The 137,173-nt window shown below is 48.1% G+C and overlaps 15 protein-coding genes and 1 pseudogene across 21 annotated transcripts; 3 read left to right on the forward strand and 13 right to left on the reverse strand.

Moving 5' to 3' along the window:
- Positions 1–4,989: 4,989 nt before the first annotated feature.
- Positions 4,990–7,509, forward strand: LOC120690205 (beta-carotene 3-hydroxylase, chloroplastic-like). Its single transcript, XM_039972776.1, has 6 exons — positions 4,990–5,556; positions 5,658–5,717; positions 5,802–6,008; positions 6,782–6,907; positions 7,021–7,077; positions 7,185–7,509. The coding sequence occupies exons 1-6, from the start codon at positions 5,212–5,214 to the stop codon at positions 7,272–7,274; spliced, it is 885 nt and encodes a 294-aa protein (XP_039828710.1). The 5' UTR covers positions 4,990–5,211; the 3' UTR covers positions 7,275–7,509.
- Positions 7,510–8,396: 887 nt separating this feature from the next.
- On the forward strand, positions 8,397–9,838 carry LOC120690204 (50S ribosomal protein L5, chloroplastic). Its single transcript, XM_039972775.1, has 3 exons — positions 8,397–8,726; positions 8,839–9,039; positions 9,226–9,838. Exons 1-3 carry the CDS (start codon positions 8,433–8,435, stop codon positions 9,568–9,570), a joined length of 840 nt encoding a protein of 279 aa, XP_039828709.1. The 5' UTR covers positions 8,397–8,432; the 3' UTR covers positions 9,571–9,838.
- On the reverse strand, positions 9,627–15,467 carry LOC120689405 (probable polygalacturonase). The gene is made up of 7 exons (XM_039971692.1): positions 15,351–15,467; positions 14,230–14,502; positions 14,133–14,185; positions 13,204–13,380; positions 13,041–13,111; positions 11,596–11,958; positions 9,627–10,207 (listed from the first exon to the last, which is right to left on the reverse strand). Exons 1-7 carry the CDS (start codon positions 15,465–15,467, stop codon positions 9,897–9,899), a joined length of 1,365 nt encoding a protein of 454 aa, XP_039827626.1. The 3' UTR covers positions 9,627–9,896.
- A 1,520-nt stretch (positions 15,468–16,987) lies between these two features.
- On the reverse strand, positions 16,988–18,201 carry LOC120689406. Its single transcript, XM_039971693.1, has 2 exons — positions 17,150–18,201; positions 16,988–17,080 (listed from the first exon to the last, which is right to left on the reverse strand). The coding sequence occupies exons 1-2, from the start codon at positions 17,987–17,989 to the stop codon at positions 16,988–16,990; spliced, it is 933 nt and encodes a 310-aa protein (XP_039827627.1). The 5' UTR covers positions 17,990–18,201.
- Positions 18,202–24,661: 6,460 nt separating this feature from the next.
- On the reverse strand, positions 24,662–25,827 carry LOC120693405. 2 transcript variants are annotated; one of them, XM_039976830.1, is made up of 2 exons: positions 25,014–25,827; positions 24,662–24,931 (listed from the first exon to the last, which is right to left on the reverse strand). In XM_039976830.1, exons 1-2 carry the CDS (start codon positions 25,719–25,721, stop codon positions 24,911–24,913), a joined length of 729 nt encoding a protein of 242 aa, XP_039832764.1. In that variant the 5' UTR covers positions 25,722–25,827; the 3' UTR covers positions 24,662–24,910. The 2 variants fall into 2 exon arrangements, with proteins under 2 accessions (XP_039832764.1, XP_039832765.1); XM_039976831.1 differs by having other exon boundaries at positions 24,662–24,925; positions 25,014–25,826.
- Positions 25,828–31,148: 5,321 nt separating this feature from the next.
- LOC120687855 (probable receptor-like protein kinase At5g24010) lies at positions 31,149–32,973 on the reverse strand. Its single transcript, XM_039969928.1, has one exon. It carries the CDS (start codon positions 32,847–32,849, stop codon positions 31,425–31,427), a length of 1,425 nt encoding a protein of 474 aa, XP_039825862.1. The 5' UTR covers positions 32,850–32,973; the 3' UTR covers positions 31,149–31,424.
- Positions 32,974–35,788: 2,815 nt separating this feature from the next.
- On the reverse strand, positions 35,789–38,846 carry LOC120687854 (probable receptor-like protein kinase At5g24010). Its single transcript, XM_039969927.1, has one exon. The coding sequence runs from the start codon at positions 38,610–38,612 to the stop codon at positions 35,994–35,996; it is 2,619 nt and encodes an 872-aa protein (XP_039825861.1). The 5' UTR covers positions 38,613–38,846; the 3' UTR covers positions 35,789–35,993.
- A 3,251-nt stretch (positions 38,847–42,097) lies between these two features.
- Positions 42,098–44,349, reverse strand: LOC120689407 (annotated as a pseudogene).
- A 9,339-nt stretch (positions 44,350–53,688) lies between these two features.
- Positions 53,689–58,391, reverse strand: LOC120690906 (homeobox protein BEL1 homolog). 3 transcript variants are annotated; one of them, XM_039973796.1, is made up of 7 exons: positions 58,148–58,391; positions 57,523–57,597; positions 56,625–57,387; positions 55,386–55,777; positions 55,169–55,229; positions 54,499–54,809; positions 53,689–54,459 (listed from the first exon to the last, which is right to left on the reverse strand). In XM_039973796.1, exons 3-7 carry the CDS (start codon positions 57,327–57,329, stop codon positions 54,162–54,164), a joined length of 1,767 nt encoding a protein of 588 aa, XP_039829730.1. In that variant the 5' UTR covers positions 57,330–57,387; positions 57,523–57,597; positions 58,148–58,391; the 3' UTR covers positions 53,689–54,161. The 3 variants fall into 3 exon arrangements, with proteins under 3 accessions (XP_039829730.1, XP_039829728.1, XP_039829729.1); XM_039973794.1 differs by having other exon boundaries at positions 53,689–54,809; positions 58,148–58,390; XM_039973795.1 differs by lacking the exon at positions 58,148–58,391 and adding an exon at positions 57,929–58,128 and having other exon boundaries at positions 53,689–54,809.
- Positions 58,392–69,748: 11,357 nt separating this feature from the next.
- Positions 69,749–71,960, reverse strand: LOC120692457. The gene is made up of 2 exons (XM_039975763.1): positions 71,295–71,960; positions 69,749–70,203 (listed from the first exon to the last, which is right to left on the reverse strand). The coding sequence occupies exons 1-2, from the start codon at positions 71,895–71,897 to the stop codon at positions 70,150–70,152; spliced, it is 657 nt and encodes a 218-aa protein (XP_039831697.1). The 5' UTR covers positions 71,898–71,960; the 3' UTR covers positions 69,749–70,149.
- A 6,887-nt stretch (positions 71,961–78,847) lies between these two features.
- On the forward strand, positions 78,848–82,221 carry LOC120692677 (synapsin-1-like). Of its 2 annotated transcripts, XM_039976052.1 has the most exons (9): positions 78,848–79,070; positions 79,204–79,225; positions 80,037–80,093; positions 80,194–80,275; positions 80,949–81,044; positions 81,155–81,279; positions 81,359–81,377; positions 81,474–81,663; positions 81,700–82,164. In XM_039976052.1, exons 1-9 carry the CDS (start codon positions 78,968–78,970, stop codon positions 81,840–81,842), a joined length of 837 nt encoding a protein of 278 aa, XP_039831986.1. In that variant the 5' UTR covers positions 78,848–78,967; the 3' UTR covers positions 81,843–82,164. The 2 variants fall into 2 exon arrangements, with proteins under 2 accessions (XP_039831986.1, XP_039831985.1); XM_039976051.1 differs by having other exon boundaries at positions 81,474–82,221.
- A 698-nt stretch (positions 82,222–82,919) lies between these two features.
- Positions 82,920–87,443, reverse strand: LOC120692676 (homeobox protein knotted-1-like 3). The gene is made up of 6 exons (XM_039976050.1): positions 86,507–87,443; positions 86,180–86,300; positions 84,134–84,324; positions 83,841–83,972; positions 83,426–83,556; positions 82,920–83,289 (listed from the first exon to the last, which is right to left on the reverse strand). The coding sequence occupies exons 1-6, from the start codon at positions 86,843–86,845 to the stop codon at positions 83,286–83,288; spliced, it is 918 nt and encodes a 305-aa protein (XP_039831984.1). The 5' UTR covers positions 86,846–87,443; the 3' UTR covers positions 82,920–83,285.
- Positions 87,444–94,256: 6,813 nt separating this feature from the next.
- LOC120688210 lies at positions 94,257–96,584 on the reverse strand. Of its 3 annotated transcripts, XR_005681000.1 has the most exons (4): positions 95,685–96,584; positions 95,496–95,578; positions 95,113–95,387; positions 94,286–95,008 (listed from the first exon to the last, which is right to left on the reverse strand). XR_005681000.1 is itself a non-coding variant. In XM_039970403.1 (3 exons), exons 1-2 carry the CDS (start codon positions 96,546–96,548, stop codon positions 95,480–95,482), a joined length of 963 nt encoding a protein of 320 aa, XP_039826337.1. In that variant the 5' UTR covers positions 96,549–96,580; the 3' UTR covers positions 94,257–95,387; position 95,479. The 3 variants fall into 3 exon arrangements, 2 of the variants coding, with proteins under 2 accessions (XP_039826337.1, XP_039826336.1); XM_039970403.1 differs by having other exon boundaries at positions 94,257–95,387; positions 95,479–95,578; positions 95,685–96,580; XM_039970402.1 differs by having other exon boundaries at positions 94,469–95,387.
- A 429-nt stretch (positions 96,585–97,013) lies between these two features.
- Positions 97,014–106,304, reverse strand: LOC120688209 (protein FIZZY-RELATED 2-like). Its single transcript, XM_039970400.1, has 10 exons — positions 105,546–106,304; positions 105,211–105,333; positions 105,021–105,125; positions 104,298–104,477; positions 104,068–104,130; positions 103,780–103,974; positions 98,047–98,148; positions 97,901–97,963; positions 97,746–97,814; positions 97,014–97,654 (listed from the first exon to the last, which is right to left on the reverse strand). Exons 1-10 carry the CDS (start codon positions 106,152–106,154, stop codon positions 97,595–97,597), a joined length of 1,569 nt encoding a protein of 522 aa, XP_039826334.1. The 5' UTR covers positions 106,155–106,304; the 3' UTR covers positions 97,014–97,594.
- A 4,184-nt stretch (positions 106,305–110,488) lies between these two features.
- LOC120692372 (nucleolin 2-like) lies at positions 110,489–112,385 on the reverse strand. Its single transcript, XM_039975643.1, has 3 exons — positions 111,926–112,385; positions 111,156–111,202; positions 110,489–111,063 (listed from the first exon to the last, which is right to left on the reverse strand). The coding sequence occupies exons 1-3, from the start codon at positions 112,286–112,288 to the stop codon at positions 110,718–110,720; spliced, it is 756 nt and encodes a 251-aa protein (XP_039831577.1). The 5' UTR covers positions 112,289–112,385; the 3' UTR covers positions 110,489–110,717.
- A 1,594-nt stretch (positions 112,386–113,979) lies between these two features.
- Positions 113,980–116,963, reverse strand: LOC120690728 (SUMO-conjugating enzyme SCE1). The gene is made up of 5 exons (XM_039973510.1): positions 116,782–116,963; positions 116,579–116,662; positions 114,650–114,802; positions 114,450–114,563; positions 113,980–114,321 (listed from the first exon to the last, which is right to left on the reverse strand). The coding sequence occupies exons 1-5, from the start codon at positions 116,848–116,850 to the stop codon at positions 114,259–114,261; spliced, it is 483 nt and encodes a 160-aa protein (XP_039829444.1). The 5' UTR covers positions 116,851–116,963; the 3' UTR covers positions 113,980–114,258.
- Between the last annotated feature and the right edge of the window lie 20,210 nt (positions 116,964–137,173).

Below are 137,173 nucleotides of genomic sequence, written 5' to 3' on the forward strand. Positions count from 1 at the left end.
GACAGAGGATCAATGCAGATAAATCTTCCATTCACTTTGCAAAGGGTGTTAGTGGAAATATCCAGGAGGAGATCAAGGCTTCCCTACAAGTGCACAATGTGGCACTAAGCGAGAAGTATTTGGGGATGTCCACAAACGTTGGTCTTTCGACCAATGGAGCCTTCAAATATCTTAAAGACAGAGTGTGGAAGAAGGTCCAAGGATGGATGGAACAGACCTTATCAGCTGGTGGGAAAGAGGTCTTAATCAAGGCTGTGGCACAAGCGGTACCGATCTTTTCTATGTCCTGTTTCAGATTACCATGAGGCCTTTGCCAACATATTGATGGACTGCTGAGAGGTTTCTGGTGGGGAAGCAAAGAGGGTAAAAGGAGGACATGCTGGGTAGCATGGGAAGACATGACAAAACCAAAATATATGGGTGGCCTGGGTTTCAGGGACATTGAATTATTCAACCTTGCCTTATTAGCAAGGCAGGCGTGGCGAATTCTCCAAGAACTACAGGCCCTCAGTTCAAGAGTTCTTAAAGTAGTTTACTTTTCGGAGACAGACTTCCTGGAAGCTGAATTGGGACCTTCTCCATCTAGAATTTGGAGAGCTGTTATCGACGGGAAGGATGTTCTAAAGCAAGGCTTAATTAGGCGAATTGGGACCGGCGAGGAGACGGATGTTTGGCAGATGAACTGGCTGCCAAGAGATGGCATGATGAGGCCGGTTAGCTGTTTGAGCAACACACCGCCGGTTAAAGTACATGAACTGATTGATCCAGTGCTAAAGACATGGGATTTAGAAGCGCCCAGAGTGCATTTTCTGCCAATGGATTGGGAACTGATAGCGAGCATACCTTAACAACCCGGAGGCAAAATGACTTCTGGGCCTGGCACTATGAAAAATCTGGTTTGTTCTCGGTCAGGTCAGCGTATCGGATGCTTGTAAACAACCGGGAGCGAAGGACGGATTGGATTGAACACAATGCTGGTCGATCTGAAGTTCAAGCGGACCAGAAGGAGTGGTCGGACTTGTGGAATATAAAAGTTCCTTCCAAGATTCGCGTGTTTCTTTGGAGACTCGCGAGACAGTCAGTTCCGACCGGAGATGTTCGATACCGCAGACACATGGTGCAACATCCTAATTGCACCATCTGTGGCAAACCGGACTCATGGAGGCATTCACTGCTGGAGTGTAACATGGCGAGATGTGTCTAGGCTTTGCAAGGAGAGGAGCTCCTGGAGTTTATTGCACAAGCCCAGCAGGGTGATGCGTGGGGATGGATACATGAGGCCATAGCAGTTTTACATCACGAGAACTTAATGCGTCTGGTGGTAACTTTGTGGGCGATATGGTATGCAAGGTGAAAAGGTGATTCATGAAGAATTGTTCCAGAGTCCGCTATCGACTCATTCTTTTGTGGAGAAGTTCCTATCTGAACTGAATATGGAGAAGCCACGGGCGGAGAGTCACAGGGGAGAGCGGCCTCCAGCACCAAGATGGATCCCGCCACCACAAGGAATGATGAAGATCAATGTCGATGCAGCACTGTCTAAGAACTCATCTATGGCAGTCGTTGCAGCGGTAGCGAGAGAGGAAGCTGGCATCTTCCAAGGTGCGTCAGCTCTCGTGGTGACGGGAGTTTCTTCACCAGAAATTGCAGAAACACTGGCCGGCAGGGAGGGGCTTGTTCTTGCGCGAGATCTGGGGATGCAGAGGATTACGATCGCATCCGATTGTGTGAATGTGGTGTGTAGCATACAGGGGTCAGGCATGGGCTTGTATGGCCACATTGTCCGGGAGATTAAGGCGGAGATGACGAGCTTCACAAAGGCAAATTTTGTTCATGAAGGCAGGAACTCAAATGGCGATGCCCACAGAATAGCAAGAAGCTCGATATATAATGATGTAGGGTGATATGTATGGTTCATTGATCCTCCGGATGGAGTTTGTACCAGCTATAGTGCTACTTGATAATAAAACTGGTGCAGTCCCTCAAAAAAAAAAGTTGATATGAGTTGATATGAGCTTTTTCTAATCTAAAAAAATAATTATTGTATTGTGAGATAGTTTGTCTTTTTCCAGGGCCTATGATCTGATCGGCTTTGGCGATAGTTGATATGAGTTGGTGTAGATAGTTGGTGTGAGATTTTCCTCAAGCAAAAGACGAGAAAAATCGATCCGAAATCACACAAATCAGCTGAACTACTGGGTTTCATATTAACAACCTCAAATGGATTCTCTTTATATCTCAGAGGAAAGGAGAAAGATAGAAGTAGTGTCTCACGTCTCATCTGTCTTCTGTCTTAGTGTATTACGTAATTCACCACTAAACATATGCGTGCACGGGAGAGGCGAGCTTACCAAAAGTTAAAGAAACATGATGTCTGCAAAAAATTCCAAACTCCTCTCTTGTTCAACTAGGTAGGCCGATCGTCCACTAGCTAATAACAGGACCTAATTTTTGAGTGATTCCACTTTCCCGCACTGTCGCCGGCCTTGTTCGGTCGCCATCATCATCAGTCCGCAGCTGACCGCCATGGACGGGGGAGGTGGACGCTGATGTTGTTCGGGTCTTCGTGCCACGTGGCCCGTCATGACTGGACTGGCTGCTCTTACATGTGTGTACGTCAGGAGTCTGAACTCGAATAAATGAAAGTTTATTAGTAGTGTTTCGAAGCTCAGAGCATTCCTGGCTTCGTGATGAAAAAGATCATCCATGCATGCGCCGTCCACGCATGAATCGATCAACCAGCCAAGGAAAATATCTTCTCGTTTGCCACATCAGCGCCACGTCCCAATCACATGTCGCAATAATATTCCCCACTCGGTCATGGCTTTTCTCCCCAGGGTCCTGCAGTGGCACCCATGAATGATCGCTCTCGCTGCACAGAGCATAGTAGCCGGCCGTATGAGGAAACGGCGCATGGCATGGCAACGTGGAGCCTTCAGCAGCGACCTCCAGCAAGCCCTCCACTCCACGTAGCGGATTCCAACAATAATCCATGTCATCATCGTAGCCACAAGGGAAGGAGCGAGCACATCCGAGGCATCCATCCAGATCAACGAAAAGCTCCCCCAATCGCTGTCGGTTTTGACCCCGATCGGACGAGAGGCTGCCGCTACGTGCGCCAATGGAATCCGGTATCGGCTATCCTGCCCGGCAGGCGAGCTACGTGGCGGCGAGCCCGAGCAAACGCGGCGCGGCGGGCAGCAGCGCCACTAGGGCGACCGGTCACGAGCTCGTTCATTCGCTCTTCCCGTCGCCCGCGTCGCCGTCGCCACCCACCATGGCATGGCATGAAGGCCACTCGCACTCACACCTCGATCGCTTTCCTTCCGTTGGATCACCACCACATCGAGCACCAGGTGTCCGGACGGCAGAGCTCGGCCGCGCCCGCGTCCTTGTCCCTCCGATATCCTTTTGTATAGTCGCCGTGGGGTGTGGGGGGTGGCCGTCGGCAAGTGCGGTCCGTAGTGGGGCGGCAGGGCAGACCACCAAATAGCCGGCGCATGCAGGGCCCCTGCCCTTACACCGGGACACGTTTCCCTTCTTCTATTGACTCTGCCTCCTCCAAGGCTCCAACGCATTGCATTCTGCCTGAGAGTAAAATACTTGGCCAGCGTTGGTCACGCGAGAAAGAGTATACTAGAAGAATGGCTTCCTCTTTTTCAAAAAAAAGAAGAAGAATGGTTTCCCTTTTAGACGCGATGAGATGGTTGCTGCAATGGTTGCCGGTGAACTGCGGCTTACCCGGAGGAGGAGGAAGACACTACTGTGGCGTGTGGCCTGTGGAAGAGGACAGGCCAGGGCCCAGGGCCCAGGGGGTCCGGTCCGGTCGACAGGAGAAGGAACGGCCAACGGCGGGCGATCGCGTATGGCCGCGGCGCAGGTCGGCGCTAGTGGCATTCATTTTCCACCCACAGCAGCCAGGGAATAATGCTACTCCTCTGGCTTTCATTCTCTTCCTAAAATATATAGTACATGCAGCACTGGATCAGAGAGGTAGAAAGGCTGGAGAGGTGAGTCAGCCTCGCATCGCGTCGCGTGGACCACCAGGCCGTCTCAGCTCGCGCCGCGCGATCCGGCTAGTATAAAAACGCAGGCAGCAGCGGCCGCTCCGGCCGGCGCTCGTCCCGGATTTCCATGCCCGCGACATGGGCGGCGGTAGGGTATGCCCCTCTATGCCTTGGCATACCCATGATTTGAGATCAAATATTAATATGTATCCATATTTATATGTATCATGTATATTCAGCACATGAAGGAACAAAGTCTACTAGCTCATCAAGGGAGAAACTAGCCCAATAAACTTCAAATAAGTCTCATTTCATCCAAACACATAGACTTATAAGCCCCTCCATAAACCCATAAGCTCCTTTAAAAAATGCTTACGAGGTTTATTTCTTGTGGGCCGCATCAAGAAAATAACATTTTTTAACATGTACCACTCCACACCCCTATTATTCCGCCTCTACAAGAGGCTTATGGGTTTGAAGTAACCATACAGGTCTAGACTCGCGTACTCGCATCTCGCAAGCAGCGAGTCGCATTGTATCACCCCTTTCCCCGCTCGCCTCAGCGCCGCATCCTGGAGGCCTCATCGGCGCATCCCTAGCTCGGCAATTGGCGCTCGACGGCTCTCACACTTGGTCACTCTAGCGATAGGCGGGTAGCCCATCACCTCGCGCGCTCGCCCCCATCGGCTATCGCTCGCGGGCTGCGATTACATTTGCTTAGTTACATTTATTCAGACAGAATTCTTCAGTCAAGTGAAAGATGAGGATATTATCAATCTCTTCAAACAGAAGGGGTCGTAGGATTATATTGTACTAGCCTTTATTGTTTTATAATATTCTTTAATTATTACTTATACTTTTGTTATTATTATGAATTTGTTGTGGCCATTATAACTTATCGTCCATTGTATTGTGTATTTGCTTTGAAATTTTTTTACGTGACATACCCAGTCGCAAATTCCTAGCTCCGCCACTGGCCCGCGAGCTGTTGGCTCGCTGCCTCCTCCTGCCAACGACGACGACGACGACTCCGGCCCATTTGTTTTTGTTTGTCCTCCGTCGCCCGCACATCCCGTGCGCCGAGGCCGACCGCACGTACACCCACCACGCGCCCAAAACTAGTCGGGGCCGGCGCGGAACCAGCGATCCCTGTCCGACCCCTTCACTCAGTGGTGTCCGCCTGCCTGCACACGGCCGGCTTGCCATGGCCGTCGCGAGGCTGGTGGCGGCGGCTCCAATCCCGGTCGCCGCGTCGCGCCTCCGGGGGCCCCGGCCGGCCGCGTCGGTGCCCCGCGCGGCGCCGCGGCTGCTGGTGCTCGCGCCCCTCCCGGTGCGCCCGCGCGCGCGCGCGGCGGCGGACGACGAGGCCGTCGTCGCCGGCGAAGCGGCGGACGGCGACGGCGAGGCCGCGCGGCGGGCGGTGTCGGAGCGCGCGGCGCGGAAGCAGTCGGAGCGGCGGACGTACCTGGTGGCGGCGGTGATGTCCAGCCTCGGGATCACGTCCATGGCCGCCGCCGCCGTCTACTACCGCTTCGCCTGGCAAATGGAGGTACGCACCGCAAGCCCCGGACGGCGGCGTATCGATTCCGCGCCGGTCGCTGATGCCTTTGTTTGTTTGTTCCGGCTGGGTGGTGGGTTGATCTTGATCAGGGCGGCGAGATCCCGGTGACGGAAATGGTGGGCACCTTTGCGCTTTCGGTGGGCGCCGCGGTAAGTGACGAGACGACTGCTTTGGGCGCGCGTTGTGCTTGTGAGAGAGATGAGAGTGAGAATGAGATGGATTGGTGGGTGCAGGTCGGGATGGAGTTCTGGGCGCGGTGGGCGCACCGGGCGCTGTGGCACGCGTCGCTGTGGCACATGCACGAGTCCCACCACCGCCCCCGCGACGGGCCCTTCGAGCTCAACGACGTCTTCGCCATCGTCAACGCCGTCCCGGCCATGTCGCTCCTGGCCTACGGCTTCTTCAACCGCGGCCTCGTCCCCGGCCTCTGCTTCGGCGCGGTGAGTGAGTCGTCAACACTCAACACCCCTCCCCTCTCGACCTCCATTTTTTATTTTTACTACCGCGTTGCTTTCTCGCCCGGGGTCGGGGTCGGGGTCCCCCAAAAACATTAGAATTTGACCAAGCGTGCTCAACGTGGCATCAACTTTACAAACCATTGCGCGCGCATGATGATCACATCCACATCCACATCCACATACGCCCGGGTGAAGTGATTCGACGGTCAAAAAGCTGGCAGAGAGAGCAGTTACCAAAAACACTGGCAAGAAAAGATGGAATTATCATCAGACAAAGAAGAGAAAAGACAAGGAGAGGAGGATCTTGACGCGATCCCGTATCGATTAACCTACCTACAATGGCATCCAATCCAACGGTCACACTCACACACGGCAGGTCTGAGGGGTTATTTGGTGTGAGGGGCTAAATTTTAGTCCATGTCACATTAAAGAGAATTTTAGTATTTAGAAGTATTAAATAAAAATTAATTGTAAAACTAATTGTAGAATTTTATGGCTAAACTGCGAGACAAATCTAATGAGATATACTAATTTATGTTTAGCGGATGGTCACTGTAGTATCACTGTAGTAAATTATGGATTAATTAGAATTATTAGATTCGTCTCACAAATTAGCACTCAGCTGTTAAAAGATATTTATAAATAGATTTTATTTATATTTTAAAATAGTAAGATTCTTTTTTATGTGACACAGATTAAAGAAAAATCTGAGGAAACAAGCAAGACCTGACTGACGTGGCCGTTCGTTGCTGCAGGGCCTGGGGATCACGCTGTTCGGGATGGCGTACATGTTCGTGCACGACGGCCTCGTCCACCGCCGCTTCCCCGTGGGCCCCATCGAGAACGTGCCCTACTTCCGGCGCGTCGCCGCCGCCCATCAGGTCATGTCCGGTCCTGTCTCCTGTGTCCTACCCAACCGCCGCAACAAACAGTTTCTCTTCACCTGCCGGCCGGGATCTGCCTGCCTCTTAACTCCTGTCCCCCGTGCCTGCAGATTCACCACATGGACAAGTTCCAGGGCGTGCCCTACGGCCTGTTCCTCGGCCCCAAGGTTTGGTTTGGATTAATTCATGTTTCATACCCTCATCAGTTCGATTCGATTGTGCAGATTTCAAATTGAAATTTAGTAAAATTTTGTTGTCTACGTACGACCTGCAGGAGCTGGAGGAGGTGGGAGGGACCGAGGAGCTGGAGAAGGAGATCAACAAGAGGATCAAGAGGAAAGGGACCTTAGATACTGTCCAATAAGAGCTGCCTGCCTGCCTGCCTGCTATATATACCTGAAGCAGCCCATTCCGCTGATTCTGTGCTTTCACATTAGATCTTTTCACATCTTCTAGTGCTCTGCTGTGTAGCCGTTAGTCCCTTACATATATACTATACCACTAGTCCACTAGTGTGTGTGCGCGCGCGCGCATTTCCTCCTTTCTTCTGTCAATAGGAGAGCAGAGGATTAATTCAGTTACATGTGGCAGCTCGTGCATGATTCGTCCTGCGAGGTGCGTGGTTGGGACGGGACGGATCGGAGGCTAGAGCACACTACTGCTGCTCATGCTGATAGTTAGTGGAAACGAAGGTGTTCTACTCGGGACAGGTTCATGAAGATCGACAGCTACTGCAGTAGTATTGACATTATTGTTAACGGTCAGGTCGTGTCGAATCTTGTACGAGCTTGCCCACCACATGCAATGCAACCAGTGGTCGGGGTGGCATTGTTCGTGATCGCCGGAACCGTGGTCGTGCTGTTGCTGGCCGCCGGTGGAACAGGGGCGCAGCCGCACGGGGGCAGGTGATCAGCACTCAACTGACAAAGGAACTGATGATACAGTTGGGAGTTGGGTCTGGGTCGCTGGGACTGGGAGGGACCTGGGACCTTAAAAATCATCACCTTCTCCTGATCGTCTCATCAGCATACGCATGTGACCAGGATCCTCCTCGTGATACTCTTTTGCCTTTTCAATGCGGAACATGGGACGAGATCGCCTTGATCCGATCGCAGGCGCTGTTAGACTGTCAGAGTTTGCGGCTGATTGTCGGCCCACCTTGCTGTCGTCTCTCTGAGCAACACTTCGCTAGTGACTATTTTAAAGCCTATTTGTTTTCTAACACTTTGATTTACAAGGTGGGGGAGAGCCTTTTTTTTTTTTTGAGGAGCAGCAGGTTGTCCAATTTTATCGTCCGGATGGGCCTTCTACTGCAGGTTGTGTAAAGCCCATGCCAGTGGCCCATCTTGGGGCCTGTCAGTCTAGGCAAGAGGCACAATGGGCCTGGAAACAGAGCAAGGGTGAAAGAAAGCCCACGGTTGCCACAGGCGAGGGGATAGCGCGGCACAGCCAGTGCCTTATCCATCTTCCTCATCCACGGCATAAAGCCGCGCTCGGCTCCGCCTCCGCGCACCCCGCTCCAATGGCTGCCACGGCTGTGACCGTGCCCTCCTCGGGCGTCCCCTTCCCCGTCTCCAACACCGCCGCACGGCGCTGCCTGCTACTCCCCTCCCCGCTTCCCCGCCGAGCTCTCCGCGTCGTCGCCTCCGCGGCCACCGAAGCGCCGCCCAAGCCGACGCCGCCGCCGATCTCGCCCTCCGGCATCGTGCTCGTTGACCCCGCAGAGGCCCAGAGGGTGCACCGGCTCAAGGCCGTCTACGACCAGAAGGTCGTCCCGCTCATCACCGAGGAGTTCGGCTACACCAATGTCCACCAGGTGCTCGACCCTACTCCTCACAACAGAAAGGGCATCCGTTTATCACGTATGTTGGCAAATTCGTAGGCGTGGTTGAGTTTTGAGGCGTTGGGTGGGTGTTTGGTTCGACTAGGTTCCCAAGGTGGAGAAGATTGTGGTGAACTGCGGCCTGGGCGCCGAGGCGGGCAACTCCAAGGGGCTGGAGGCCGCCATGAAGGACCTCGCCAATATCACCGGACAGTGGCCCGTCAAGACCAAGGCCAAGAAGTCAGTGGCCAGCTTCAAGATCCGTGAGGGAAACACCATCGGTATCGCAGTCACCCTCCGCGGCAGGGTGAGCCCCATTATCATTCCTTTGACCTCCTTGAAATTCATACGTTCGCAGTTGACAGGTTTGCATATGAAATTAGAAACTCGTGGTGATTAGAAACCTTGCATCTCAGCATAATCTGCTCTGTACTAGTGGAAATTGTTAGCCTGATTGATTGGCATAAGCTTAATTTGGTGTCCTTGGCTGTAGATAATGTACAACTTCCTGGATAGGATCATCAACCTTGGGCTTCCTAGGACCATGGACTTTCTTGGCGTCAACCCCAACAGCTTCGACGGGCACGGCAACTATAGTCTTGGCCTCCGTGATCAGGGCGTGTTCCCTGAGATCCCCTACGAGGTGGGCGGGAAGAAGAACGGCATGGACGTGTGCATCGTCACCACCGCCAAGACGGACAACGAGGCCTTCAGGCTGCTCGCCCTCCTTGGCATGCCCTTCTCGGAGAACATCAAGTCTGACGTGGTGATCCGGAAGAAGAGGTTGAAGCGCCACCACTTCTTGAGCAAGGGCAAGGGCAAGGGAGGAAGAAAGTGAGGAGAGGAACCCATGGTCTGGCAGTGAGCTAGCTGCACAGCTTGTTAATTGTGATATTTTTTTGCAGGGTTTGGTTTAGAAATCTGATGTTGTTGTCTCTCAATTCTGTAACTGTTGTACTTAAGAAAGGTCAGAATTCGGAATGCAAAAGCTTTCTTGGCATGATTTCAGAAATTTCTGATGCCATGATTTCGAGTCACTGGCATACGAAATGGAAACAATGTGTAAATGGATATTATTTTGATAGAACTATATTATTTCAGCTGCATTTCTCACACTTGTTGTCTAGACTATCGCTGAGCTTCTATATGACCTCATTCGGCAAACTACCAATAGTAGGTACACTGGGGCAATTTGTGCGGGCCGATGATGAGCTCTTCCTCCGGGAAGGCGCACGGCTTGCCCTCCGCCCCAAGCTCCGGGCACGGCTTGGGCGTCACGGCGGAGGTGACCCCCTTGACGTTGGTGCAGTTCCATTGCAGCTCCTTGGCGTCCGGGGCGTTGGGTATGCAGATGCCGGTGTAGGGGTCGTTGGGGATGCCCTCCATCCTGCCGGCCATGGTCACGTTCTCAGAGAACACGTCGCTGTAGTTGATGCCGGTGACCTCGGGCATCGCGTCGGGGTCGGACGAGTTGTTGTAACGAACATGGCACTATTTATGCCATTTCGATTGATTTTGGTGATCGAATGACAACACAACACTTGGACTAATATAATTGTTAAGATGATCATTCTTAGGTTTTTAGGTTCAAGTGATGACAAAGAGAAAGAAAAAATAGACAAAGCAAGGGCCGAAGGGCCACCCCTACGGGGTCTCAGGGCAGCGCCCTGAAAGCTCTTCGGATCAGGAGCACCGGAGGAACCGACGCCAAGGGCATCGGTGCATCCGATGGTAGTCGGAAGAACCGACGCTATGGAATTCTGGTGCAGAAGGGAATCGAAGCCAAGTCAGCCTATAGGCACCGGTTGAACCGACGGGTCCAAAAAGGGCATCGGTGCATTGGGCGTCCTATGTTCCAGAGACGATGTCAAGCGCCTAGGAGAAGATTCTTCAGCACCGGTTCAACCGACGGTGCATCGGAGTATTGCGTCGGTGCAATGACGTCAGCGCCTAGTAGAAGATTCTTAAGCACCGGATGAACCGGTGATGCATCGGTACAAAGCATCGGTTCAACCGGTGGTCACTGCGTCAGCTGTCAGGACTTCAACGGCTACTTCGGTTTATGAGTGACCGGAAGAACCGACGCTACCCCTGCCAGAGGCATCGGTTCTTCCGGTGATACGCAGATTTTCAGCTGACCGTTGGAGCAACGGCTACAAGACTTGGTGGCCTATATATACGCCTCACCCCGGCCATTTGAAGATTGCTGGAGTCCCAAGACACCTTATACACATCCAAGAATATCTCCAAGCCATACAAGAGCTCATAGATCATATCCTTAGCTTATAGCACTAGCTTTGTAAAGTGTGAGTGCTAGATTAGCTCTTAGTGAGTGTGATTGCAAGGACTTGAGCCTTTGTGCTGTGGTTCTCTAGTGAACCAAAACAAGAGCTTGGTGCGCCGGCACCTTGGAGCGTGAAGCTCACCGGCAACGTCATCGACCCTCCGACTTGGTGTGGAGCGGCGACGACACTCTGTGCGGGGGACGTGGAGACCCCATCCTTTGTGGAGAAGCTCCTTAGTGGAACCCGGGGCCAAGGTGACCGTGATTGTGTTCACGGAAGAGACTTGGTGGCCGAGTAGCAATACTCTTAGTGAGTGCTACAACAACGTGGATGTAGGTGTGCCTTTGTGGCTAACCGAACCACGGGATAAACACCCGCGTCAAGAGTTTGCTATCTCATATCCCGCTTTTTAAGTTTCCGCATTTATTGCTTGCAACATTTGTGCCTTTACTTTCATAGAGTAGTTTCTTGGTAGGAAAGGCTATATAGTGCATAACTCTTTTGGTCTAAGTTTTTTATTAATGTCTAATTCACTCCCTCCTCCTCTGAGGCTAAAGCACCCGATCACTTTCAGTTGTCCGGGTGCTGGCCGTAGTTGCCGGTCATCCAGAACACCCACTTCATGGTGTGGAGGCTGAGGCCGCGCACGAAGATGTCCTTGACGAAGCCGCCCCTCCCCACGCCGGACTTGACCCTGACGGCGGACTCCGTGTTGATGGCGACGCTGTCCTCGGCGCGCACGTCGCGGATACCGCCGGACATCTCGCTGCCCAGCGCGATCATGGCGCTCGTGGGGGAGATGCAGGTGAGCCTCTTGATCACGATGTGCTGGCTCGGCATGTTGAACTTGATGCCGTACTGGTCCCAGCCGCTCTTTACGGCGATGCAGTCGTCGCCGGAGACGATGTAGCAGTCCTCGATCTTCACATGCGAGGAAGAATCTGCACAGGCACCGTAAGATCACATTCAACATGTCATGCTTCATGTTTACAGGCCGGATATATCATGCTCTCAGAGCAACATTGAAGAGAATGCAACAGTGGCGGAGCCAGAAATTTGCGGCTGGGTATGCCAAATATAGAAGAAAAAAATTGAAACTAATACGCAATATAGTTGACGATAAGTTGCATAACAAATCAATAATCGCACCGTTCGGCTGCTGTTACAGCTGCCATTGCCATTTTGCGCTGCCTCAACACGCGGTAGCTACAGCCAAGCGCTGTTGAACGGTGCGAATAATAACCGGTGGCGGCCTCCTTCGCACTAATGCTGGGGTGCTTGCGGCCTGCCCCTGCCGGAGTTGCCGTTGCCGAGTTGGGGAGGTCATCAGGATGAGAGAGCCGGATGCTGGTCGCCGGAGTGCCGCCAAACGCCGATCCAGGGGATAGCCGGAGGGCCGAGGGCCGAAGGCGAAGGGCTCAAAGCCGAGGGCCGGAGGCGCACTGGGGCAAACGCGGAGCCGGGGGGGACGGGGGCTCAGGGCGAGCTATGAGCAGAGACAGAGAGAATGATTCTTTTGCATTTGGGGCTTCCTTGCTAGGCTTTGTTGAATTGGGTCCATAAGTTGTATATGATACTCTCTCCGTGTCAAAATAAGTATAGTTTTTTGCATCCAAATTTTGTCCCACAAAGAATGTAGTTTTAGCTTGTAATGAGATTCATCTAATTAAAGCAATACCAATTATACCAAAAAAGCATTGCATAGAAGAACGTATAGAGCGAATCAAATATTCAGTAATATTATTTTTCTAGTTTCAATGTGTATGCATTCATTAAGGATCTAGAAAACCAAATAAATAATACAGTTTTCAATCACAATTGGTAGGAGTAATTATAGGTAACAAAGTTATTTTTTTGTATGAGTAATGTGTTTGAAATTTTCTAAAACTACAATTTTTGTGCAATGGAGTATATACATCTATGAATACATGTTGATATTTTTCTCTAAATTTTGGGTATGCCTAGGCATACAGGGGCATACCCCTGGCGCCGCCCCTGGAATGCAAGCTGATGGATCTACTACCAGGGTCAATGCCATCGGTGTTTGGTGAATGCACCGGCGCGAGAATGGTGACGCCACTGATGGTCACATTGCTGTGCACAACAAAGACATAAGGAAATTCACCATCGAATGACCATGTCAGAGCTAAGGTTTCGGGGTGCGAGTTCAGAGTTTAGATCCATACGTGCAGTAGGTAGGGTGGAGGTTCCATGACGGCGAGTCGACGAAGGTGACATTGGAGATGATCCATAGTTTAGATCTTTCTTTCAGTTTCACCGAGTCAAAATTGTCAGGCCACGAAAATAGATGATCAATACCAAAACAGCTCGACCTTTTTCTACCAGCGGTCCGTATTAAGAAACTGTTTGATCAAAAGCTGCATTACAAGTATTCAATAGCTACCAACTTTTCCTGTCGGTACTGCAACTACTGCCAAGTAGTACATGGTGGGGTTACAATCAAAGCCCAACCGAGTCCTTGGTAGATGTTTATGCGCTACCTTGACACTGAGAGAAAGAGAGAGAGTAATTAGTAATTACTGCCCCCTTCTTTTCTGAAATATATTGTATTATTGATCCATAGCCATTCTTAAGCAGACTGCAGTAACTGCATTATTCTCTGAAACGTCTTGGATACACTACAACCATCCGCAAGCGTTTTATGCAGATTTGCAGGCTATGGCTTTATGGCATACTACTGTGCCATCACATGGAACCATGGCATCGATGAAAGGAAATTACACTCGAATCTATCCGAAGATTCAAGAGCACAACGACACTAGGCATTGCACAGATGATGGCAGTGGCTTCCTTAGAAAAGAAGGGATCAGGGGCCCCAAGGCAAAAGGCCATTGTCCCTAGCGACCACTCTGTTCGCTGGGATGAAGCTAGAGCTGGTGGCTGGAGTGGTGCGAGAGAAAAATAATATTGGTTAGCTGTAAGCTGGTGCTGGAGCGGTGTGAGAGGAAAATACTATTGGGCTGGAGGCTGCTGGAGCTGCCGAACAGAGTGGAAGGGAGCGACCTAGACTTGGCTCGTGAATCCACGTGAGTAGTGTTTCTGGGCCCTACATGTCATTCTATTAAATTGGTGTGTGGTCAACGCGCCATTTTACACGGGCGGTTCCTCGGCTAAAGCACGGCGGTACCCACGGTAGGAGCATGGAATCTGAGAAAATGGCAGCGAGAGCCGAGAGGAGGATGGATTCTCACCTGGGACGCGAGGATCTCGGCGCCCTCGTCGAGGTAGAGGGTGAAGTGGCTGGTGAGGTTGAAGGGCCCAGTGAGCCATTTCCCCGGGGACACCACCAGCGCAGCGCCGCCACGCCGCGCGCGCGCCAACAGATCCGCCACCGCCTTGGTGAACGCCGTCGTGTTGAGCGTCTTCCCGTCCCCGACGGTGCCGTATTCCGTGATCTTCGCCATGTGCTTCCGGCACCCCGCCCGGGACGCACCGGTGCACGCCGCCAGCAGCGCCGCGGCCGCCTACGTATAAGAATGCCGCCGCTTGGATCAAGGACCAAACGAACGAACCCCCGAAACATCACAATAATCAATCGAATCAGCGGAAACAAAAGGTGGGGAGAGGATTACAGGGCGCGGAATTCTTCTCGTCTCCATCGCGGGCTCGCGAGCGTAAGGATGTGTTTCTCCTCCGGAGCGAATTAGGTTATCTCCGACTATTCCCCTTCTCCAACTTCCCCAAACGTACTATTTACTATATTTTACTATCTCCCTCCAAAAAATTCCTCCCCTATAACTCCTTCTCTCCAACCATTCCCCCATATCTATTCCCTCTATATACTATCACTCATTAACTAACTATTTATTTATCATTTTTGAATTTTAAAAACTCATACAGTATTTGTACTGTCATAATACGTATTATCATCATGTTACGGGACTCAAACGAAATTAATATCGTGAAGAAACAGTGTAATTAGAATATAGGGGGAGTTGAAACTCACCCTATATATAAGAGGAGTTTCAACTCCCCCTGTATATATATATATGGGGAGCTTTGGGGGAACCGTTGAAGAGAATTTTCTCCCAAAACACCCCCTACGTATGGTGGGGGGCGGCTCCCAGGGAACCGTTGGAGCAAGCCTTAGGTGACCACTGCGGAAATGGTGGAGTGAGTTTCACTGCATTCGGCTGGTCTTGTAGCCTCCAGCGCTACAGTAATTTTCTCTCACAGCACTCCAGCCACCAGCTCTAGCCAGCCCAACAGTATTTTTCTCTCACATCATTCCAGCTCCAGCCTCCAGCTCCAGCCTGCCGAACACAGTGTTTATATGGAGCGAGGAGGAAAACGACCGGCGGGCGAGAATTACGCATTTGCCCTTGCTCCTGCCTTTAACGCTCCCGCGGCCGGCGACAGGGCGCAGCAGTGGGTGCGCGCGCGGGCCTGGTTCATGCCGTGGATGCTCCCGCGTGGCCCGGCGGCGCATGGCTCTCAACAAGGCAGTGGACCTGTTTCATCCAAGATTTTTTTTTCTTTTTGGATTCCATCCAAAGATCTGTGAGGCATGGTGGTGTGAAGGGATGAAGGAAGGAGATCGCGGTGGATTGGGGTCACGTGATGAGTTGCCTTGCAAGGCGAAGCGAGGAGAGCATCGATGGGCGACGCAGGGGTGGCGCCGCGAGGAAGGTGAGGAGTGCAAGCCATCTGCCATCTAAACTTGCGAAATGTTTCTGGTTGCTTTCGATGCGATGATGATATCTTGCCATTCGTTTTGTTTGTGCAATAGTAAGTGAGAGAATTCGAGCACTTGTCATCTATAGCAAATGGACCAGGATTCGTTCCGCGCGCGCAGCTATCGCGTGTGTGTGTGTGTTTGCGTGAATCTTTACCTTTAGGATACGAAAAGGGATTAATAATTTGCTAGGATTAACTCGATCCTTTTTTTTTTGTTTTGTTGATAAGCAAATACTGTTTCTCCTTGACGTTTCTTTTGGACGTGATGAAAACGGTTTCGGAACGCCATTTAGACCACTAGACCACATTCAATGGTCGCTGGCATTTTGGGCAGCCAAGTGTACAAAATGCGCCCAGATCTTGGGCCAAACGGGCTTTCTCCATGTCAGCCCAACATTGGCAGGATTAGCCCGTTCCTCCTGAGTCGCACTCGAACTGGGTCGAAGGCCGAAGCCGACTGCGACGGAGCGCGTGACGCCTCGACTGCCCTTGAAGAGATCATCGGGGAAGAAGAAACTAGAAACCCTACCAGACTCGCAGCACAAGTGACGGGATCGGGCGAGGGGGAGGACGCCGGCGAGATGAGCTCCGGCTCCACCTGCAGGGAGGTGGTGCTCCACGTGTACGACGTGACCAAACCCGGCTCCGGCTCCGAGAAGGACAACAACACCGTCCGCAAGATCAACCGCTTCTTCAAGGACGGCATCGGCGTCGGCGGCATCTTCCACAGCGCTGTCCAGGTCAGCCCAGAGCCTGCTCCGCGGTCGTCCTTCCCTGCTAGATCGAGAAAGCCCTGGTCGACCGCCATTATTATAGATGCAATGCGAGGATAGGTCTGGTTCGAATCGATTAGCTGGTGGTTACATTGTTAGATTGATTTGGAACTGATAAGGGGGTTGCTAATTTAGGATGTCACTTCCTATTAAACTTCGGCCCTAAATTCTTTTTGTTATGTTACTACAAACTATAAACTTTATTTGGCCATATGTTTCTTTTTTTTTCACCACAAACTATCCATAAGATTAATCTTTGGTAAACGTTTTCCATAAAAACCTGAATATTGAAAGTGGTGCGATAGCCATTATTGTCCCTCAAGTTTCATCAGAAGCTCAATGTGGTCCACTACTCGGTACCAAGAATATGAAAAATGACCTTGTACCATTGTGAATTCTACTTTTCAAGATGTGGGACTAGCTAGAGAGTTCAAGGGCCAAGATGGACTGACTGAAACTTCATGTACTAAGTTGTGCCTTCGGTTAAACTTGAGGGACGTCAAGTCTGTTCCTCCGTTCGACTGAGTCTTGGGATCAGAAAGGGCTTGGGATCCTGGTGCAATTCATTCTTGATGTTGTCCAAAAAAAACACCTGTGCATGATTCTACAGTTAGATAACTTGCTGTCTACACAAAAAGAGAAGAGAAACTAAGATACTTACTATCAGCAGGTAAATACAACCCGTGAGATTCCTACTGCCCGTTTTCCAGTCAACAATGCTTTCCTTCAGTTTGTTGAAGACTAAAGTGGACCAGTCCACTTTCTTCAACTCATCAAGATTTAGGACGGCATCTAAAAGGGATTTAGGTACAGTACTGAAGCCCGGTGAAATCAGCAACTTGTCTAACACTACAAAGCAAAATAACTTGGCAGCCATTTCATCGTCAAAGTGTTTTTTGATTTCATCGTCGCCTGCATTCTGAAGCACCTCCTTAATACACTGTTTGGTGAATAAAACTCTTGATTTGTTGGCGGCCTTTCTTGATTTCTTGGCGCCCTTCTCTGCCAGCTTCCTACTAGCATAACTCAAAATCTCATGCAGTTTTTTTAGTATAGCTGGGTATTCTTGATTCCCTGATGGAAGATCAGTTCTTTCACCAGGCGTCTTGCCAATTCCAAGAATAAGATATACATCTTCCTTTGTTAGGGTTCGTGTCATTCCCTCTTTTAGGGTCAGTGCAATGTTACCACTCTCATCAAATTGGACTCTGTCCATAAGCCACATAACAAATGTTAATTTTGGAATCTTCGATGGAAATTCCCTCAGCATATTATGAAACCCAGCACTTTTGACAAATTCCCTTGCAGTTTCTGACAGAAGTATGCCTAATTCAGAGATTGCATGTGGTGCGCAACGCGGTGGCCTTCCCAGATTGTCTTGCTGATTCTGTGAATTCATGGTTCCTTCTTGCAAATTCACGCTTTCTTTGTCTTGCAGATTCTGTGAATTCATGGTTTCTTCATGCGAATCTATGCTTTCTTCCGGTTCCAAAGTCTCCATGGTTTCTTGCTGCAAATCGAATACGCTTGACGTGAGCAAAATTGAATTGAATTAGTAGCTATACTAACAGAGGAAGAAAAAAGTTTGCCCACACAATTCATGACAGAATAGACTCTTTCAAACTTGCAGTTGCTACTAGAAGCACAAGCACCGCAAATCAGTGAACTCTATGTCTCTAAACCAATATTTGCAACCAAGATCCAAGAACTGGAGTATCAATAAAGATGCCCAATGGAGCGCTCCATTTGACACCTGTGCATCTTTATTGGAGTGCTCCAAGATCCAAGAACAGGTGAGCTGCAAATGTGGCTGTTCAAGTGCCACAAGCATATTCCATATTTGGTGAATGAGTTAACGGTGGTGAAGAATCAAGTTCAAGTGATGAATCAAACAAGAAATTCACCACTCGCATGGGATCATCATCCAACACTTGCTTTATGGCCAAAGGTATGGATAACGATGTAAGTGATGATGACTCCGACTCTCCTTCAATTGATGAATTTCTTGACCTTGTTCATGAGCACCAAAAAGTCATTAAGAAGCCATCAAAAGAAATTAAAAACCTTAATGCTCTCAAAGATCTAAATGCTTCTCTTGCTATAAATTTTCAAGAGTTGATGTGCAAATTCAAATTGCTTAGCAAGGAGCATGAAGAGCTCAAATTAAAATTTTGAGAACATTAATGATACTAATGACTCTTTGGAAATGGAGCAAACTATCCCTTGTGAAATTCCAATCTCTAGGGTAGATGCTTCAATTTCTTGCATTGATTTAATTGATGAATCTTGCTCTAACCCTTGCAATGAGAAATGCTATGAGAATGTTGTTGTAGAATCATGTGATGATATCATTGCCAAGGAGAATGATGAGTTCAAGCAAGAAGTGGAAAGACTCATGAAGGACATGTATAGATTGAAGGGCAAGAGCATAGAGAGTAATGTCCAACTTTCTCAAAATAACTGTGAAAACATGGTGAAGAAGCTTGAGAAGGGGTCCTCCGTGACTTGCTCAAAGTGCCACAAAGAAGACCACAAGTCCAACAAGTGTCCTCAACCAAGGAAGAAACTTCTGGACGAGAAGAACAAGAAGAAGCCCACAATCAAGAGTTCTCTCATCTACACCAAGTCCAACCGGAGGAACAAAAGCAATAGCACCTCCTATGTGATCAAAAAGAAAACAAATGGCAAGGTGGTTGCTCACAAGGTTGGGAAGAAGGAAAGGAGTTGGAACCACTCCATTTGGGTGCCCAAGGATATCATCACCAACATGAAGGGGCCTCAAATGGTGTGGATTCCAAAGGAAACTTAAAGCCAAGAACGGCTACGGGGAATTTGGAGGCCTAGCTTACAAGTTGAAGTGAAGGTTCAAGCCAAAACAAGCTAAGCTCACAACTTGGACATTTGTTGCCCAAATCCCCCATAAGGTAATGGTAGCTAGATTTCAATTCAAGCATCATGTAGCTCCATTATTCTTGCGAGGATATTTGCATATCTTGCATCTCCTAGTGTTATATATGGAGGGTTGTTTGTGTCATGACTCTAACTCATGAACGACCTACATGGTTTGATAAGTGTGTAGAAAGCTACACAAGGTTATTCTTTATGGTACATGGATCTCATGAGGTATGTATTTCATATGTGTACCATGAACACAAGTTATAGGGTAAACTTCTCAATTGTGTCAAAATCAATGTGCATACATTTGCTTGGTGATTCAAACAATAAATGCACACATTTAGGGGGAGTTCACTATATGGTTTGTGATTTTGAGACTAATATGTTTGCAAGTTTATCTTTTGTAGTTTTACGGTGGAGTTAACACTCTAAGAGAATGTTATTCACGCTTAATGTGAAAAAACAACTTTATAAGAGTGATTAGATAAATTGTGCTTCATGCATATTGAGCCATGCTCTATTGAACTTAAATCCTCATATCTAAGTTCATAAGGAATGTGCTCATACATTTGCTTAACCTTGGTGTACCAAGTGCTCATCTCTTAAAGACTTTCAATTGGTTGCAAGTCACTTTCAATTTGGTACATGCAAGGTAAACAAAGGTACCCCCGGAGGTATGTAAGGTTCTAAACTCATTCAATTGGTGTAATTATCATTTTCTTATCCTTTCTAGAGCTACCTCCGTGCATGATATGATATAATTTTTCTAGTTATAACATCTAGTTGTGCACTTGATTTTCACATTATCATTTTGTGCGCATACTTGTGGAAAGCTTAGCTCATGTCATGCTAGTTTCGTGATTTTGTGATCCACAATAGTGAATTTTCAATTGGTATCTTCATTGATATCATATAATTGGATCATGAGTCATGGAACAAACTCCCTAGGCTACTAATCTTCTCTTGAGCTATATTGTTTTGCAAGACCTTTTAGGTGCAAGACCTTTTAGGTGATTTGATTCCAAAGGGGGAGAAATGTGGATCAAAGCAAGGTATTTTCTCAAGGAGGAGAAGCATATTCCAAAGGGGGAGAAATGTCTAAGTGAATCAAGTCAACATATGAGAAATGAGTAGCAAATAGAGGGAGGAACAAATGGGGAAATCATGACGTCAGGGGGAGGCCAAACCATCATTGGATGGTGGTAAACGTCCAAGCGAGTGTAAGTGGTTAAATTTGTCAATTCTTGCAAATTTTATGCTTACTTTGATTGTGTTGTCATCAATCACCAAAAAGGGGGATTGTAACGAACATGGTACCATTCATGCCATTTCGAGTGATTTTGGTGATCGTATGACAACGCAATCAATGAGACTAATGGTTTTGTTGAGTGAACACTTCTAGATCCCAGAGATGATGTACAAAGGCCATGCAAAGCAAAACACGAAGAAAGAACTCAAAGAAACGCTGAATTGGACGAGTTCTACTGAAATCAGTAGCACCGAAAGAACCGATGCCTATAGCATCGGTGCATCCGATGGTTGTCGGAACATCCGACGGCCTGGCTTTGGTGCAAGACTGAGCGCCTCTGGAGATCAAGTGAAGAAAGAATGAAGCACATGTTGAACCGACGGTGTCAAGAGAAGCGTCGGTGCATTCAACGTACTATGTTCCAGAGACGTTGTCAAGCGTGCAGCAGCCAAGCCTTCAGCACCGGTTGAACCGGTGGTGCGTCGAAGCAAGGCATCGGTGCAATGACATCAGCAAGAGCAATGGCTATCTGCGGATCAAGTGTCACCGGAAGAACCGACGCCTAAGCATCGGATCAATCGATGATCCCTAAAGTTGCTGCAGCAGTGTCAGAGAGGCCAACGGCTACTTCAAAGCGCAGAGTGACCGGAAGAACCGATGCCCTATGCACCGGAAGTTCCGATGCCTACGCAGAAAACTGACCAACGGTTAGTAACGACTCTCTTGAGTTGGTGGGCTATATATACGCATCACCCCGGCTATTTTTAGTTTGCTGGAGTCCCAAGACATCTCATACACACCCAAGAACACCTCCAAGCCATACAAGAGCTCATTGATCATATTCTTAGGTAAAGTGTGAGTGCTAGATTAGCTCTTGAGTGAGTGAACAAGCAAGGTTGAGATCTTTGTGGCTGGTTCTAGAGTGAACCACACTTGTATTACGGTGCAACGGCCCCTTGGAGCAATTGGTGGCTTGCCGTCAAGTCAACGACCCTCCGGCTTGGTGTGGAGCGGCGTCAACGACATTGTGTGGGGACGGAGACTCCTCCTTCGTGGGCAATCTCTCTTAGTGAAGATCGGGATCAATGTGACCGTGATTGTATTCACGGAAGAGACTTGATTGCCGGGAAGCGATACTCTTCATGAGTGCTTCAACAACGTGAACGTAGGGGCGCCTTTGTAGCAATCCGAACCACGGGATAAATTCTCGTATCGAGAGTTCGCTTCCTCTCATCCCTCTCTTTAAGGTTCCGCATTTCATATTGCAACTTGTGTACCTTTACCTTCTTAGTATAGTAACTTGATAGGATTGACTATAGGTTGCAAAAAAAATTTGGGATGAGGGTTACACACTAAGGTGAACCGTACTTGCACATCTAGTTAGCTTGTTTTAGTTTAATTTTTTGTGCAAACTAGTTGGAGTCATAAGTTAAGATTTTAATAGTGACTAATTCACTCACTCCTCTTTTTAGACTAGAACACCCGATCACTTTCACTACCCCTGGTGATCCTAGGGTTGGACCTCGCATGCTTCAATTGCATGCCATCGCTGCGCTTGTATCTAGACAGCAAATGGGCAACGTATTATCGAGGCAGCAGTGCATCATTGCAACGGCTAGCGTGGCATGGGAGGTTCGATCGTACCCCTGGCTATCCACGGGTCATGCGGAGCAGGTGTGCAAACGGGGCGGTCCGACCCTTGGTATGTGTTTGGCAATGACGGGGCATTAGGAGCGCACCACTCCGCACTATTTGCAGGCTGATTTGTGCGTCATTTCATTTGACAGGGTATATAGTATGTAGAATCGAGGAGGTGATATGATGGTGATGGAGATGGCGTCCGTGCCGTTGCTTTCGTGCTCTGTTCATGCTGCGTGCTGATCTGACGCCCGTGCGTAGATTCTAGTCTCTAGCTCTCCTTCTCTACCCCCTTTGAGACATCCTCGTGTAATCCGACAGGGACAAGACGTAAATGATTGTATTGATCGCTTCTATTTTTCTCTGCCCGGTTGGTGGGAAAATGAGCAACCCCCAACCCCAACACCGGTACCGGCAGCAGGCAAGCCAATCGCCCATCCCAATGGCGCCCCTAGGCGAATTTGAAGACCTCCTCAACGCCTGCTGTATGTAAAGTTTGTTTTGCGCACGGAAGCTCAATTGATTTGGCAACCAAGTCTGTCGAGGATTTGATCAAGTGTTTTACATATCTGTGTGTCCTGGTCAAATTTGAGCTCAACTTATATATACTAATATTAGGACGGACGATCGAGACGCATTTTAGTACTCTGCTAATGGGGCGGGGCTTGACGGGTTTTTTTGTGGGTTTTAATACGTGTACTATTGGATGAGTGGAAACGGGTGACATTATGAAACAGATTGGGGCGGGTTGGGTTGACGACACAGACAGATTGGGGCACTATGGTAGTAGATCGGTGCGTAAGTCGCATATCATCTTCCGTTGTGACTTCGGATTGGGGCATTAGGCGGACGAGGTGGGTCGGGGCGGGTGGTAGTTATGCCTCTTGAAATATGGGTAGGGGCGAATTTAGGACGAATTCAATCCCACTAGCAGGCGTACATTTTAGCACTATTTTACTGTCCAGATATGTACGTGTTGTTGAATCTCATGTTCAAACGGACCCATGCAGATACGTACACATACCGGTCTCTGTTCCACACTTTTTTTTTGTTGGGCCGTCAATTAACACGATATATATTGTGCACCGATATCTGGTACGGCAAGCTCATTTTGTTTCGGGAAAAATCCGGTTTACACTCTTAAACTATCCAAAAAGTCTGATTTTCAAGCTTAAACTACAAAACCGGATAAGATAGGCCATCCAACTATCGAAACCAGACAAATTTGACCTTTAGGGTGGTTTTGTATTTTTTAAGAAAATTTAAAATTTCTAATTAGATCTAAAAATCAAAACTAATTAATTTTAAAATATAAAAATATGAAACTAATATCAAAATTTTCTAAAAATATAATCTATGTGAATCTTATTTATTAAAAAATAATAGACATAATTACAAGCAACCAAATAATATGAACATAAAAAAATAGATTTGAATAACCGACAAGTACAGTGCCAATAGACATGTCATATTTTTAGGAAAATTTTGATACCCATTTCGTATTTTTTTATTTAAAATGAATTACTTATGAATTTTTAGTTTAAATTTGAATTTGAATTTATATAAATGAAAAAACACCTTCGAAACCACCCAAAGGGTCAAATTTGTCTGGTTTTGATAGTTTGATGGTCTATTTTATTTAGTTTTGTAGTTTAAGGTTGAAAATCAGACTTTTACGATAATTTAAAGGTGTAAACCGGACTTTTTTTTTCATTGGACTGATAAATTAACGGTTTGGTCGGTTCATATATATAGTGTGCGTCCATGCGAGCAAGTTATTCCAATTTTCTTGGAGAGTCAAAACATTTCAAATTTTATAAAGTTTAAATAATAAAGTACTAACATTTGTGATACTAAATGAGTATCATTAGATTCTTCAATAAATATACTTTTATCTTATATTTATTTGATGATATAAATCTTTGTAATCTTTTTTATATATAACTTTGGTCAAATATTTTGACTTTCCAAGAAATTTGGAACGACTTATACGATTTAAAACAGAGTACTAGTTCATTTTGCTTCCGGACTGATCACCGGTGCCAAACACAACGTGCTAAACGAATGCCAGGTCAACAGTGTATTAAAACTGATGATTTCTTTGTCGGGAGATATGATGCTGGTACAATAATACTCCGTAATAATGCTTCCGCGTGTTAGGTTACGGGAACAGGATGCGAGCGATTAGCCCCCCCCCCCCCCCCCCCAAAAAAAAGCGTATGCATAATTTGAGCCAGCAAATGAGATGCTGCTTTCAATCACCGTATGTATAATCTGTGTTATTCCTTCTCCAAATTAATCAGTGGCCCCCACCAGTACGAGGCAACAAAAAGTTCCAACTCACATGGACGAACCAAGAGCCGATCAAAGACCATAAAAAAAAACTAAGAATGGAGACGTGAAAGGGGTCGAGAGACCGTCGTCTATTGATTATGCTGTACACACGATCCAGTCATTCACACCACGGTTAAATACATCCCTGAATGTAATACTGTCTGGGTATAGGTGCCAAAACATCATGTTCATGTCGGGGGATACAAACAAAGAACTCGAGCTGAGATGACACAACGCAGCAGAGAGACACTCGTGGATTCACATCAAGTTCATGGATGCCATGTGTTCCGATCCTGCGGTGCAGGGCTATGCATCTTGTCCCTGAAACTTTGTGCAGAAATTGTGCAGTGTCAGATTATTAGTGTGTGCGGATTTGGTTCCACTTCCATCCGTGGAGTCTAGGACGTACGCTGGACTTCTTGCAGTAGAGGATGGCGTCGCGGACGGCCGTGTCGGCATTGCCGTGGCACCACTCCATGCTCGACGGGGACGTGGACGCGCGCGCGGGGCTCGCCGGCGCGACCCTGGGCCTCGGCGCCGAGAACCGCCGCAGCGCCCTGACCTTCCGGTGCAGCGGCATGAGGAACCGGAGGTACTGCACCAGTATCTTCCACGACGACGACGACGCCCGCCCGCGCCTCCCGGCGGCGAAGAGCGGGGGCGGCCTGGCGGCGGCGTTCTTGCTGCCGGCGACGCCGCTCCGCCCGCTGGAGGCCGGCGTGCTCTGGGCCGAGCGGTACAGCGGCGACGAGGGCGACGGCGACCGCGGCGCGCTGTTGGGAAGGTCAGCGACCGCGGGCTCGCTGGGGAGGAGGCGGCCGTTGCGGATGACCTGGCTGGCGCTGATCAGCACCGGGGACGGCGGGTCACTGCTCCCGCCGCCGCCGCCGCCGCCGGGCAAGCCGAACTCGAAGTCGCTCTCCGTCGCCGTGGTCTTCGTGGTCCACCGCATGGAGAAGAGCTCGGCGGGGTCCATGTCGATGAAGGACCTGGAGCTGCCGAAGGAATTGCCGAGGTCGGCGCCAACGAGGCTCTCGAACGACGGCGCCGGCGCGCCGCGCTTGAGCCACCCGCAGGAAAAGCTGTCGCCGAGGTGCTGCAGCGAGGCGACCTCCATGAGCGAGCGCCGGGCGGCGAGATGCCGGAGCACGGCCGTCGGGGGTGATGTGGTGAGCAGTGGGCGCGCGCTGAGGAGGGGGCACAGGGCAGGCACGGCTTCTCGGCAAGCACAGATAGATATAGGCGCCTCGCCGTCCCTGTGGGCTGGGCGCAATGTCCATGTTGCCCCGCTGGCGCCTTTCGGCATGATTTTTATTTTATCCCGTTTTAGCTTATCGCTGTCATAGCAACATGCATTCAAAGTCTCGTTCCCGTGAGAAACGTATCGGGTTTTGATGTTCAGGTCGCTGTGCACGGACGAATTTTCGACAAATACGAGCATACTCCCTCCATACTCATATTATTTGACGTTTAGGACATGATTGTGGTTACCAAGGAGTCATTAATTAGAATTTTTTTTCCATGTCTTCCCTTATTAAATGCCGCTGTGGGTGCACTCCATATAAGAATGAATCCTGTCTCTAATAGTTATTGTGGAGAGGCGTGAGCCTGCTGCTCCGGATTGCTCCGGGTTCGATACCTGGTGGCCTCATAAATTTTTGCTGGTGCTTGATTTTGTATGACGGCATGGCGCTGTTTGGGTGGGTGCTTAATTTTGCATGCTGCAAGGGAGGCGAGCGTGCTGCGGGAGTTGAAGGGAGGCGGGCGGCGAGGAAACGAGAGAAACGAGACGCGGGCGGCGAGGAAACGAGAAACGAGGCGACAGAGTTATTGCAATTCTGAGTCGTTGGCGAGAGGGCAGCGGAACAGGCGGCGAGCCAGGGGCAATCGCGTCCATCTGCTATCCCTTTGGCGTGGGACGACAATTTTTGTGAAAACGGGCCTAGAGCCCACAACGACGATTAATATGAGTACGGAGGGAGTACAAAGAACATGGTGTATTTATATTCAGGAATAGGATTATCCCCATCCATGTCATTGGATCATACTCCTATTAAGCTGCATGCGGTTTACACGGGCACAAATGGAAAAAGGAAGAAAGAAGTAAAGAACGATAGAAAAATAAAAATTGAGAAGGCTCAGCTATCTGCATTCGTCATGGCAAATCCTGCACGCAGGCATCAGACGTACAAGGCCAACGCTGGCAAGTCATTTCGTAGCAGATTAGGCGAAACGACAAACATCGCAACATCTAATCCAATCCGGCACCCTAAATTAAGGGGCGCCCGGAGTTGTCAAGAACAAACTTATGTTGCCAAGAGAAGAAGATCCAACAAAGAGGAAACCCAAAAAGAAATTCATGAGGCGCCAGAGGGTTCAGTCCGGTTGTTGAGATAATCCTGACAAAAACGCTCGACAACGTTGCCGCGGCACGGGCACCTCCGCAGCCCAGCCCCGACGAACGTCGTGTCCCCTGCTGCGCGCTAGTTGCTACGGCACGATCGATGGCTCAACGCGTCCTATGATGTCCGATCCACCCAACGCCAACACCACACGAGCAGCTTTGCTTTGCCTGCGACGCGTGAACAGGAGCGCGGGGTCCTCTCCTCACGTTGCAGATGCGCACAAGCTGCTGGCAAAGTTTTGGGCATCTACCCATGATGAACAATGTTCTCTCGTCGCCTTGTCCAATCTCGGATTGGGGCCGGGCATGCGGCATCAAGCAGGGGACGTGTGTCAGGCGAAGAGGGAGGGAACCAGCCTTGGGATTAAGAAATGATGGGGAAGGGTAATAGAATACGGTTCAAGGATCAAGATCACGCATCGCGTGGGCATGGTCCAGGCAAAAAAAGGTTTTGAGACCCTTGAACAAGGGAGACTGTCTGCGTAACCATCTCACGGCCACGACACCCAGACACACGAGCTCTCTGTTTGAGGCTCAGGTTCCACTCGTGCGCTTCTGTCTCGGCTTGGGTTCTGCTGCCAGCGACAGGCTCATATATTCTAGATAGCACCATCAGTTATCATGCGCTCGAGCGAGGTCAAGCAGCAATTTAGCTGCATATGGGGCTATGGGAGGCGGTGCAGAGGATGCAGCTGGGAATGAGGGTTGGAGGCCTGCTGCCATCCAATTATGAGGTCAGGATATAAAGAGTATACACAATAATAATGTCCACAAAGACATCAGCAGACGGGAGGAGAAAGAGAAAAATAAAGCAGACGAAAGGCATTCAAAATGTCAAAAAGGCATAAAAGTATACATGCTGCTGTAGTTCGGTCATGTACGTTACCTCTTGAAGCTATTGACGTACACGCCTGACTTTTCATGCTTGGGAAAGCAAATTGCCATGTTGATTTTATTCTGCCTGATCAGGGAATTGGCAGCTCAGCAGTTACAAAGGAAGGATAACAATTCTATGGGCCACAGCCACTTGGAAAAGAACAGCTGTGGCGCGCAAGTGAAAAAGAACCGTTCAGAACCTTTTGGGTGACACATTTTCTCTTTTTACAAATGGTCGGGGCATAGTGATCACAAATAGAAAAAGGTTAAATGAAAGTGTATTCTCCTCCTATTTTTCGGAACAAAGAGATTTCCTCTGAAATTTTCTGGAGCACTTTCTCTTGCAAAAAGCATCTAACAAGGCTAAAGTGTACCACGATTCAACAATGATGCCATTTTGTGCTCCAACATAATAGAACCTTTTATATAAGAACATGAACACTGGAAAAATTGAGAGGCTCAGAACATAGATAGTCATTACATATCAAAAAAATATAAGACTAAAAAAAGGGGGAACAGCTGTGCAAGTATTGTGGGAGCACAAGTGGTAAAAGAGTGGAGCCAGGTGGCCAAGAAATGTGCTTACTGCCCTACACTGGATTTTACCACAGATCTTGTTCCCAGCACTTGATATCAACATTAGGGAGCAGCTGCCCATAAGTAAAGAGGTAAGAGCCGACCATACCTTTGAAAGTCGCTCGTTCCGGTAATCCTTTTGTGGAACACTGGGGTACAGGTTGCCCCCACAAGGTTATAGCTTTCTAGGAGTTGTGATATTCCCATCTCTTTACTCAAAGCACTTTGCATCATAATATCAACAAGTATATATGGCCCCAAGAATGCACATACAATGAACTGATGCTGGCATCCCTTTTTATATAAAGGCTAAATCATTATTCATTACAGACATGTCATCTCCAATTAAGATACTAAGTATTACTTATTTAACTTTTTTCAAAAAAAAAGTATTACTTATTTAACTAGGAAGGAAAAGGAGTATTTTAGTATGGTTCTTGACATGTAAAGTAGAAATTGCATTGTTTTGACACATAGTTGCAAATCGAAACATCATAGTGTGCTAGAAAAATCACGAGAGTTGAGCAGGAAATAAAAATCAGGTCAACTTAACTTTCACCAAATAATGTCTATGTATAAAACCAGACTGTCAAAGTCAAAACCAGAACAAAAAACAATAGTGTCTCTAACAGGTTACCAGAAGGTAACTGAAAGGTCTTGACCGTTTATGGATTTCTAGTTAAAATAATTAGATGTTTGGTTGACGTTAGTAATCAGCGTGCTTTGTCAACTACTGGTTGTTAACTGGTACAACTACACACTCCTAAGGATCATGCAAGTGTACCATGCTATTAGTGTTCCTTTGAACATGGGTCATATGCTGGCTGACCTAGTTGCTTGTAAAATCAACAGGATAGCAATTAAACTATCAAAACTTGCATGTCTAAGCAAAACCGCAATCCTAACATTTAATATCCTCTTGCACGATGGATGAGAATAAAATAACTCTTCCAAAAGCCTTTGCCTTTTCTAGAAAGGTATGATCAGAATTCAAATTAGAATAAATTTCAGGCTGGGTATATTGGTAACCATACAGAGACAGATTTCATGTTCATGCAGGAAACTAATATCCCACTTAGGTTTAACCTTGGTCTGTAGAACCCTCCGATTCTCCGAATAAACATGTTACATGAGCTCAGCTCAGATGCGACACAGACAATATATTCTCAACAATGTTCTGGTAGCATATGCCATAAAAAATCTCTTCCCCAAAGAAGGTTAGGTTCCTTACAACATTAAAACTGCAACATGTACACCACTATCACACAATCATGACAATGGGATAGGCCCAGTCATGTTTGCTTCAGCTGATTCGATTTGTATTTGGGCTTGCTACTATATGGATTAGGTATGAGGGATGAGGGCAACAGGCAAAAACAAGCAACACATAGTATCCAGCATATATATTCAAAGATGTAATTACCTATCAAATGGAGGGAAGAACAACAAAAATCAACAAGAGAATGCTCCAATTAATCAGATATATGATTTTTTTATTGAGCACTCTCGCAGGCTAGCGGCTAGCAGAGCGTGCTCTCAGGCAGCCAGCCCGGGTTCAAGTCTCGCATCTTCTTAAATCAAAGCGGGGGTGCAGTCTGCAACTTCCCGTCCTTTTTTTTATTTAGTAAATATGTTAACAACTGTGTGAACAAGACAATAATACAAATTCATAATCAAGAGAATCAGTATAGAAGATGAAACTAAATGATTAAGAACTCTGTAAGACTATAACTATGGGTTAATGAGAGTTTTGATTTTCTAGAATTTCAAAAATGCAAATAATATACACGCTGTCTAGTTTAACGATAAAGAAATGATATAAGAGCCAAAACAAAACAAAACAAAACAATTGAGCAGCACAGAACCACAAACATATTTCTAACGGAAAACTAATAACCAACTGATTCACGTGGGTAATAGGAACAGAAAGCTCTACTAACACGGTTTTATTATATCAATGGACGCTGAAACGATTAAGGTTCTTATTGGTCAGCCATATAGACATTACATCACCAACCCAAAAAAGAATTAAATCTTCAGGGGCATATTGGAAAGCATTCCAGAACTTCAAAGAAAACTGCATGCAATGTAAATGTTAAACTCAGAAAAAAAGCAATGATAAGGCTGCCTAAATATTTCCTTCCCTATACCCCACAATGCATATGTCCTACAATCATATCAAGTATCTTCCATACAGTTATGTGATTATGTCACATCATGTTGATGATCTTCAATCGTGTGTTCAAAACTAGTTGCAAACCAAGAGAGTAGCATGACGAATGACGCACCTACAATACATATAGTAAGCTGGCAGGATCAAATCCATGAAGCAGCCAGATTTACAACTCATCAGATGAATTTTGCATGAGAAGATTGTACAAATGCATCCAGAATTCAGGGTTTGTTAGAGTCGATCATGATCCGTGGAGTACCAAACTAATCAAAAGAGAATATTCTTAAGGGCCTCAGAGTAAAGTGATTCACAACCCATAGAAGCAGAAAACGGTAACAACTAAATTATGCTATAATGGTATGGTGGCTTTTGCTTTTGCAGTTATTTGGCTTATTTTTATTGACCCATGTCCTCACTGAAAGCCAGAAACTAATTATATCTCTGAGTAATTCTCCTAAGAGCACAAGTATAGTATTAGACTACACCATCGTGAATCCACGACAGCAAATTTGCTATGGATATCACAAGCATTCATTCAAGTGTATTTCAGAAAATGAGCTGGATAAGTGAAGTAGTAGCAATACAGACTGATCTGCGGTAAAATACTTTTACAATATAGTGAGCATGTCCTCCATTGGCAGAGCTCAGACAGCCCAAAGTTCAAGCATGAAAGTAGTAAAAAGAAGTAAAACTACAACTACAATACTTACAACCGAATAGAAATATTACGAGATTAGATACATACAACAGCTGTAGTTTGCCGCTCCTCAAAGATGCTAAGCTCATATCATTCAATAGTCTGCCTTACTGGGCACAAGCTGATATGCTTTAGCCAATTTCCCTTCACCGGAGTCCATTGGTTTCCAAGACCAAGCTGTACCATTGTTCCTCAGCTCGGTCCTCAACCTCAGCACCAGCATGACCAAAGTCACAAATAACCCAGCAAAGATGAAACCACACAGCAGGGAGAGGGCGAATTCCCCGATCCCCTTACTCACCCCATACTCCACGTCTAGCGCAATTGGGAAGTTTCCATCCATACCGCCACTCGTCTTGTTCATCCTCATAATCTCCAGCGCATTAAGGATACCGCTTACTTCATCAGATCGGCTCTGCTTCAAGCCACCGATGGCCAATTTCAGCATCCCCTCACCCTCCACGTCAACAATAAAGTCAATGTAATAAGGATAAGCCAAGAATCCGGTGGTGCTAGAGAGATCGAAATTCTTGACTGCAAGATTGCCATTGACGTAGATATTGAAGTAGAGCTCATACAACGCCTTGCTAACAATGTCACAGAAGTGCATCCGCACGAGGTACCGGCTGCCAGCAGGCACAGGGAAACCCCAAGTCACATTGGCCCCTGGCTTCACTGATCTCGCAGAGCTGTAGACATTGTCAGGAGCCACCTCCCGGGTCATCTGCCTGCTACCCCTGGGATAAGCGATCCGGCCACTGAACGACCATACCTTGTAGTTGGTCGAGTCCGTGCCAACGAGGAAGTCCGCATCATTAACCCATGTCCGCCACAGCGTGTCATTGAACGGCGTGACCTTACGACCGGCGACAGTGATCCTGTAGAGAGTCTCAAACACCTGAGACGAAAGCCCGTCGATCTGAGCGGCGCCGGCGGATGTGACGAGGGTGCCAATGTCGCCTACGATCTCCTCGGGCGCAGAAACGAGCTCGATGGCGTTGATGAAGGCGGTGGAGGCCGAGTCAGGGACGAAGGTGAGGACGATGATGTCGGAATCCACGGGGAGGATGAACTCCTTCACGACGGGGGACGAGGCGGTGAAGTTGTGGAGGAGGAGCAAACCCCCGGCGCCCACGTGGAAGCGGGAGGCGGAGAGGGCGGGGGCGAAGGGGTAGAAGTGGAGGCGCAGGATGTGGTGCCCGCGGCGGCGGACGGCGAGGTCGTAGGACGCGCGGCAGGAGAAGACCCGCGCGGAGGCGTGGAGAGGGGAAGGCGGCGGCGGGGAGCCTGGGGGCGCGGCGGAGGAGAGGGTCGGGGCGGGTGAGCGGAGGCGGGTGGAGGCGCAGCCGGAGTCCGGGACGAAGCGGCGGCCGTCGGGGAGGACGGCCGGGGCCTCCGCGCCGCACGCGAGGAGGTGGTTGTCCACCGGGGCGTACCGCGCGGCGGCGACGGCGGCGGCGGAGCAGAGGACGCCGAGGAGGAGGACGGCGAGGCGGCGAGGGGTTGGTGGGGAAGCCATGGCGGAGGGGGACGGGGAGGGAGGTGGTGGATTTGGGTGGCGATTTGTCGAGTTGTGGGAGGGGGGAAATGGTGTTTGATTAATTGGAGGACAGCTGGAGATCGACAGGCCGGACGGAGTATAGGAATCAATTCGGCGCGAGCGCGTGGGGCTGGACTGGGAGAGACGACTCACTCTCGGGTGGCGGTGGTTTTTGGTGGGTCTTCAACGGCTCGACGCGTCGTCGGTCAGGCCGCTTTTCTTGTTGGGCCTATGGTTTTCTCATGGGTGTCCAGGATTTTTTTCATTTTTATATTAAAAAAAACAAAATTTCAAAAATATATGCTGAATAGGGAAATTTTTAAAAATGGATGTCTGTCGCCCTCCTAATGGGTGCCTGTCGCACATCCAGTAGGCGACATGACCTAAATGTAAAAAAAAAGTACATTTAGGTCCTGGCGCCCAGGGTGCATTAAACTCTGAACTTGTAAAATTTATATAAAATCGTAGAAAAATAAAAAAACACAAACTCAACTGTTCTGGATTCTATGAAACAAGATCTACAACTTTTGTTACATAAAGTTTTTCATTTGATCAATGTATCTTGCTCTATTTTAAATACCAATTTAATGCACTTTTATTTAAATCTCAAGATGCATCCTTTGGATGCATGTCATCTTTGGCCACGGTGTTGCATATGGTGAGCATAGACTTGTACAAAATTGGTATGCCCAAAAAACATTTCTAGAATAAGTTTTTAAATTAGATCTTGCAATATGTCTAGTTTAAATGGGTTATTTATCCATGCTGCTATACTGAGTATTAGAAGACATAACTTTTACAGTACTATTATTTTATTTCCTAAGAGCTATAAAAAAGTTTGGTAAATTTTAGATAAGCACGACTAGACCAAATGAATTATTTCAAATTTTTCTAGGTACAAGAACTATTTTTCTTGATTTAGATACATTGATCAAATGAAAACATTTATGTAACAAAAGTTGTAGATATTATTTTATAGAATCCAGAACAGTTGAGTTTGTATTTTTCTGATTTTTCTACGATTTTATATCGATTTTACAAGTTCACTATTTAATGCGCCCTGGGCGCCAGGACCTAAATGTAATTTTTTTTTACATTTAGGTCCTGTCGCCCACTGGATGGGCGACAGGCACCCTGTCGCCCAACAGTCACCCATTTTTGAAAATTTCCCTATTCAACATATATTTTTGAAATTTTGTTTTTTAAAATATAAAAATGAAAGAAGCGCGGGTGTCCAGGTTTGTGATGGGCCAGATGGGAAGCTCTATGTTTGTACACGGCAGCCCAAACAGCTCATTTCCATCTTTGTACTTGATCTCGCTTTTCTTTTTTTTTAGACGAAAAAAACAGGTGGGCAAGCCTATATTTGCTCACATTGCTTTTCTTCTTCTTCTTTTTTATAAGAAACACTGCTCGCATTGCTTTTTGGTGTTCACCGTTTTTCTTTGTTACTCTTGGCACTGGCATGTACGTAGATCATAAACTTAGGTTACTCGAGTTACTTGAGAAATAATTTCATACTCACTTTGTTCTTCAACTTCAATATACGTGGTCTAGAACGGATGTAGAATCATCTGCTTGTTATATGTACGTTAGTATGTTACCATGTAACATGCTTTTGTGTTTCGTGAGCTCAAAACAAGAACCGGGAAACGTCCCAGCTTTGTTCGATATACGTCACTTGTCGACTATGCCCCCATGTCGTCGGATATTATTAACCAAGAGCATAACGAGCTTAGATTCTGAAGTCTGAAGATACTAGTGCTCTGATTAGTTTTTTTTTTTGAGCCGATAGTGCTCTGATTAGTTGATCGTGCCTGTCATGATCACACGAAGTTTCTTTTCTCCCAACCCTGAACCGTGTTCTTATTTCCCCTCCCTTTCCCCGGTCGCCACGGCACCATTAATCCGGTTGAGAGATTGTTTATTGGTCCTAGCCAGCTGTGTGTGTGTGTGTTCCCCTTTACCTTTAGCTAGTGACCCAAATCCGGCGAGCATCAGGCTGACGTTGACAAGCACTGAAGGACATGTCCTTTGGCTCGTTGCTTTGCCCTACCACTTCTTTGGCTCGTTGCTTTGCCCTACCACTTGAGACCTGAGGAGAAGAAAATGGCCACAAAGTTTTGTTCCCATGCGAACAGTCGTACAGGAGTATCTATTATCTTATTATTTAGCCAACAAATAAAACCTCAACGTTCGCTCTCAAGACCTAGAAATTCTCATGTTAATCGAAGAAAAATAAAAAAAAATAAAAATTACCCACCACTGCCATTATGATAAAAATAGCCTAAAATACCCATATGTCTAATTAAAAATCACCCACCAATGCCATTATGAAAAATTAAATATAAAATACCTTTTTGCTATGTATCAGTTACAAACATATACTATTAATAATAGAAACTAAAGCTAACAACAATCAATCAAAATAAAACAAAAATAAGAATAATTATATGCATAATATTATTAAAGTTAAAGCTCAACAAATCAAATTGTTATTATTGGTAGATCACATTTGAATTATTGTAACCAACAATAAGACATAATTTATGATAATAAACAGGGTGATGTATGGTAAAAAAAAAATAGTATAATATTTAAATAAGGATATATGCAAGTTTTTAAATTTTCAATACTAGCCGCGCAAATGAGCGGGCTATACGCCTAGTTATATATATTTAAACAGCTCGCTCAATCAATCAATCACTAGTCAATTTGTTTTGGCCGCATGCATTACAAATTGTAATTGCAACGAGCAGATTTTGTACGGATTAGTGAATCTGCAGCAGCTTAGGGGGCGTTTAGTTCCAAAAAAATTTGCGCAGTATCCGTCACATCGAATTTTCGGACACATGCATGGAGCATTAAATGCAGTTGAAAAAATAACTAATTACATAGTCTAACTGATTCCTACGAGATGAATCTAATGATGCTAATTAATTTATGATTGAATATTAATTATCAAATAACAATAAAATGTGCTACAGTAGCCAAATCCAAACTCTTTCACCAACTAAACACACCCTTAGCTTCTGAATTTCCTTCTTGCATTGGCTGCTGTCCTATCTCAAGTCTGAACGTGACTCGGTTCGCACAGAAACGGCACAGGCTCATCAGCAGTCATCATCGCCCGTCGCCGCTGCTCAGCTGGGAGAACACCTTGCTGTTGGCGGCGCCCACGTCGGTGACGCTGATGGCCGTCTCGTCGGTGTCGCCGGTCGTGAGGAAGCTGGTCGACGACGGCACCCACCGCGGCACCACGACGTCGTCGGGGAACTGCGCCCCGACGGCGCCGCTGTCCTCGAACGCGTCCCGGCGCACGTGCGTCTCCTGCAGCTGCAGGCAGTACTCGAGGTTCCAGAGCACGTCGCCCATGGACGGCCGCTCCTGCCCGTAGTCCACCAGGCACCTCACCGCCGTCTCCGCGAACTTGCGCAGCGAGTTGTCGTTCACCTGGCCGAGGATCCGCGGGTCGGCGACCTTGCCCAGCTGCCCCTGCCGCTGGCACGCCACGGCCCACTCCGCCAGGTTGATCTGGTCGCGGTCCGGCGCCTGCTGGTCGATCACCGGCCGCGCGCACAGCACCTCGAGCAGCACCACCCCGAAGGAGTAGACGTCGGAGCGGTCCGTCAGCTGCTGCGTCTTGAAGTACTCCGGGTCCAGGTACCCGAAGCTGCCCTTCACCGCCGTGCTCACGTGCGTCTCCCCGAGCGACGGCCCCACGCGGGACAGCCCGAAGTCGGCCACCTTGGCGATGAAGCCGTCGCCGAGGAGGATGTTGGTGGACTTGACGTCGCGGTGGATGATGTTCTCCGAGTAGCCCGTGTGCAGGTAGTGCAGGCCCCTCGCCGCGCCGATACAGATCTCCAGCCGCTGCTTCCACGACAGCGGCGGCGGCGCCGCCTCGCCGGAGGAGTCGGGCTCGGGCCCCCCGTACAGGTGGCTCCGCAGCGTGCCCATCTCCATGTACTCGTACACCAGGATCATCTCCGCCTGCTCGTTGCAGTAGCCGATCAGGGACACCAGGTGCCGGTGCCGGATGCGGGACAGCACCACGATCTCCGTCTGGAACTCAGGGAGCCCCTGCTTGGACGCGCGCGTCGCGCGCTTCACCGCCACGCGGGTGCCGTCGCGGAGCGCGCCGCGGTACACGTTGCCGAACCCGCCGACGCCGATCAGGTTGCGCTCGTGGAAGTTGTCCGTGGCCGCCTTGAGCTCCTCCAGCGGGATGTGGAGCTGCTGCGCGCCCACCCTCTGCTGCATCGCGCCGGTCGTACCAGACCGGCTCGACGGCTCGACGGGCCACCCGGAGGAGCTGTCCTGCGTGTACGGCGACCAAGGCAGGGTGCTGGCCTCCTTCTCCACCTCCGGCGCCGGCCGCGGCGCATGGCGTCTTCTCCGCAGCAGCGCCATCCAGTACAGCGCGGCGCACGCGAGGACGGAGGCGCCCAGCACGCCCGAGAGGGTGATGATCAAGACCGTCCTCTTGTTGCTGCTGGCACGCGACCCCGTCGTCTTGAAGCTCGAGTCCGAAGGTCGCAGCTGCATGATCTCTACCCCATTCAGAAAGCCACCTTCATCGGCGCTGCTCTTGACCGACTTGCCGATGCTGACGGTGAGGTTCCCGCCGGCAATCGGCGCCGCGGCCGCGTAGTCTAGGTAGAAGGCACGGTTCGCTTGCGTCGCAATGGTTTTCGTCGGCATCAGGTCTGGGGTACCCATGTCTGGCCCGATGAAGACGTTGAACATGATGCCTTCTCCGACGACGCTGCTCGCCAGCTCGTAGTCGCAGAAGTGGAGACGGACGAGGTAGCTGGACCCCGGTTCCGCCGGGAAGGCCCAGGTGACGTTGAAAAGCGGCGGCTGCAGCGATAACCTCCCCGCCGACGCATTCGTCGCGCGCTGCGTCTTGTAGATGATGTCCGGCGCCACCTCGCGGGTGTAGGCGGCGTCGTCGTACACGATTGGGGTGTTGGTCGTGTTCACCATCGAGATCCCCGCGGGGCCGAAGAGGAAGGGGTCGTCGGGGAGCCACGTCCGCCAGAGCGTGCCGTTCTCCTTGGTCACCATGGGGCCGCCCACGTTGAGGCGGTACACCGTCTCCAGCGCCTGCTGCTGCCACTGGGCCATGTCGGCGTGCGCCGCGGCGCCCACCTGCGTCACCGAGCTGTTCCACAGCAGCTCCGATGGAGCCGGGAACACCTCGACGGCGTTGACGAACGCGGCCGAGCCGGCGTCCGGCGTGAACGTGATGCGGAAGTCGCCGGAGCCGGCTGCCGGGATGAAGAACTCCTTGACGACGCCGGCGCTCGGCGGCGAGAAGGAGGACAGTACGGTGTACGCGTCCCGAACGGAGACCGCGAAGCTCGCGGACTCGATGCTCACGCCGGATTGCGAGGCGGCGAAAGGGACGAAGTGGAGGCGGAGGACGACGAACGCGGCCTGCCCGGCGGAGTCGTCGGTGATGTGGAGGTTGTAGGAGAAGGCCGAGATTGAGGCGCGCGCGGCGGCATAGAGCGGAGAGGCGGCGCTGTTGGCGTTGGCGTTCTTCAGCGCCTGGGCGCGCGAGGAGGTCAAGAACGGGTCGTCCTTGGTGAAGGTGCGGGCAGGGCTGTCCCGCGGGAAGGAGACGCTCGAGTCTGCGCCGCAGGCGAGGAAGAAGGTGAAGGCCGGGGAGAAGGCGGCGAGGGCGCTGTACGGGAGGAAGGTGACGAGGAGGAGGAGGATGGCGAGGACCGCCATGGAGGTGGGGGCCTGGGCCTGGTAGTGGAGGCGTGCCGGCTGCGGGGACGAAGGGATAAGCAAGTGCGGCGAGGACGACCGAGCTAAGTGGTGTGTGGAGTCGGGCACGGGGAAGGTGGACTTGGATGGTGGGACTGGGACACGGCGATGGGAAACAGCGCGTGCTGGCGTGGAGTGGAGTGGACCGACGGAGAGCTAGCCGGAGACTGGCTGGTTGCGTTGGGTCATTCCAAATTCCTTTGTGCGTCCGGTACTGGTCACCCGTGTGTTCCGCTCGGCTGAAAAGGCGGCTTACCGCTTAGAGCCCGTTTAGTTCCAAAAAGGAAAATTTTTGGATGTCAAATCGACTGTTTGACCAGATGTCGGGAGGGATTTTCGGACACTAATTAAAAAACTAATTTCAGAACTCACTTAGAAACCGCGAGATGAATCTTTTGAGGCGTTTGACTGCATCATTAGCACATGTGGGTTACTGTAGCACGTATGGCTAATCATGCACTAATTAGGCTCAAAAGATTTGTCTCGTCGTGTACATCCAAACTGTATAATTAGTTTTGTTATTTAATTACATTTAGTGCTTCATACATGTGTTTAAAGGGGAGGTGAAAATTTTTGGGTGGAAATTTTTGGGAACTAAACGGCCCCTTATTGTAGAGTTCTGTTTTCTTCTTCTTGAGAGAGAGAGAGAGGATTTTTAGAGCATCTGCTAAAAAATCAAATCTGATAATCTCAGCGTGTAGGTCTTTTTTTTAAAAAAAAATTGAGATTTGTTCATACTAGCCGAGTGTCTTTGCGTGTGTAGCAAAGTGAACAGGAGGTTGACGCGCAAGATAACATCTACTAAATAAATTAAGTAGTGATTCTATAGCAGAAACCCGGCCTGTTGCAGCTTCCAGTCAATAAAATCCGTACAGCACCAAGATAGAAAACTTAGAATTTGCTGAATAATCACTCTGCTCGCTGTTTGGTTCCTCCAGTCAGCCAACAGTATTTTCTTCTCACACAGTTCCAGCACCAGCCTCCAGCCACCCAACAGTATTTTTCTCTCACACCACTCTAGCACCAGTCACCAGCACCAGCACAGCGAACAGAGTGAATGACTCCATTTGGTTGGAGACAGTCCATGCAAGTCATTGTGCATTCAGTTTAGTCACTAGGATAACATTGGTTAGACTCTCACATTTAGTGATGGCAATGGCTACCCGAAACATAAAACTCGATAGATTTTTACTCTATTAGGGCACAAATTTAGGTCAATTTATCTATAGATGAGTCTCTTAATAACCAAAATATCGATGGGTTTGCAGGCATAGGTCTGGGTTTATAGTACCCAAACTTGTAAACCCATGTGTTTTTCTAACCCGCTCTATTGTAGCAAAACAACCTATATCAATCCATGATACTTCAAAATTACGCTCGGCTCAGACTACTCATTTCAGCCCAAATACTCATCTAATGGCCAAGCTTTCAATATTTGCCACTCCAACCGGCAGGCAGTTCCTTCAATTTCCCAAACAATGACAATAGGCCTGGCCCAGTCCAACCCAATTCGTACTAGTAGGCCTAAATTTGTAAAGGCCCAAATTAAATTTTGTTACATCTATTATCTTATTATTTGGCCAACAAAACTTCCACGTTCGCTCTCAAGGTTTAAAAATTTCCATGTTAATCGAAGAAAAATAGAAAAATAAAAATTACCCACCACTGCCATTATGATAAAAATTAGCCTAAAATACCCCTGTGCCTAATTAAAAATCACCCACCAATGTCATTACGAAAAGTTAAATATAAAATACCAATTAGCTATGTATTAGTTACAAATATATAATATTAATGAAAACTAAAGCTAACAACAATCAATCAAAATAAAACAAAAATAAAAATAATTATATGCACAATATTATTAAAGCTCAACAAATCATATTGTTATTACAGGTAGATTATATTTGAATTGTTTTAACTAACAATAAGACATAATTTACGATAATGAATAAGGTGATGCATGATAAAACATAGTATAATTTTTAAGTAAGGATACAATGATATGCGAATTTTTAAATTTTTAATACTAGCCGCGCAAATACGCGGGCTGTACGCTTAGTTAGATACACTTAGATCATCAGTGAGAGGGACAGCCACCCACCGAGCGATCCCTCTTCTCCACCCCAACGAGTCGCTGCTTCCCTCCTCAAGTCCTGAACTCCTGACCCCAAAACGTTTCGCGGTTTCGCGCCATGATTCCTGGATCTCAAACCGTCCATTCCTTCCTTGCGCGCCTAAGGGTGGCAACGGGTCGGGTTCGGTTCGGGTGGAATGACTGGGCACCCAAAACCGAAACCCGAACTTGAAACCCGAACCCGCCCCGAACTCCATTTCGGGTTAAAATTCATCCCCAAAACCGAAACCCGCGGATACCCGAAACCCGACGGATAATCCAAAATCCGATTTTTTTTACAAACAAGTGTTCTAGCAACAAAGGATAAGGTTGCTCGCTCCACGAAGCTCCTCCGCACGCCCGCACCTGCGTGCGGGGCGTGGCCGGCTTTTGCCCCTCCGCCAGCCATGCGGGGGCGGGGTGCGGGGCAGGCCTGCCGCAGACGGCTCCCGGCGCCGGCCGACATGCGTGTGGGGGCGGGGCGGCCGGAGCTCGCGCGAGCAGGCGGCGACTTCGGCGAGACGGGGCGGGCGGCACCAGCGAGAGCCGACGGCGGGGCTGGGCAAGGAGGGGCAGGGCCGGTGGCGCCGGCGAGCAGCCAGCGAGGCGGGGCAGGGCGGGCGGCAGCGACGGGAGCCGGCGGCAGCCAGCGAGGCGGGGCGGGGCGGGCGGCGGCGACGGGAGCCGGCGGCAGCCGGCGAGCAGGGGCAGGGCCGGTGGCGCCGGCGAGCAGGCAGCGAGGCGGGGCGGGGCGGGCGGCGCCGACGGGAGCCCGCGAGCAGGCGGGGCCGGCGAGCAGGCGGGGCCGGCGGCGCTCGCGGCAGCCGGCGAGCGGGGGGCGCCGACGAGCTGGCAGGGCATGGGTGGCCAGATGCGGTGGCGTGCTTGAAGGAGGCAGCTCGAGGATGAGGGTGAGGTGGAGAGGATAAGATTCCAAGTATATATTGCTAGGGTTGCTAGATGGGCCTTTGCTGGGCTGAAGATTTCGGGCCCCAAATGGAGCTCCGCGGGTTATTTCTGGGATCCGCCCCAAACCCGAAGGATTTTGGGTACCCGAACCCGCAAATCCGCGGGTCTAAACTAAAAACCGAATCCGAAACCCGCAAACCCGAAACCCGCGGATACCCGCCCCGAACCCGACCCACTGGCATCCATATGCGCGCCACTTGCTCTCGCCGTCCATTCTGGCTTCTAGCTACTTCCCCACCCCAGTTCCCCTGCGCGAACTGCGGACGCGGCGAATACGAGCTCAAAGAGTTCAATGCTACAAGCACTTCTCTGTTTTTTTTTATGAAAAGAAAGATCGAAGAGACCTCGACGATGTGCCTGCCTCAAATTCTAAAACCTGGCGAACTCGCCCTCTCTGCAGACACCGACGTCGATGGCCATCCTCCGGTTCTTGCCCTTGGTCGGCGACGACACCACCCTGCAGCAATTCCTCCTCGGAGCCTGCACGCAACGCAAGTTCAGCTTTCCTGCCATCATCATCAGCAGCAGGCAGGCCTCGAATAAATATACTGGTACCCGTTTCCAGAGGCCCGGGTCGAGCTTCTTGAGCACGACGACGCGGTCCAGCAGCGCGGCGGGGTCCGGGATGCGCCACCGGCACGGCGTGGGCGGCACGCGGTGGCGCTCGTACTCGGTGACGGTGGTGTTGCGCCGCCGGTCCAGCCGCGCCTGCCGCATGTAGTAGACTTGCGGCCGCTGGCAGGCTGCCGCGCCACTGTCACGGCCCACGGGCCGACTGGGCCGCGCAGGTTACTATAGCGCGAGCTACTGTAGCACCTCGGCTCAGCTTTTAGTTCTAAACTGGAAACTGAGAGGGAGCCGAACCAGTTTAAATAGCCGGTTTCTGTAAAGATAGTAATTCCGGTTCGAACTTTTTGCGAGAAACGAGGACAAAAGCGAAAGAGAGTTATTTAGCAGGTGTGGTTTAGTCAAAGTGTAGAGTAGATTTTAGCCGTTATCCCGAGCCGGGTCGTTACAGGGGTATCAGAGCCATACTATCGCGACTTCACGCCACGTACGGGCAGAAGTGCGTGTACATGAGCATGTTGTGCGCGTGGGAACACAAATGCCACCCGCATGTGGACGGACACACATGGGCTGCTGGCAGTGAACCCACGGACGTGGCACATGTGATCGTTAGCACTAGACGTATGGGACGTGACCAAGAGAGGAGATCCTGCTCATTTGTCCCGTATGGGTAAGCTGGTTCGACGAGCACGTCGAATTCTAACGGGGGAGATTGTCACGGACCACGGGTTACTGTAGCACCGCGGCTTAGCTCCTTAGCCCCAAACTGGAAGTAGAGAGGGAGCCGAACTAACTTAAATAGCCGGTCCCTGGGAAGCTAGTAACTCCAGTTCGAACCTTTTGCGCGAAGCGAGGACGAAAGCGCAAGAAAGTTATTTAGCAGGTGTATTTTACTCAAAGTGTAGAGTAGACCGCGGCTCAGCTCTTTAGTCCCAAACTGGAAGCAGAGAGGGAGCCGAACCAGCTTAAATAGCCGGTCCCTGGGAACCTAGTAACTCTGGTTCAAACCTTTTGCGCGAAGCGAGAACGAAAGCGCAAAAGAGTTATTTAGCAGGTGTGATTTACTCAAAATATAGAGTAGATTTTAACCGTTATCCCGGGCCGGGTGGTTAGAGCCACGGGCCGCGTGTTGAAGGCGTACGCCGTGTAGTCGGCGCGCCGGTACCAGTTGAGGAACGTCCGCATCGGCGTCTCCATCTCCCGCGGCGACAGCAGTGACACCAGCGGCGCCACCGGGTGCGCGCCCAGGGGCCCCAGCACGTCGCCCCACAGGTCGCACTGGTGGAACCCGGGGTGGCGCGTCAGCGGCACCCCCAGCTCCGACATGCACGCGTGCACGCGGTCGTCGCTGCCGTACAGCGCGGGGTACCGCTGGATGCAGCCGTCCTGCATGCGCGCCAGCTGCTCCGCCGCCATGTGGCTCTCCGACGGGTTCCCGACGTAGTACGGCTGCGTGTGGTCGTACCGCGACACCGCGTCCACCAGGTTGTCCGGGAAGAACACCGTGTCGTCGTCGCCCATCACGAACCACCGGGCGCCGGAAGTGTTGCCGCTGATCCTGATGCCGGGAAGCCCCGTGGAGTAGGCCTCCTCCGGCACCGGCTTGTCCAGCCACACGAAGCCGCGCATCTCCCCCGGCCGCCACCACACCCTGATGTACTCGCGCCGGCTTGCCCACAGCGACGACGACGCGCCGATACCGAACACAATGTGGCGCAGCCCGGTGGGCTCGGCGTCCGAGGCGCCCTCCGGCGGCGGCGGCGACGTCTACCTGCCAGTGCCATCACCATTATTATTCCTATTCGGCCTCTTGCCATCCGCAGCCGCGGCCGCGAGACGAGCGACGGCGCTGTCGTCCGGCGGGCACGGGTGGGAGTAGAACGGGGAGACGGCGAGCGCCACCACGTAGAGCACGAGCACCGGCAGGAGGATGTAGAGGAGGAGGATGTAGAGGAAGAGGGAGGCGGCCTTGGGCTGGGGCGCCTGCTGCTTGCCGCCGGCGAGCTGCATATTGACAAGGGCGCCTCCTCCTCCTCCTCCTTTCATGGCAGAGCAAGGGCGCCTGCGATGATGGGTGTTGGCCAGGATCGAGCGAGGGCGGATGGAGTGGCAAAAGGAGCAGCGATAGATCGCCGATCATGGCATGGTTAATATAGCGCATACAGTGTTGGCAGCCTACTACATGACATACGTGTGTGTATGTGTGTGTGGCCAAGCAGAACGAAGCAGGACAGGTGTTGCGCGGCGACGGCTGCCGCCGTAGATCCCCAATTCGGGTCGTTGCCATGCATAACTTACCTGAATTTCTTCTACTATAAATAGCCTGTCTGGTCAATGGCCAAATCGCCTTTGTAGGAGGAAAAAGCTATCGATCCTTCACTCTCCATGCCCTGCATTAATTCATTCAGTCAACCTCGCTATATATCAGGTCGGGTTCGAGATGTATCCATCTATATAGGAGTATTGATCTTTGGATTCAGTACTAAACTTTGCTGAATGCTGATGGTCACCCTGCTGTTTATTACTACTGAAGGCTTCAGCAAGGCTTCTTCGAAAAGGTCATTTGCACTACTTCCAGTACAAGGGTGAATCTTGTATATGTAAAGTACGATGCAGTTACAAATTCATACACATACACGTATTCAATTTTTTTGTTTTACTATGACAAAAAGGTAATCCCCAACTGAGTTATTAACTACTCCAAAGTTAACATGATGATCTCTAATATATTAATTAATAACTCTTACATACTGGCACACGGCGTATTTTTTTAAAGAACCGCACCAGATAATGCGAGTTTCTATTGATATAGCAGAAAAATATAAGATTACAGTCCTGTGAGATCATAGGCAGGAAAATAAAAAAATAAAAAAGAAGATTCATCTGATTGGATTGAGATATCAACACGGGAAACTCCGCAACTCAACTCTCCCAGGGAACTCCACACCTCAAGAATCACCCGGTTGGATCGGATCATCAACACGAGTAAACACTCAACTGCAGGGCCACGACGGTCAAGCAAGCCAAAGTTGCCGTAGCTACCAACCTTCGCCGTCGAGAATACGATCTTGTGTCTACAAGAAGTCGAAAAAAACAGACCCCACCACGCCGAGGAGACCACCACCATGCAAGACCTGTTTGCGTAGTGCCGCTGCCCCACCACACACCATGCGACGGAGTGAAACCACCGAATCCGGACCTCTCGTCGGCTGCCTCGCCATCACCGCCGCGATGACATAACACGCGGGGGCCTCGCCACACCCGCCGTTGGACCTCCTCCTCGCTCTCATCGCCACGCAGAAGACACTGCACGCGGGGGACTCGCCACGTCCGCCATAGTACTCTGTGTTACGAATCCATTCCTTATATTGACAACAAAAAATTTACATGAAAAAAAATGCATAGTGAATAAATAAGTCATCATAGTGAATAAATGAATCATCAGCAATAACTATATATGTCTGTTGTCTGATCGACTAACTTAAAATATAAAATTTATCAGTAATCTGTGCTACTTGAATTGTTTATGTACCAATAAAAATATCAACAAACTTATAAATAAAAGAATAGGGGAAGGAATAGATATAAGAAAAAGGAATATAGAAAGGAAAATAAACTAAGAGGAAAATTAAAATAAAGACATATAAATTATGAAATAATTATCTAATATTAGATAAGAAATAAAATAAAAAAACAGGAAGAAAGAAATGGAAAAGAAAAACAAAACATAGAGAAGAAAAAGAAAAAATAAAGAGAGAAAAAAATTAAAGCTCCGCATGCATGCAAGTAGTGATATGACATATAGCTAAGCGGGCTTGTAATTGGGCTGTTAGAAATTTATTAGGCCATGGCCACCAACCCAACTCAGCATGTGAGGGAGGGAGGAAGGCCAACGAGCAGAAAATCAATCCCCACGGCCCTCTCAATTGTCTCTATCATGTTGTGTTTGTTGATTGACCGGCCACGCCTCTTGTTGGAGTTAGGGTGTAGACAACTTCAAATTGGGACTCGGTTGAATCAAGAACCAAGTCTTCAAAGATCCAGGGATATTGTTGGAGATCCCATTAAAGATCTCTCAAAAGTTTAGTCAATATGTTTCCTACAATAGTCAAAGTGAAATTATGGAAAATGTTAAAGGATCGAAAAAATAGATGAGCAAGCATCAAATATTTTAAAATACTTATTAGAATCTTTTGACTTTATCACCTATTTGCATCTCATGTTGACTTACAAACAGCTTGTCTTTAGCATTGCACGGGAAGGATGCTATTAAATGTGTGAAAGCAACTAGATGCCAATAGGATGAGGTTAGAAGAGAAAAGTGGGGAAACAATATTAGATGATGCACATGAGTTTTGTGCCAAGAATGATATTTGCAAATTGGAAATGGAAGATGAATACATTGATCCCAAGAGGTGGAGACATAAATATGGTATTACAAACAAGCATTACTATCAAGTATGTTGTTTTAATAATATTATTGATTGGCTACTTCAAGAGTTTGACAATGAGACAAGCTCTGAATTGCTGCTTTGCTCGGCCGCTTTTAGTCCAAGAGACTCATTTCATGATTTTAATAAGGAAAAAATGATGAGCTTAGCAAATCTTTATCGGTATGATTTTGATTATAGGGGATTTGAGGGACCTTAGCCATGACCCTGGCCTCTATATCTAACGTGAGAGATGATAATAGGTTCTCCAACTACAAATTATTGCCGAGCTTTCTAAAAAACAAATGGTCGAAAATAGAAAACATGGTATCATTATCCGATCATCACCACACCTCATGTTATCCTCTCATTCCAGTATGAATGGTAGCTACTTGCTCTTCCACTGGGACATGGTTTGATTGGGCTTTTGTGACATTCTATTTATATAACTGAAAGTGGTATTTTCATTATATTTTATAATATAAGACACTCGAGGGACAAAAATTTCTAGATTTCAGTTTAAAATTCTACCAGAAGGTAATTAACTTGTAGAATGAAAAAGTTACTGATCATATTTTATTGATTGATTAAGTATCCTATATATAATAGGATGGTCTATCTAGCTAGTTAACCGTAGGAATAACTAATTAACTGAAATACCCAAGAGAAACAGCAACCGCAGAAGTCAAACAAATGTCAAACAAATGATGAAACTAGTTGCTTGAGTTGGGCATATTACATATTATGAATCCAAAAGATAGCTCTAGGGATTTTCACCACTTAGTTCGAAATTTGAAATGAATTTGTCCTACGATAGATCATCACTGCATCGAAATGAGAAATCAATTAATATAATAGGTTGGATTTGAGATTTATTTGGCCTAGTGGTTCTTTTGCATTGTTTCTTCGAAAAAGGTGATTTGCAATACTTCGTGTACAAGGATGAATCTTGGATATGTAAAGCGCGATGCTACTGACGAAGTGTTGTGGGATAACAGCATTTGTGATTGAAAACTTTTGTTCTTGTGCCTGGTGTGATGACGACGCCATAATAAGTTGGCAGATTACGAAAGTGACATCCTACCTGACCAAATCTCCGGAGCTTTACACAAATCCGTCATTGTGGTCTCAACAAATATAATTTAAGTTTCTGCTTAAGTATGCCTAATGATTGCCGGTTGCAGTGTCGCTGCAAGCAAGCAACCGGTCCGGAGATTAACTACTCCTTCCGTTTCAAATTACAAGTCATTCCAAAAATCTTGGAGGGTCAAACCATATTAAAGTTTGACCAAAATTATAGAGAGAAACACAAAGATTTATGACATCAAATAGGTATACTATGAAAATATCACTAACAAAGAATTTAATGATACTTAATTGGTATCATAAATATTATTATCTTGTTATATAAATTTGGTCAAACTTAAAAAACTTTAACTCTCCAAAATTCTTAGAATGATTTATAATTTGAAACGGAGGGAGTATTTGACATGCACGCTGCTGGGCTACGACGACTGTGATCGACCTCTTGAATTTATATAGTATGTATTTGCTAGCTTGACAAAACTCGTCGTGTTCGATCGTGTTTGATATGTATTTGACACCTGCAAATTTTTCTTTAAAAAACTGTTGATACTAATTTATTCACTTGTTCATTGCGCATATTTGATTCTTCAAGCGGCTGCATGCATATATATACTTGTTTATACACATTTTTTTTGTTATTACCGATTCTTGTACGCAAGTACTATATAGCTAATGTACATATATCAGTATATAGTGAGTATAATCACCTCATTATGCTTGAGAGTGTCATAAAGAAGCAGCAGGTTACAGCTAGCTTTGGTTCTATCCTGGCGCATATATATTGCAGCAGTAACCGTACGTGTGGAACGAAGACTTATCTGTAGTGACAATGTGTCATGCGCTAGCTGCACACTAGCAAGTAAGACTGACTCCAATAAGAGATGGCATTTTAGAGAGGCAAAATGACGTTTGCATCGTGTGAACAGTAGCTGCCTATCCAATTTTCGGTGACGGTCTCCAACATAGAGGAGGCAAACGCAAACGCAAACGCCCGCCGAGCAAGAAGACGCCCACCACTCCGCCATCGAGGGCCGCCGCCGCGCGCTGCCACTCTCCGCCATGCCGCCCCACACGGCTACAACGTCGGCGACGCCAGCCACCGAGCGCGTTCGCCGTCAGCTGCTCCCGCGGCGCTGCGGTCCCGGGTGCCCAGCACCACAATTGCCGTGGTCGAGGGCGGCTCCGCCTGCTCCCGTCGTCCCAGCGCCGCCGACGTCCTCCACGCCACACCGCCAGTTGCCCTGTGCGCCGCCCACCTCGTGAACGCCGGCTCCGCCGCTGCCCCGTGCGCAGCCCACCTCGTGAATGCCGGCGGTGAGGAGGCCGCACCCCTCCATCCTCGCCACTGCCGCTCCGTGTAACACCCCGGGTGTTTACACAGTAATTAATTAAGTGTCTGCACAGTAATTGGGTAGGTTTGCGATGCATCATGTGCTTGAATTACTTAAAAAGGATCTTTTTGTAATTATGAAAGGTTATATGTGTAATTATGATTTTATGCAAGGTCCTTTCTGCTGTTGTGTTGAATAGGTTGTGTAATTATAGCTTTAGTGGAGGGTGTTTTTGCAAAATTGCAGTGCATTTAATGCATGGCAGCCATTTTTGCTTTTGAGTCTAGAGTTGAAGTGATTTTGCGTTGAAAAAGACAAATTTCCTAGAATTCAAAACCTCTTCAATGATTTTAATTTTAGCTCTTGAATCTTTGGTCAAATAAATTTTTGCACAACATCAAAATTGTAGATCTTGAAAAGTTAAACAACTTTCATGTTGGGCACTTTTTCATTTGAGCTTTAGTTTAAAAGTTATTGCTTGTTTACAGAGAGGTCCCTGGAATTTTTGGTAATTACAAATCGACCCTTATGACCATCTCCCCCTCCCTGCTCTGCTTCTCGTCGCCGGCCACCGACAACGCCGCCGTGGAGCGCCTTCCCGGCCTTCCCGGCCATTACTTCGCCGTGCGCTGTCACCCACGCGTCGCGCCGCTCCTCCTCCCCCTCCTGTTGCCTCGCGCTGGAGCCTCCACCCCTCGCCACGCACCCCCGCCGCGCCCAGAACCTCCCCGACGGCCGCCACCGCGACGCCGCCGTGGAGCGCCCACTGCAGAGCCCGCCGCCCTCTTCTAGTGAGCGCCCGAGCACTACACATATCCCAGGACTCGATTTTGTGCATCCCTTTGCTCTATCCTCGCTCCCACGCCGCAGAACACCGCCGCCGCCCCGCTTGAACCCCGGCGAGCTCCACCCCGCCGCGGAGCCGCCACTGCAAGCCCGCTCCACCCCTACATCCCCCACCATTAGCCGCGCCTCACCCTCGCGCAGCTCCTAGACCACTTCCCCTCGCCCGAACCCCACCGGAGCCACCTCGCCGCCGTGCTCCGAGCCCGCAAGCCGCCGCTCGCCGTCGACACCTCACCACCGACCGCCCTAGCCTCGATTCCAAGCACCCAGAGGTGCGCCTTGAACCCGTGAGGCTCACGCATCCCTCCTACCTCGCCGCCGGTGAGCCCCTCGCCGGGAAACCGCCGGTCAAACCTCGCCTCCCCTCTCTGACCCGACCCAAGGACCGCGTGCTTGAATTTGAGAAAGCCCAGGGGGTTATCTGCGATGTCAGTGACCCATTGCAATAGTGCCTTAGGGACTGGTTTGCAATGTTTTTCAGTGATCTTTGAAATTCAATATCAATTCGTAGAAAATTCGTAAATTAGCAAATCTTGATATTTTGGAATCCTCTTGAAGAGCTCTATACAGTAGAACCATAATATGTTAGGCTTTAGTTGCAAGTTTTTGCTGTAGATTTTGTTTTGTGTTACTAGGTGTATAAATACTAGTTCTTTAATCTTTTTCTTATGTGATACTTGAAAACTGATATTGCTCTGAAATTTTGGTGGTAGTTTACTCTTGTTACACTAGCTTTTCTATAAAAATTTCATGATCAGTTCTTTGTTGTAGCTTTTTATTTGGTTTAATCTTTGTTTAGTATACTTTATTTATGATAAATAGTTTCTGTTAGTGTTAAATCCTGAAAATATTCCTGAGTGTTCATATGGAGTATATTAGCTTGATCAGGAAGTTTGAGCTTTAGTTCATGACTAGAACAGGAGCTAAAATTTAATCTTGCTAAACGGATTTCTGCTTTTTTATTTTCTCAGAATTAATCCTCTGTAGATAAAATCATAAAAAATTCACAGTAGCTAGACCATCCCTGTGTAGATCTCCTGTTAAATTTTGAGCTTCTGTTTTGATCTATTTTGATCTGTATAATTCAAGCTTGTACTAGGTGTTGCCTGCATAAATGATTTATTGTGATTAAATGGTTACATGTCTTAATATGATTTTTGTAGGGTAGATTACTTTGTTCATGTTCTGTTTAGTGTAATTTTGGTAGATTTTATTACTATTTGTACTCTGAGTTGTTGATTTGTTTACAAACCATGATTTAATCGTGTAGGAAATCACCACCACTCATTTTATGAAGTTAGTTAACTTCTTTTGTGCTGTTGATCATGATGCCTTGTGTAGTTAAATGTGTTATTTAACTACTCTATAAACGATTGCCCATGTGTGCTTATAATTTTGTTTTTGCATTACATATAGACACGACTGCCCTATCGGACGGGACGTACGAGCTGATCCCGGAATCTGACGGAGGTGATCTCGAAGCTCAAGTAAACACTGCGGAACTAACTGAAGCCCCGAACCAAAGTTCGGAAGAGCCTAGCGCTGAAATAGTTAGCAATTACCGAGAAGGCAAGCCCCGGACATAACCTATATTTCAAATTATTATCATTTACTGTTATTACTTACTTGTGCATTTACAGTTCTTAGGATTTGAATTGAAACCCTAGATGCATGATCCTAGGAACCTATGTACTGAACACTAGACCTGAGTTCGACTATTTGCTAAGCTTATGGGAACGGTAAAAGTCGAGTGATTGCCTGTCACTCGCGAGCTTTATAGGAATTGCTTGTTTACTTTCTGTTATCAATATAAGGACGACGGACGGGGTTGTGTTCGAGATCATGTCCTATGTGAGACCCCGTCTGTGTTGATGAACTTGCTAAGGTCGCGGTGTGTGGTAGTGCTGGTTAATTTTTTGAAAGTACTAGTCACATGCCGTAAATATGGTACGCGGCAAGCCTAGTAGCCGATTGGACCGGGGAGTGGATATACCTCCCACTCTCTCAGTAGGGATAGGTTTTATTATATGTTGCGCAACACTACGACTTCTTGGGACAAGGTTCGGCCTTGGAGCCCTGTAGTCGGGGAGAGTGGCACTATCCACAAGCCGGAAAGAAAGGTTAACGGTTGTTTGGGAATGACCCGACGGTATTCCAGACGTGTGTGCTATGTTACCCTTGCAAGGTTGAATTTCGATTCAGAATCGTCCGCCTCTCACGATGAAATGAGACTGCTTGATCTCTTTGCCACACAGAGTAATAAGAGCAACAATATTCTTATTAATCTTGATGTTTGCTTAGAAGTTCCACCATGATTGGATAGTAGATGCTTACATAGAATGGTTAATCAACTAGAATCTTGAAGCTAAAACTTGAAAGTAAGGACCTACTCTTTATTGCTTTTCAGCAAAGGAAAACCAGAGCCTTACAAAGCCTTGCATAGTCTAGCTAAGGTGGGCTACTTATACCCGTTGTCGGTTAAGTCTTGCTGAGTATTAGAATACTCAGCCTTGCTGTTGAAACTCTTTTTCAGGTATGAGTTTTGAGGATCAGATCGCTAGCTTGACTTATCCTTGCTCGTTGCCTCCTGGCTGGTCCGTAGAATGGGATACGTCTTCGGCCGGCAATGACTCTGACGAGTGATACCATGCTTGGGCTAGCTTGGTATACTTTTGCGACGTGTTGTAGTCATCGTGTTTCATCTTCCGCTGTTTAGACTCTGAACTTATAATCATAACTGGTATAACTGTTTTATTTAAGTTGGCCTTGTAATAATGTTTTTAACTGGCTTGTAATCATTACTATGCCTGTGTTGTAAAATTTGTGGTTGTAATATCTCTGGACTCGCCTTCGTGCGGGGTATGCTTGTTCGATCCGAGAATCGGTGGTTGTATCGGGACGTTACCCGACAGACCAAAAAATTGTTCCGTTTGAAGTGCGTTTAAGCTAATGTTGCCTTTATGGTGATGGTTTACGCACTTGAGCCGGGATAATTTAGGCGGTTCTGCCACACTCCGCCCCCGACGCCGAGCCCTTCTGCCGCCTGTCGCCCACCTCGGCATCACCCCGCGCGCGCCGTCGAGCTGGCGGATCCCGCTCGGCCAGCGCGCTGCCGCTGCTCGCCCCGCACGCCGCCGGAGCTGGCTGAGCTCGAGCTCGAGACGCGTGAGGCCGGCGGCGGAGGTCGCGGCGGAGCTCGAGCTCGAGACGCGTGAGGGCGGCACGGGCCCGCGGCTCCGCTCGCCACGCTCGTGCCTCCGCTTGGCCGGTGAGCTCGAGGCCGGCGGAGGTCGCGGCGGAGAGAGGAGCATGATGACCGACGGAGGTCGCGGCGGAGAGAGGAGGGAGGAGGAGGATGGGAGGAGCGCCGCCGCCATTCCGCCCCCCGTGCGCGCGCCGCCGTGGCTCCGGCCCGCCGCCACTGCCCCGCCGCGCGGGGAGGAGGTCGCCCGCGCTCGCTCGCGCTGCCCGCCCCGCGCGCTCGCCTCCGGATTTGCGTGGGAGGAGAGAGGGAATCCATTTTTAGCTCACCTCTCTCCTCACGATGCAAACTGCATGCTGCGATGCCTCATCTGTTGGAGATGAATTTCGTGCGGCACAGTGTCCGCCGAGATGCAAAAATGGCTTTGCATTCCCTTGTTGGAGTCGGTCTAATAGTCACAAGAAAGATGCGTAGTAGCTTAAACAATTAATGACACTGAATGCGTGAACTGATGTGATCGATCGAGCAACAACATCTATCGGCTGGCATAATAAATTAAGTTTTTGAATGCCTTCACCAATTTGATCGACAAACAGCTAAGCTAGCTGCATGCACGCGTGTGTCGATCGTCCACAGCGGCTCCGGCCGGTCCCGGCTAGCTGCGCCTGCATGCGCGCGTCCAAATTACTATACTGCTTGATCATTCTCCCATGCATGCTGCTACGCTAGTAGTAATAACACAGCACAGCAGGCAGGCCAACTAGGCGCGCGGTGGCGATATGATTCATCGATCGAGACCTCGCGATCACCTGCCGCGCGCCGGCCGGCCGGCCGGCCGGGGCGGGAGCCCAACAAATGCGGTAGCGCGCGCCACTGGACTGGACGCACGCTAGGCGCCGGTACGACACATCACATCCCCATCGGTCACAACTCATCCGCAGCGAGCTCGCTCTCGATCATCTATCACCCGGCCAGGTCACGCAGAAGGTGGAAGCCGGCGCCCAGGCTCCGGTAGTGCTCCTGCGCCTCGCTGTCGATGCCGGCCGCCGCGCCGAACTGGGCGTGGTGGCCGTGCGGCCCCGGGTGCACGCCGCTGTCCATCTGCTGGCCGCCCGCCGCCGCGAACAGATACCCCGCGGCGCCGCCGCCGTCGTCGTCGTGCGCGGGCGGCGGCGGCGGCGGCGCGCCGAACGCGATGTTCACGCCGCCGCCGTCGTGGGAGTCGTGCTGCTGCAGGCCCAGCGTCAGGGACACGCCGCCGAAGCCGCCCCCGGCCGCCTGCTGCTGGCCCCCGCCGCCGTACGAGCCGAAGTCCAGGTGGTCCATGATGCCCAAGTTGTCCAGCCTCGAGACGCCGCCGCCGATGTTCACGACCGAGGCGAGCGAACCCGCGTCGTGCATGAGCTGCGCCCGCGTCGGCTTCCGGTCGACACCTGTGTCCCCGCCATCAGCCGCCTCGCTGCAGCTGCTAGGGTTAGGGTTCGTGCTCTGCTGCCCCCCGCCGTCGTCCTGCTGCTGCTGCTGCTGGCCGTCCTTCATCTCCTCCACGTACATCTCCTCCACCATGGGCTTCCACAGCCTGACCCGCGCATTGATGAACCAGTTGGACACCTGCGGCACATACATGTCATCGAGCGAGCGATCGCGTCGTTGTAGTGAGTGAGAGGTACACGTACGGATCATGGATGCTTAAAAGAAGGAATCTTTTCTGGGAACGTTTGCAAGCACAAGAGGACATGGCACGACCATGACATGGCAACCAATCATGAATTGATGTGCCATCTACGCGACGCGCGCGTATCAAATAATCACCGGGGCGCAAACAACACGTAGTAGGGGCAGTGTTGAAATTAAATTCAACCTTCCTTTTTCTTTTCTTTTGTAAGAAATGCATGCATGCATGTGTGGATGTATCTAAAATTTAGTAGTAGTAGTTCAGCTGATCGAGAGCTAGAGTATGCAGTAAGTACCTGGCTCCGTGAGAGGCCCGTCTGGCGAGCCAGAATGTGCTTATCCACGTCGCTTGGATACCTGATCGAGATCATCGATGATTTGAACATGACAACAATAATACGAACGATAAGTTAGTTTTCATCTATGTTGCATGCATCATTCAGAAAATAATTAATGGAACCTGAATGCATCTCTATCTGTGTGTAAAATAAAAAGCAAGCTAAGGTTGCTTACGGGTGCAGGAAGTGTTCGAACAGCCAGGCCCGGAGGATGGTGACGGCGCGCTCGGGCAGGCCGCGCTGCGGCCGCCATGGGTGGGTCTCGGCCATGGCGGCCTGGGTGAGCGCCCTGTGGTGGCGGATGCACTGGTCGAGCACCCGCAGCCGGGGCGTGTCCCCGCGCGTCATCCCGGGCACGGAGGACACGTCGTCCTTGTTCTCCCCGAGCGCCTTGCGCGCCGCCTGCAGCTGCGCCACGATCCCGTCCCGCAGGCTTCGGAAGTGCCGCGAGATGGTGCGCGACGCCAGCGCCGTGTACGCCGCCGCCGCGCGCTCCCCGGCCACCGCCTCGAACCCGCCCGCCACCGGCCGCATCTGCTCGCAGTACCTCCTGTATCTCCGGTCCACCTGCATGCAGGTACATACTACAGAGAATTAATATATATATATATATAAATAAATGCACGTACACGCATGCAGAGACCGCAGGTACATACTACGTAGTCGACGCAGTAACAAGTGGTGGCCAATGTAACAGTGAAACGGTAAAAACTGCCCCTGGCCACCCTAGCTAGAAAGACTCTGCAAAGTCCAATTCACATGCACGAGCTGAAGAGCTGCAGCTGCAGCCCCTCTGCCCGGTGCAACTTCTCAGCAGCAGCACTACACTACCAGTAAAAAAATTTCTTCCATGTGTGAGTGACTGTGTGCGAGCCGAGCCGGGGCATTGGATGGCAAGGGATGGGCATGCACAAGAGAGAGGCCGTGGAGCTGCTAGCTCTAAAGCTAGCTCTTGCTCTCGCAGAGTCATGGCTCTGTGCAGAGAGCCAGAGACTGTGTGTGAGAGTCCGCTGCAGGCAGGCTGCACCAGCACAGCCGCATGTATGACCGGGCCGGCTAGGGAGGGGACCCGGCCGGCCGGCCGGCGGACCCCGTGCCCACCAATGGAAGATACCTAAGCAAGCGGCCGGGGCGATGGAGGGAATAGAGGTTTCCAAAAGCCAAGGGTGAGGCCCCGGAACAGCGCCCCTTCCCTGCCCTAGTCGCAGGTGCACCCTTCCGGCAACCATAATTGAACTCCAAGCACTTTGCTGCTGTTACCTTTCTTTTCCTCCCCCCTCAGATTCGTCGTGCGCCTTGGAGCAGGGCCCGGCCCAGCTAATCAGGATTATATTAGCTACCCTACAGATATGATATGATCGAGCTGCCATGCCCTGCCTCTCATCGCTCGCTCCATGATCGATCGGTCGCTCACCTCTTCCAGCATGATGTAGAGCTTGTCCTTGAGCCGCTGCTGCTCCAGCGCGTCCATGGCCTGGATCTGCGGCGACGGGGGCCAGGAGGCCGACGACGACGAACCCTCGCCGCCGCCCCCGTCTTCTTGCTGCTGCTGCTGCTGCTGCGACGGCGGCTTTGCCGTTGATGCCTGCTTGGCGCGCTTGTTTTTCGCGGCGCTTTCGACGGGGAGTCTGCAGAACTCCTGCAGGAGCTGCTGCGCCGGGAGGAGGAACCTCGAGCTGCGCAGGTGCCACGCGGCCGTGTGCTGCGTCCCCTGCGTGGCCGCCGAGTAGTCGTGCTGCATCCACTGCTGCTGAGGGTGCCGGGACGAGCCGCCGAGGTGCTCGTGCAACGTCACGCCCACGTCGCCACCACCATCGGGCCGGCACAGCGACAGCGACAGCGGCGCCTGGTGGATCGAGTGCTGCTGCTGGTGGCCGCCGGCGCTCAGGAACTGCATGGTGGCCGCGTTCGTGGAGCCGCCGTCGTCGTCGAGTAGCACGGCCTTGCTGTGACCGTGGCCGTGCGCCGCGGCCGGCATGGCGGCCAGGCCTCCCCGCATGGCGAGGAACTCCATGTCGGCGTGCAAGCCGTACAGCTCGGGCGCCCCCTCCTCCATCGCCGTGGCGTCCGCCGCCGCCGAGAAGTAATCCGCGAACCCCAGGCTGGGATCGTGCGCCATCTCCGTCAGGCTCGATCGGCGGCAGCCAGAACACACCGAAAGTGAGGCTTCCTCCTCCCTTAAAGCAAGCACAGGCAGGCACACAAACACGCAAGGCGGCAATCAGCAAAGCACGGGTAGCTGAGGGCCGCCAAAGTAAAGCACCACAGGAAATTAAACAAAGAGTAGGAACAAGAAAAGGGAGAGAACTCACTTTATTTTGTCGTGCAAATTAAAGTGGCTAGCGTCTCAGTCCTTCAGAGGGAGAGCCTGGCCGACCAAATCTTCCCTGACATAAGTAGAAGATAGAGAAGCAGAAGAAGATAGAGAAGCAGAAGAGAAGAGGAGCGAGGGAGGCAGTTAGTACTGATGAGCTGAAGTACCAGCAGAGGGCAGCTAACAGTGATCTATCCATGCCGCTACTAGCCTATAGCTAGTAATAACACTACTCATGGATGAGCACCACCGGCGAGATACGATGGATCGAGAGAGACAGACGACAAAGAAAACATATGCAATATATAATCAAGTCAAAATAAGATTATGTAGCAGCTAGTAGCATGCAACCAGCTGGGCAAGAGCGGCTAGGCAATAGTAGGAGCTATAGGGAGGCCCTTTACCTCGCACAAGCAAGAATCTTGCTTTGTGTTGGGAGGGCAGGGAAAAGGAGGAAATTGGGATCAAAAGGCAGGGTGATTTGGACGCCCGGGTCTTAAAGAAACCAACCAAACCAAACATCATCTCATCGCAGCAAAAAGCAAGCGAGCGAGTAGGAAACGGGAAAAGGCTAAGGTGGGGACGACGGCACGGCACGGCACGGCACGGCCAAGCATACATACATGGCGATCGAGCTGCTCAGAAGCTGATGAGATCGATGAGTTCTCCCTCCCCGGCCGGCCGGTCAGCTCCGCGGGGCGTGGTGGTTGCCGCGTCAAGCTCTCGCCAGTCGCCACGCCCTGCCGCTGCCGCTGCCGCTGCCACTGCGTCCTCTACTACTTCTCTGCACTGCCCGTGCCACTGCTAGCACTCGTCCGCTGGCTGCATCCCATCCAAATATCTTCTGGTCGATCTCGACCGACGACTCACGAGTGCTTGGTAGCGCCAGTATTTGTATGTATCTGGAGAGGGTAATTAATATTGCGTCACCCCTGCAGATTAATTCATAATTGGACTGCTCACTTTATTTGACTCGTCGTCCCACTTTCATTTTTGCTAAATATAATATACTATGCATGCCTTAATTTGCTACGCGTACCTGCTTCTTGGCCCAAATAGGCTGGGCCCTAATTTTCTTCATCTAAACAAAGAGGTGGACGACCCGACTGCTAATATTGTTTCTTACTGTTCATTTCAGCGAGTCAATATATTTTTGGGAGTTACCATTATGAGTGAAGCACATGTTACATTTTTTGGATCTATTAAATCCAAAGTCCAGAAGTAATAAGCAATGCAGGAGGAAATTATATAGATTGCAAAACTTAAATTGTACTTCTTCCTATATAGGCTAGCTATTGTTGCAATTGAAGGCACAAATGTCGCGCATAAAAGGCATATATACATTGACCTTTCAAAAAATGGGTATGCTATGAGAAGTCATCTATATATACTCCGGTTAACAATTGAAGAGACTGTGTTGACGATGGTAGGATACAAATCAATGCAACTGCACACTTGCACAATGTCTACCTCAGTTTTTTCGTTAGTTACCTAGGTAGTCCATTTAATTTGTATTATTGTATATTTGATGATGCTGATAAACGCTCATGCTTGAGAAGCATATATACATATAAAGTTGGCTTAATGGGATAAATGTCGGGTATCGTTGAGGACATGATATAATTCACCTTGGACGAGAAACAAATAAATTGTTATCTCCGCCGTCCATGTATAATATGTCAATAAATATAGCATATCCATGGCTAAATAAACTATTTATGCAACCATTACAACATTAAAAAGCTACAGTTAATTAATTTCTGTTTTGCCTCATGGGAGATGCATGTTCTGTGTGTAGGTTTGCTATTCAAAATTCCATGAGACTTGTTTATTTTCCAGCAGGTTCATTATTCACATAATAGAAAAAATTAAAGTATTGCCATACATATGACCCATGTACGACGATCGAACTCAGCCATTAATTCAGAAAACACGGACTATTAGATTCATTCACATATATAGGACCAACAAAATAACACTGATACACTCATACACATAGTCATATAACTTATATGAAAAGTCTAGTCGCATGTATAGCTATGTTCATACTATAAATTGGCGAATCTTTTCTCTTAAAAAAATAAAACCATGGAAAAAGAATTTGGTTAAAAAGAAAACAGACTTTTGAAGGCATATATGAGTGCACCAATAGCTTGCTCTCCCCACAAAATATTCCGGAAGTAGGTCCTGGCACCAACTGGGGCAAGAGTACGTGGTCCACCGTTTCCAACTAATTGCAATTAAAACAGTAGATGAAAAAGACCGGTGGGACCACGCCTACTTGTGGGGCCATCAACATCTCTATTGCTTTTCCTTCTTTTGTTACCCCTCTTCATGCACATGTTTTTTTTGCTGTTTTTTCAGATTGCACTGTACAATTCAGACACTCACAACACACGCATATTCACCACTATAAATGTACGTACGCAAACCCTACTCCTATGGGCATCTTTAAAGAATGAGCTAGCAAATCCTCGCGATTGACAAAATCAGCACAGCCGTCTCGCTGTAGACAGAAATATTCTCTTTCACTGGAACTCGAACCTAGGACCTGAGATGCTACTAAGGTTCTTTTAACCACTAGAGGTTATATGTCCTTTCACTTTTTTTGCTGAATTATATTCGTGGGAGTCCAACATTACCACTTTTATAGGAGAGTCCAGCATTATCATCACTGCATTAAAACTTACAATTTGCATTAGCCTTGCAGCTAAGGATCTTAGTTACATTAAAATTGCTTGCATGAAGTCTATCTTTCAAGTTCCTACCGCTTTATGTAATATCAATACTGTACTGAACCGGATTGCTTCTTATTCTTATATGACATAGCAGCGCTCCTGCTTTCTTTCTTTTTTAAAAAAGTCTATCTTTCATATATGATTCATGAAAATAAACTCACTATAAGAGAAATGATCTTTCATCCCTGTATGTTAGTACCGGTCGTAATTTGGTCCGGTACTAAGTTGCCCCGATGCCATTTTAGTACCGGATCTAAATTTAAAAGCCTCTAGAGCCATTTTAGTATCGATCAACTATGACACCAGCCGGTACTAAATGATGACATTTAATATGGGCCAGTGTCTTGATCCGGTACTATATGATCCTCCACGAGTTACTTCAAAAGGAATACATCCCCCATCCAATCACATATGATGCATAAGCGGGATGGTAAGGAAGGATCGCGCGAGGCTGAAGATCATGAGTTCGAATCCCATGAACACGTGGAATTCACATGGTACCGGATGGGTGGCCGGTACTAACCGAGAGTTTTACGCGTGGAATTCCGGATGGGTGACCGGTACTAACTGAGAGCTCCCGCCCGGTACTAAAATTTTACACATGGAATTCGAAGTGGTATCAGATAGGTGATCGGTATTAACCGAGGGTTCCCGCCCGGTACTTATATATGTCAAATTTTCTATGATCGGTCCCTACCATTGGACCTTTATTTGTTCTTTCCTCAATTTGGCATCTTGTTTGTAATATAAATTAATCGATCGACCTAGTCTTTTCGATCGATCAGTTTAATCCCTGCTCCCCCGGCATCACTTTCTCCAAAGCTTTTCGCCTGTTTTTGTGTCATCAAATCCTATCACTCGCATAATCTAAACGACTCAGCATTCCTTTGGAGAAACAAAAGGGGCTGGGCTCACACGTGAGCTAGCTACCTACTAGCTGCCTGGCTAGTTCTTCCACGCCCGTCATGGTTGCGTCGCCCATGACAGCATACATCCACACATGGCAAGAAGGAGTAAGGCGACGGATCGGAATAATCAGTTTGCGACGACAAGGTTCATGAGGCAAATAGGCAAGGAATAATCCTTGAAGATAATAGTAGCCAGAATATATATACCGTGTGTGGAATCTTTGCTTGCATGCTTTGAACTGGATGCATTATTGCATGCGGTGTTTAATTTTTTTTTTGTGAAAAACTGGTGTTTAATTATTTGGTCTGTGGAATGCCATTCATGGGATCTGCTTGCTGTATGCACACAGTTAGTTGAACAGATGAGTCATGCAAATGAGCTCTGCAGTCGCGTTCGATCATATATATGCATGCATCACGTGTCCCGTATGTTATGTCGATCTTATTCCCATGGCCCCTCTGCCTTGTGGGCCCTCGAGAACTGTAAGTGCGACGAGGAGTAGGCTAGGCATGCAGAGGACTGAGGACCGCGGCATACAGGTAGCCATCTGAATTGAAGTCTTTTCAGTTCATGTCGACAGTCATGGAAAAGTATATCAGAATTGAGCTACAAGACTCATGGAGATCATGGATGTAATTGGCTGCCAGAGCTCGCGTGATTGATGGTAGAACTTGTATGAGGATCGCTATGAGGAGGTTCCGTTAAGTGCTAATGGTGAAAGTGCTAAACTTTGGCACTAAATTAACAAAAGTGCTAGGATAAACTTTAGCTAAGACTGAAAAATTGTAGCATGCGCATGCATGAGTGCTAATATACGCTTAAATTCAGTATTGAACTTTAGCTCCTCCAAACAGGGCAGTCTAAAGCCTTGTTTAGATCACAAAATGCAAAATACAAAATTTTTATAAATCGCTTGTATGGTATACTAAATGTAGTTAAAAAATAAATCGCATTACACAAATGGACTGTAAATCGCGAGACGAATCTAATGAGCCTAATTATGATGTGATTAGACACTAAATTGATACAGTGAACATGCTCTAATGATGAATTAGTTAGGCTCATTAAATTCATCTCGTAGTTTACAGACGAGATCTGTAATTAGTTTTGTGATTAGTCTACATTTAATACTTCAAATATTAAAGATTCTCTTCTAAAAACGCAAAAATGCAAAATACAAAATGATCTAAACACACCCTAAGTCTAGCTCGCGTTAAAAATATGCAGCAGCAGCAGCAGCAGCTTGAAATTAAAGCTTAGTCCCCCGCCCGGCCGCCCCTTAATCATTGTTCTTTTCCAGTTACAAGACGGGAGCGACGTTGGGAGCAAAGCAAAGGCATCGGTCTCCGCTTCGATCGATCGATCGACCTGCAGGCTGCAGCTAGTGAGCGAAATATCGGTGGTGGATGACGGAGGCCTGCCGGCCGGTATGGAGGCGGGCCGGCCGGGTTAATCGTCACGCAACGATCGAAACGACGCCCGCATGATTGTCCCTCCGTCTTGCCGGTTAACTTACGACGACGCCCCCGGCCGTAATAAGTCGATCGGGGCGGGGCCCGCGACGGCAACCGGAGCGCGCGCCGGAGTCGCGCGTTTCGCCGCCGCCGCCGCCGCCGACGTCCTCTGGATCGCTCACGCCAGCTGGCCTGATGGATGGCCTGGCCTGGTTGCCGGTTGGTGAGGAATCCGCAACGGATTATTCGTCCAACAAGCTAAGTCGCGGACCTTGACTCGCCGGCCCGGCCGGGAGTTGATCCGGCGGCCTGCAACTGGCGGCAGTTTCGGCTGAAATGTCTGCGCGAATCCTCAAAGGCGGAGTGCGCGGACCGCCGGCCGCTGCTTGACGCCCGGCCGCGACGACCTCCGCTCACCTGCGCCGGCCGCGCAAGTCAGCAATAAGCTGATCACCCACATACAGCACCCTAGTATCTAGCTAGCTTGTAGCAGTAGCGGAGTAGCCCATGCATGCTGTACTACAAGCTAAGATGCCTAGATGGCTCGCTTGCACTAGCTCGAGTATCATCACCCAGCAAGAATCCAACAAGCCAATCAATCAATTGGCTCGTGCTGTGTTCTCCCGACACGCACGTATGGCCGACGGCTCGCACGCACGTGCGCGCGCGGCGTTCTTGTTGCTACAGTGCCCCGGCCGCAGCATGCAAATGCAATGCAGCAGATCCTTGTCCTTCGGATCGAGTGTTTCTCTGTCAACTTCTGTGGACTGTGGTTCAATTCCATTTACAGGTCGACCTCACGAGGGACAATACGTACATCCCCTTTTGTAAAGTTGAAGGCTTCGAGCAATTGTATCCACGTCGGCACCGACGGGAGGGACGATCCCCAGGGCAGGGCTTTACTGCTAGTCTGCTACTTTCCTGCATGCTGACGCAGTTAGTTTTCTTTGGAAGCTGCTGCATGCCAACTGTAATTGTAAACTACTCCCTCCAATCTAAAACTTAAGCCATTTTGATATGTTCTAAGTCAAACGGTTTCAAATTTAACCAAATTTATAATGTTAAATGAGAACAATTAGATATACTAGTCTATCAACTTGTGCTCCCGCACGGGCTAATTAGAATTAATATAAGAATAAGATTAATAATTATAATTATCTATCTCACCCTCTTTTCATCTATTAAATATTCGAACACATACTCTAATATATATATATATATATATATATATATATATATATATATATATATATATATATATATATATATATATATATATATATATATATATTTATCATTATCTGGTTGCGATAGATTTCATTTTGCATCATGCCTCAATATGTATTCAATATATGTTTAGTTGAACTATTTGTTTGTGAATTGATATTCTTATCTATTCCATCATACATGAATATATGGTGACATATGTTGGAGGTAATATTTTTATATAAATAATATATTAATAATGATGGAAATAGTAATTTAAATTTTTATATTGATGCATTTTAATATATTATTATAATTATATAATTTAGATTTAGATTATGAGTAATTTAATTTTTAATAATAATGGCATAATTAGATAATTTATATGCAATTTTAGGGGATATTTGTATTATTTTATAATGGCATAGGTGGGTAATTTATACAAAGATTAGAGGGTTACTTTAGTTTTTTTATAATGGCAGAGGTGGGTAATTTAGATACATGTTTAGGGGGTAATTATGAGTACAGTTGGGGTTACTTTAGTCTATTTTTATAATGGCAGAGGTGGGTAATTTGTTAGGAAAGATACAGATCCTATGGTTATTATAATTAGAGTTGTTGGATATTGATGACTGGATGTTTCTAATGTTTGTGAGAATTTATAGGATTTCTCTATTTTTTTGAGTGTCCACCTAGAATCCTAGGTGGCTTCATGTGGAGGCTCTAAAGGAGCCTCCAATTAGTAATAGTAAGATTATAAAATTTATTTTTTACAATTTACTTATTTTTATGTGTTATATGCTAATATTCATCTCTATAAATTTGATCAAACATAGACTACTTTGACTTAAGACAAAGCAAAATGCTTTACACTTGAGAACAGATGGAGTAACTGTTTTTCTTTGTTTGTCTCGACGTGCTGGTGTGTGTGCTAATCAATATCATGTTTATAGACAGCACGTACAGTACGTACGATGAGACGAACTGTTGATGCATCATGCATGCAATGCAAGAACCCATAAGTACTACTCTACTAGCTAGCACAGTAATAATTAAATTGATCGAGTAGGCACAACTAGCTAGGCAGTGGATGCGCAGGCACGCTGCGTGTGCGGACCACCACACGCCCACGCATGTTAGGATCGACAATGCAAGCTAGGCACGCGCAGCAAGCTAGCCCGGCCGGCGTCGCCATCTATCGGATGGAGGCGAGTGGGCCGGGGCCGAGAGAGACGACGCACGCACAGTGCGGGTGCGGGTGCGGCAGCTCGATGGACAGCGGCCTCTCACATGCCCCGCCCCCGCGCCGGCCGGCCGGGGGACACTCGTCGGCACCGCGCCTTTCGCGCTACACCGCATACGTACACCCCTAGCTAGCTAGCCTATCTGGACGCTGCTGGTGCTGGGCTGGATCTGGCGACGACACGCCTAGCTCCAACCATTGCCCGGCCGGCTCATCCCTCCCAGCCGATGGCCGCAGCTTAGCTAGCTTCAGGGTCGATCGCGCCTCTCGCCCCGACCCATGCATCCCCCAGCTACAGGTCGGTCACGCCGCTCGCCATGGCCGCTACAGGGCTGCCGACGGATGCATGCTCTAGCATACTCCACCGCGCGCTAGCTAGCTACTGCTAATCAGAAGGGTACGAAGGGGACATTTTTGGAGCCATCGGCCGGGTCTCGTCAATTCAAACCACCATGCATGATTGCGATTAAAGCCACTTTAATTTATTTGTTGCATCGACAGATTGACATGCATGCGTTGCGAGTTTGCGACCTGATGGATATTTGTTCATCGTCGAACAGCTTACTTATTAATCACAAGTCAACCACCACTAGCTCCACTGCACCTAATGGCGATTCAGACTGTCAATGTTCCCCTACTAGTCTAGTCCCTATTACAGTATCAGATTGTGAGCTCTGATGTCCTCCGAGCTATAGCCTATAGATAACGACGATGCGGAGATGACGACTGCGTAGGAATCGGAGAAGAAGAGACGAGAAATTGGTCGTGTGGTTTTAGACAAGCCATCAAACCGGTGTACTCCCTCTGTTCCAAATTATTAAGTCATTTCAAAAAATTTTGAGAGTCGGTTTTTTAATTTTGACCAAATTTATATAACAAGGTAATAATATTTATGATACCAATTAAGTATTATTAGATTCTTTGTTAGCTATATTTTCATAGTATATCTATTTGATGTCATAAATTTTTATATTTCTCTCTATAATTTTGGTCAAACATTGAGATTGTATGACTCTCCAAGATTTTTGGAATGACTTATAATTTGGAACGGAGGGAGTATCTTTCAAAGACGATAGATAGAACTTTTGATGTGTATGACGTTAAGTTGATGATTTCACAAGGTTCCTGATATATCCAGATCCACTTATTCATTTTCCTTCTGAGGTTATTCTCTGATTGTTATGCTTTCTTATTATTTTTTCAGAGGGGCGCTACTATGATTTTGTTGGCCAAGCTAGCGCCACACTGGTCTTGTTGGGCTTAGTAGGATAACTGGTATTGAGCCGGAAGTTATGGGCTTCTTATTTTGATGTACCTGGGCCGGCCTGTTGGTCTTTCTCAAGTGCTGACGCAAAACGATGTCACTGGCAAGCGCCTGAAGCCCGTAATTCCAGTCTTCTAGAAGCAACAAGTCAAAAGTCATTCTTTCTCTTTGGTCAACAGTCTGGATTATTGGGCTACTGCTGGAAATTTGCTCCCTTCTGTTGACCCATCCTGAAGCTTGCTTTATTTTTCTGGTTAATCATCAGGTGCTTCATTTGACCCGCTGACGATTTGAAATCTCCGCAGCGGCAAAAGTTGCTAGCGTTAGATAAAACCACGAAACCCTTGAGATATGAGTAAATTTGTGGGAAAAAAATTCAGCATGAAGCTTCGGGAGCAGCACACCTTTCTCTTTTTTTTTAAGAGAGAGAGAGGCACATCTTTCTATCTCCAAATTTGGTTTAACAAGGGCTAAACCATTTATCATTACTTCCATATTTATTATAAAGAATATACGTAGGAGGTCAACATTTGGTACAGACATGAAGTTGTCGCTGTACTCCCTCCATACTCGAAAAGAATGTCGTTTTGGACAAAGTTTTGGTCAAACATTGGAAACATAAATCATGAATAACTTTTAAGTTGTTGAGTTTCAAAATACAAAAAACATATGATTAGATTTGTCTTGAAAAATACTTTCATAAAAGTATAAATATATCACTTTGCGATAAATATTTTTATAAAAATAAGAAGTCAAAGTTAAGCTTTGGAGAACGTGTCGCTGTCCAAAACGACATTCTTTCAAGTATGCACTACAGGAGACAAGAAGTTTGCCGTGTGCCTGTTGCACACGGCAAAGCCCATTTTACCCACGGCAAAGACTTTGCCTTGTGCAACACACGGCAAAGACCACACGGTAAACAGATGTCGGCAAATGCAACCTTTGCCGTGTGCCTTTTGTCGGGCACACGGCAAAGAGTTTGCCGTGTGTACGTCTGACCCACGGCAAAACAAATTGAGGGTGCTGGCGAAGCACGTTCGCCATGTGTGCCAGCACACGGCAAAATTTTTTGGAAAACATAAAAAAAAGTGTGCCCCGCCGCCGGGCCCCACCATGCCGGGCGGGCCCTCGCCGGCCGAAGCCGAGCCCGCAGCCTTGCGTCCCGGTCGCCGCCGGCCAGCCGCGCCCGCCGCCAGCTCCAGACCCCAGCGCCGGTCTGGGCGCGGACAGCACTGCCCCCGCTTGTGCGTGCCGGCCGGAGGCATGGCCGCCGCCGCCGCCGCTGGGGAGCAGGCCCGAGGTGGCCGGCGGCGTGGAGAGGGGCGGCCCGTGCCGACTGTCGTACGTGCGTGCATGCAGGAGGCGCGCCGGCCATCATCGCTGGAGCCGAGCTCGTGCAACCAGCGGCGTGCTAGCTAGACAGCGCCCAGCCACCAACCCAGCTATCTGGCTAGAACGACGGCAGCTCGGCGCTGCGCAGCTTGAGGCGGACGGCACAGTCGTCCCTGGGCGTGATGGTGGGGATGTACGCCAGGCCGTCGCACCCCTCCGTGGCGTGCCGCCGGAAGTCGACGAGCGACACAAACAGCGCCACGAACAGCACCAGGAGCGCGAGAGAGAGGGAAGAGGAAGGAGAGCCGGCCGTGCCTTATCTTCGCGAGAGAGGACGGAGGTGCCTGGTGGTGGGCATGGATGGGGGGGAGTTCAGCCAGTAGGAAGGCTTCATTTCAAAGACATGGATTGCTGACGTGGCGGATTGTTTTTCTTTGATGGCCTTATACTGTATTTTTGGATAGATAAATAAACTCAAATGAAAAAGTGCTCAACTACAAAGTTTTAAATCTCAAGGAGCTTTACATCTTTGTTATATAACTTATTTACATTCGAGGCCATCTGAAATTTTTAAAATTTTAAAATTTGAAATCAGATTGCTTATAATGTACTTTTGAAGTACTAAACAATCTCAAATAAAAATGTTTTCAGCTACAAAGATTTATATTTTGTTGAGTTGTACAACTTTGATATAGAACTTATTTACATGCGAGATCATTTGAATATTTTAAAATTTATAATTACAAATTAGATAACTTATAATAATATTTTAAAATATTAAACAATCTGAGATATAAAGTTGACAACTACAAAGTTTTAGATTTCATCAAGCTGTACGAATTTGGTATAAACTTTTTTTTGCATATGAGATCATATAAAAAAAGTTTGTATTCAAAAAATACATCCACTAACTCTCTTATACAATCACACATATACTTCTGGTGAGATGTTTCGATTTTGTAAACATCATCATGATAAAAGTGTGCGAAATCTTCTCAACTTTTTATCACAGCATCCACGTGTGATACCATCACATCATGATAAATCTCATGATTTTCAGACTTCATTTACTTTTTTAGAATTTTTAAAAAAATCGGACATGCGTTCGTGGTTGTGTTTCATGGACAATATATTCGAAATTTCTTTTCATTTGATGGATATGGTCTCAAACTAGGTTAAGTAGAATGAATATCATTTTTTCACTCATTTTATTATAGACTTTGAATCATTTGGGGTTCAAATTTGACTTAATTCAAAAATTGCTTGAAATGAAATTATTTAGTTTAATATAGCAAACAAATACAAAAGTGTACCAAATTTTAATATGAAGTAACACAAGTTATATGTAAGGAGTAGAAAAAGTTTCGAGTTGAAAGGAGAAAAAAAATTTGTTGTTTTGTCGTGTGCAAAAAAAAAACACACGGCAATTTGCCGTGTGTTTTTTTTTTTGCACACGGCAAACTATTGACTTTGCGGTGCCAAAGAAAATGCACACGGCAAAGCTTGATTTTGCTGTGTGCCAAAAAAAGCACACGGCAAAGTATGGATTTGCCGTGTGTTTTTTTAAACCGGGTGTTTTTGTTGTAGCAGACGACAAAGTAGCTCTTTGCCGTGTGCCCGATAGAAAGCACACGGCAAACATGGATTTTCCCGTAGTGATGGAGGGAGTATGTCTTCAGTTCTTCACCCACCAGAATTCAAATCCTGCTGAATTTATTTTTTTCTAAAAAAAATAACTGAATGCTTCGTTCCATAGTTCTTGTATTCAGACATCTAAAACAAACTGAGTTCACGAATCACAATATGGATCTCTTACGCTAGGCCCACATGGGCGTTCAGAAGTTGTTCCTTGCACATACATCCACATCCCTCCGATCAACTATTGAATAGTAGCCTTGTCTTCGATTTTTTTCAGAAGCAGGCGACGTGACTACGATAGCATCTATATATTTTGACAGCAGCTGAAAACCGATTGAGGTGTACATCCTTGTTTCTGAAACTGAAACCAATAAATATTGAGGTGTGTTCGATCAGGAAATGCCCCCACGGTACCAAGATCCGCCGAAGCGTTTTAAATCTGATTTGAAGTTCCAAATTTGAATTCGCACATTTGTCACATCTGCCTGTACGTGACAGGTAGTATTCACAATTCCAGGCCGAAAGGCCAACAAGCATCTGCTGCACGGCTCATCCTGTGTTTGCATTAGCTGCAGGAGGCCGAAGCACAAATGTTCCAGACGTACGTATTTACAGATTTATATACTACAAGTACTAAGCTTTCACTTTGGCTGGCGCAGTGAGGGATTACATGGACGTGTGGAGATCGGATCGGATCGGGCTATACACAGCTTCTCGAACCAAAATTTGGGACCGCACGGAGCAGCCCTGGACCTGAATGCAGGGCCCGCTCTGCGTGTTGTCTGAACTGAAGCCTGCCGGTTGCTGCCAGATTCCACCCAGCTGCGAGGAGCAGACGTCGTCAGACCATGCATTGCTTCAGGGCCTTGGGTGTCTGGCCTCCCTTTAGCCTTACCTGCATAGATCAAATAAAAAATCAGGGTTTAGTAAGCTAAAATCTTCAGGACCTTGAGTTCCACATGCATGTGTTGAGAATTTTGTTGAAACGTCCGAATTTTCAGTTCACTTCCATGACAGCTAAAATCTGACCAAGTCTCCGTGCTTCTCTCCAGCCTCGACGGCCACGCCAAAGCAAACCAGCAAGGCGCTACCACGACAGTGATGGATAGGCCGGAACGGAACGCTCACTTGTGATGTCAATTGAGCTCCCTGGTCACGGATGGAGGCTGTTATCTAGATACTCCCTCTGTTCTTTTTTATATGACACCGTTGATTTTTTTTCCTTCAACTTTGACCAATATTATTTAATTAATCAGTTAGTTAAATAAAATGAAATGAGTACTTTTACGTCTATTATCAAGAGTCTCTTGAATCTAACTTGAAGATTTGGCTATTTGCATAAATATTTGTAGAAAAAACGAATAGTCAAATGAAGAAAAAAAAGTCAATGGTGTCATATATTTAAGAAATATCTCTAGAAGGGCGCCGGGATCTTGCTCCTAGAGACCTGTCCTGATCGACATGCTCCTAACCTGCTACTGTGACGTCCAACGCGTGGAAAGGATGTTTTTTCAGGTTAGGATAGTGGGCTGTGTCCTCACGCAGTTCGCCTCCAGTTCTAAGAAGGTGGTTGGGATTTGACTGTGCCTGCCCTGGGAAGGAGGACTACTGGTAGAGGGAGCCAAGGCAAATGCAACGAATATGAACGCGCCTACAGGTAGTTCTGGCCGTCCTGGAAACTGCACAAACTGTATTGCAGTTGGGACGGTGGCCGGCAAAAGCAGATTCCATGGCGGAATGAACTCGGATTATCCTACAGGCTTTTTGGCCCAAGGCTTGTGGTCGTACTCCCCGGCAAGCTCTGGAATGGATTACACAGCAAAATCTTTGCTTTTTTTTTTTTGCCATTCCCACAACAATAAGCACGAATTGCAAAGCTCGATCGGTGCTAATGTTAAGATTTTATTTCTTTTTATGTTGTGATGAAGTTTACGGCGAGACGAATTGGCAGTATGAGCGAAGGAAGTAAGGAAGGAGAGCACTCACAGCTTCGACGTCGATTCTGTAGACGAGCAGGCGGCGGCGCTCCCGGCAGCTGGCGCGGTACGCCATGGCGAGGTGCGCTGCGGCGAGCGCGAGCGACATGAGGAACATGGCCTCGACGGCGACGAGCTGGCCCTTCCCCTGCAGCCCGAGGCCGGGGGCGGCGGCGACCCCGAACACGGCGACGGCCTTGGCGAGGACGTAGCAGAGGGAGGCGACGCTGCAGGCCACGGCCACCCACATGTAGGCCGCGCCGCCGCCGCATGCGGTGTAGGCGCAGAGGATGAGGAGGGAGCGCGCGGCGGAGACCGCGGGGAGGTCGACGAGCGAGGAGCCGAAGCGGAAGGCCCTGGCCTGGTCGGCGAGCGAGGCGGCGAAGGAGGCCGGGGAGTGGGCCTGCGCGCGGAGGAAGTTGGAGAGGAGCGCGGGCGGGAGGAGGAGGTCGAGCAGCACGACGAGGAGCGGCGGCGCGCAGACGAGGAGCAGCGAGGCGAGCATGGCGACGATGAAGAAGGCGGTCTTGGCCCACCGCCACGGGCGCTCCCAGAGGCGGTCGCCGTGCACCAGCGGGAGCGGGAGCGGGAGCGGGAGCTTGGTCTTCTCCATCGCCCGCCGATCAACGCAGTGGTTAACTTTGGTGGCGGCCGCGGGTTGGGGAGGAGGAGAGTGGATTCGGTCGGGGGCGGAGCTTTTAAGCGAAGAAGAAGGCGAGGTGGGGGAGTTGGGGCCGAAGGGGAAGGGTGGAGGCCTGGTCAGACTCGATGGTTTGACCGGCTGGCCCCACGGCCACGGCAGCGCAACGGATGCGCGGTGGGCGACCGGAGCGTGCCACGCCGCCGCTGCGTCAGCGGCTGCGTGGGAGAGAGAGAAGCTTCCGGCCCGGCGGCTTGCGCTCGAGGGACCCGGGGTCGTGGACTCGTGGGACGGACGGATCGCGCGCGATTTGTCACGGGCTTGCGTTTGCTTACGACTTGCCTCGGCGCCCATGATAAATTCTGTACTGCGGCAGGGGGTAGTGTGCACGAGACGTGCAGGTAAAACTCGTACCGGAACTCTATGCCGTAACGGGTTCAATTCTCGCTCGTGTCACAAACTGGTGCAGATACAATCGAAAGGCGTACGAGTGTCTTGTAATCACGTTCGAATTGTTGAGTACGAAACGGAATAATTCTAGAAGGCCGTTTGTCCACAGCCCAGACGTCCGTACTCCTCCACCTGTCGCTTCCGAACGTTCTACGCTGACTCTCGATCAGATAAACGTCAAATTCAGCGCCGACGAGCTGCAGGAAGGACTGAGGAGGAAGGGTCGTCGGATTATTGAAAGCGCACGCATGGCCGGCCGGCCCCGGACCACAGGGGCACTTGCTCACATCCCTCCCGCCTGGTCGCCATGTGGAGCGCGCGGCAGGCACCCGCCCGCCCCCTTGTGCGTGCTCGTGCTGTGCCTGCTGGGCTGGCTGCTGCTAATCATCACGCGCTCGTCTGTCCTGGCCGCGCGCCCGCATCGAGGGTTTGGTTGCTTCTTGATTCCATCTCCGACTGATTGCCATGCCAGCAATTCTCGAAAATGCTCAGCCCCAGGACGGACCTGGCGATGATCTGGATTAAAGAGTGCCAGGTTTTGAATTTTGATGATGGGTTGACCCGGCGTACTAGTTGGGTATGCATGGCATGGTGTCAGCAGTCAACTGCTGCAAAAAGGCCTGGAAACATCACGGCCGGTATTCGGACGCACGACGCTTGTCGTTTATTACGCCACGCGGCTTATATACACATGAACCTACCTCATCGGTGATCGCGTGTACTAGCACATGTTTTCTGCTGAAAACCTTTGTCAAGGAGGTATTCTGCTGAAACTTCATTTTAGGTTTGATGTCGGGAATGCGCGCGTACGTAATCGCGGAAGGTAGGATTAGAATAAGATTCGGCTGAGTACAACACTCACTCGTTGGTTTAAGTTAACAGAACTAGCAACCTAGTTTTTTATACCAAGATTATTTTATATAATATAAATGGATGCAAATAGCTAGTTGTTTCGTCATATTACTATCGACAACCAATGGTCTTTTTCATCGTCATATTTGATATGGACTTTTGAGTTTTTTAGACTGTTAGATTTTCTTAAAATCCGACGGCCGGTGAAAATTAATTATTATCCTTTTTAGATCAATATGGGAATTTCTAGATCCTCTCGAAGAATGTGCTGGTTTATTTTTAGCACTACTATTGTATTGACATACTAATAGATAGATTTTGATGACGACGTCATCGCTGATCCGTTTCACATCTGACAACACATCGTGGTGCAAGTTGGAAGCGGGAGCAGGACATTTGTTTTTATTTTTGGAGATTTCCTGCTGCTCTAGAGCTGACCATGAGCGAAGATCGATGGTTCTGCTGATGGCACCCAGGCCAATATTAGAATTTTCCTCGAGACTATTATTGCAGTTTGTGACTCGTGAAACCACACAGTTCGCTGTTGCTCGCTTCTTCACGCATCAGTAGTCGTCCTTTCCATCGGTCAGAATACGGGAGCCTTTTCCGTTCCCATAGAGTTGAAGGTGTTCTTCTTACACCACGACCGAAATTACCTTGTGGGTGCAACCCATTACTTTTAGAACGCGTTTCCTTGTTGAGAAATCCGCGTCCCGGCCCGGCAGTCGGCACTCGGCAGAGCAAGAAACAGCAGGTCCGGAAACAGGCCCTGAATTTGGGCCGTTTAGTTCCCAAAAATTTTCACCTCCCCTTTAAACACATGTATGAAGCACTAAATATAATTAAATAATAAAACTAATTACACAGTTTGGATGTACATGACGAGACGAATCTTTTAAGCCTAATTAGTGCATGATTAGACATAAGTGCTACAGTAACCCACATGTGCTAATGACGCGGTCAAAGGCCTCAAAAGATTCATCTCGTGGTTTCCAAGTGAGTTCTGAAATTAGTTTTTTAATTAGTGCCCGAAAAGCCCTCCCGACATCTGATCAAACAATCGATGTGATTTTTGATCCAAAAATTTTCACTAACTAAACACCCCCGAGATGATGGACCGCCATGTTGCAAAATAAATGCTCCAAATCTAAGGCAGCGTGGGCTTCCTGCATGCTGCTGCTGGAGTAGTGCTGATCTTGTCTGTAGATGGATATGAGCCGCGACGACAGACAAATTGGATGCTCCATGTGCCGACGATGTTTAGTTTGTTGCAGCTTACGCGGGCCGACGATGGAGTTGTTAATTATTGTTGCGTACCAGAGAGTAGATATTTCACGTTTGACACGCCAAATGGAGGACAAGGCAAGCAAGTGCGCCTTGTGTCACATCTTTATCCGCTTCTGCTTGCTCTCACCCTTTTCACATGCATCTCGATCATCTGCTCACCTCACGGGCTGCTGAGCTAGCTCCACCACTGCTGTGTATGTTCATCTCTTTACGACCATCTGCAGGAGTTGCGAAGCTTCTTAATTTTATGGATCGCGATTACGACTGATCAGAGTCCCAAATCCGGATAAAGAAGGAAGGTTGCGATAAGTTTGGCAAACTAGTGTAAAAAATAGCCACACTAATGGATTACGACGGATCCGAATCAGGTTTTTATCCCACTTCCATGTTTCTTAATTTTCTGGCGGGGAGAAGTTTTGAGGGACCAAAACTGGCGACCAGAGGGGGGTGAATGTGAGCCGATCAAAATTTCTTCGAAATTTCAAACGTCGGCCTATGTCCCAAAATCACCGCAAACCCTCGAACCTAGGTCAGCGAGAATAGCTATGGACAAGCTATCTCGAAGCAGAAGACTCAGGTCGCAGCGCGGAAGCAAAGGCGAGAAAAACTTTTCTAACCGCAGCGCAACACACACAGACCGGTCTGACCGGTGCACTGGACCGGTCTGACCGGTCGGGCAGTTCAAACCCAGACTGAGCGGTCTGACCGGTCTCTCCCACCGGTCTGGCCGGTGTCGTCCAGAAAACCCGCAAACAAACATTCAAACCACGAATCTCGAGCAAACGAAGTCCAAATCCAACCAAACTTGGAGGAAAGCTTCGTAACTACCCCGTGAACATATCCCCAAAAGATCTCACCCAAAAGATTCACGGATCGAGAGAAATCGAGGAAAGATCAAAGAGGATTGGGGTTTTCTCAAGAACACAAAATCGCCAATTCGTGAGAACCCATGATTCCAGGAGGTTTGGCACTAGGCTATATGCATAGGAATCGTTCCAAAGAGTTCATCAAACCACGAAATCAAGGGTTGGTCTCCTCCAAACAAGAAACACATCAAAAGAGGAGAATTGAACCCAAAACGCAAGAGAGAAGGGGAGGACGAGATGCTCAGCACACACAAGTGAATCGCAAACAAATTTCATCCATTAATTCTCAGAGGAATTCACCTATACAATAGCTAGAGCCATCCGCCCATCATCCACCCACTAGATTGAAGAGAATAGCTATAATCTAAACTCTCTTTGCGTTGGAGTCCTTGGCCCTAACCTAGAGCAGGGGCAGGGAGAAGGAAAAACGAAGAGAAAACAAAAGACTCAAGAGACTCAACCAGCCACGGGCTGGTGGGGATTTTTATACCCAGCTGCTGCGGCCAGACCGGTCAGACCGGTCCAGGGGACCGGTCAGACTGGTCGGGTCTGCAGCAGCCCTGTACATGTCCTCAATCAATGGTGGAGTTTCTTTCTTCAACCCGAAGTCTTCCCTGTGATGCCTCCACGTTGACGAAGAGCCGGTCCGCGATTTTGGAGGGTCCGCGAAACCCGGGTAGGTGGCCGGTTTTGAGAAAACCGCCAAAACCTCACGCGCGGGAAGATTCCCGCCTCCACGCCGTGGCCCTAGACGCCGTTCCCGCCTCGGCCTTCTGACGGCCCTAGACGCCGCCCGTCACCTCCTCACCCGCAGCGAGGCCCTAGACGCCGTCGACGCCCGTGCCTCCGTCAGTCCCGAGGCCGACGCTCGTGCCTCCACGACTTGGTGTCTTCAACCGCCGTCCGCCTCCTTGTTTTTGTGGCGCAAACCAAGAAACCCGCCTTCCGTCGCCGCTTGCACCCACAGCTGCCGCCCGGTCCGAGCTCCTCCACGGCAGCTCACCGTCGACACTCGACGCCCGTGTACCTGCAATCCAAAGACCAAGCGCACGATCACACCGCACGGTTGACAATTCACTCATCACAGACAGAATAGATTACTCACATTCCTCAAGTTTTCTTGAAAGGAGCCAGATCTTTTTTCTTTTTTTTTTCTCGGCGCTGGCTACTTGCTCCACGCAACCACTTCCCACGTGGGCGCTGACGCGGTGCCAACCGAATTACCTTTAAAATTACAAAATTTTACAAGATTCTCCATCACATCGAATCTTTGAACACATGCATGAAGTATTAAATGTAGCTAAATAAAATAACTAATTACACAATTTGTCTGTAAATTGCGAGACAAATTTTTTGAATCTAGTTAATCCATGATCGAATAATAATTACCAAATATAAATGAAAATATTATAATACTTTACAGCTTACATTTTACGCATCTAAACAAGGACAAGGGATGCTCCTATATCCTGACCACCTCCCGCCGAGATGGATGGCATCCAGCCCCCAGACCAGCCGCTCTCTCTCTCTCAGAGTTCGTTATCTCGACAGCAATACATCCTCAGGGTCAGAAGTAGACGCCAACAATCAGGTAGAGACTGCTATGAACCTAGAAAAAAAATAGTAGTCTTGTTTAGTTGTAAGGTGTAAAATTTTTGAAAGGAAATTTTTTTATATTTGAAGTACTAAACATAGACTAATCACAAAATTAATTACAGAACCAGTCTGTAAATCGCGAGACGAATCTAATGAGCCTAATCAATCTGTCATTAGTGATTATTCACTGTAGTATTACTGTAGCAATTTAGCATCTAATTACGATCTAATTATGTTCATTAGATTCGTCTCGCGATTTACAGGCAAACTGTGCAATGTGTTTTTTATTTCGTCTAGATTTAAATCTCCATGCATGTGCTGGAAAAAAAATTGGAATTTTGAATTATACAACTAAACAAGCGCGTAGTATTAGTGGAACAGGTGGTGAAATTACACGATTGGTGGTCAACCGCGTCAGGTTAGGTCACATGCCGCCATGGGCCGCCCCACGCTGATCTCACGCGTGATGCCGACCTCGGGTCGCATGCAATGGATCACAGATCTTTGCTTCGGCTGTGTTTAGATGGGGTGAAAACTTAGGAGAAAAAGGCGCATCGGTCACTGTAGCACACTGTAGCACTTTTCGTTTGTTTGTGGTAAATATTGTCCTACCATGACCTAACTAGGCTCAAAAGATTCGTCTCTCAACGTACATCAAAACTATGCAATTAGTTTTTTTATTTAACAACATTTAGTACTCCATGCATGGGTCATTTGCTATATTTAATGTTTCGATGTGATAGTGGATGTGATGGAAATTTTGGAAAGTTTGGAAATTTTGTGGGAACTAAACACACCCTTCGTCTCCCGACGACTTGTGACAGCGGAACCGGAGGCAGAAAAAAAAATATAGTAGTAATATTCAGGGCTTCTCGAGCAAGGAACGAAGGAGCCTCTTATTTCGCCTTGGCGTCTTGGCGAGTAAGGAATGAGTTCCCCTGTCAGCACCTCCTCCTCACTCGTTTTCTAGTCCCGCTGGCGTGCCAAGTGCATGGAAGAAACGTGCCGCCTCATCGAGGAAGAAGATGGATGGACCAGTCCGTACCTGAGAAACTAGAGGCCGCATAGTACAGTACTATGGTGCACCTCGTACCGAACGATTGGTGATCGGAATCGGCGAGGAGCAGGCGGCGCCGCCGGACCTCAGCTTGCGGTCCATCCGGAGCTCCTGCACTGCCACACGGCTGCTTCTTCCTTGCTGTTGATGTTGATTTTTTTTTCTTTTTTGGTTAGGAGTATCTTCAGGAACACTTCCTTCAGTTCCTTGTCCTTGCTTGCTGCTGCATGAATGAAGAAACGAGAGCTACAAAAGGGAGGGCACGTATCTACTCAAGGCCCAACGAAAACCGGGAAATGGCTCGGCCCAATCTCTCGGCGCCCAGCCCAATTCTCACCACTGGGCCACCCTGTCACTCGCTTTGGTCTTTGGAGCCGGGTCTAATAAATAAATAAATAAATAAAAATATCTCAGAGAAATAAAAACAAGGAGAGGCGAAGCGGCGACTCCAGGCACTCCGCGACATTGGCTGTGTTTAGTCCCCTGAAAAACACTGTAGCAAAACATGGTAGTTGCTGTGGAAAAAATATTGTAGCACACTGTATCACTTTCTATTTGTTTGTGGTAGATATTGTCCTATTATGATCTAACTAGGCTCAAAAGATTCGTCTCGCAACGTACATCAAAACTATGCAATTAATTTTTTTATTTACCTACATCTAGTACTTCATGTATGGGTCATTTACTATATTTAATGTTTCGATTTGATGGAGATATGATGGAAAATTTGGTTTTTACGAGATTTTTGGGAATCTAAACGGGGCCATTGACCTGACCCTACTGCCAGGTCAGGTCCTTCCCTTCCAAAGCCCGAGGCTCGAACCCCCCCAACCCAACCCCACGCGGCCACGCCCCCTCCCTTCCCCAGTTGAAGCAAAGCAGAGCCCTACCGGTCTCCCACCTCCCCAGATCGGCGATCCCCGGAGGCAGCGGCGATGGCGTCGTCGCAGGCCAACCTCGAGAAGATGCATCTCCGCCAGAGCTACCGCAACCTCTGGCACACCGACATCATGGGCACCATGAGGGCCGACTTCCCCTGTATGCAATCGGCCTTGCTCGCCCTCTTCATTTCCTTTTTTTTTCCCTTCCCGCATCTCTCCCGGTGCGTGATCTGGTCTCCCGCAGGGGAATTCGTGTCCTGATGGATTTTCCGCTCTTGTTGGTGTTGCAGACTGCTGCCTCGCGCTGTGGTGGTGAGCGATCGACCCTCCCCCGATCCCCGTTTCTGCGGTCTTTGGGTGTAATGACCCCTGCTTTTCGTAGATCTGGCCAAATTTGCCTGCTCTGTTTTCCAGTGTAGTTAGGGTTTTAGGGGATTTTAGTTTCTAGGGTTCTGTCTGGATTCTGCGTTGTGCATTGACAGATTGGCACTCTACTAGGGATTTGGCGTGTCCGCAATTATTCCTTGTGCATTTAAGTTCGGCCTGCTGCTGCAAGACATTTAGAAAAAAAAAATGATGATGCAGCAGCCACTGGGACACCTGCGTGTCCCTATAAATTCCTATCATTGTGACTAGTTTACATAGCCTATTTTTTATCTGCTGCAAACCCAAAAGAGGATAGCTGCGGGCTTTTATCTAACCCCTGAAGCCAATTACTATTAGAGTCATCAACAGGATTTGGGGAAAGGGTCCTGAACATTCCTTTGCTAGCTTCACCAGATGAACTGGAGCAAAGGCCATTGAAACCATGTATCATCTTTTGTTTCTGATGAGTCTTTGACCAATAAAATGCTTGTTCTCTGCCTTCAAGTTCGTTCCAGACTATGCGCTCATTCTCAATCAACCATGAAAGGGCTTCTTTTTTTTTGGGCACTCAGCACTTCCAAAGCATTGCATGGGTCTAGTATGTCTACCATTTTGAATGATGCTGTTCTGGCATGCAGTGCTCATCTAGCATGTGGAACAAGGCTGTATGTGTTTCCATTGGGTAGACACAGTTAGCAATTGGAAATGTGAAGATTTCTACCCATTTAATCTGCTGCATTTTCCTGTTTCTGTTCAGTGGACCATGCGTGTCATACATGCTTCGCAAAAGGGCTCTCTATAATGACATGTCAAGGTAGCATACACTCTATTTTGTTTCGTTAGGATTGTCACAGGAACTTTTTGTTTAGAATCTCGCTCATCGCTTATTCCCATTGCTCTTTTGTGTGATGTAGATACGTCTGCTGTGCTGGATATATGCCATGCAGTGGAAGGTGTGGTGAAAGTCGGTGCCCAGAGTTTTGTCTTGCAACTGAGGTACAAGGCTTATTCAATTTGCTTTTTACCCTATGTTTTCTTGTCAATGTAATTCTTAGTATATGCTTTAAACTGCATATGCTTTTTACCAGACTTGCATATGCTTGAATTCCATCCGGGACATGTCTAATAGCTACTATGCAGATGTTTTAAACTGATGGCTCCTATTACATGCCAGTAGTTCAAACTTATTCAAATTTCATATTTCACGTCCCTTGTCTGTGACTCTTCAGTTTATAGAAACATTAATCCGATTGAATATCAAGAGATAGGAAGAGAGGCCAGCGGGCGTTACCATGATGGAATGGTAACGTACACATGTAGTCTAACAGCTAACCTCAGTGTACTTTATGTACTGGTATCCGGGAAACACAGTGTATTTAGCTTGAATGATCACAAAGGATCGGTTATAATTGAGATAGGCTTATGCGGCTAGCTTTTTCTTTTTGGTAAGGATCAGTTATACTTGAGAATTTGAGATAGGCTTATGCGGCTAGCTTTTTTCTTTTTGGTATTTAGTCAATATACTACCATTGTACAATTGGAGGCCTGTGGGGCGATGCTGATGCCCCATTTGTCACATTGAAACCTCTGATGCCGTCTTCTCGGTACCTTGAAGTCTAGGTAAAACCTGATCTAACTTGAACTTCCGCTTTGCCGCTTTCTTTTTCAGGTGTTTCTTTGCTTTGGCAATTCAGTTGCGTCAACCCGTTTCTTGCTGCAAGATGAATTCAACATACAGACAACTCAGTGCGACAACTGCATCATTGTAACCCTACTTCCCTCTTATATTTGTTCTGTCTAAAGCAGCTTAAATTTAAGGTCCTATGCTGGGCTTCCTGCAATGTCAGCTCAACTGAATATCACATTATACTGCAGGGCTTCATGGTCTGCCTTCAACAAGTTGCTTGCATCTTCTCTATAGTTGCAGCTATTGTTGGGAGTGAGGAGCTTTCAGAGGCTTCCCAGATCCTTAACTGCATGTCTGATTTGGTCTACTGGACGTAAGGCTCCCTTAACCCTCCTTGTTCATCTCCATAGTAGTGTTCCCAGTTCTGATAATCGTATTCCCCTTCGTTGCAGGGTATGCGCATGTATGCAGGTAAATGACATCCTTTTTTGCTTGTAACCTTCCTTATTGCTCATCACTCTCCAAACCCTTACATCTCCATCTTATGCCATTGAAATGCAAATGCAGACACAACACAAAATCGAAATGGACAAGAGGGATGGGAAGTTTGGCCCACAGCCCATGGCAGTGCCTCCAGTGCAACAAATGTCACGCATCGATCAGCCTACCCCGCCTCCCGCCGGATACGCACCACAACCAGCCTACGGTCAGCCTTATGGTAGCTATCCACCTCCAGATCAAGGTTATCCCCCAGCTGGTTACCCCCAGGGTGGTGCATACCCTCCTCCTCAAGGTTACCCCCAGGGTGGTGCATACCCTCCGCCTGCCCAAGGTTATCCCCAGGGTGGTGCCTACCCACCGCCTGGTTACCCACCACAAGGTTCCTACCCCCCGCCGCAAGGTTCCTACCCCCCACAGGGTTACCCGGCCAAGTAAAGCACACACGTCAATTGGAGAGACCCCTTTGCCAGGCACCTGAAATATTGTGGACATGTAAACAGTAGGACTGCGGTAGCGTAATAGGTGATTTCGAAACACCACGTGCGATTTGTCTGCGTGGTAAACAATGAACGGTATATTGATTCTCTGGTGAACTCATCAGTGACATGTGTTGAGCGTACTGTGTTGAGTATACTCTTCAAATAAGGAGTGGTGAATTGTGCAAGTCATTCGGAAAATTAATCTGTAACTGAATTTGGTGATTACATTATTCCTGGAGATTGTTGGTAGTATGTTTTGGACAAATTATTTGGCTACAGGAGCGTGTCTGCGTCATGTTATAAGCCTGAATGAATATGCTGTGGTTGCGACTTCACTTTACTCTTTATGATAATCACAACTTCATGGAAGTTGGTAATGGAGTGTATGAATGAAATGCTTATAACCAAGAGCATGGGGAGGTGCCTTTCACATATATTTATCATAGGACGAGATGAATAGACGGAGATGACAGCAACCCTTAAGCTGTGCTTATCGTTGTTTTTCTTATTTTCCTGATGAAAATTATCAGGTTGATTCCATGATAGCGAGGTCTCAACGGAGTTGTCCTTGGTTGAGACGTAGCTAGCTCCAGCATCAATTGCTTGGAATATTTGACAAGTTGCATATGACAATTATCTCTTGGAGACATTAATCATAGACATATCTGTATAATCATGTAACTGTAGACACTAATCAGCATCGTTGTCCTTGCATGCGAGAAGACTTGTTCATTACACGCCGGAAAATTTTAGTATTATTGTGAGAGGCTTGCTGCTTGCTCCAGCTTTCTTAGTTTGTCTTGTGGTGTTGGTTAGGCCTAATGGTCCAATTGATTTCCACCGATAGTCCGATTTCAATCAATTTGGTACACCTAATAGATACAAAGGCCCACAGCAATAAGAGATCCCGATCGATCCGTGTTTGAACAGTTTTGCACCAGCAGCTGTATATGATTAACAGCCACCATATTTTCTGAATGCAACAGATTGTTGTTGACGAGCGAGTAACAGCAGCTTGGCTAATGCAAACATGAATGCAATATCTTTCTCTATTTTTCCCCTCCTGCCAGCTGATGATGGTATTTAATTTGCACAGGGAATGAATTAATCCTCAGATTATATACGTACAGTGGGGACACTTTATATCTATACAGTAATTAACAAGAATAATGTGCATGAGCATACGAGCTCAAATAAAAATCACAGCAAACAAATATGCCAGTGGTCAGAACTAGTGTGTGTGTGTCATGAAACTGTCACCTCTGACTAATGACTAGATATACAGTTGAATCGGTCGATCCTCTTTTATTTTTAGTGAGTCACCATGGTCCAGCTCCGTTTGATTAGCGTTGTTGGTATATGTGTCAGGTATACATTGTGCAGCTCGATCTCCGATCCATCACCTGCACACAAATATACATACATGCATGTGTTTCAGAAATAATCATTGGAGGGATGTATCGAATCATTATTGGAGGTAGTATATATATACTCCATCTATCTATCATTATATTTATTATATTGGCCGGCCGCGGTCACCTTTTATGCTTTGATTTGAGGGTTGACGTCTGGGAGTTGTGCCAATTCCTCTTCCTCTGGTTGATGAACCAGTTGTTGATTTGTTTCAGCTGCAGGCCAGTCTCTTCAACAAGCTTCGCCTTATCGTCTTCCTGTACCAGCCACTCAAAAGATATCATCTTTAGGATGTGAAGCGTACATGATATACTTTGATTAAAAACCACATAATTTTTTTAATTTCCTTCCCGAGAGAACTCATTAGCAACCATACATATAATTAAAAGCCACGAGGAATATTTGCCAAGCTTAGTCAGCAAGTTGGACGATGGAGAACAGCTAATATGTGGAGAGCAACCACACCATGCATCATCAGTAGCAGGCAGCAGATGGCTGGTTGCATTCTTGGATGCATGCATGATAGCTACAATGCACTCACCGTGGGGTATGGCCACTTGGAGTGCTGCTGCCACCATTGCTTGAGGATGCTGGTGGTGTCCCCAGGCAGCTTCCCGGCCCTCCTTTTCCGAAGGATTTCTTCCCTCACATCCTCTATTCTTGACTTGAAACCCTGCAACGAATTCGACAGGGACCTCACATCAGCTTAAAGCCTTAAATCTCAGTTTATTTGCTAATCCCTCTGTTCCAAATTGTAAGTTGTTTTGGCAAATTTTGATGTAAAAGTTAAACCAGCTTCAAATTCAGTTCAAAGAATGCCTTCTTTTTTTTCACCTGCTTGAGCTCGATCTTGAGCTCCTGCCTGACCCTCTCCATGAGGGAGCGCTCGGAGTCGGTGGGCAGGAGCGGGCCGAAGCCCATCATGTCGTGCCCATCCGAGCCCATGTCCAGTGCCCCCTCCAGCATCGGTGGTTCGTCCTCATCCTCCGACATGGTCGCCCCTGAGCCTTCCTCTAGCATCGCGCCTGCATTCATCGATCATTAAATGATTTTTATTTAGCTTCGGCAATGATAATTTGCCCCCTGAATTGGAATGGTCGAACAGAGCTTTTTTTGTGAAAGGAAATGATCGAACAAAGTTTTAAGGATCGACTTCAAATAAAACAAGAAAAATTCATCGTCGACAATCGCCGTTTGCATCGATTATTCAGATCATGATCACCAGTATGTTGTGAGTGTGAGACACCACACAGACATGCATGTACGGGGGCATGCATGAATGACGAAGGCTCTGTGGACGTGGACGAGACGACATGCAAGAATTCGATCGACAAACAGCTCTGAGCATGCACGGCCACTTGTTGGAACGAAGAAAGAAATCCTGAAGAAGTATATCTGTACATGTAGAGACGACGATGCAGAGAATTGAAATGGTGAACCTGAACCTTTATAGAAGAGCATAATTATTTTGATTAGCTGCTGCGGTGACCTAACTTAAGGGTCATAGTTGAAGTTTGTACACATGCATGCTATAACTTGGAGGAGGGGTGCAATATACCCTTATAAAAGGAAGAGCAAGAAGTATATATGTTCTCATCATACGAGGGCGAGCATGGTCGTGTCAGATAGGGTATGTGGTGGCAATGATGAAATAATGAGAATAAAGGAGATGATGATATGCTGTTTAAGGAAAATTTATGATTCTTTTTATCTTATTATTAGATGAGTCTTTGAACCCTCTTGAAACTATGTGGATACATAATAACTTCTTTGATGCAAGGCCCTTCCTTAATTATCATGGAAGACTCATATACATACACATACGTATACCGTACCCCGTACCCTTGGAATGGTTGGTATATTATCGATGATTCTTTTTTCTACCAACTAATGGGTGGTCCTACTATATAATAAGCACCATGTCTCTTCCGACTAGGAGCCATATATGCTTTTGAGCTTGCTAACTACATAGGAGAATTGGCTAGGTTTAATTTGTTGTCAAAAGTTTGAAATTCGTCCTTTATGAAGACTTCAAAATAATAACCATTGGCAGCCTTAAAAACACGTTCTTTAAAATTAAGAGTGAAAATTATGCTCAAAACAGGAACCTTTTTTACTGTGGCTTCAGCCATTTTTTTCACTAACAGAGATGGTATTAGGGTTTATTTCTTCTTCTGTCCTTGCCGTGTACGATTGGGCTGTTAGGCTTTTTTTTTTACGTGGGCCTTAACGTCATCATCCGACTGATGATCAGTTCGGAACATATTTCAGTCTTCAATAGCCAATGAATATACTGCGCGCGTATGCTCTACTTGATTTTGCATTCTTATTCCATTCCATTGCTCATCGAAGCAAGTGCTAATGCTCCTAAGTGCTAAAGTTTAGCATATCCAAATGGAGTGCTAATGGGGTGGGCTAAACTTTAGCCAAGACTTCAAAATTTTAGCAAAGATATGTGTTAATAGGTGCTAAATTTTAGCAAAGACTCCTGCCGCTTGTTTAGTATTTTGGCCATCAATCTCAGCAGATAAAAACCTGTATGGCGTGGAGGATTGAGGAAGCCTTAATAAAGCGCAAGGCACTCACAAATACACACCATGAGAGGTAGAGAGGCCATGGAAGACGACGCTACAACTAATTTTACCTTTGTACACGCTTGCAGGCGTCAGCAAAACTAAAGAAACAGTGAGCGTGTGTACCATTCAGACTAACTACCACAGGGACGAGAAAAGTGCACCAGATAGGCAAAGCAAAATCTTGAGAAAAAGAGAATAACTAACACCAAAAAGGATATGGAAAGAGAAATTCATTAGAAGGAGACTACTCGTACTGAAGGAGCAAGCTAAGGGGAAGCAGCACCAGGCCAATCATACATCTTACCGGTCAGGTCCTGCAGTGACTGCTCGATCTCGCGGCACGCCATGACGGCCTCCACGGCGTGCACCCGGACGTGCTGCTGCAGTTGCTCCCGGAACGAGCACAGCAGCATCAGGTACTGCGCCTGCATATATATACATCATCGATCGATCACCATGCATCAAGACGACAGCGATATGATAGATGCATAGATAGGATGGAAGAAGCAATCATCAGATCGATCACCATGCTAGCTAGATGCATGTCATGTTTAACAAGCAAGCTAGCTAGCTTAGAGGGCAGCAGTGTGGCCAGGCCAGCAAGCAGGAAGATTGATACACGGAGACGTACGAGGAAGGAGTCGAGGTCGTGCTTGTCGTGCGGAGAGAGGAAGGGGCGGTGGTGGGCGGCGTAGGAGTGGAGGAGGCCGCTGGACTGCGCCAGCTGCGCGTCGATGAGGGGGAGGTGGTCGATGGGCGTCGCCACGCGCAGGCACCCCACGTGCGCCGTCACCAGCTGCTCGCACAGCGGGTGCACCGCGATCTCCCCCTTGAGCAGCTGCCGCTCCTCCGCCTCCGCCGCGGCTGCGGCGGCCGCCGCCGCCGTCGCCGAGGACGACGAGCACTGGGCTCCGCCGGCGAAGCCCACGTCCATGCCCAGGCTCCCTCCTTGATCACCACCGCCCTGCATATATATGTCGATGGATGGATACACCACCACCGTGAAGACTAATAATTTGCCGATCAGCTCGATCGACGGCGACGATCTTCTCCTCCCTTGCAGCCGCCTCCTTTAATTGCGCGCGCGGGCGGCGGGCACCTAATAGAGCTAGCAAGCTAGCTTGCTCGGTCGGTCGTGGCGCTAGCTTTCCCGGCCTGCTGCTGGCCCGGTTGGTGCTCCCGCCGGCCGGTTTGCGTGCGCGGCGTGGGGACGTTGGGTACGTGTGGGCAGCAGGCAGCTGATGACCAGCTAGCTAGCTAGCTTATGAAGCAATTGGGAGGAGCGGGCGGGCAGCTAGCTCCCGGCGGGAGGAAGAAGAATTTAATGGGGAGTTAGTTAGCAAGGACACCAAGGAGATGGTGAGGCGTCTTTTCGAGGGTTCCTAAGCCGGGGGGAAACGGCAAGGCAAAAAGCTAAGGCGGCCGCCCGGGACGGGACCTGCTGCAGGCTGAGCTGATGACGCTGGATCGGAGAAGAATACAACGCAAGCTCTCTGGCCGGGTGAAAAGAAAAGGGAGGTTGAATGAATTGCAAAGCCGGCCGGCGGGCGGCGGGCGGTAAGAAAGATGAGAGACAAGAAGTGGTGATGGATGGAGGTGGGGGATAGGAAGGGAGGGTGAAGAAGCTTTGGAATCTAAGCTTGCCCAGCCCAAAGAGGAACAACTAAAGGAAGTGCCTAGCTACAGGTAGCTAGCTAGCTACCAAGAGTTGCACCAATGTGTTTTTTCTTCCAAATATATATAATATAATACAAGGGGGTTAGAAGTGTATATAGCTAGCTTCTTCACATGGATCATATGTGTGTGTTCCCATTTATTTTTTAATTTTCTTCTTTGAAGAAAAGTTTGCTTGCAGCTTATATTAATTAGCGCATGCATAACTTAGCTTATACTACTACTACTACGTACTCCGGAGTCCGGACGCTATGTAGGCAAGAAAAATAAGATAAGGTGCATCCATGCATAAGTTATCTGCTGAATATTCACTGTTTACATGCAACTCTTTCATGCTGTATAATTTCTGTTCATCATGCACGCAGATTCAGTAGTGGTGCAATTAGGCACACCTTTATTTCTGTTAATCTGCTGAAAAATGCATGGCACATACACAGCAGTACAGACTAATTGATTATTTGTTTTTTTGGTGCACTATATATACATCGAAGTTTGGCATGAACTGTAGCACTGATTTTAAGGTCAAATAAACGATATGCGCGGTGCGTACGGTTTCTAAGGGCACTCCCAATGGAGTATTAATGGTAGTTTCTATCTCTATTAAATAGCTTGTCAAATAAGCAAAATGGTGATGTGGCAGCCTAGTTAATGAAGAAAGAGAGCACAAATCATAGAAATGATTTTATGTCTACTATTGGGGAGAAACCACTAATTTCTATGGGGTTAATGCAACACTCCCCATTGGTGGAATTGGGAGAGAGAAAGAGAAAACAATTATTATTCGAAGACATTACCACTGTGAAGAATGGTTTCTATAGATGATTTCTTTTGCTATGGAAACCGTGTTAGTTTCTACCATTGGGACTGCCCTAAAATACAATTGTGGTGTCAATCACGCACAGAACAATCCGTCTAAATAAACTAATAAACAAGCCAATCCAATCTCTTTCCTTCTCATTTGGTGAAAAATCAATTTGAATATTTAGGAGTTGGTTTCAAGAAATACTCTTGGTGGCGTTTGGGAGCTGGTCGCCTCTACCAACCTTGCGGTTGGCGCCGGGAATTGGCGGGTGCAATGCATTGCCTTTGCCTTGCCTTGCCTCGCTCGGTCGTCGTCTGCATTATTGGCTTTAGACGACGGGAAGCATGCATGCCCTCCGGCAGCTGCTATGGTAGGAGTACTACTACTACTACTGGCCCGGCTCATTATTAGCTACTCAAGCAAGCATTAGTAGATGGATCAGCGGCGTTAATTAATCGCATGTCCTGTGTTTAAAGAATTAGCAGGCGTGTATGTGTGTATTACTATATTGGTGTTTGTTGGGATAGCTGCTGGCCGTGTAGTCGTCCGTGGTGGGCCTCACCTGCTAATGCTACTGCTGCTGCTTTGTCTGATCATATCTTAACAGACGGATAATGACGTACACGCTGCCTGCTGGTTGGCTATTTGTTTCTGATTATTCCTGAATGAATCCGGCCGGCATGTTTATAATTTATTGGTCAATTGTACATGCATGCTTCTCATCTTTGTTAGAGCACACATATTAATTATATATTTGTGACAAGAATAGTGAGTTTTTACAGGATGAGAAATAAAAAGAGAAAAAGGAAAAGAAACATGAAGCAGTGGCTTGTTAGCTGTTGGCAGCCAGGCTAGGTGAGGCCAGCAAACGCAGTGTCCGGACTTTGTCGGTGCCTGTTCTCGGCTCCATGCACGGGCCGGGGCCCAGTCGAGCTCTCCTTATCTGCTTGTTCGTTGCTTCTAGGCTGCCTTCTAATCTTTTGTATAGCTAGCTAATACGGCATGCCAGCGAGCAGAGTCCATCTGAATTTTGATAATGACCGTGCTCCGCCATCTCGTCTTATTACCTGCCTGTAGCCGGATTACTGAACTGCACCTTCAGGCCAGGGCCGCCACCTTCGGGCCACCAGAGAACCACCAATCATCAGTACTTACGTAGTTACGTGTCTACGTGACGATGAGGGCATGTACAAAGAGAGACAGCTGCCGTCTATTTGTGTCCAACTCAGCTTAAAATGTCGACGTGGCGGATGTTAAATGAAGAGAGAGGGCGTCGCCGTCGTCTCGTTCATCTACGGCGCGGTCGCGTGCTCCGATGCGAGTCGCCGGCTCCCGAAGCGCGCTGCATACCTGCTGCGAGTCGTCGACGGCGGCTCCGATCCGATGCGGGCGCGCGCTTTTCCTCCCCCGCATGCTTCTTCCTCCCCGCACGCTCTTCTTCCCCCCCATCTCCCTCTCCTCCCCGCATGCTTCTTCCTCCCCGCACGCTCTTCTTCCCCCCAATCTCCCTCTCCTCCGTGCTCACGTCTCCCTCCAATTCATCTCCACCGGGCACGTACCTTCCCCAATCCTCCCTTCTATCGTCGCGTACCCGAGGCAAATCACGTGAAGAAGAGACAGAACAAGGCAAAGCATCGCTGGAGAATCTGGTAAATTGCTTTCGTCTCCGTTGCGACCGCCGTTGTGACCTCCCAATGGCGTCGACCTGCTCCTGATGGAGATCTCCGATCTATATGCTAATTAGCTTTTTTTTTCCTATAAGATTATTTTAATAATCATAATTTCCTATGTTCTATTTCATGTATTCCAAACACCTCTTCTCGTATGTTCCTACGTTTTTTCCATTATATTTTATCATCACAATCCTATCATATCTCTAGCTTTTCTCCAATTTCTCTATTTTAATTTAATATTATGCATTGAGAGCACCATGGATTCTACAAAGATGAAATGCACACTTGATCACAAATTTTATAGCTGAATTAAATAGCTTGCAGACAGCTAAATAGACAACTCACTGTACAAGCTGTCTTTTTAGCTGTCTGCGTGTGACATAGCAAATCAAATAGACAGCAGCAGTCTAAATTGTTGTACATGCCCTGATAGACGCCGACGGTAGCCGATGGAGTCGAGCGAGGAGGGGTCGAGTTATTGCGCAGTCCACTGCTACAAAAAAATAATTTACCATGACATTTTTTAAACATCTTTAAGGTAGGCAGAAATTTCAACCGTCTATACCACCAAGACGGTCATTGTTTATTAATCGAAACGATTTTTTTAACCACCTCCACCTCGTAAAATCTGTTAACCGAGACAGGCTCGCTAAGGATCGCCTCAGCAAATACAGGGCCAATTTAGAGCTCAAACAGCCCATCTTGATCTGATATCGCGCTTATTCTTAAGATTTCACATTTCTCTCCCTTTCCCTCTCCACCATGCTCAGCCGTTGGCGCCCCTCTTCCACTCCACCGCACTCAGCCGGTGCGGCCGCGCACGATGGGGCTACGACGCTAGGTGAGGCATGAGGCGGTAGCGGCACACGACTCTAAGGCTAAGCCGCGATAGCGCGGTGCCACGAGGCTGCGGTGTCGCAAGGCTGGTCGCGGGTGCAGCGCGAGGCGGTGGCGCGGGGAGCAGCGGCGGCTCCGCCGGGGCGAGGCGCTGGTGTCGGGGCCAGCCGAGCGAGACTCGGGAGCGGTGCTCGGTACGGCGAGCGTAGGCGCGTCGCTGGGTTCAACTGGCACGTTGACGAGTTTTTTTGTTTATTTTTTATTTAATTAATTAATGGAGGCGGGCAGCAAACCGTCTTGAAAAAGAAATTATTTATGATGACCTTTGATCAGAAACAATTGCAAAAAATATTCCGATTAATCGTTTTTACCTATCTCTATAAAGATTATTATAATAGTGGTCAAGTCGTGAGGGGCCGCTGGAGCGCATGCATTATGTACTTGCGGCGGTCACCTCGACGGCGCGCGGCCCCGCCGGCGGCGGAGACGACGGGCCAACAGAGCGGACCACCACGGGCGGGCACAGGTCCGGAGGAGGAGGAATCGCGCTAGCTGGACCGACCTGGATGCCGCCGCCTCGCCCGCTGGTCGATCGGCGGCTGGACGACGACGGACTGGTGCCAACTGATGGTGGTGGTGGTGGTGGTGGAGAATTAGCCCCACACGTTTCGCACACGGGGATTATTCCGCTGGTTGTTGCTGGCGATTTGGGGTAGGGGGTAGGGTAGGGCGGAGCCTCTGATGATGGGATGCCATCGATCGAGCTGGTGACAATGCATAGCCCGCCATGGAAGATGGACCATGGTCCCCCGGCCGGCCTTCCGGTTTTCACCTGCTGGCCGCGAGTTGCAACGGCTAGCTCTCCCTCGTTTTTCTTCTTCCCGGTTGGGTCACGTTTCTGTATTATTGCTGGGGAAACCTGGCAAAGAATTGACAGCGGAACAAGGCCCTGAAGAAACCAATGGAGGCTGCCCGGCCTGAACCTGAACCAGCCGTGCCATCCCATATTTTCTCGGCCAATTCATTGTTGTATGCTGCTCTGGTGCTTTATTTTCTTTCCTTTGTCTTGAAAAATAGCGGTGGCATATGATGGTACGAGAAACTTGAAAGATATATATAGGGGGAAAAAGGCATCGCTAGCTCTTCCTCAGCAGTACGGATGATGCCAACAGTAGTGCAATCCGATGAAATTAGAGTTTTTTCTTTCTCTCCTTTCTCATGAGATTCGTGAGTGTAAGGTCACTTTCAATGGGAGTATCATGAGTATTAATTTTGGTGATATGACAGAAGAGAGAGAAAAGAGAGTGACATAGAATAGATATAAGAAGAGTGACATCATCATAATATTCTTCCGACTCAGTTATCTAGTTTACAGTGTTGATAACTGTATGACGATATTTCCATTGAGAATGACCTAACGGTGATTGTGTGGCAAAAAAGGCGAGGAGGGCAAAGGCCTGCTTAAGTGTGGTCACGGGGACGTCGAGCCGAAACCCGCGTGTGGTCAGGTTTTGCATGCGGTTGGGAGTGGCGGCGGAGGTTTTACTGGAATCTGTCAAACATTAATGCGATGCGATGACCGTTTGCCGCTCCAAAGTTTGTTAGGGATATTGGTCAGCGTAAGAACAGAGGCGCCAAGAACAGGGAGAGATTACAGACTACAGAGGAGCATTCTTTCTATTTTAGGAAACCAATTTTGAGAACGATGCAATGCAAGCGTGCAGACATCAGCCCCGTTTGGTTTGTGATGTGCGAGAGCGTGCTAGTAAATAGTGATATTTTGATCGCTAATTACGGTGTCAAACAAAATCAGTTTACAAAACCAACTTCAGAATCTGACCCTGAAGAATCTAATGAGGCCTTTGACGTGTGATTATAGGATAGTTACTGTAGCATCACTGTAGCATCACTGTAGCAAATCACCGATTAATTACCGTTGTTAGATTTATCGCGAAAAATTACAAGGCCATCCTACGACGACTCACTCACTACTGTCGCAGCACTAGCCCCGTAGTAGTAGTGGCGGCGTAGAGGGAAAAGTAAAGAAAGGAGACCGTCCTTGCCATTGCCAAGGTGGAGGTGCACTGTGGTAGGCATGTACTGTACACCACTACCGGCACTGTAGGAGGACTAGAATGTGCTAGTACAACTGCCGGCCGGGCCGCCGATCCATCCCCCGAATCTGCAAGTACAATGCTATATTCGGCCGAGAGCAGCGCGACGCGCGGCTGGGCCGGCGGGCGGGCGGGCGGGTCACGGTGGTTGGGGTGGCCGCGCCGCGCCGCCGCGGATAGTAGTTGCATTGCATTGGGCGCGGTCGGCAATCGCGTTCGACGCCGCGCGGTGGTTAAGCCTGGCCGACGATAACAGGCCGGAGGAGGGAGCAGGAACGAGTTCCGCGACAGCGACGCGGCGCGCGCCACCCGCCCCGCGCTGGTAGTGGACGTGGTAGGGGCGCGCGCGCACAGCACAGCTGTCGCGACCGCGCGCGGCCTGTCGGTGCCTGCCGCCGCACGCGCACGGGCACGGCCGCCCCTCGGCTCTCCCTCCATTGCCTTGCCTCACCCTAGCTACCTAGTCGGTTAGTCGTCTCGTCCCAATCCACGACATCCTATGAGGCTGAGGCTATGACCTTCCCAAGGATTGAAACCATCCCTCGGGCCTGCTTCTGCATGCTTCAGAGTAATGGTATGATCGCCTCTGTTTCGTTGCTTGGAGCGAGAGAGACCAGCAGCGACGACGCCCAGCACGCATCGGCCTCAAGTCTCCGGTGACGCTGTTGACATCTTCTCGATCGTCAGAGTCTGGCTGCAGTCTGTAGCCGCCACATCTACTGCATCCATAGTACTAGCACGGCGACAGGAGCCCCGACCCAACGGGTATCTCAACCTTTTCCCCCTATTTTTCCACGCCGCGTCCCCGTCGCATCGGATCCACAGTGCCGCGGCGAGCGATCGGATTCGAATCCTGCGGGGACATGTGTAGTACGCCTTCACGTCATCATCCGAGACGTACGAGACGCGAGCGACAGGAGAGGAGAGAGCCTTACCCAAACCAAAATCTCTCTGACCATCAATCAATCCACCACGATACCAACAGCGGCTTCCTGAACCTCCCTCGACCAAAAGCAGCCCTGTTGTGCTCCAAGTAGAGTAAATTCCGATTGTATGTAATTCAGTGTTCCGGCAAAGACTGCTTAACTTATTCTTCTGAATCGAGAAAGAAAGCTAACACCTGATACACCTGCACAAGTGAAGTGTTCCAAGTCCGAGTGCAGCCTGCACGTAAACGACACGAACGGGAGACCTATCGGATCAACCTCTTCGCTGCACTAGAACGCATGCCCAAAAGGATCACAAAGACAGAGAACAAAGCATAGGGCTTTGGATTGCATGTGCAGGGCAAAAGCAGGAATGCACCCTTCTTTTTTCAAATATCGTGTTACGGAATCCATTTGGTTGTAGGACTAGGACCTGAAACTTTGCGAAAAGCAAAGCTTTCTATCTTTTTTTTTTCCTAAAGCAAAGGCCAAGGGAGAAGGAACAGAGGCCCTGGCACGAGGGTTTACTTCTTTTCTAACTAGGTAGCTTCAAGCCTTCAACAAAGGTTTCGGTGCAGAACCGCCTCCATTTGGTACGACAAGCGCTTGCTTGATGCAGTACTTGGTTGGTTACTTCCAAGCTCCACACGTTCCTTGACCAAATCACACATTCAACACAAGTAGGAAAAAAAAAAGAAAGAGATAGAGAAAGATCCACAGCAGCATCCAGAGATGTCCTTGCTTTGCTTCTTCGAGTCTTTAACGCGTGCCCCATGGCTGGGCTGGGAGCGAGGCCGAGGGCACCCGAAATTGTGGAGAAATAATTCAATTCGGTTGGTGAGGGGCGTCTGTTGGGGAGTACAAGGGTCCCAATCGCCTGGTTGGTTGCTCCACCTACAGCCATTATCCGCGTCCATCCTCTGCTTGCCATTCCAACTCCAACCATCCCTTTTCGTCTTCCTCCTCTTGCCGGGCTTCGACGCTACTCCATCTCCATCCACTCCTCTGTCTGGGCCTCAGCCTCCGCACCTTGTCCCTTGTTCCCGTCGGGTCGGCCCAGACTGTTTGCAAGCGTGGTTGCTGCAGCTTGCTTCGTTTGGGAGCTTACTGACAAGACCATTCGTCAAACAGATCAATGTAACAGATTACTGGTACTGTTCGTTGGTAAACGTGTTTCATGGCAAATTGGCAATAGGGTCAGAGCTGCCTACATCGCTCGAGGAGTAGGAGATCTGATCGCACACTGAACCTCAAGGATCACTTCGTCGCTGAGTTCTGACAGCAGACTCAAAAAGGAGGAGAAAGGGACGAGACTTCCCTCCATCGCCAGGCAGCTTCGGACATCAACTTCTTCATGATGACCATTCAGTCACATGCTAACACCAGTTCGTTCGACCGATTCCCCGTCGTCTGAAAGTAGGCGGTTGGTGATGAAAGGCTTGCTCCAGGAGTTTTCCTGATGGTCCAATTCGGCCCGGCGCCATCGCTGAAGAAGAAAGGCGATGGCCATGCCGTATTGTTAGTTGAGCACCGGCTCCATCACTTGAAGGTTGCAAAGGTGCAAGTACGATTGTTACCTCAGACACGAGTGTACCTGAGAAACCTAGCAGCTAACCCAGATAAACTCCATCCCCGTGTTGCCTTTTCAAGGGGAGCCCGTGCCATCAGACCGTGACGCTGCACCAGAGCCGGGCAGAGTTCAGAGCTTATCATGGCATAGCGAAGTAGTAATGATTTTTTTGATCAAAGCACTCATCTATATTAGATAGTAAGGATAACATACAACGACGAGTACACACGAAAGCAAAGGATACAGAAAGAGCAACAGATCCTCCATGAACACCACGAACACCCGTCGCCTCCATCTTCCATCTTTGCCGCAGGCTCCAAGGGAAGCTGAAGACTGGTGGTGCCTCCACTGGATCAAGCCAAGCGCCATCGCCCGAAAGCTTTTAGAGAAGCCGCAGTAGAATCTCACCCCTGGAGACGAGAAGAACTGAACCTTGAACGCCCATCGGCCGGGGACACACCCCACGCTCGGTTGAACCTGGATCCGCCCACGCCGTCGAACGACGACAGACAAGAAGAACGAATCCACTTCCCAGCAGACCACAAAACAAGCCGTCGCCCTTCTGCACACTCTGCCGGACACGAAGAAGAGGAGGCAGCGCTCCAGACTGCCGCCACCGTAGCAACGAAAAACCCAGAGCACCACCAACCTCAAGAAGACTCCTGTACAAGCCCAGCACAGGTCGTAGGAAACGAACCTGGAAGAGCTTCCCCTCACAGCCCTCACGAAGGCGCCGGAGCTCGCACCGCCGCGACGGGAAACAGGGTGGAGGGACTTATTCCGCTGCAACGCCGGCCATCCCGCTCGCCGCCGTCGCCAGGACACCAAACCTAGATACCTAGGACCTAAACTACCCGCCAGCGAGAGATCCACGGTCTTCTCCACCTCCCGACGCCAAGACGGCCGTCGGAGGCGAAGAAGACCGCCGCCCCCGCCAGCGGCAGACGGAGGAAAGCCGGTCGCCTCTTTTTCGCCCCTCTTCACTGTAGCGCCGAGAGGCTTCGGGAGAGATCCTGAGGATTCAGAGTTACTACAGCAAAGTAGTAATGATTTGGGTTGAGCAGGTGGCACTTTCATCCTAGCCTCAAGCGCAAGGATGGACACAAGACATGTTTGTGGTCATTCCAAACACAGGATCTTTCTCTACCAGCAGCAGAGGCCATTCTGCTCAAGAAGATTATTTAACACTTCGAACTGCTACTGATCCGTGGAGATTTTTTTTTTTGAGAAAGTCCGTGGAGATATTTCCCCAATCCTTCTCCTATCTTCCTCGTGAGATGGGAATAAGTGTGAAAGCTTCGATTTTAGCAGGTACAGTTCAACCTGGATGGTCCAGAACCAATCTAGTTCTTGCAGGACTTTAATTACTGACATGATTGAGCTGTTAATTGTCTTGAATTATATAGGTTGCCAAGAAGTGACAACTGACAATGCCACCATAGCATGACGCAAGTGTTACATATGCTGGATCCTCTAATCAAAAGTGTTCCGACACTTTACAAGCTGAGAATCACTTTACATAAAAAAATAGTCATGCGCTAATAAGCAAAAAGTTCAGCACTGTCTTGACATTCAGGTCATTAAATAATGAACAATTATTTTCTTATGAATCTTAATATGAAACAAGTGAATTCCAGGCACATCAGCCCTCCTTTTCAAGACAGTAACAATGAATCTGGAACAGATGTATTCTCATTTTACACCATACCAACATAGATGAAATGGACGTCATGAGTTATTGAGTTAGTAAATGTTTTGAATTGGTTAGCTTCTAGCAGATTACAGAAACAGCTCCAGGTCGAGGTTTGACTCGCAAAAGGGAGCAAAAACAAAAGGGCGTATTCTTATCAATTGGAACAATGCTGATACTCGAAGCCTTCAGCAATGTTCCTCCTACAGCATCACTGCTCTGATAAATATGCACACTCTCTCAGCAAAAGAGCCATGCCCAGATTCGCAAGCCAGTTCATCACAATGCATCGTGCTATCTCAAAAATCCGGCTAGCTTTGATGGTTGATGACCTGGTGGCATGGGTGTGGCAAATGGAATGATGTCGATGATCATCAACATATGCGGCAAGCCTGCAATAATCTTATGAGCCCAAGGAAACTACATTTAAGTGTCACCGGATGTAGCTTCTAACAAATGATGTTCCTCCAATGCAATTTAAACTGTCAGAACTCTGCAGGACAAGATGAACCAAGCTAAGTTAGGAAACTATATGAGAAATGAGATAATGTTCGCAATGAAATCATCTTTCCAGATTTAAGTACCTGGGACTTCGGAGAGGGGAACACGTTCCAAAACCGGAGTGTTTCATCACCAGCACCAGTAACTATGGTCTGTTGATACCAATAGTGGAAGCCAGTGAGAACAAAATATGCTAGGTATATCAAAACACAACTCGGGACAAGTAATCAAGACTCACCTGTCCATCAGGGGAAATAGCTAGAAACAACACTCTGTATGTATGGCCTGTCAAAGTGGCAAGCTGCAAATAGCAAAGGGGAATGAGATTGATACAGCATAACAGGTATATATAAAATATAATTTCAGAATAAGCTTGCACCATACCTTAGACATTGTTGGATATCTCCAAACAATTATTTGGTTTTGAGAGTATCCGTGGGTACTAACAAGCTCATTTACGTTCTTTGACCACACAAGATTGCAGACCTGTTAAGTCATTTAACTCCCCATCAGTATTTGTAAGCAAAAACGATGTTCAACACTACCCTGTCCCCAATTCTATACAAACAATTGCCTGCTTTCACAGTGGTCTGAGAGATGTCTGTAACTCCTCAAACAGAATCAAAAGGTTGCGGATTTTGACCCCGAGATGAGTCCCACGCTCGCACCTAGCGAACGCTCCGGTGACGACGCCGAGGCGGAACCGCCGGATCTCTCCCCCTCTGCCATCCCACGCCACCAAAACCCCACCACAGCCACCACCACCGCCCGCCGGTCCACCGGCCCTTCGCCAGCGCCGCAAGCTACGCCTCGACTTGAGGCACGGCGAGGTCGCGGCGCGCTGCGAAGTTTCGGAGCCTCCTCTGGTAGGCCGGGAGAACGTCTTCAAGAACAGCTCCTGCTTGATTTCCACACAACTGCAGTTCCAGGTTCCATCGCCCCATCCCCTCACACCGCGCTCTTTTGGGTTACACCTGCCCTGCTTCACGCACGTTACAACCTTGCTTTTGTGCGCAATATGTTGAACTACACCATTACTGTCTCTCCGAGTCGCCTTGAGGTCACGCGTGTTGGTCCCTGGGTTTTTCGGGTTCGTGTAGCAAATCGTAACGTTGCTAATGCCATTGTTGTTAGAGGGCGTCTTTGCATGGGTTCGTCCGTCCTGCTTACGCATTCGTCCATGGCCACGGCGGTGGCTGCGGCGTCGCGCACCACCGGAGCTTGCAACGACGCCGCGGCTGCGGCTGCAGTTACTGCAGTCTCAACCACCTCTGACCTACGTGCTGCTGCCGAGAAAAATCAACTAATGCGGCGAGGAGCTCGAGACAAAATGGAGCATGGCGCTGGGCGTGCTGCGAGAGGCGAGTTCCGCTTGAATGCACCTGGGATTGCCCCTCGGCACAAGATCGTGCCCACCCCCTCCGCTGCTGACACGTGCACTGGGAACGGCGTGGGCGGCCAGCTGCCTCCCACGGCGGGAGCTGCCGCCCTAAATGCTTTCCACCAACCTGCCGTCCGAGCGCCTTATCTCAAAGCGCTCCTCACCCCGGCCAAACTTCGCCAAACCCCACCGCGCCGCCCCACTCCAATTGTCTCCAGCACTGGCTGCTTCCGCTGCCTTGCGAGCGACCACCTGGTGAGAGATTGTCGTGATCCCGTGCGCTGCCGCAACTGTCGCGGCTGCGGCCACCGCTTCAGCTCGTGTCCCATGCCGATCGCCCGCGTGCTCACCCCCATGCCTCGCCACCACCAGACCGTCCCGATCACCGCCTCGCGTGGGACTGTGAGGGCCGTGCCATTCTTCTCACGCTCCACCACGCCACCACCCCCGCCCACGCCCCGCAACGCGACCTTCGACCCGCTCACCTTCATCGCCTCCGCTATCGTTCCGGGGCCGAACGTGCCACCCGCACCACAACCTGCTCTCACAAACGTCACCGCACTGCTCTTCCACGTAGCCGCTTCTCTTGCTGCCCTGCGCACCGCCGCAGCACTGCCGCCCACCACCACCACACCGCCACCCACCCTGCCACCTGCAGAGGTCCCTCCAAACATCTCTTCCCCGCTTGCCCCAGTGCCGGGCAACGACGTAAACATCAACACCAGCCTGCCTCCCGCTGAGCACATCATCCTCCCCGCAGCTGCCGGCCCCGAGGTGCACTCACAAAACCCCCCTCTCCCCTCGGAGGACCCTGACCTGCGTGGACGCCGGGGACGCCGTCCACGTGCCTCCCGGGTGCACTTGAAACCCAAACGCCAGAGCTCTCGCCTTGCCGCCAAGGCCACAGCGTCTTTCGTCAGCGTTGCTGACAAGGCCATACAACGCACGGCCCTCAAGAACTCGCTTGTGCCTTGTTCAGCTGCCCTCAAGGAGCAAGTGGAGAAGAAGGGTCTGCTCAACCACAGCAAAATCCCCATCTCTGTGGCCGATCTGCGCAGACTCGTCCGGGCTGCTGGGCTTGGTTGTGCTGCCGCTAGCGCCATTGGCGCGGTGCCTAACACCGCGACATGATTTTCCCCAACTGCGCCCCTGCCGGCGGCCAACACGCACCGTCTGATCCGTGGCGCCGCCGGATCATGTGTCCTAAGCCAGCGTGTTTAACTGTTTGTTGTGCTCGTCTGTTGTTCTCGTGGGCTTCTTACCCTGGGAGGAGACCTGTCCTGCTCCTCTCTGTGTTACCTTCTCGTAGTCTTGTTGCCAAGGCCGGAGACCAGTTCATCTCTGAGGCTTCAATTCGTGCTGGGGTTTGTTGTCTTGGACGGCGTTTGGCCCTGCGCCGATGTAACTTGGTGCTCTACTTCTGCAATGAATGAACATTTTCGGCGCTTGTCCGTGATGTCGTGGAACGTTCGTGGTCTCGGCGACTCGGAGAAATGTGATGTTGTACGTGATGCTATTGCCTCAGCGGCGCCTTCCATCTGCTGTCTCCAAGAAACAAAACTGCACGATATCACAGCTCACAAAGCCCACACTTTCCTCCCCCCTACTCTCGCTGCATCCTTCCACTGCTTGGGCGCGTCCGGTTCTCGGGGAGGGATCCTGACCGCCTGGAACACCAACTCCTTTTCCTTGGAGTCCTTCATCACTAGGCGGCACACGCTGACCACTGTGCTTGCCTCCACGATGACGGACCTGCGCCTCACCGTCACCAATGTTTATGCACCCGCCGACCACCGGGACACACACATCTTCCTGGACGGTCTGCGTGAGATAATGCCTCAAGTTCACGGTCCCTGGCTTCTGGCCGGAGATTTTAACCTCATCCGCTGTGCAGCCGAGAAGAACACTGGGACTGTAAACACTGCTCGCATTGCTGCTTTCAACCAAGCTATTGACGAGTTGGGCGTCAATGAGCTCCCACTCTTGGACTGCATGTTCACGTGGTCCAACATGCGTGCGTCTCCCACTCTAGCTCGTCTTGATCGCATGTTCGTTAACAATGCACAGTGCGCTGCCTTCCCGCAAACATCGCTTTCCTCCCTGGTCCGGCAGACTTCCGATCACACCCCCATTGTCGTTCACATGTCCACCGAAATCCCCAAAGCTTCACTGTTCCGCTTTGAAAACGCCTGGCTTCACAACAAGCATTTCCTCCCGAGCGTTCTCCCGGCCTGGCTTGATGCCCCGGCTAACGGCGACGCGGCCGGTTTCCTCGCTGGCTGCCTCAAGTCAACGCGTGCTGCGGCCAAGGTATGGGCGCGGCGTACCAGGGCGCCTCCAGCTCTAATCCCAAATTGCAAGTTCCTTGTTCTTCTTTTTGACACCTTGGAAGAAGATCGTGTGCTCTCTCTGGTTGAAAGGCAGGTGCGTCTGATGTGCCAGGAACGGCTTTGCCTGGCCATCAAGGAGCGGGCAGCGGTCTGGCGTCAGCGTGGCAAACACGGCCTTCTTCCATGCTCATGCAACCCAACGCCTCCGCCGCAACGCCATCCGCGGCATCGAGGTGGACGGCCTAATGATCACCTCACACAAGCAGAAAGTGGATGCGTTGACAGCATACTACAAGAACATGCTTGGCACTGCTACAGACCCCATCTGGCACTTTGATGTCACTGAACTCTACAGGGGGCGCGTGAGAGCTTCCCCGGCACTGACTGCTGAGTTCACTGAAGAAGAAGCTTGGCGTGCAGTGCAGGGGATGAATGGAGGGAGTGCCCCAGGACCTGATGGCTTTGGGCCCAGTTTCTATAGGGCCGCCTGGAATACTGTCAAGCCACAAGTAATGCAGTTCCTGTCTGCATTTCACCAAGGCACTGCACAGCTGGAACGTATCAACCGGTCGTACATGGTGTTACTACCAAAAAAGCCAGGGACATTGGCGCAACTGGACCAGCGGCGACGAGCTTTCCTCTGGACAGGAGAGGAGACGGCAAAGGGAGCAAGCTGTCTGGTGGCTTGGGAACAGGTTTGCGCTGACAGGGATAATGGAGGCCTTGGTGTACGAGATCTGCCTCTGCAGAACACCTGTCTGTTGCTCAAGTTACTACACCGGCTACACCAAAATGCAGGTTCATCCTGGGCATCTTGGGTGCGCCGCCACTCTTGCATTGCCAGTATGCAGGGAGAGATCACCGGGCAACACTGGACGGCGCTTCGGGAACTTTTGCCTGTCTACCGGGCCATCACTACTGTGCAACTCGGGGATGGGCGCACCACATCCTTCTGGTTTGATGTTTGGCACGGTGAGGACCCCTTAGCTGATCGTTTCCCGGCGCTGCTCAGCCACTGCAAGAAAGATGATCAGACGGTAGCAGAGATCTTCAGGTCCGGACTACACCATGTGCTCACAGCAAGGCTATCCGATGTCGCGCTGGGAGAACTAGAGCAGCTTACTTCCATCATGGCAGCCTGGGAGCTAGCAGACACACCTGACCAGCGATCGAGTCCGTTTGCAGACTCCAGTGGCAAACTACACACGTCGGCGCTCTACAAGATGATGCGCTCAACTCAGAACACCAGGAGTCCTCTCGCCACCTTCATTTGGCACAACCGGGCTCCTCCCAGAGTGCAATTCTTCTCCTGGCTCCTAGTACAGGAGCGGATCCAGAGCCGGGAACACCTGAAGCGGAAACATGTGGTGACAGATGCGGTCTGTGAAGTCTGCAATCACGCAGAGGAAACGACCGCACACATCATATTTCACTGTGCCTTTGCGGCCTCCTTCTGGGAAGCAATCCACGTTGAGCTGCCTACCAACATGACGCCGATGAAGCTCCCCCAGCTGCAGCCACCTGCGCACATCCCAGGCAAGCACTTCGACACCTTTCTCCTGTTATGCTGCTGGCAGCTGTGGAAGCGCAGAAACAATGTCATCTTCCGCCAGCAAAGTGACCCAGTTGGTGCGGTACTGAGAGCTGCAAAGGAGGAGGCAAGAACATGGAGTTTTCGCCTACCGCAACGTGATCTTGCTGTTGGCGTGTCCTGGTGTGCTACCTTTGAATCCGCAATGTAACCACAAGATCAAAATGCTGTAAAATTTCTTAAACCATTTGATGGGCCATTCCAGGGCTAATGAATGAAATTCAGGTGGGGGATTCTCTCCCCTCCCGGTGACCTTCAAAAAAAAAAAAAACAGAATCAAAAGTGAATGACGATGAACATTTCCTTGTTTGGTTCTTTACCTTCTGTTTCTATTATTGATTTCTTTACCCTTTTTGTCAGTGGTCTGTGGGAGAGTTAGGCCAGCAGAGCATTGGGGTCCTCACCACAAGAGGATGGGTGTCATGGACTGATATCAACAGCAACTTCCACTAAGTTTGTCAAGGTCACCTGACCCAGACAAATAGCCCTAGCTCCACCCCCTGTCGGTGGCTCATGTTGGGATTTAGCTCTAGCCTATCCCAACTTGCTTGGGATTAAAACGCTTTGTTGTTGTTTTCCTCTGTTGAAATATTTCAGTGGAAGTATGGCTTCTTGGAAATGTGTTTTGAAACTTAAATTTTAGTTGGTAATTTACACCTCAATGGTATGGAGTCTACACCTTTGCTGATCTTATTTTAAGAATACAATTGTATTGATGTGATATAAAATCTTCAAAATAGAATAACCACAGTTTTGTAATGAGCTGGAAGATAAACAAGGATTGTGGGTGTTAAACATTGAAAAACGAAAACTACCTGACTGCCGGTGTCCACACAGCTCAAGTGTGTATTTGTGGTCGTATTCCAAAATCGTATGCATCTATCTGCGGTTCCTCCACCAGATGCAAGCAGACCATGGAGATGAGGTGACCAGGCAATAGCTTTGACAGCTGCCGTGTGCTCCGTATATTTCAGTACTGGTTGTACTGAATGTGGATTCCAAACAAAAAGCTGGACAAGGGGGAATATTACTATGAGCATAAGAAATAGCATCGTAAAAACAGAGCATTCCAAAGTAATGGAAACATATGATAGCCATCTTACTCTGTTGTCATTGCCACCAGATGCAAGCTGACGATTGTCATATGACCACTTGAGCCCACAAACCTAGAAGATGTGTAGAATTATGAAACCAGACATTATCAAAATAAGAACATGAAGCTAGGATTATGGGTACACTTGACAGCATCAGAAATTTGATGCAATGAGTACACAAAAGAAAATACTACAAGGGTCCTTCAAAAAAAATACTACAAGGGACTTGAATAGATTACCTCAGATTTATGCCCGGTAAGCTTGCTAACATAATCTTCTTGAGCACGGATGTCATGGTGGAGGATGCTCTTGTCGCGACTTCCAGAAGAAAGCAATGAAGAACTCCATGCAAGAGCACCTACACGCAGGCGATGGCTTTCCATCGTTCTTATTCTTTTACAGCGAGTTGCATCCCATATCTACATAAGATAAAATGCCATATGATAGTCAGATTTCCAGAGACTCTTTAAATCACAACTCTGTACATCAATACGAAAGGATAGCAGGACTGATCATTTCACTATTTCTACAAATATATCTAAATCAATTCTCAGCAACAAAAAAAAGGGTGGGTGGGGGGTGGGGGGGTAACTCAAGCAAAACTGGATAGAATTTTTTCTTTGAGGGTTTTTTTGCATATAAATGAATGTCATTTACAGTAGTGGGGTTTTCCATAAAAGCGTACAATTATCAAGATCTTCCACAGAAGATTTTTGTGTCGGCCACATTACTTAGAAGAGTACAATCACAAGAAAAGATTACCATAAATAAACCAATCCATACTAGGTGCTAAAAGGCACATTGCCTGCTGCTGAGCTAGTAGTAGTATTGTAAGATTGTCAAATCTTCTTGCAATTTCTGCATACAGCTGTAATTCTTGACGCTTCCTAAACAAGATTCAAATACCACACTTCGCCTGATACGAATCATCTAATAATGGCCGAGTTAAGAATGGGATATACCTGAACTTTGCCTTGATTTGTCCCAACAGCAAGGTGAGTGCCACGCTGTGCCCACCCCACAGAGCAAACATTGTCATCCACCCCCAAATCACATAGCTTGGTGACCTACGCAATGAGAAACCTGTTAGGGATCCATCCATCTTCAATTGCCAGAAACCATACACTGATAAGGATAACCACGGTTACCCACCTTGCTACTGCATGCATTCCACAAGTAAACGCAATTGCCCAACCCGACAGCAAGGACATTATGTGAAGACCAATCGACGAGGTTGAGGTAGAAGTCGTCTTGCAGGGCGGGCGCATCTAGCACCTGCAATCAACAGCGATCAGTAGAAAGCCTACGAAATTGACACTACATTCTTGAAAATCTGACCTTTTCAGACTTTCAGTTTCATGAATTAAGGCAATTGGTGAGCGAAAGATCAAAATTTTCACACTCCAAGAAGTAGAGAGGTACGTCGAAGAAAAAAAATCAAGAAACAGAGAAGGCCCAATCAAGAAATCCCCAATTCCTCTTCTCACCTTGTAGGGCGACCTTGGGATCTTCCTTGGCCCGGCGCCCCTCGTGGTGAAAATGCCGGGAAACAGCGCGTCCTCCTCGTCCTCGCCGGAAAATAGCGCCCTCTTGGCGTTCCGGGGCACCTCCGCCTTGAATCTGAAGATATTCCCCGTGGCGGGGGTGCCCACCGCCGACGCCCCCGCGGACGAGGAGGAGGAGCACGCGGTGGCCGAGGACGCGACCCGGTCCGGCGTGTCGGGGCCGAAGAGCGCGGCGCGGAGGAGCGCGCAGTACGGCGACGTGGCTGGAACAGATCCGGACGAGGAGGCCGGGCCGCTGGCCGCGGCGTCGTGGGAGGGCGAGGGCGAGGGGGCTAGGTCGAAGAGCGCGAGGTTGGATCCGGTGCGGCTGGGGATGAAGCGGTCGCTGTAGACGGTCCGCGAGGCCGGCGTGGGCGCGGACGCGGTGGCGGAGGCGTGCGACGGCGTGGCGGAGTGCCGGGAGGAGGGCGCGCCCGAGGCGAGCCTTGAGTTGGGCGTGGACGCCGGCGTCGGCGGCTTGGAGGACGCCCCCGCCGCCGTGTTCTCCATCGGCGACGGCGGCGGCGGCGTGAAGTGGTGGTGGTGGTCCATGGGGGGCGAGGAGTGGATTTGGGGATCGGGGGGACGCGACTCGACGACGGGGTGGGGAAGAGGGTGATGGGTGACGCTCGCTGTTGCAATGCTCCTCCTGTTGTAGTTCGCGCCCCCGCGCTTTTTCTCTCTCCTCTCCTCTCCGAGACTCATCCGGGGAGTTATTTTTTTTCTCTCGCTTTTATTATTTTTTTACTCCTCCCGGCTTCCGCGTCAAGGATCGTTTATTCGTGTCCCTTCCGTTTTTGTTCTTTTGTGTTGGAGGAGAAGAGGGCCGAGCCGAGAGGATATCTTTTTAATTATCATTATTTATTATTTATAAACAACCCGATCGTCCCTAATGATTTGCATTGGCGACCCTGCACGTGTCTCAGATCTTCTTCTCGTCTCAAGCCTCCAAAGGAGTCGTCGGCTCGACGCTTCCTCGCACCGCTGGCCGTTGCATTTTCCACACAACAAAAATTAAAGAAACAAATACTAGATCGCATCGCCGATAGATGGACTAAAAAGAAAAAAAAAAACAATGGCATCTTCACAGATGGCGAATTATGGAATATATTCTGAATCATATCGTAGTAGAAGAAAATAAAAATAGGTCTCGCCTAATCCCAGATCTTGGTCATTTCTCGCCTCAAGGAAAAACAAGATCTTTATCTTTTCTCTTCTTGGAGGCTCGCCCTTGGATCCTGATCATTGCAACAGGTAGGAGATCCGATCAGCACGCCTGCTTGGACTCCACTTTGGCGCGCGCGCGCTCCCAGATCTTGATCGCTTCCGAAGCGATCTAGCAGTCAGCTTCCGGAAGAAATTCAGGTCATGTTTAACTTTCAATTTACTTATAGTACATATTACATCGAATTTTCAGATACATACAAGGAGCATTAAATCTATTTATAAAAAATTGAAATAATTGAAAACTTTTTTTACCAAGATTAGATCTACTGTACCCCTCACTGAGACCCCACTTGTCAAGTTAAAAGGTTTGACGAAATGAAGGGAGAGATTGGTTTCGTCAATGTTTTCCATCAAAATTTTATTACTTTTTACACAATCAATTTCCTATATCCTCCCCTTTACCTATATATTACTTTTCTTTAGCACACATATTTTTCTTTGCACATACATTAACTCATATAATTTACGTCATTTTTTTGGAAGGATAATAATTGACATCATTATTTATGGAAGGAAAAAAAGACTTGTACTTACGTATTACTTTTCTTTACACATACTTTCCTTTGCACATACATTAACCCATAATTCACATCATTTTTTCTTTTGGAAGGATAATAATTGACATCATTGTTTATGGAAAGAAAAGAAAGACGTGTACTTACGTATTACTTTTCTTTAGTATACACATACTTTTCTTTGCACATACATTAATCCATAATTCATGATATTTTTTCTTTTGGAAGGATAATAATTGACATCATTGTTTATGGAAGGAAAAGAAAGACATGTACTTACGTATTATTTTTCTTTAGTATACACATACTTTTCGTTGCACATACATTAACCTATAATTCACGTCATTTTTTCTTTCGGAAGGATAATAATTGACATCATTGTTTATGGAAGAAAAAAAAAAGACGTGTATTATTTCTAGAAGAAAAATAAATGGCATCATTGGTTGATGGTTTTGGAAGAATATTAATTGACATCATTGTTTTATGGAAAGAAAAGAAAAAAATGTGTATTATTTTTGTAAAAAAATAAATAACATCATTGCTTGATGAGAAAAAATAAATATGTGCTGTCTGTTCCGCAATACTTGTAATAAGTAGATGCTTTTCCCTTTTGTTTTTCTTTGCTCCAGTGTGAGCCTGCACTGTTTCACGCTTGACCTCAAACGCTTGCTTTGTTTTGGCGAAATAAAGCGGAAAAACCTCTTCTCCAAAAAGAAAAATAAATACGTGCGTGTGGCACATATATTTTCCCTAGTGCAGTTAAATAAATAACTAATTACACAATTTAACTATAAACGACGAGACGAACAAAGCCTCACTTTTGTTAGGTTACTTCCTATACTGAACGCCAACGACGCCGGATCGGAGCCGGACAGGTCGTCCTCGCACCACCTGGCGGGCGTACGTCGCCGCGTGGGCTGTACTAGCTCTAAGCTGTGGAATCAATGGAGCGTGGCACAAGAAGTTGGCGTGGTGGCCGGCAGAGGCGGACCGACGCCACGCGACGCACGGATGGAACCTGCGGGGGGCCGTGTCCGAGCTGGCCTCGCGTGCCCCCGGCCTGCAAATGGCGTGATGGATCGAGCGGACAGCGACGGCGGCGGGCCGCGCCGGTGGCCGGTGGCCGGTGGCGACCAATCAACCATTTACGGCGCCCCGGCGAGTAGTAGTACCAGTAACCACCACGGATGTCATGACAGATCTAACTGGCCGGGCCGGCAATCAATGTGAAGAGAAGACGGCCTCATTTGTTTACGCCCAACCCATCAACGACCAGCTAGCAGCTACGAGTATACTACTCCAGTAGAGATAGATCCACTGTCCACACCTCACATGGCCATTGATATATTCCAATTTCCATCCCCACGGCCGTCGGCCGGACTGCGAATTGACATGCTCCGATCCATCGGTTACTGCTCCGCGCGTAGAGGAACATTCCCGCCAGTGCCTAGGTGAGTTGTTTCTTTTTTACGAGCTCCAGGACCTGGCCAACAGCCACTGTGAATTCTAGCAGCAGCAAGTTGGGAGTTGCTGGGATTTCACTTGCGATTCTGGAATGTGGGGGGTGTGCGGCGCCGCACGACGTGGCGACGGCGCGTGCATGTGTCGTTCGCCGCAGGAGCACTGCAGCCTATAAATAAAAACGTCACGGGCATCTCGCTTACTTCTGCCCACATGAGCTTGTCAGGGCGATCGAGCTGGTGGCGGTGGAATACTGGAATTGGATGCGTCACCGAAAATTGCTACATGTCTGCATGAGATTTTCTGTAATGCAAGTAAGAAATGGGAAGGGGGAAGGTGCTTCTTACAGACCACCACCACCATAGAGAACAAACAACACGAGCGCCAACCAAGAGAACGAACACCTGGTAAATAGAAGAAGAAGAAGAAGAAGAAGAAGAAGAAGAAGAAGAAGAAGAGATCGACGCTGCCACTAATAAAGAAGAGGTTTTGTGTTCTTGTGGACTTGCGAATGGGGCCACGGCAGACGGCAGAGCACGCCCCGGCCGGGCATGAATAACCTGATCGTGGAACGACGGTTGCCGGCAGGGGCGGAACCAGGATTGAGACGAACCCCGGGCCAAGTTTTAAGTATAGACGTCCACAAACTCACAATTCAAAAGATACATGAAAATATATACGGAAAGATAGATAATATACATGAAAAATTTGGGCCGAACCCCGGGCCATGGCCCGGGTGGCCCGGGGTCTGCCTCCGCCCCTGGTTGCCGGCCGTGCACTCCAGCTCCGATCCGGCATTATTATGCATGCTTCGTCGTCGCACACCTTTGTTCTCTTCTCTTGCCCAGAGCGCAATGATGGCCACCAGGTAGCAACACGCACACAGAGACATCAAGCAAGCAGGCAATACCACGAGTGTACCAGGTTGGCATCCCCTGCAGCTGCAGGCAGACAAGTGGAACTGTCCAAAAAATGGTAGAGAGGTCAGCGGTCTGCCCTGCCGCCGGCGACGAGCGCCGACGACCGAACAAAGCCCAACCCTTCTGTTGTTACTTCCCGTATCTCTCTCTCTCTCCCTATGCAAATAGTAGCCCCCCACCCAGAGCAGCCCAGGACAAACCTCACGGCTTGCGAATGGGCCTCGGCGGCCCAAAGCCAGGCTCCACCCACTGGTCCTCCGCTCGGACGCCCCTGATTTGACGCCAGTTAGGTGGAATCCTGACCCCACGATCCCAGATCCAACGGCCTGCGGACCTCGACCCCGGACGGGGAAGGAAATGCCGTCCGCGGTGGCCGTTGGGAGTTGGGACTCGGGGACGCTGCCCTGGCCCTTGCCTGCCACGTCCTGCTGCGCCGCCGCCCGCCGGGGACGGGGACGATCCGCCAAGCCCCGTCGACCGTCGTGCGGAGGACGCATCTCCGCGCCCCATGCACCGCCGCCTGTATGGCGCCGTCAAACGGCAATCCCTGGCCCCTGATTGTCCGACCCAGACACTGTTATGTCAACGCCAGTTTCTCAATGGAGATCGCAGCTCCAGTAGCAATGAGCAATGCGCATGACATAAGCTGCAATTTCTCATGTCACCAGCAGTGCTTCAGCAGGGTTGCAATATCCACGCTCAAGTTTCCAACAGTTAATCATCCTTGTGCAGTACGATATTTCTTCAATACTTCGAGCAGAGAGGAAGGCCACTAGGCCAGCGAGCAGACAGACGTCAAGGTGGTACAAGCGCTAAATATTTCTTACATAATGATTACATTTGCCACATGTTTGGTGCAAGAATTGGCACCGTGGATTTCACTCCAAAATCTTCATTCAAACGATTGAAAAGCTTAACCGAAACCAAGGATCAAAACCAAAACACTACAAGCTCACAAGTAAAAAATACTGACGATGGATTCTCTTCAATCTTCAGCCCCTGTTACTGACTGAATATGCAACTTTGACGGGTCTGCCTTGCAGTTCAGACTGATTCATCGCTACAGCTTTCTCAAGCGACTCGTCATCTTGAAAATCAACATGACAGAAGCCACGAGAACCTCCAGTTCTTTTATCGATGGCAAATCTTATCGAGGCGATCTTCGATGATTTGAAGAAATCTCGCAAGTCCTTTTCTGTAAGGTTCCATGAGAGATTGCCGACATATGCGGATAGACAACCCAGAGACTTTTCAGGGTCAGTTTGGAACTCTGTCTTCCTTTTCTTATTTGAGCTAGCAGTAACTCTGCATCTTTCAACCCTCATATATCTGTTACCACTGTACAGATAAGAATATGTTAGTAACAAAGGGTTTTTGGTGAGCATGCTGTCATGACTTAAAAAGAAATGGATAGATGCTTTCAAACATACATTTTGAATCCATCAAGCTCAAGAGACTTCACTGCATCTTCATCTGACTGCAATGACAGAGTGGAATAAAATCAGATTTGCCAACAAGAAATACCATCAGGTTGCATGATACAGCATCTGAAATTTCTTCAGAATTCTTAATCGATCCTACTAAGCAAGTCAATGCCGATATGAGTAAACGAACGATCAAGCATGTCATATGTGCCTACGCGATCTAAAAGGCAGTCCCGATAAGACCAACCGTGAGCCAGCAACTTAAGCAGGGGTTGCTGGGTGGAGCTCTGGCACCCACAACACTCCATGTACCCCATGCGCTCACACATAAATAGTTAAACAATGATGTATTTGTTATTTTTGTATTTTGTCTCATTCAGTATGTATATATTACTCCATCCGTTCCAAATCGTAGGTCGTTTTGGCAAATCTAGATACATAGATTTTGCTATGCATCTTGATAAACACTATGTCTTGCATCTATAGATTTGCCAAAACCACCAAAAATTTGGAACGGAGGGAGTACTAATTGGTCCCCTCTATGTATATTTTCTGATTCTGAGCAACAACCAAGTTGACATTTGCAGCACAGCAATTCATAAAAACAACGAAATTTTGTAATTACCACATCGTGTCAATGGCAACTCGAGCATAATCTTAGTTACTTATTCATATCATATCACCACTGAAATTACCACATCGGCATCAAGGAGAGCAATACTGTGAGAAGTGATGTAATGTAATGGCCACAAAAAAGAATTGTAGTGGGTATGGACCTCGAAGCAGACGAAGGCGAGGCCGCGGAAGTTGCCGGAGTCCGGGAAGCGAGAGAGCTGCACCGACCCGAGGGGGCCGTAGAACTCGAACAGCTTCCGGATGTCCGCCTCGGTGGTCGTGTACGGCAAGCCGCTCGCCACCACCTTTCTGGGCTCATAGCCCTCCACCGCTGCCGCCGCCTCCGCACCTCCCGCCGGCGCGACGCCCTCCGCCGGTGGATCTTGCGCCTGCTCTACCGACGGCTCTACCTCCGCCGCGGCGGCGGAGAGAGGCTGGCCCCATTTGTCCTTCTTGGCCTTCTTCCTCTTCTTAGCCTTGTCAGGGCGTGGCTCAGTACGAGGAGCCTGGTCCTCCGCCGCCATGGCTAAACTAAACCCTAGGTCCCGGCGGCCTTCCGTTACGCCGCAGCCGCAACAAGGTTTTACCCCCTAGCCTGAGTCTCCTGTACTGCTGCCAATTCAAAGGAAAAATACTTCCCAACTTCTTAACTCAAATATATTCTTGTCCTGCCGCCCATAAACCAAAACAAATTTGTTTTATTCTTCTGAAGGAATCGTGTTGTTTGTCCGTGACAATGGAAGCGTGACAATGGCCTTGTTTGGATACTCTAACTCAGTCAGAGGTTAGAGTTAGTTTCTAGTTCATGACTAATTCTAGACTAATTCTAACTAAGGAGGTATTTGGATGTAAAGGTTAGATGGACAATAAATGTACTTTTTCAATCATTTAGTTTTTTTAAAGTCTTTTTCAGCCGGATCTGGTGTGACGAGCTCCTGTGTGACCTTCGCTCACGGGTTGCCCCCCCGCCCGCTCACGGGTTGCCCTCCTTCCATGCGTGGCGGGGTCACCGTCCTCCAAAGCCTCACCGACGCGGAGCTCGCCCGCGCCGAGGCCGAGTTCGGGTTCGCGTTCCCGCCCGACCTCCCAGCCGTCCTCGCCCTCGGCGTGACTCCGCGCCGCGTTCGACCTCCCCGCGGCCGAGTTCAGCCTCCGCGCCGCGTTCGACCTCCTCGCCGCCGCGGTGTCGCTGCAGACCGCGCGGGGCGCGTTGTGGCCGCGGGGTTGGGGGCGGCGGCTCGCCGACCCGGACCGCGCCCTGCGGCTCGCGCGCTCCGCCATCCGGTGCACGCCGCTGGCATCGCCGCTCTCCGCCGGCGCGAGCATGGCGTCATGCACGTGCCGGAGCCTCGCTGTCCAGGCCCTGCACTAGATTGAGTTCTGGAGTGACGCCGCCTCCGACCGTCGCCGCCACGACTCCTCGTCCTCGAAAGCCTCCACCGCCTCGTCATCCTCCTCGTCCTGGACGAGATGGTCGAGGTCACCGCCTCCGGCCTCTCCGACGGCGAGGAGGCCCCCGCTCCGGACACCTAGGTCGTCCTCCACACGCTGGTCTTAGCCGCAGAGGGCGCGAGGGTGGCGACGAGGGGGTGGGCGTGCGGAGGGGCTGCGAGGGGATGGCCGCAACCTCGCCGTGCTGGTGGAGACCTCCGACGGCGGCGGCTCCAGCGGGCCTGCGTCGTGCCAGAGCGCGGGTGACGGCAATGGGAGGGGGTGGTGTCGGGAAGTTCGCAGATGGGGGAAGCCTGCCGCAGAAGGATCCGAGGAGGGGAGAGAAAGAGGGGAAAAAGTGTCTAACCCAAATAAACACCTCTTGGAGGGGATAGTTTTTTGAGGTGGGTTAGATGCATCTAATCCAATCTAACCCACCCTGTTTGGATACTTTTGGGTTAGATGATCCCAATCTAACCCAATCTAACTCTAACTCATGGATCCAAACAGGGCTAATTATTCTTCAAGCACAAGTGAATATGCTGATTTTCAGAGAAACTAAGCATCCTTGCTGAAGGGAATGCTAAGCATGGCCGTGCAGGCAAAGACAGTATAGCTTATCTTAAGAAACATCTCGAGAATATTATGTGTTGACACGAGATGCATCGCCGCACGTTTCGAAGATTGACTGCGCTCAAGACCCATAGCTGCAAATACTTATTGAATGTCTTCCTGCAAATCTTAGATGAAGTCCAGCAGGACAAGAACAAAAGCTGAGGCGCCGTTTAGGCAAGTCTCCAGGCAAACTGACGTGTTCCTTCGCACTTAGATCAGTCAGACAACACATAGCAATTCTTGAGATAAACCAGACAATGCAAAGGCATTGACATTATCCCACAAAACACACACTCAAACAGTTAATAGTACCGTTAACAGACCCAGTTGGTTCACAATGACGACAGTTTCATGTCTTAAAGCACCATGTTACATTTGGTCTTTCATTCAAGACACTAGCAACAACTATGCGGATGTGCAGCATGGATCCCTAGATGGGCAATTGTCCTCAGACCAATGCGGGATACTGCTTAGCCTGCAGCTTAATGCGCCTCTTATATTCTGTTGGATCCTGCAAAACCAAATGGAATGTAACAAACACAGGAGTGAATATCTGGGCTTCAAAAGTAAGCACCAAGATTTTGGACAAGCAGATGTCCCCAACAACAGCTTAGCTGTGGTCAATCATTTTTTACTAACCTGGATAAAAAGATGATAACCATCAGTCTGTGCAGGATCAGCAGGATTTGGCTGATCAAGCAAGTCCTGAATCCCAACAAGAATCTGCTTGACAGTAATAGCTGGTCTCCAACCCTGACAGAGCCAAATTTGGAAAAGTAAGACAATGAAATCGACTATGGCATCATCGCACAGACCTAAAAAATATCTGCAAAGCTTACGCTATCCTCGTTAAGAATAGAAAGGCAGACTGTTCCCGAAGGATAGACATTTGGGTGGAAGAAGCCCTGTGGGAACTTGCACTTTGGAGGCTTGCTAGGGTAATCCTCACTGAAATGAAGGGTAAGAGGGAAGTATCCACCTTCCCAATCAGTCTGCCAAAGAAATAGACGGGAATCAGTCAAAAATTAAAACTACATGGTCTTGTTGCAGACATTTTGCACAAACATATTGGAACAAAATAAGAAGACAACTACAAGTTCATGATTATGATAACAAGAATGGGACAAATAAAATTGCTCAAACTGCTAGCCTTGCCAAGAATTCAATTACATAACCTGAAACAAAGAATTGAAAGCACAGATAATAAGTAATTCAAACAATTTAATTCATTGAAAGAAGTAAACATATTTCGGCCTAGCTGTATGTTCATTGTTCATACTTCAAGAGTAGAAAGGCAAATTGGATTGCTGTAATCAGATTTCAGGTTTCACTTAAGCTGTGGCTGGCAGGAACTCAATAATTTATTAGAATTTGTAAGCATGAATGCAGCTAGATATAATATGCACGTAAGAAAACCCTCTGTTAACTAAAAGGTTCTTATGTATTCTTGGGAAGCATGCTAGTGATTCAAACAGGATAGTATGTTACTTAAATATCTCATCGATTCAACAGTTCCTACTGAGTATCTGGTCCAGTAAAGCTTTTTTTAATAAAAAGTAAATAATATAGAACTAAGAAAGCATCCAACAATCTAAAATCATAGCTGCCATTTGATAAGCATCTAAATATCCAAAATGCTCATCACTTATGCCATAAACCCGACTAAAAACTTCAAGCAAACTTTCTTGAGGGGCTAAGGTTAAACCCACAGACCATTTCAAGATTAAAGCTAAGGTGCTATTTTTATTCCACATATTCCTTCTACAGAAATAAAGACAAATTTGCAAACAAAAAGTAAGATGAACTGGTCCACATGTTTGAAATGAATTATTTGGAGCAACATTCATACAAGTCTCCATGTGCACAATGGGAGCCGAATTAACTACCAGTTTATTTTTAAAAGTGTGTCCAGTCAACCAGGACATGTTGTACTTCATAGCTACCCAAATGCGCATTACAACTAAAGCATCTAGATAACTCGTCTAGAGATTTGTTCATACAGAACTAGTATGCAGAGATTTATTGGGGCAAGTTGGGTGTTGACAGTCCATCTCATGCCAAATAAACCATCTTTTAACATAGTGAGGCCATAAGGAAGGCAAAACTTAAATAGGGCCATGCCAGTAGGCAAACTATATGATCACACTAAAACATATGCACCCTGCTCCAGCAAGCTCAACCATCACACAATCCATCCAATAAAGCAAAAACAATCCAGCATCCCTCATATACAATACAGAGTGGAATTGGAATATTGGATGCTAGAACCAAGCAGCGACATTTGTAAGAAACTACTTCCACTATCCAAAAAAGAATGCAGTTATAGGATCCGTGCTGGTCAAACTAGTTCAAGTTTAACCAAATAGTATTTATTATAAAAAAAGTATTAGCGCTTATGTCTCCGAATAAATTTATCATGAAAATATATTCTATAACTAATCTAAAAGTACTTATTTTGTATCATGAATGTTATTACTTTTTTATATAACTTTAGTCGAAGTACAAACTGTTTGACTTATCAAAAAGTGAATTGCATTCTTTCGTGGATGGAGGGAGTAAGAACAAAATCCCAATCACAATTGAACTCTAAAACTCAAGGCACGCAGACTGAATGAAGGCTACATAAACAAATCTAAGGCACGAATCCGGCATGATCAACAGACGAGGGATCTGATCAAACTGGCCCGATCTAGCGTTTAATGTGAGGCCTACACAGAGCTAGGGTTTCGGATTCCAGTAGCATCCACTACCTATGTATGGTCTCTTACCCCTTGCTTGCCGGGGATGGTGCAGTGCCAGGTCATCAGGTTCACCGTCCCGTCGGGCAGCGTCTCCGGCTTCGCCACGAAACCCTGCGCAACCACAGCAGGAAACAGATCAGACACTCCGGCCTGCGGCGATACACGCCGAGGGAAAACATAAGAGTCAGTTCAGAGTAGTCAGGGGGGGAGAGGGAGAATAGAGGCCGTACATGCGGGTGGTTCTTGCGCCAGGCCTTGCGCTCCTCGGCGAGGCGACCGCGAGCGATTCCCCCCGACATGTCTGCTGCGGCTTCTCCTCTCCCTCAGATCGCCTCGCCTCCGGCTGGGGAGTTTTGGGGTTGGACTTTTCCGCGATTGCGCGAATGATGTGCCGCTGCGCCCGTTCGTATTTAACCACGCCCGTTTCTCCTTTTTCTTTCGTTTTCTTTTGCATTTTCTTTACTTTTTTCATTTTTTCTGGCAAGTGGGCTCCAGGTGGGAGGTGATTGTGGGGTCAGCATGTCAGGGAGCGGGTGACACCCTGGACGGGGCCGGGAGGTGACGCGACGAATCACGCGGGACCCGACCGCTCGTTTCTTCCTCCTTGCTTCGAGGTTACGCTTGGGCCCCACCTGCAGAGACGCTTTCTTTCACCCTTTTGGGCATCGGATTCCGATGGGTCGTCGCTTTCATGGCGGTCAACGTTGGGTGGACCCGCCCCGGAGACGTGTGCTCCAGCCTCAACTAGGCGATTGGGGCCCGATGCGAAGAAAGGGCCATGGTTCCCCACGCCACCCCTGCTTTGGAATTGTTTGGAATTTGCAAATGGGGCCCAACGGGCCAAGGCAAAGGATCGATAGCGGCGTGGGAAGAGACGAACTTTGATTTGGTTTACTTCCACTTGGCCCCGTCTAATTAGCAAAATTTTGTGGGCAAAAATTTTTGGTATCTTTCTAACACTAATTACGAATATTAAATATAAATTAATTATAAAACTAATTACACGTATGGACAGCAAATTGCGAGGCGAATCTATTAAGTCCAATTAATTTATTATTAAAGTTGTTTATTGTAGCACGATATTTTCTAATCATTGCATAATTAGGTCATCTCGCAATTTTCACTAAGGGGTTATGAAATGGGTTTTATTAGTTATTCATATTTAATACTCCTAATTAGTGGTTAAACTTTCGAAATACTGTAGCGTGTGAAAATTTTTGGGAACTAAACGGGAGTATTGTGGATGGCGGGGAGACGGCTGGGTCCGACGTGGGAGAGACAAAAATTAGGAGAGAGAAAGCAGCGAACGTCTCACGAGACGCCGGCCAGGAACGGGCGCATGCGCACGGGGGGCCTCATATTCGCTGCGCTGCTCGCCTGCTCGCTGCTTATTGGCTGCTGCCGCATGCACCGGCTGCCGCCGCCGCAACTGCAACGTTAAATGCTGGCCACGCTGGGTTGCTTTTCGCCTGCTGTCGCCGCATCCATTAGCTATGCTCTAAGATTCCAGTGCGGCACAGCATACCTCCCTTTTCATTTTTTATAGTATATGAATATTTTTTATAGCAAAAATATACTCGCAACCAATTAGCTAGTAGTGTTTTTCTCTCACACCAAATCAGCACCAGCCAGCCAGTAGTATTTTTTCTCCCACAACAAATAAGCACCCGCCACTAGCCACTAGCCACAGCCACTCAAACATATTCTTTTTTTGCTATAATCTTTTTTCTAGTATATATAGTGACTTGATAGATTCGTTTTTAAGAAAAATTGTATTTGCTCCCTCAAAAGATATGGACTACTCTGTTTTTTTTTAGAATGGACTCTATGTTGATAAAGCGAACTTAGTCCAGTTTGCATTTGAAGGTTGAAACGATATTTTTTTCGGCACTTGCGCAGGGGCATCCGATTAGAATTTTTAATTAGACGGTTTGTTGCAACATTGATAAATATTGTTTCACAGAACTCAACGTTTGCAATGTTAAAAAAGACATATATACACATAGTTGTAGCATCCGATTCAGAATGGAAATTCGCATCACAACATTAACATTATATTTCGTGCAATATGCACTATGAAATATAAAGAAACTGTAACAGAAACGGGACATCTGATTGCATTGCCGTTCTTTTTTTTTTTCTCTCTCTCTTTTAGGGTTGGTACGTGGGCCAAATCTTGGCCCAAGGACAGCGTATGCGTAAGCACAGGCCTAGTGCTGTATAGGCCCAAGAGTGGCATAAGTAGGCTCTGGAGTCTGGAACGGAGTGGGCCGTACGTCAAACTTGGACCGCATGGTACCAGGGCCGTACCGGCAAATTCGAAGGCCCTGTGCGAAACTATGAACTGGACTCTAATAACATCGTTGCGCATGCGAGTGCCCAGTGAAATCCGGAAGGTGGAAGTGCAGACGTGACGTGTGTCGTGCCTGGCGAGCGGTTATAGTGGAAGCGAAAAAGATTGCACTGCGATCTGCAGATTTGATTGAAAGACAATGGTCAAGCGGCATATTTCCTCTTCTATGACATATTTGGGCTACAGTTTGCTTCGTATTAGATCAAAATATAACTAAAACAAAATCTACTATATAACTATACCTAGTATACTCATTATATTTTGGGGCCCCTAAAATTTGGGGGCCCTGTGCGGTCGCACGGCCCGCACGGGCCTAGATACGGCCCTGCATGGTACTAGGCCTGTGTGTGTTACCTAGAGCCCCAGACAGCCCATGTCACAGCTATAGATGCAATCACTGGAGATATGCCAATGTTTACTGGCTCCACGTACGTACCCAGCTTAATTCGATGCTGATGCCCCGAGAAGGAAGCAATGGTCTACAGTGGCCGTATTTGTACAGCAGGGACGCCCACGTTTAATTCGTGCGTCTGCGATTGATTGATTCCCTAGGCTGGCGAGTCGAATACGTACGTACGCAACTGCAGCGACGTTGGCGCGAGCAGTGCGAGACTCCTGGTCCTGGTTATAGATGAGCAAACGGGCCGCCCGGCCCGGCCCGGCTCGGGCCCGGGCTGGGCCCGGCTCAATCGTGCCGGGCCAAGTTTGGCCCGTCGTGCCACCGTGCCGGGCTGCCCCGGGCTTCGTGCTTGGCCGACGGCCAGGCCCGGCCCATGGGCCTATTTTCGTGTCGGGCCGGCCCAAATGGCCCGACCAAAACGACGTGTCGGGCCGGCCCAAATAGCCCATAAACATATGAAGATGTCAATTTCACAAATATTTAAAGAATTGTATAAGCTAAATATTATTTCTCAAATATTATTAAGTCCATAAATATTAAAAAAACACATAAGTTACACCTATAAGTTAACTTATTGATAAATGAAAAGTTATAAGTTTATATATAAGTATATAATTATAGTTATATATAAGCTAACGGGCCTCTACCGTGCCTTCCACTAATTGCGGGCCGTGCCGTGCCACCCGACAGGCCTGCCTAGCGGCCCAAGCCCGGCCCGGGACCCGTGCCGTGCCTAGCCCGGGCCCGGTGTCTTCGGGCCCGTGCCGTGCTTGGGCCGTGCCGTGTCACCCGTGCTTGGGCCGGGCTACCAGGCCTCGGGCCTTCTGCTCATCTATAGTCCTGGTCCCCGGATGCGCTTGCGCATGGACCGCCCCGGCCGGGGCGTCGCACTCCCCCGCCTGCGCCTGCTCGAGACGGGGACTCGTCTGACACCAGCGATGGCAACAAACCAATCAGGCGCCGCGCGCATGGGCGCCGCACCAGCACCTCGCCCCGTGCCCGTCTGGTCTGGCTGGACCCGGGGCCGGCGTCGCGCGGCCCACCCACGCTTTCGAGGGCGCCGGCGCCACCACCCATCAGCTGCTCTGGCTGTCGTCCCGCCGGCACCGCACCGCCACCGTGTTGGTGGATTAGGCCGCGTTTAGTTCCCAAAATCAAAAAATTTTAGGTGTCACATCAGTGTTTGACCAGATGTCGGGAGGGCTTTTCGAACACTAATTAAAAAACTAATTTCAGAACTCACTTGGAAACCGCAAGACGAATCTTTTGATGCCTTTGACCGCATCATTTGCACATGTGGGTTACTGTAGCACTTATGGCTAATCATGCCCTAATTAGGCTCAAAAGATTCGTCTCATCGTGCACATCAAAACTGTGTAATTAGTTTTGTTATTTAATTGCATTTAGTACTTCATACATATGTTCAAAGGGGAGGTGAAAATTTTTGGGAACACAGGGCCTTATTCACGGCCACAGCCTCGGGCGTGGTTGTTAATTCTGGGCCCAGCATTTCCAAACCGGCTAGATCGCCCTGGCCGGCTCAATTCGTTGCCCAAGTTGGATTGGATACTGTAGAATGGGAAATGGTGCATGGGCGTCCATGGACTTCGGCACTTTAATGTTACTATGCATACTGTTTAGGTGGTTTAACTCTGTTTAAATACCATTTAAACAGCCTAAATACTAAACATAGGGTGACCGACTTTTTACTGTTTAACGTTTAGGAAAACATTGCTAAATATTATGGCATATTAACAAAGTTGATGACATGACAGAGTTATTTATAATAAGAGAGCAGAAGGTTTCACAAGATGAGAGAGGAGTGTGACCGATATAGTTACCAAGTTCTTAATTTTGCTAATTGTGATGACACTCCCCCCTACCAGCGTGCCAAGACACCACCTAAAATTATTCGGGAAAAAGTATACATAACCCTCCAAACTATTAGGGTTGGAACACATCACCCCCAAACTACAAAACCGGATATTTAACCCCCTGAACTTTTCAAAACCGGACATTCTACCCCCTAGAGCGGTTTTGAACGGCGGTTTTGCTACAGTAGCGCGGTTTTGCTATTTTCTTTTTTTATTTATTTCGATTTAATCTTTGAAAAATCATAGTAAATCACAGAAAAATCGTAAAATAAAAAATCCAATTTTGTTGGACTCCACATGAGTAGATCTACACAGTGAACATATAATAAGATATACTTTAGTACAAAATTTTTACTTTAAATTTAGATCTATTTTTTTCTATAATTAAATAGAATAATTCATAGCCGCAGTTTCTATAACTCAATTGAGGTGAAATTTTTATGGTGGGCTTATTATTGTATGCTTGAACTGTAATAAAAGTTTCATACTCATTGGATCATGTATAACTTAGTTATATATTTATTTACGTGCTTGTTAAATATAAATAAATATATGCTTGAACGTTCTTATTTTAGCCTGCAAGGTGATTATTAGCAGAGACAGACGATTCCCAAAGTCAAGTCAAGCTCCTGCTCATCAGTATTCACCGTGTTCGGGAGGCTGGAGCTGGAGGCTGGAGCTGAAATGCTGTGAGAGAAAAATACTGTTGGGCTGGCTGGAGCTGAAATGCTGTAAGAGAAAAATACTGTTGGGCTGGCTGGAGCTGGAGCTGGTGGCTGGAGTTGTGTTGTGTGAGAGAAAATTACTGTAGCGCTGTAGGAGAGTAGACGAGCCGAACACAGTGATTCTTTATTTCGATTGGGGTCGAGGGTGGTGGAGTGGAAGACACAGGCGCGTGCCTAATTCTACTAAAAATTTGTTGCCACAGTGAATCCACCCATTTCTAGGAGCAGGCAGGCAAGCAGCCAAATGGCCCGTCCTTGATCTCCACGTGGAATCTCGGGAGTGGCTTTCCGTACGGGCCCTGGTCCGAGGACGCTGACAGATTCGCAACCCTCGTACACTCACGTGGGTCCCGCTCGCTCGGGATTGGCCAATGGCCTCAGGTCCATCAAAGCGTGATCCCATACCAGCATGGGCTAGCTGTTCACCGCTGCAAGGGATGACAAGTCTTCCTGGTCCCACTGTCATTGAGCGTCTTGGTGCGATGTGACGTAGCTATGGGTCGATGGAAAAGGGCTGACGTGGGGTTCACTCCACCGTCAAGAACCACTGACGGTGTTCCCGGTTCCCCGCGGCTACTGCCAGATGAGGTTTTCTTCGGTATCCCCCTAGCACTTTACTCATCTTCAAGTACGTCCTTTCCAAGTAACTGTTCTCGTGTTATCTATCATTCAACCAAGGTCAAGTGGAAATCATGTCTTTTTTTCCTTTATAATTAATAAAAAATTGACGTGCATACCAGCACATGGCACTACACATTTGAAACCGAAGCTGCTCATATAGGATATTTATGGGATTCTTTTTTTTTTGCGATGGTATTTGCATACCTGATGGGAAAGATTGACTAGGGTCTTTTTTTTAACAGAGCTTTTATACTATCCTTTTATGCTGTAGAAAGTCGTAGTCCTTTTCCTTTGGACACCTTTCTATTGGAGTTCAATAGTTTATCTGGCGCACTGCTCTTGGATGCTATTGCTACCCAATTGTAGCATAATCATAATAATATAGCAATGGCCATGAGCAACAATTTGTTATGTTGGCATATCTGATCAATTCAGTCTTCCTCTAACATTGATTAGCACACACTTGATAATTGAGACATTTATTAAAAAAATGCCGCTTGCTCTAACAATTATAAGTTTGTGATGGTGTAGGTTACAGAATCCATAAGCAAACAACAAACATTAGAATAAACCTGCCTGAGTTATGGGTTTAGTGCATGTCAGAGACCACTGTGTTCGCTTGACTGTGGCTGATGGTTGGTGCTGATTTGTTACGAGAGAACAGTACTGTTGACTGACTGGTAGCTGGTGGCTGGTGCTGATTTAGTATGAGAGAACAATACTGCTGGCTGGTTGGCTGACAAGCCAAGCGAACACAACGCAATGATTTAGACAGAGGGTACTATTTTGGGTTCCGTTCTAGTGTAAGGCTTCTGGATGAAGGCGTTCAATATGTTTTTGTGTGTTTTGGAGTTTGAAAGATTTCTGTTGTTTCAAACAGTTTGGTCATTCTGTTTCAAACAAATTTTAACGTAGTTGGATCGGGTGGGATTGGCGTGAGAATTCAAACGTGCATCCAACCAAATGCAAGGCCAACCACAGGTGGGAATTTTTTTCCGGTAAGGCCAAATTTTGAACTGCCACTAGCACTAGAAAACGATGCCTTCACCCGAGGTCTGAAAGTGATGCTTTGCCTTTTCGTTCCTCTTTTACCGGCCAACCATTTCCATTCATTCGTAGAGTAACTTTCCTTTCTCTTTTCTGCAGATAGCTGGAATCAAACAAAGGTAGTAGAGCTATCGAGGTGCTCGCTCATCCGGTAAACAATTTTACTCGTGGAATGGAATATTTTATTTACCCCACCAAATAAAGAAGCACTGGCCTGGCCATTTGTTGGATTTAGCATAGACCCCACGCGCGCAGCGCCGCTGAGGGTGAGTCAAGTCGTCGGCGTCCCCGCCGCCGTCGGCGTCGGTTTCGGTCAATGCAAATAGGGAGGTTCTCACGGGGGCTACCCGCAAAGGGGCTCTGGCCAATAGGCATCGGGGGGCCTGCTGTAATGACGCGGCCCCGCCCTTCCCGAAAAGAGGCAGACAGTGCGCACCCGGCCAATGGCGGGGCCGATAATTTTCTCGGAAGGGAAATTCCTTTATTAGGGAGGGGGAGGAGGAGGGTGATCCTTTTCCTTCGTCTCGTCCGTGGCGCTCCTCCTCGGACCTCACTCTCACACCCCATGAAACGGCACCCCACCGAATCCCCTCCTCTTTCCGTTCCGCCTCGTTGCGCTCGCTCTCGCTGCGCGCCCCGCCCCACCTCGCTTGCTCGTCACAGCAACACCGGCAGGGACGGAAAAGGAAAGCCGAGGAGGGGAGGAGAGAGAGGGAAGGCGAGCAGCGGCTACGGCCAAACCCTACGCGGCCCCTCACCCCTCTCTCTCTCTCCCACCACCGTCTCCCTTGCCATTTTTGGTGAGTCCCCCTTTCCCTTCTCCAGATCCCCTCCGTTTTCTACTTTTGCTTCCGCCGCCGCCCCAATTCGGATAACAAAGCCCTCCTCCTCCCAGCCGCAGGAGCTAGCCGCCGGCAGCCGATCCGGGAGAGGGCCGACGAGCTGGGGCTCCGGCTGCAATTCGATTCGAGCGAAGCCGGTTCTCTCGCCGGCGGTCCAGGATGGTGCGGGGGAAGACGCAGATGAAGCGGATAGAGAACGCGACCAGCCGCCAGGTCACCTTCTCCAAGCGCCGCAGCGGCCTGCTCAAGAAGGCCTTCGAGCTCTCCGTCCTCTGCGACGCCGAGGTCGCCCTCATCGTCATCTCCCCGCGCGGCAAGCTCTACGAATTCGCCAGCGGCACCGGCAGGTACCTACCCCGGCCACTCGCCTTCCTCGTTTTGGCGGTCTTTGTTTAGCTATCGTTTTTGGGCAGTAATCCTTGTGCTCCTTTGCTGCTGCTGCGGTGAACCGGGGATGTGGGGCTCGGATTAGTTTACTATTTTTCTCGTTGAGGGAAAGCCTGCAAAATCTGATGGATCCTTGCGCGCTCCCTGCGCCAACTCCTGTAGCAGCCGCGTGCGTGACTTCTCGTCTTGTGGCCCGTGGGGGATGAACATCTGTTACTGTACAGATGCCGCCCACTCTCGACTCCCCCATCTCTCCTTCCTCTTCGTGCTCATCCATTGGCCGGCTCAAGTTTTTGCGTCAGGGAGAATCTTGTCTTGGTTTTGCCGTGGAGTGCGTTTCAATTCCTTGCTGCTCCTCGCAACGTTTTGCATCAACTTTACCGTGGTTTCAGGCCTGAAGGACAGTTAGTACATGTAGGCGTGTAGGATAGCCAATAGGGAAAATCGGCCTGAAAAGATGGCAAATGTGTGCCACACGGCAATAGTCAGTAGAGCCAGGGTGCAAGTGGCTAAGGACGCACTAAATGCGCTGCTGCCTGAAGAAAGATTTACAGCTATACTACTATTGGTAGATTTTTTGCATGGACGATTTTTTGCTTCTTTGGACCAATTAAAACCCCATTTTAGTTAAATCTTGGGGCGATATGGATGTTTGTTTCCAGTGCCCTCGGGGTGTGTTTAGATACCCCCGAATTCCTCCTAACTTTCCAAATTTTCCATCACATCTCCATCCCATCGAAACATTAAATATAGCAAATGACCCATGCATGAGAGTTAAATAAAAAAACTAATTGCATAGTTTTGATGTACGTTGCGAGACGAATCTTTTGAGCCTAATTAGGTCATGGTAGGACAATATTCAAAAAAAAAAAAAAGTGCTACAGTGTTTTTAACGCCACAGTGTTCCCCAGGGAACTAAACACAGCCTCGGTGTTTTTTTAGTACGGCTGGCGCTATGTGAATTCTTTTGCTGCTGAGACACAAAACCAACGCATGCGATATTGTGTACTATGCCTCTCACTGTACGTTTACTATTTTTTTTATTTGTGCCACATGGTTAACCGGAAAAAGGTTTTTGGTATTAACACCACATTCTGGCCTTTATCAAGTTGGTCAGTTCTGCTCTCTAGCTTGTTTACCAATGGCTGTAATTTTATCTACATTTTATTAGCTTTGGGCATCTCCCATTTCCTTTCTGCCTTATGATGACTTAATAGATGCTGGTTAAGTGCAAAGATCTACAAGTAACATAACCTACCTGCGTAGCTCAGTTTTGTCCTAGCAGTCCAGAACTTCAGATCATAGAACAAAAAAAAAAGCAACTGAACTTTGAAGCCAGGAAGGATTGAGGCATGTTAAGGACTTTAGATTTGGGGACCAACGAGAGAGGTAATTAAAGACAGGACAGTAATTATATATGCTGGAGAAAGATTTTGTGTAATGAACCATGTCTAGACACACCACAATAAATACTTGTGGCACCCCATGAAAAAATTAGAGACAAAATTTTATATCGCACTACTATAGCCAAATTATTTTTTAACTTGAAAATAATCAAACATCCATTGACATTGTTCACCTTGTGGTGACCATGGAACTAGATCATTTTTTATTGGGGGTTAAATGACCAAAGTTTGATCCACATCATTGACACAATGAATTCAGAGAAAGAACAATCTAAACATAGGCCCTATTTGGTTTAGTAGCGCTAGATACTGTAGCCAACTTTGACCCTTAATTACAAATATTAAATAAGGGTAGTTTACAAAACTAACTCAACAACCCCTACGCTACTTCGCGAGACGAATCCAATGAGGCCTTTGACCACACGATTAGAGGATGGTTACTGTAGCATTATTATAGTCAAACATGGATTAATTAGACTCATTAGATTCGTCGCGCAAAGTTACATCCATCTGTGAAAAGATTTTGCAAATAAACTTCATTTATTACTTCATGCATGCAAGATTCTCTTTGTAGCTCAAGTAGCGCAAGTGAACCAAACAAGACCATAGGCACAATTTTTTACAATACATAGGAGGTGACTTTTCCAAATGGAGATAATATTTGAACTATGGTTGGACCTTTAGCTTTAGAAAATAAGATTTTTTTTTCACAAATACCTTGCTTCAAAAGATCACAAAATCTTAGTTGCTTTAGTGTAACTTTCTTTACTTATTGATATGTAGCAAGAAATTCGCACAAGATGCAAATTCCACAATTTTTTCCCTATTTTATAATTACTCTCCTATAGTAAGTACTCTAACACATATCTAGCTTATAAGAGCATCTACGACAAATTACTCATAAATCTTCCCATCACAAAAAGTACACTTTTGGTGAATGTAGGTGCTCCAGCAAATTAATTACTAATCCAATCACCATACCAAATGGTGATTGAATTTTGGTAGTCTGTTACAACAACTATTACCAAAAATGCAAAACTAGTTATCGGTAATGGAGAATTTTTTTTAGTAAGAGATATGAGTAAAATCTGCTGGAGACACGCTAAGGATGACATCTACATAATAAGTGGCGACGGTAATATTGCAATTCATCTTTCTTTTAGATTGGTCTTACGCAAATATTAACACCCCTCACTCTCCAGTCGCAGCATCGGCACCACACCGACGTTATGACTGCGGGGGAATGTTAGTCCGTTGGTTCCTGCTTTCGGCTTCTTCTCCAGTCTCACCGTCTGCGGTGCTCCCGCTGTGACTGCGGGGGGATATTAGAGTATGTTTGGTATATCTCTATAATAGGTAGTTAGGATTGTATCCAAACTCTACCATACAGTAGGAGGCTTGCCCTCCAAGTCATGTACCCCAATATATACCGGCCTAGGCCTCAATGCAATACAATCATCCATCCATTACACCAATTCTATTCCTCTTACAGCCATACATAGAGACCCTAGGTTCCCAGCAGAATGTAGGGGAGGGCAAATAATCGCCAAAACCGACCAAAATGAAAAATAACTAGTTAAATCGGTTATCATTGACTGGTTTAGTTTTAAGGTGCATTTGTTGGATTAATAGTTGAATGTATTGATACTCTTCTTTACATCTCATATCGTTTCCTACCTAGATTGTCCTCTTTCTAGTTCAGCCCACGAAACAACCAACAAGGGCAGTGTCCCGCTCACATTTAGTGGCCCTTTGCAGCCGGCCAACTCATCCCTTGCTGCCCACCACCATTTGCCCTAATCTAGCTCCCCATTGTCGCTTAGCATGGAGCGCGCTCACCACTTACCACGGTTAGCCGTATGTATCGTGTGGGGGCACAGGCATGACAATTGGTGTAGGCATGTTGCTTTGTTTCCTATACCTGTGGAGGTATAACATGTATTGTGCTTAACTGATCGGATAAATTTAGCTGAAACCAATATATGATGGGTTCAAGGACCCGTGCACCCCAGCGGACCCGCCGCCTCTAGCATTTCCATCTAGCCCAAGGGCATATTAGGAGCCAAAGTTCACGTTCCTGGGCTGTGACTTAGCTCGGGCCATTAGGCCTATGCTCCCGGCGGTCCATGGTCTACGCTCCCGGCTAGGGAGACGATCGGGGGGAAGGGTTGTACCACGACCCTTCCTACCACCCCAGATTGGATTCCCGCTTGGCACGTGTCACCGTCCCCCAGGGGTCGGTAGCAACCAGCGCCTGCGCACCGATGGACCCCAGGAGTAGGTGTGGCAGAGAAGGGCTCGTGCCCCGGTCAACTTGCCATACGCGGCAGCCACTCCCCCACGAGGGGCACAATGTTCGTTGCCTAACACGGCAGATGATACTATTTCACCTGTCCGTTCAGATGAGCGGATGGAGCGAGGTGCGGGCGGTAGGCGCCCGAAGACTCCAACTGGCAGGGTTGGCGGTCCCGACTAACAGAGTTGGCAGCCCCGAGCAGTAGGCTCTCTCTCTCTCTCTCTCTCTCTCTCGTAAAGGAGCCCCATTGAACTATAAAAGGGAGGGTCCTCCACATAGGACGACAAATTCAGAAGTTTTCCTCGATGAAACCCATCTCTCACTCGTGAGCTTGTAACTTCCCACACTCTCTAGAGCACCTAGGCTCAAGCAATAAACATCCGACCGACCCCCGACTGGACGTGGGGCATAGTTTGCCTGAACCAATATAAAACTTGAGTTATTGTGTGCTAGGCCATATTCGACCACGACGCCTGACATACGACTACGAGTAGATTAGCAGTCAGCCATTTCCGGAACCGACAATATGAATCAACCAAATGCCCATGCCAACAAGAACACCGTGTTGATGATGTTGCTTGTGTTAATAGGGACCATTATGATTGTTATTCATTTCCTTCTAGACTTGCCCTCAAACTCATGGTACACACCCAAAACAAGTAGTCATATTGATCTTTTGTCAAGGCTCATAGGGTAGTGCGCTCTCATCGGTGAGACATGGAGTCAGTGGTAGGCATTGTTTTATCTTTGTTGAATTCAATGTAGGAAAAGTGCTTGCACTAGTATCCCTTAGGGACTTGCTAGTTGCAATTGAAGCATAAGGTATGATAATGATTTTTTGCCATCTCTTGTATAAAGTGTATGTTGTTGTTTGGCCTCCGAAAACAATGAGCTAAGCAAGGTAGAACAACAATATATTAACATTGTGAGTTGGTCTCCATGGGCCACCAAAGCATGTCATTCCCAAGTGGATTCTAATGTCACGAACCTCTCAAAGTTTGTCAACATCATGAGCTTGATGTCGATCTTTAGTGGTTTGAAAATGCCTACAACACAAATTTTGTTTTGAATCGTCCACCAATAAAGTACATTGAAATGCGAGCAACCTGTCGAGATGGTTGCTGTTTGAAGGCGGCGTAACAAAACTACTAGTGAGTTCAATGAAGAGGTCCCATGTTAGGGTGTCGTGTTCACTTTCTAGCATCACATACTTCATCAACAAAGCTCATCCTTGCCATCATAATTAGGAAGGGTGATGGAAACTTGCATGTCCTCGAACTGCATTGAAGGCTAGCATATTGTTAGCGTCAAGACAATGAGACAAAAGAATTTCTATCTACTTTCAGCGAGTGCCTAGCTATTGGATGATCATGCCATTGCAACGATAGATGTTAGTGACATTATCTTAGGTGGTGTATGCTGCAATCGTTTACAATTGGGCCATGTGATACTCCTTAGCTTGAACAACAACTGCCATGACATTGATGTCATCATCCTTGATCTACTTCATGACCTTGAGAACAACCATTGTGGTGGTCAATTCAAGTGTTGATGGTGCCATCGTTAGGTCCCAATGATCTAGGCGATCTTTTTTGCTCCATCTTGAGGTCTATATGTCATTGTTGGTGAACTGATGCGAAGTGGTTTTCGAGGCTTGTTGGACTAGTAGACAAGCAACAACATTGCATGAGCATGAGGGATCAAACTCAAGACCCGGGGAAAGTAGCACAATAGAGTTGCATATGCCACCTAAAAGCTAAGGTATTTGTTAATGCAATTTGGAGACAAATTTATTAAGCCCTAACTTCATCAGTACTCATACGAGCCATCGGTCGGTCCAAAGATTGAAGCTTGAACATGCACACTCAATGACATGTATAAAAACTGGTCTAGTTCCTTTGTACTATTATTTATGGAATTGATTTTGAATTATGTACAAAAATATACATGTGAGCTCAGACATGATCACATGACTCATCAAGGACCGCCTCCTACCATGGTTTCACCAAGTACGAGTGGTGTTTGTATCTCTTGGTGCATGAGAATTTGTGATTTAAAATTAGGTGCTATCTCTCTCATATCCACTTGCTCATTTATCTGCTTTGGTGTTTGTGCCTTATAAAAGAATTTTTTTATAAACTGACCTTGCTGAAAAGTTCAAAAATTTGATAGATGCTTTGGATAGATGCTCTAGGTGTGAATCCGAAGAAAGTATGGTTTGATCAGTCTATATACCCTGGTCTTGTTAGCTCCTCTGGTAGCAGCTTTCGGGCAGATAATGTGTCCCCGCTATCATTTGTAAGGATTCTACCAGTCTGCTTCTAGCTAACTTTCAAAAATTAACAAAATATGTACAATAGGCAATTGGGCTTGGCTGTTAAGGTCCACCATGTCCCCTACTAGAGTTATGAACTGACAAACCCTAAATTGTACAATATCAGGAAAATGCATTATATAGTCAGGAATCAGGACTATCTTCCCGTATAACTACCAGCTTGCTCTGTAGCTTCTTGACAAATTGGATAGGACATGGCTGATAATGCATCTATCAAGTAACCTGACTTGTATTTTTTTCATTCAAATGGAATGCTGATGAATGAGAAGGTTATTCACTAATAATATTACTAAATTGCTTCCATATCCATAGATAAGACTATATTTGTCCTGATAAATTACATTATGCTCCATGCTAACTAAGTTCAGGATGAAATTAAGGATCTCTGGCATATGCTGCGGAGAATATTCAACAAGAATTTTGATGTGTAATCTTTATTATTTAGAATGCTACCTGTTTGATCAAAGCTTGGACAAGGAATCCAAAACATTATGAATGGTTTCAATTTATGTTTGCATCTGTGGAATCTTTGTTGCATTTGTCATCCATGATAGATTGAGATCAACCCAAATATTTGAATGTTGCTCAAACATATATATCTATTATTTTGTGGGTTTCACAATTTATTGTCACCATCCCAAGTTCTGACACAATTTGTACTAACTTTGTCTCCATCTCAGTGTGCAGAAAACAATTGAACGCTATAGAACATACACAAAGGATAACGTCAGCAGCAAGACAGCACAGCAAGATATTGAGGTGACAACACTCAATAAACAGTAGTAGACTTAGTTATATTTCTTGTTGCTGTAGGTTTTAGTGGCTTACTAGGGCTGTCTAATTGAATGCTTGAATGTTGACGTTTTATCAGAAGCTTTTGTCTATCCCGTGGATCTGTGAGCTTAACAGCATTAATGTGTCTCTTTTCAATTGTTTAAATATGCTTTTGTCGGATGTTCATTTCCCAGCGGATGATGCTTCTACTGAAACCTGAAGTATAAAACTATACTGGATCAAAGCTTGGCAGGGTTCAATTAGCTAAAATTTTAAAACATGCGATGGTGATATGATTTACCAAGCACTAAAACAGTGCAACAGTTGGGATTATTTCCCTTCATTCGCTTTAAAATTGAAACTATGCTGAATGTATTTTGTAAAATGTTTCATTTGAATTGTAACTTAGAATGCTGTGCACAGGTTTTGGTTGGTTCTGTTGGCATAACAATTTATGTATCATGTGCTAAATTTGAGGGAGTGATTTCTAAGGTTGTTTGATCTGACATTTATTGTAGCAAGTAAAAGCTGATGCTCAGGGCTTGGCCAAGAAACTTGAAGCACTTGAAGCTTACAAAAGGTCACTATTTCGCTATCACAAAACTGCTTTCCCATGTACGATCTGACAAGACTAATTTTAGTTGAAATGCAGAAAACTTTTGGGTGAGAAGTTGGAAGAATGCTCAATTGAAGAACTGCACAGTTTGGAAGTCAAACTTGAAAAGAGCCTGCATTGCATCAGGGGAAGAAAGGTTAGTTATTTAAATATTCCCCCCTAGTCGTTTTACAGTCTACTGCATAATGTTGTAAGGAATGGGAGACTCAGCTTTGTATATGTTGTGATCTTACATGGCAGACTCAGCTGCTGGAAGAGCAGGTCAATAAGCTGAAGGAGAAGGTAACTCAGTTCTCGCCAACATGTTGCCCTACAGTAACATAAAAACATCAGAGCAGTTAGCTCCTAACTTCGAGGTTTGTTTATTTCTTGCACCAACATCAATCAGGAGATGACACTGCGCAAGAATAATGAAGACTTACGTGAAAAGGTAATGGCGGTGAAGCTTTTATCTGACAGAAGATGCTGCCGTTTAAACGGAACGACCCAACTTCAGACTCTGAACCATACTGCTTACCCCGAACTCCTGTGATATCTTATGTGCATACCATTATGGTTTTCTTTCAAATTTGCTACTGTTTTTTAACCATGACGATGCATATGATGTGCTGCTGGTGATCATTTCTGCAGTGCAAGAACCAACCGCCTCTGACGTTGACTCCTGCGCGACCGGTCATCACCGTGGAAGACGATCGTCCGGAGCAGAACGACGACGACCGCATGGACGTGGAGACGGATCTGTACCTAGGGCTGCCTGGCAGGGATCACCGCCGAAACAAGGTTGCAGAAGTCAGGTCAGGATAGCCATGGACAAGCAAGCCGAGAATAATCTAGATCTCTGGTAAGTCTGCTAATGGTTTGAGTTGAAATGGGTTTAATGGATTGGGTTTTGATATGGATTATGTTTGGCTGAATTCAAATGAGTTGTATTATCTAATGCGGTGGGATGGGGTGGGTTCTATATAAATATGGATTGGAGTGGTTTGAGGTGGGCTGAAATGGATTCTTTATGCAAAACAGTATGATTATATATAAATGTCGGTCTGTAAGAGCCGGATCTTAGAAATAAAACCTCGCGTTCACATTATAAATTTTATCAAAATTGAATGAAATTTGTTGGAGATGGCTAAGTACGACTAGCAGCTACTTTGTGCAAAGCACTGTGGCTAGAATTATACGTGGGTCCCACGTCAAGAGCCGGACCCTAGAAATAAAACCTCGCGTTCACACTATAAAATTTTATCGAAATTGACTGAAATATGTTGGAGAATACTCAGTATGATTAGAAGCTACTCTGTGCAAAGCATCATGGTTAGAATTACATATGTGTCTCAAGTCAAGAACCGGACTCTAGAAATAAAATCTCGCGTTCCCACTATAAAATTTTATCGAAATTTACTGAAATTTGTTGGAGATGACTCGGTATAACTAGCAGCTACTTTGTGTAAAATGGTGTGGTAAAATCTACACTATAAACTTTTTTTTGGAGAAACGGGTTTTTATTGGATTGTAACTAGTTTGGCTAATAGTTTATTACATCATAAGCTGAAAAGTTCGGGTTGGATTGGTTTGTGTTAGCGGTGGTTTGGAGTGGTGTGGGTAATATTAGTTTCTCTTATTAGAATGAATTGGTGTGGATATGGTTTGGTTTTGTGCCCATTTGCAGGCTTATCTCTGGTGCGGAGATGCAGCAAGCCAAACAACGGTAAAAGTAAAACCGTCAGTGGTGTTGTGTTTACAAACCTGTGTTGTCCATGGATGCAGACCCAACCAAACAACATCCGCGGCTAGTAATACTCACCTTGTTCTGCTCCGGCAGTTTCCAGTCAGCCAGCAGTATTTTCCTTTCACACTATAGCAGCAGTCTCCAGCCATCAGTCAGTGAATAGTCACTACGGGAAATCTCATATTTGTCGTGCGCCATACTATTTGCCGTGTGTCTAATGTCGAGCACACAACAAAAGGGCTATTCGCCGCGTGCCACATATAAAGCACACGACAAACACTGGGCACACGGCGAACAAAACTTTTGCTGTGTGTAGCTAAAAAAACACGGCAAACTTCAACCACATGGCAAAATTTTGAATCCCGTTACACCTGTCTCTTATTTGCCGTATGCTTACGGATTAAACCCACTGCAAACTCTAAACACTCGACAAATATTTCAAACACATAACGGGAAAAAAAATTGCCGTGAGCACACCAAATATAAGTGTTTTATATGTTTGCCGTGTGCCTGGGTCCTAGCACACGGCAAAGTATTGATAAAAAGGTTAAATTAACGCTCCCAAATTTTTTCCAGGAATACACTTATTGTGTATGGACCATAATGTTAACATCTGGTATTTTTCTAATTCTCTTTGCTATATTTAATTATTTAAATTCATTAATCATATTTCTTAGATTTAAGTCTTATTTGTACTATTAGTGATTTGAGCAATGTAGAAAAATTCATCCAAACATCATATTCTTGTTGTTGAGTCCAATCTGAGGCCGTATCCATGAAATCAGAGGCAAGATCGACTACCCTTATCCCGAACCATGACCGGTAACATGAGGCTGAATCGTTTTAAAATTTTATAAATAGTATATGAAGTCCAGAAATCATAAAAATTTTCATGATACAATAATTTCGTGTGCTTAGACTATGGTAAAAAATTGAGTAGATTTTTCGCATGTTTGACATACACTCCTTACTAACCGAAACATATCTAGAGAAGATCCATAGTGGTTAAGACGGAATCGTTCATATTTCAAGTCAAAGTGATGGTCGAAATGGGTTTTCACGTTCAAAAAATTTCTATATGCAATATCGTACTTAGATTCCTTAATGCAAAAATTTGGTCATTTTTCGGATCCATTTATGAATTTTATTTTTTTTGGCAGTTAAACCATATCATCATAATATACATTAAAATTAAGCTATAACCACATGAAATAATGTTTTTTTGAAAATAATCATCAAACATGTAATATTTATGCAATTTGGCAAAAAAGACACTAAAGTTTGTTAAATCAAATTTGGTTAAACATAGTGGAAACGATTTGGTTTATACAATTTGAAATGCATGAAATAATAGAATTTTTTGATTAGAATAGTAAACCATGAGTTATTCAGTGTCTTTGGAAATGTGTTTTCAATGCTCATTTGATAAGATGTTATGAAACAATTTTTCAAATGTAATTAGTTCAGTCAAAAAAAATTTTGCAAAAAATTGTTTGCCGTGTGCCCGGGCCCAGGACACACGGCAAAGGGCACACGGCAAACAGTGCCTTTGTCGTGTGCCCTGGATCTTGGCGCACGGCAAACACGCTCGCCAAACACTGGAGCCGTTTGCTTGTCGCCCCCCACGCCAACGCGCACACGCACAGGCACCACAACACCCTCGCCACCTCCGAGCGTCGCGCGCGCCCCCACCCACCCGCCGTGCTGGCCGCTCCGCCACCTCGCCGCCTGCGCGCCGTCGTGCCTCTGCGGCTCATCCTCCGCCTGCTCTCCATGTGCCTGCCATCGCACCGAAGGGTCGCCCCGCCCCCTCTCGCACCTGTCGTGCCAACGCCCTCTCCCCCCACCCACCTCGCCGTCCCGCGTGTTGGCCTCCGCTACCCTCGCCGCCCGAGCCACCACCCCGCCCCGCCCGCTTGGGGCCTCCGCCCACTCGCCGATCGCCGCTCCGCCGCAGCCACGCCGTGTCGCGGTGCGGGGTCTCCGACACCTCCCGAGCCGCACACGCCGTGCCCTCCGCCGCCCTCGCCAAGCTGCCGTCCCGCCGTGCCCCGTCGCCACGCCGGCGGCCACGCCTCGAGGCCACGCCGCGCCCCGACGCCTCGCCCTGACACCACGCCGGCCGGCTGCCTCGGCCCAGCGCCCTGCCCCGCCCCGACGCCACGCCGGCCCCGAGGTCCGGCGCCACGCCGGCCATGCACTGGCGCCCCGCCGAGGCGTTCCACCGCTGCACCGACACTTTGCCGCCCCGCTGTGGCTCAACATCCCATAGGTGAGCCAGTGCATTGATGCTTTTTTTTGCAGGGTTTGAAAACTTCAGTTTTGAGGGGAGAGGTGGTACTAAAATTTTCAATTGACACCATTTTGTATCTGTTTTGGTAGGAGCGGCTATTGTGCACACCGTCCTCGAGCCGTCCGCACCGACACGCGCGACATCGCCTAGGCCACCGTCGAGCCCTAGGTGAGGACGATGCAAACAACACTTCATTTTGTTTCATGTTCGTGTAGGACGTAACCGAGTTTAGGCGTCTCCCGTTCGAAGGAGATACAGTTCGAAATATGCAGATCTTTGCATATGTATGACCGTATATGTTTCGAATTGTCCATGTTTTTTGGACAGCCCGATAGGGTGCGTAGATGGAGTTAGTTCTCATGGTCTACGCCAATCCGAGACGGAGTCTCGGCATCATCTCCTCGTTGTTCTCCGGATACACAATCTCCTTTTTAGGGACGTGTATTTGGAGAACAGCGGGGAGGTGCTGCCGAAATTCTGCCTCGGATCGGTGTAGAGCATGAGAACCAACCCCAGCTACGCATCCTCTCGGGTGGGATTAGGACCTATCTTAACCTATTAGAAATGGTAGACATCGTGTAGATGCAAATATGATCTTTTATATTATATTACTCATTGATATGATAGAGGATGGATGACCGTGCGTGGATGTATACTGGATGGAAATGTGGGGGTCAGTTGTCCGGGGAGTGGATTGACCAGACCGAGGCTTTCTTGGACGAAGCATTTGCAAAGCTCAAAGGAGACAATAACACCTGGTGTCCGTGCAACAAATGTGCAAACACGCGTCGACAAACACACGAAGTCATGACGAATCATCTTTGCAATTATGGATTTACGAGAAATTATACCCGGTGGACCTACCATGGCGAAGCCAATCGTATGATAGACGAAGTTGTTAGGCAACGCATCGAAGAACATGACACT

The sequence above is a fragment of the Panicum virgatum genome, chromosome 9N (genome assembly GCF_016808335.1).
Source record: "Panicum virgatum strain AP13 chromosome 9N, P.virgatum_v5, whole genome shotgun sequence".
Lineage (NCBI taxonomy): Eukaryota > Viridiplantae > Streptophyta > Magnoliopsida > Poales > Poaceae > Panicum > Panicum virgatum.

What these genes read in the sequence shown, in the direction of transcription:
- LOC120688209 (XM_039970400.1), bottom strand. Translation starts at nt 106,154, where the DNA reads ATGGACCACCACCACCACTTCACGCCGCCGCCGCCGTCGCCGATGGAG. An exon ending in TCCCAAGGTCGCCCTACAAG is followed by an intron (nt 105,334 to 105,545) that starts GTGAGAAGAGGA and finishes TGTTGATTGCAG; the next exon opens with GTGCTAGATGCGCCCGCCCT. An exon ending in CTGGTGGCAATGACAACAGA is followed by an intron (nt 103,975 to 104,067) that starts GTAAGATGGCTA and finishes CCCCTTGTCCAG; the next exon opens with CTTTTTGTTTGGAATCCACA.
- LOC120690728 (XM_039973510.1), bottom strand. Translation starts at nt 116,850, where the DNA reads ATGTCGGGGGGAATCGCTCGCGGTCGCCTCGCCGAGGAGCGCAAGGCC. An exon ending in CCATCCCCGGCAAGCAAGGG is followed by an intron (nt 114,803 to 116,578) that starts GTAAGAGACCAT and finishes TTTCTTTGGCAG; the next exon opens with ACTGATTGGGAAGGTGGATA. An exon ending in GTTATCATCTTTTTATCCAG is followed by an intron (nt 114,322 to 114,449) that starts GTTAGTAAAAAA and finishes TTGGTTTTGCAG; the next exon opens with GATCCAACAGAATATAAGAG.
- LOC120693405 (XM_039976830.1), bottom strand. Translation starts at nt 25,721, where the DNA reads ATGGAGGTCGCCTCGCTGCAGCACCTCGGCGACAGCTTTTCCTGCGGG. An exon ending in TCTACTGCAAGAAGTCCAGC is followed by an intron (nt 24,932 to 25,013) that starts GTACGTCCTAGA and finishes TTCTGCACAAAG; the next exon opens with TTTCAGGGACAAGATGCATA.
- LOC120692677 (XM_039976051.1), top strand. Translation starts at nt 78,968, where the DNA reads ATGGCGTCGTCGCAGGCCAACCTCGAGAAGATGCATCTCCGCCAGAGC. An exon ending in CATGAGGGCCGACTTCCCCT is followed by an intron (nt 79,071 to 79,203) that starts GTATGCAATCGG and finishes TTGGTGTTGCAG; the next exon opens with ACTGCTGCCTCGCGCTGTGG. An exon ending in TGCTGCCTCGCGCTGTGGTG is followed by an intron (nt 79,226 to 80,036) that starts GTGAGCGATCGA and finishes GTTTCTGTTCAG; the next exon opens with TGGACCATGCGTGTCATACA.
- LOC120690205 (XM_039972776.1), top strand. Translation starts at nt 5,212, where the DNA reads ATGGCCGTCGCGAGGCTGGTGGCGGCGGCTCCAATCCCGGTCGCCGCG. An exon ending in CGCTTTCGGTGGGCGCCGCG is followed by an intron (nt 5,718 to 5,801) that starts GTAAGTGACGAG and finishes TGGTGGGTGCAG; the next exon opens with GTCGGGATGGAGTTCTGGGC. An exon ending in GCGTCGCCGCCGCCCATCAG is followed by an intron (nt 6,908 to 7,020) that starts GTCATGTCCGGT and finishes CCGTGCCTGCAG; the next exon opens with ATTCACCACATGGACAAGTT.
- LOC120690204 (XM_039972775.1), top strand. Translation starts at nt 8,433, where the DNA reads ATGGCTGCCACGGCTGTGACCGTGCCCTCCTCGGGCGTCCCCTTCCCC. An exon ending in GCTACACCAATGTCCACCAG is followed by an intron (nt 8,727 to 8,838) that starts GTGCTCGACCCT and finishes TGGTTCGACTAG; the next exon opens with GTTCCCAAGGTGGAGAAGAT. An exon ending in CAGTCACCCTCCGCGGCAGG is followed by an intron (nt 9,040 to 9,225) that starts GTGAGCCCCATT and finishes CCTTGGCTGTAG; the next exon opens with ATAATGTACAACTTCCTGGA.
- LOC120690906 (XM_039973794.1), bottom strand. Translation starts at nt 57,329, where the DNA reads ATGGCGCACGATCCCAGCCTGGGGTTCGCGGATTACTTCTCGGCGGCG. An exon ending in TCTACATCATGCTGGAAGAG is followed by an intron (nt 55,778 to 56,624) that starts GTGAGCGACCGA and finishes ACCTGCATGCAG; the next exon opens with GTGGACCGGAGATACAGGAG. An exon ending in TTCGAACACTTCCTGCACCC is followed by an intron (nt 55,230 to 55,385) that starts GTAAGCAACCTT and finishes GATCTCGATCAG; the next exon opens with GTATCCAAGCGACGTGGATA.
- LOC120687854 (XM_039969927.1), bottom strand. Translation starts at nt 38,612, where the DNA reads ATGGCGGTCCTCGCCATCCTCCTCCTCCTCGTCACCTTCCTCCCGTAC.
- LOC120689406 (XM_039971693.1), bottom strand. Translation starts at nt 17,989, where the DNA reads ATGGAGACTTTGGAACCGGAAGAAAGCATAGATTCGCATGAAGAAACC. An exon ending in GTTGTATTTACCTGCTGATA is followed by an intron (nt 17,081 to 17,149) that starts GTAAGTATCTTA and finishes AATCATGCACAG; the next exon opens with GTGTTTTTTTTGGACAACAT.
- LOC120688210 (XM_039970402.1), bottom strand. Translation starts at nt 96,548, where the DNA reads ATGAAAGTGCCACCTGCTCAACCCAAATCATTACTACTTTGCTGTAGT. An exon ending in TTTCGTGTGTACTCGTCGTT is followed by an intron (nt 95,579 to 95,684) that starts GTATGTTATCCT and finishes GCTCTGGTGCAG; the next exon opens with CGTCACGGTCTGATGGCACG. An exon ending in TTAGCTGCTAGGTTTCTCAG is followed by an intron (nt 95,388 to 95,495) that starts GTACACTCGTGT and finishes TTTCTTCTTCAG; the next exon opens with CGATGGCGCCGGGCCGAATT.
- LOC120692372 (XM_039975643.1), bottom strand. Translation starts at nt 112,288, where the DNA reads ATGGCGGCGGAGGACCAGGCTCCTCGTACTGAGCCACGCCCTGACAAG. An exon ending in TCGCCTTCGTCTGCTTCGAG is followed by an intron (nt 111,203 to 111,925) that starts GTCCATACCCAC and finishes CTGTCATTGCAG; the next exon opens with TCAGATGAAGATGCAGTGAA. An exon ending in GAGCTTGATGGATTCAAAAT is followed by an intron (nt 111,064 to 111,155) that starts GTATGTTTGAAA and finishes TTATCTGTACAG; the next exon opens with TGGTAACAGATATATGAGGG.
- LOC120687855 (XM_039969928.1), bottom strand. Translation starts at nt 32,849, where the DNA reads ATGGCTTCCCCACCAACCCCTCGCCGCCTCGCCGTCCTCCTCCTCGGC.
- LOC120692457 (XM_039975763.1), bottom strand. Translation starts at nt 71,897, where the DNA reads ATGGAGAAGACCAAGCTCCCGCTCCCGCTCCCGCTCCCGCTGGTGCAC. An exon ending in ACAGAATCGACGTCGAAGCT is followed by an intron (nt 70,204 to 71,294) that starts GTGAGTGCTCTC and finishes TGATCTATGCAG; the next exon opens with GTAAGGCTAAAGGGAGGCCA.
- LOC120692676 (XM_039976050.1), bottom strand. Translation starts at nt 86,845, where the DNA reads ATGCAGGGCGGTGGTGATCAAGGAGGGAGCCTGGGCATGGACGTGGGC. An exon ending in TCAAGATCGAGCTCAAGCAG is followed by an intron (nt 83,973 to 84,133) that starts GTGAAAAAAAAG and finishes AATTCGTTGCAG; the next exon opens with GGTTTCAAGTCAAGAATAGA. An exon ending in CCAAGTGGCCATACCCCACG is followed by an intron (nt 83,557 to 83,840) that starts GTGAGTGCATTG and finishes TGGCTGGTACAG; the next exon opens with GAAGACGATAAGGCGAAGCT.
- LOC120689405 (XM_039971692.1), bottom strand. Translation starts at nt 15,467, where the DNA reads ATGCGCCGCCGGGCCACGCGGGAGCATCCACGGCATGAACCAGGCCCG. An exon ending in GCAGGAGCAAGGGCAAATGC is followed by an intron (nt 14,503 to 15,350) that starts GTAATTCTCGCC and finishes TCTTATACGTAG; the next exon opens with GCGGCCGCGGCGCTGCTGGC. An exon ending in TTAGCCGAGGAACCGCCCGT is followed by an intron (nt 13,381 to 14,132) that starts GTAAAATGGCGC and finishes TTGATCAAACAG; the next exon opens with TTTCTTAATACGGACCGCTG.